At 49.1% G+C, this 121,896-nt stretch overlaps 1 protein-coding gene, 2 long non-coding RNA genes and 1 pseudogene across 11 annotated transcripts; 3 read left to right on the top strand and 1 right to left on the bottom strand.

Annotated features, from left to right (window-relative positions):
* The first annotated feature begins 2,211 nt into the window (after positions 1-2,211).
* Positions 2,212-2,877, top strand: LOC118649748 (annotated as a pseudogene).
* A 1,974-nt stretch (positions 2,878-4,851) lies between these two features.
* Positions 4,852-26,741, top strand: LOC118650024. Its single transcript, XR_004965832.1, has 6 exons — positions 4,852-5,663; positions 18,279-18,373; positions 23,957-24,134; positions 24,323-24,487; positions 24,652-24,836; positions 26,619-26,741. It is a non-coding gene; the product is annotated as an uncharacterized LOC118650024 (long non-coding RNA).
* LOC118650025 lies at positions 25,455-28,561 on the bottom strand. The gene is made up of 3 exons (XR_004965833.1): positions 28,044-28,561; positions 26,464-26,746; positions 25,455-26,194 (listed from the first exon to the last, which is right to left on the bottom strand). It is a non-coding gene; the product is annotated as an uncharacterized LOC118650025 (long non-coding RNA).
* An 11,667-nt stretch (positions 28,562-40,228) lies between these two features.
* On the top strand, positions 40,229-116,513 carry IRF2 (interferon regulatory factor 2). Of its 9 annotated transcripts, none has more exons than XM_036297754.1 (10): positions 41,082-41,296; positions 61,842-61,993; positions 79,037-79,132; positions 85,841-85,940; positions 86,969-87,145; positions 87,526-87,572; positions 95,761-95,878; positions 106,905-107,069; positions 114,039-114,085; positions 115,238-116,513. In XM_036297754.1, the coding sequence occupies exons 3-10, from the start codon at positions 79,046-79,048 to the stop codon at positions 115,538-115,540; spliced, it is 1,044 nt and encodes a 347-aa protein (XP_036153647.1). In that variant the 5' UTR covers positions 41,082-41,296; positions 61,842-61,993; positions 79,037-79,045; the 3' UTR covers positions 115,541-116,513. The 9 variants fall into 9 exon arrangements, with proteins under 9 accessions (XP_036153651.1, XP_036153647.1, XP_036153646.1 ...); XM_036297755.1 differs by lacking the exon at positions 41,082-41,296 and adding an exon at positions 59,608-59,731; XM_036297758.1 differs by lacking the exons at positions 41,082-41,296; positions 61,842-61,993 and adding an exon at positions 40,229-40,253.
* Positions 116,514-121,896: the final 5,383 nt, after the last annotated feature.

The following is a 121,896-nucleotide window of genomic DNA, read 5'->3' as shown; positions in this document are numbered from 1 at the left end:
CATGAGAGAAGTTTGGAACCCAGTTCCTTCCTTCCTTCCTTCCTTCCTTCCTTCCTTCCTTCCTTCCTTCCTTCCTTCCTAAAATATACTTTTATTGATTTCAGAAAGGAAGGGAGAGAGAGAGAGAGAGAGAGAGAGAGAGAGAAACATCAATGATGAGAGAGAATCATTGATTGGCTGCCTTCTGCACACCCCACACTGGGGATCAAGCCTGCAACCCGGGCATGTGCCCTTGACCAGAATTGAACCTGGGGCCCTTCAGTCCGCAGGCCAACTCTCTATCCACTGAGCCAAACCAGTTAGGGCAAAGGAACAGTTTTTCAATTAACAATTTGTTAGCTTGATTTAGAGCTCTTAATTATTTAGACATCAGGCAAATGAAGGATGAATGTCATTTCACACCATGTTCCAGTTTTTGTGACCTTGGACTAAGAAAACAAAATCTTAGAAACTGGCTTTATATGCTTGAGTAATTTTCTAGAATTCCCAAGTTCATTAGCTTCTGTGATGAGTCACAGTTGTTCCTAAAATAAACTTTATGTTATCTTTAAAAATCTAGGGATATTATCTAGGTCAGTAATTAGAAGGTGCTTGACTCAACATTTCTGTGAATGAAAGCGTGTGAGTGACTAAAAACAGGACAATTATTACCAGAGGGTTGCACCTCAGTATATTGCTTGTGAAGTTGTTGCCACTGACGCATGCTGGCTGCAGAGGGGGCAGGGAACACCAGCGGCCATGCCTGTCTGGGATGGTAGGGGATGTGGGGGGGCAAAGCAGAGAGAGATGGGCCCTGTTTTAGGCACAGATGAATCTTACGAGAAGAAAATGTAGAAGAAAAGAAAAGGTGGACTGTGGAGATTAAAGTGGCAACTACAGAACTTGAATGGCAAAGGGGAGGAACCGATTTAGCCATGCGAAAATACTTACCAGAAATTGAATCCATTGACAAAATCAACTCACAGTGGATCAAAGACCTACATGTAAGATCTTAGCAATAGGGAGATTCATAAAGGGGGAAACATTCCTGGTTATTACTTTTTTTAAAATTTTAAATTTCTTTTAGTCTATATTTTTTATTATTTTATTTTTCCATCATCATTTATCCCCCCCCCCCATGCCCTCTTCCACGTCCACCCACCCTTCTCCCTCCTCAATCACCACACTTTTGTCCATGAGTTTTTTCAATCCCTCCACACCTCCCCCCACCCAACATTCTCATCTGTGGAATCTAATGAACAAACTGAACTACCAAGCAAAATAGAGACAGACTCATAGATAGAGAGCAGGGAGACAGCTGGGGGGGGGGGTGGGTAGGGGATGATAGTTTATAGTTTTTATTACGAAGAATTTCAAGTACATATAAATTTAGACAAAACATGCCGGGGTCCAACCCCAGCAGGTCCAGGGGTTCCCAAAGGTGTGGACGGAGTCGGCGAAGAAGGAATGACACGAAGACAGTGTTCAGTTGATCAGCAGCCTAGCCAGGATCTCCAGCCAGGATCTCCAGCCAAGTTCTGGTCTGGATCTCCAGAGAGGTTCTGCTTCAGATCTCCAGCCAGGTTCTGTGTCCATGTTCTCTTGCTAGGTTCTCCAGCCAGGTTCAGTCCAGGTTCTCCAGCCAGGTTCAGTCACCAGGTTCTAGTCAGGTTCTCTTGCCAATTTCTGTAGTCAGGTTCAGTCCAGGATCTTTTGCCATGTTCTCTCGCTAGGTTCTGTCTCTAGGTTCTGAGGCCAGTTTCTGTCCAGGATCTTTTGCCATGTTCTCTCCAGCGAAGTTCTTCTGTCTCTAGAGAACGTTCTGTGTAGGTTCTGTGCCTAGGTTCCGTCTCTCTTGGTTCCGTATACTAAGTTCTGTGTCTTGCTGTCTTATTACATCTGTATTTATACCAGTTGATTCAATCCTATCAATCTCTATTTCAAAGGTTAGGGCATTTCTTATCTCCATTCCAGGGAGTAAAGATTATGTAGCTTAAGCATGATTGTTTGTAGTTAAAGCGATTAATTACCCACCTGGCACTTAGTTAAGAGGTTTTATTCCCTCCCTAACTTCAGGGGAAAATCCCTACCTGGGGAAACAACCTTTCTCAGAGACCTTGGTTAAAACACATAGTGCCAAGAAGGTGAGCAAACATATTAAGAACAGTATGCCATATATGCCAGGTCCCTTGAAACAGCAAGGATGGACCGGCTCCTGGCAAAAACACAATAATGTACCCTCAGGTCCTCCTCACCCACCCCCAAAACCAGCATCATCTGGAAAAGGTCCCCTGGCTCTTCCTTCCCGCCTGGCGCAGCCACCAGGTAAACCCAGGTGGGCGCTTCAAGTGCATCCAGGAGCGATGGAGGAAGCAGCAGTCCGAGGTCACGGCTTCCTCCTCAGGGTGCGCTGCTGGCAGTGGCGCCGGCTCTCTGCGCTCCACAGCCTCCCCCCACCTGGCCCGACAAAGCAGCCAAGCTGGGGTACAAGGCCCAGCAAGGTTATGCCATATATCGGGTTGGTGGTGGCCGCAGACGCCCTGTGCTTAAGGCAAGCCTGTCCGTCATGGTGTTAACCAGCTAAAGTTCGCTCAGAGTCGTCAGTCTGTCGCCGAGGAGCAAGCTGGATGCCACTGTGGGGCTGTGGGAGTTCTGAATTCTTCCTGGGTTGGTGAAGATTCCACCTACCAATTCTCTGAGGTTTTCCTCATTGAGCCATTCCATAAGGCTATCAGAAGAACTCCTGACACCCAGTGGATCACCAAGCCAGTCCACAAGCACAGGGAGATGCAAGCGCCGTGGCCTTGGGAAGGGCCCCCAGTTCCACCACTGTTGGTGGGTCTCGCCAGTGCAGCTTGGAGAAGGCGCCGTACTCTCCAGCTGCACCGTTACCGCTGATATAAATAGTGCTTGTAAAATTCTTACCTAATACAGAGTTTACAACAGCTTCTCTTTGGTACATCTGGATTGCCAGCATCACGACTCTTGCACTTGGGGGCCATTATTAAGTAAAATAAGGGTCACTTGGACACAACCTCTAAGATAACGTGACAGTGGATCTGATCACTGCAGCGGCTACTGACTAACGGGCGGGAAGCACCTCCAGCATGGAGACACTGGGCAAAGCGACGGCCATGTTCAGGGTGGGATGGCACAAGACTTCCTCCTGCTCCTCAGAAGAGCGAGCGAGTCGAAACTTATAAATTGTTTATTGCTGGGATTTTGGTAGAGTTGAAAGAGGTTCGACCACGTTCTAGAGCAATTGGCAGCATCTGGTGAAGCTGAAAATAGGTATACTGCCAAGACCTGGCAATTTCACTCACACGTAAATACCCTAGAGAAACTCTTGCACATTTGCTTAAGAATGTCATAACAATATTCTTTGTAAGAGTAAAATACTTGCAATGGGGTAAATGTCCTTTATCAAGTTAGATAATTACACTGTCATTGGCATACAACGCAAGAGTATATAGAAGTTAAAATGAATGATTTAGAACTACATGTATTGTGTTTTCGGATAAATCTAAAAAACAGGTTGCAGAGCAGTGAGAAAAGCAAATTATAGAATGATATGTACAGTACATATAACATCATTATTTGAAAAACACAATATGTACACATGTATGTAGATATACACAGACATATATATAAATATTCTGCAGAAAGTATATATATAGTTCTCTGCAGAAGAAAAAGGACTACATATTTATAAAGGGATTCCCCCCCCCCGCCCCCATAATTATTTTTCTTTTAATGCAGGAAAGGAAGAAGGAGGGGAGGGAGAAAGGAGGAAGGAAAATGGAAGGAAAGACCTAAACTAAACACGATGAAGCTTTGTGGTAGATTCCAGGGTGTTAAATTGCTCTTTATACTTTTCTTCACAAGTATTCTTTTATCCCCCCCAAAAATACTTAGCCCTTGTAAACATTCCAGAAAACACATAAAAAGGTGAAACAAAGTAATCTCTCATTCAAAGAAAATTAATCTTTTAAAAAATATATATATTTTATTGATTTTTTACAGAGAGGAAGGGAGAGGGATAGAGAGTTAGAAACATCGATCAGCTGCCTCCTTCACACCCTCTACTGGGGATTTGCCTGCAACCAAGGTACATGCCCTTGACCGGAATCAAACCTGGGACCCTTGAGTCCGCAGGCCAATGCTCTACCCACTGAGCAAAACTGGTCAGGGCAAGAAAATTAATCTTAACATTTACTGTATATTCTTCCAGACTGTGCTATACGTTCATTAGCCTGCTCGTCATATACATAATTTTTTGGTATCTTTCCTGGAGAGGTCAAAATTTCTCAAAAACATTCTGATGCATGAGGTGAATGATACTGACATCTGTTCTTTTTCTGAGTCTTTGGAAGGGTTCCTTTCCTTCATTCTACAGTATTTTCTCATGGTTCCATAGTCCTGTTGACAAGTAGACTGTGTGGCTTGTCCTTTGCCCACTCTCCACTTGGGGGCTATCTCAGTCCATCTCAGATCTAGTCGAATGAAGGCTGTGTGTACACACACCGGTCTCAAACCAAGTCTCCCTGTCCGACAGGCATGCATTGAGAGCACCCTTGCTGTCTGAAATGAGAAATCTCCTAAATGCATCACCTGACTTCTGACATCCTTAAAACAGACTATGTAAATTGATGAGAAACTACAATCCCCGTGGGGCTCTGCTCCCAGGTGCCCCCCTCCCCCCCCCGCCCCGCCCCGCCCCGCGCCTTCACCGCTGCGCCTGCGCATTCTGAACGCGGACTACAAGTCCCAGGATGCATCGTACTGCCATCGGCTTAGCTGCACTTCCTGCCGCGAGCGTCTTGGGTAATTGTGGCTCAGCGAATCTTGGAAAAGTTCAAGGTGGGAGGGGTTTGTGGGCCGCTAGGGAAGCTTTTGGGAGTAGCTTGTTTGTTTTCTGTCTCAAAAAGTAGCCGGTCTGCAGCCGGCATGTGGCTGTTGAGTTTCTAGGGTGCACAGTTTTTGCTTTTCTGAACCGGTTTGCTTTTCTGAACCGGGCGAGGGGCCGTGGCGCCGCACCTCGCGCAGGCCCCGCGCCGGTGGCTCGCGCTTGCCTTGAAGTTGTCAGAAATCCCTCCCAGGGCCGAGATAGGCTGGCATCCTGGCCTTGATGGGAGTGGTGGATTTTTTTTTTTTTTCTTTTTTCCCCACAGACACCTGGTGGGAAATGAGAAGACTCTAGCGGAGTCTGCAAGTCAGATATTTCCCCCTGGAAACCCAGGCAGCGTCCTTGAACGACTGCCCTTGCAGTTTCGCACTTGGCTTTAGTTGGGCCTGGGATCCCTATTGTATGATCTTTGGACTCGTAATTTTTGGTGTTTCAACCCTGGAGGAATGCCTGTGTGTCAGGGGACGTGGGGAAGCCCCCAGCTGCAGTGATGGACGGAGACCCTCGTTGCAGGGTGCCCCCCAAAATGTGCACACACTTCAACAGCTGATAGCTCAGTTTTGAAAATGAAACGTGCCTTTATAATTATTCAAAGTGTGTATACATTTTTGGGGGGGGACACTATATATATATAGTATGTCATCCTTAATATACATAATTCATTGGAAACTACCATCCTCACCACAGGCCCCAGAACACACCATTCCAATTCAGGAGTGAGAGGAATGTTGGAGTGAAATGGGTTTGAAGAGTGCGTGGTGGATGGGAGATTGAGCAGGTAAGAGGTGACCCTAACTTACTTTTTCAAAAAAAAGCCCCATTGAGGAGAAAGATGAAATGGTGGCTTGAGGCCTAGCTCTGCTATGCATTAACTCTTGACTCTCATACAGGGTCGTGTACCTCTTTGAGTCCGGTTCCTCGTCTGTAAAATGAGGATGGCTTTCGCTTTCCTCCCCACGTGACAGTTTGGTAAGGCAATTCAAACTAAAGCAGTGAACGTGGTTCTTAAACTCCAGAGCCACCCGCAGATGCGTAGGTAACCATAGTAACTGTACTGCGGCGAGTGATCGGAAAAGCCAGGTCCACCAGGCATGCCGGTTAAGAGGAGAGTCGGACTGATGGCCATGGGGGTCAGGGCTGGGAAGTAAAGCAGGTGCCTCGGGGAAGGTCATGGGGATCTGGCCCCTTTCACTTGCTTCCTGCCTGTGCTGAGCGGAAAGGCACGCTCTGCTGCAGATGTTCTGCTCACCAGGATTCTTTTGTCTTCTCCTGAGGTTGTTGCTTTGGACAACAAGAAAGATGTTAGATTCCAGAGAACTTTATAAATACTCTGACCCAACCCCACCATAATTATTCGCACGCACAGGCATTTTTTTTTAAAGTCTAAAGGAATATACACTCACATGGAACCTTATCTATGTCTTCTTGCTTGTATAGAGGTACAAACAATTTCTAGGTTTTGTCCCCTCTGATAAAACATAATTTTTCTTTTTTAAAATATATTTTTATTGATTTCAGAGAGAAAGGGAGAGAGAAAGAGAGATAGAAACATCAATGATGAGAGAGAATCATTGATCGGATGCCTCCTGCACTCTCCCTACTGGGGATTGAGCCCGCAACCCAGGCATGCGCCCTTGACCAGAATCGAACCCTGGAACCTTCAGTCCACAGGCCGATGCTCTAGCCACTGAGACAAACCGGCTAGGGCCATAATTTTTCTGATATGTGGGTTAGTGCTTATAAGAAAAATACTTAATTTTTATAAAGATAGTACGGACCTGGTCATTATATAACATCATATCTGATTTTAACTTCTTGTGAGGACATATAGGCAGGAAGCAAAGTAGATTTCATGTAGAAGAAAGATGAGGGCCGGATATTTGAGGTTTTTGTTTTAGTCTTTCTGCTTCCTGTAGTATCTGACTAACTCTAGTTGTAATGTTTCATGTTTATTTAAGGTGTGGGCAGATGGTGAAAAAAATAGACACTTGGTTTCTATCTTCTGAGCTCTGTTTTTGCTTCTTGATTTTTACTTCTTTCTATTGTTATGAGAAATAAATGGGAGGGAGAGCCATATTTAAGAATGGTGGATTCTTTTAGCAGTTTTTTGTTTTGTTTTGTTTTTTTCCGACCCAAGGCCATTTCTTCACCTAGAGAGGAATGTGGAGTTTGGAGGAATGTTTGTTTTTCTGTCATCCAATTTAGGATGGCGGGACTTGCGTGGGGAACAGTGGTGACCCTGACCTTCCTTTAAGATTACAAGATAATTTCTTGTCTAAATATTAGGGATGGGATCATAAAAGGTTCATTGTTAAGTGCTCTGTTTCCCAGGTGGAAAAAATTCTGATTTAAGTGGAATTACTCTCTGCTTTCCTGTGTATTTTGTTTTAGACATGTTCATAATAAAAAAAAAAAACCAGTACTTTCAAATTTATTATTTTCAAATTAAGGGTAATTGATGTTGATTTAATTCAATGCCAAATTGAGACTAATTGATAACCTGTCCAAGGCATTAGAGTATCTTGATGAATCCTTGCCTAATGGAATAGCCTAGGATAAATTTGAGTAAGACTCCACATATAATGTTGTTTATTTTAGTGGTGGGATATCCAGATCTGTATCCTTTCTGACAATTAAAGCATCTGGCAGAGATGGAAGTCTCAACCTCTAATATTAACCTTGTTTCATAGCCTCGGACTTTCTGTTACCCGATGGGGACCTGTCGGGAGTGGGTCTGCCTCAGGCTGGCATGTGGTGTGTGGGTTCTTGACGTCTTGCAGGAAAGGTTTCACAAAACGAGTCCAGGTGATTTTGAGGGAACATTTAATAAACCCGGGGACAGTAAAACAAAGGAAAGGTTTAGGGTAGAAGAAGCAACAGGTGAGAGCCTAGGTGGTGCTCTCTCTGCCTCCCTAGAAACTTTGTAGGACAGAAGTGAGCCCGGGTGGGCTGCTGTTAGCTCACTGGAGACAGGGCCAGGGAGTAAGCACAGGATGAGCTGCTGCTGCCCGCTGCTCCCTGGTTGCAAGTCTCATGGGGACCCTCAGAGTTTAGGAGGAAGTAAAAAGTTCATGCCCAAGAAGAGGCATGGGCGTGCTCTAAAGCAAGCCCATGCTGGTGTTTTTTGTCCTGAGGGTCTTATCTCTCTTCTGTGGGCGAGAATCTTAGGGGAGGGTTTCAGCAAAATATTCATCAGCTTTCCAGGTGCATTTTTAATACGCTGGTGCATCTAAATGAGTGTATAGGGGAGTTTGGGATTATTCTTTGGTCTGCTTTACTTTTATTTTGAGTCTGGCTCTAATTGTTTGTATTTATTTATTTATTTATTTATTTATTTATTTATTTCCCTGACTTCATCTGTCCTTGGGTTTGGCTGGCACAAATGGCATTAATTGTATCTTTGCAGATTTTTTTTCCTTCATTCTATAGGTTGTCTTTTCACTGCCTTGATAGTATTTATTGTAGCACAAGTTTTTAATGTTGAGTAAGTCCAAATTTATTTTTTCTTTAATTACTTGTTCTTTTGGTATCCTATCTAAGAAATCATTGCCTAACCTAAGGATGTGAAGATTTATATCTACATTTCCTTCTAAGACTTTTACAGTTTTAGTTCTTTTTTTTTAAATTAAATCTTTATTGTTCAGATTATTACATTAGTTACTCTTTTTTCCCACCATAACTCCCCTCCACCCAGTTCCCACCCCACCCTCCGCCCTCACTCCCCACCCATTGTCCTCATCCATAGGTGCACGATTATTGTCCAATCTCTTCCCTCACCCGACGCCCCCTCCCCCCCTCCCCAAGAATAGTCCATTCCCTTTCTATGTCCCTGATTCTATTACAATCGCCAGTTCATACTGTTCATCAGATTATTTATTCCCTTGATTTTTAGATTCACTTGTTAATAGATGTGTATTTGTTGTTCATAATTTGTATCTTTACCTTTTTCTTCTTCTTCCTCTTCTTAAAGGATACCTTTCAGCATTTCATATAATACTGGTTTGGTGGTGATGAACTCCTTTAGCTTTTTCTTTATCTGTGAAGCTCTTTATCTGGCCTTCACTTCTGAATGATAGTTTTGCTGGATAAAGTAGTCTTGGTTGTAGGTTCTTGGTATTCATCACTTTGAATATTTCTTGCCACTCCCTTCTGGCCTGCAAAGTTTCTGTTGAGAAATCAGCTGACAGTCGTATGGGTACTCCCTTGTAGGTAACTGAGTTTCTTTCTCTTGCTGCTTTTAGGATTCTCTCTTTGTCTTTTGCTCTTGGCATTTTAATTATGATGTGTCTTGGTGTGGTCCTCTTTGGATTCCTTTTGTTTGGGGTTCTCTGCGCTTCCTGGACTTGTAAGTCTATTTCTTTCACCAGGTAGGGGAAGTTTTCTGTCATTATTTCTTCAAAGAGGTTTTCAATATCTTGCTCTCTCTCTTCTTCTGGCACCCCTATAATTCGGATGTTGGTACGCTTGAAGCTGTCCCAGAGGCTCCTTACACTGTCTTCGTATTTTTGGATTCTTTTTTCATTTTGCTTTTCCGGTTGGGTGTTTTTTGTTTCTTCGTATTTCAAATCTTTGACTTGATTCTTGCGATCGTCTGGTCTGTTGTTGGGAGTCTGTATAATGTTCTTTATTTCAGTCAGTGTATGCTTAATTTCTAGTTGGTCCTTTATCACAACATCGAGGGTCTCACTAGATTTCTTGAGGATCTCACTACATTTATCGGCGGTCTCACCAGTCTTTTCGAGGGCCTTATTAAGTTTATCAGCGGCTTCTAGACAGTTCTTTAAAGACCTTAAAAGTGTGGATTTGAACTCTATATCCAGCAGTTTGCTTTCCTCCCATTCTGTCGTTTGTGTCCTGTTTCTTTGTCTCGGCATTTTTTATGCTTCGCTGTGTCGATAGAGTGCCTTTCTGTGCTAAGTGTCCCAATTACCTGAGGTAGACACTCTTGGTGCACCCCCTTGTGGGCTTTGTGCACAGTCTTGTTGTAATTAAGCCTTGATTGTTGTAGGTATCACTGTGAGGAATTGACCTCCAGGCCAATTGGCTGTGAGAATCAGCTGTGTCTGAAGTGGGAGAACTTCTGTGCTGGAGACACCCCTCAGGGGGTAGACTTGCTTCGATGGGGCTTTGGTGCTCACTGAGTCTGCCCCCTGAGTGTGTCTATTATGGTTCCACGGAGCTGCAAACTGGATGGTCCCACTCTGACCTCTGGGCTTCCTGGCTCCTGGATCTCTAGGGAGGTGCTAATCTAGCCTTTGCCTGAGGCTATCCAGCAAAAGTCTCCCTGCAGGGCTTGGGCGGGGCAGGTCCCATGGGATCAACAGGGCGGGGTTAGCAATTATGGCTGCTCTCAGTCTTGCCCTCAGAGGCTCTGCTTCTCAGTGTCCCAGTAATTGCTGCAAGCCCCACGGAGAGAAAGCTGCCCTAGGGTTCTGAGCGATGCCAGATAGTCCTGCTTCTCCCATTTGAGTCTGGGTCCCTAGAGACTCGCCCAGAGCTGGAGCTCAGAGCCTGAGACTCCCTCCCGATTGAAAACAACAACCACGCCCTCAGCCGCCAGCCCGCTCCGCATGCACTCCGCACCTTAGTATTTTACTTCAGCACTGCACCTCCTCTGAGTCTTGGTATGTTTTTCTCTTTCCTCCTAGTTGTAGAACTTCCACTCAGCCAGCCTTCCTGTGGTTCTGGATGATGTCCGTTCTGTCTTTTTGTTGTGTTTTTGAAGTGGTTGTTCGAGGCAGCAAACTCTGGTGTTTACCTATGCCGCCATCTTGGTTTCTCTACAGTTTTAGTTCTTATATTTAGATCTTTGATCCATTTTGAGTTAATTTTTTTATAAATGGTGTGAGGTAGGGTCCAAATGCATTCTTTTACACCTGTGTATCCACTTGTCCCAGCATCATTTATTAAAAAAAGACTATTTCTCCCATTGCATTATCTGACCAGCATTGTTGAAAAGCAATTGACCATTGATGTCTGGATTTTTATTCTATAATATTAAGCTACATCCTCATGCCATTATCACACAGTCTTGAAAAGTGTAGCTTTGTAGTATGTTTTGAAATTGGGAAGTATGTGTCTTCCAACTTTGTTCTTCTTTTTCAAGATTGTTTTGGATATTTAGAATCCCTGAAATTCCACATGAATTTCAGGATCACCTCATAAATTTCTGCAAAAAAAAAAAAAAAAAAAAAAAAAAGAAAATGCCCACCAGGATTACTTACATTTTAAGAGTAACACTATGGCTGTTATGGGGAGAACATATTATGGATAAACCAGTTAGGAGACTGCATTAGTAGTCCAGGTGAAGGATGAGGTTGGCTTGATACAGAATGAGCTATAGAGTTTGTAAGAGTAGTTGGATTTTGAAGGTGTGACTCCCAGTTTTGCAGATGGATTATAAATGGGGTGAGAGCAAAAGAGATAAACTAAGGGTAATGAAAGGTTTTGATATAGGCAACAGAGTGAACACTATTGCCGTTTACTGAGATGGGGCATGAGGAAAGAGAAAAGGTTAGGGGACAAAAATCAAGAACTTGCTTTTGGACATGCTATTTGAGATGCCTATTAGTAATCCTTATGGAAATGTCAAATAAAAATATATATTGTGCAAGTCTGAAAAAGGTCAGAGCTGAAATATAAGTGAGTGTACAGATGATATTCCTTGTCTTGGGACTGAATGAAATGAGTGAAGGAAGGAGTGTGAATAGAGAGGAATCCTGAAAACTGATGGTGGGGTAAGAATGAAGTTGAAGGCCTAATGCTACCTGACTTCAAGATTTATTATGATAAAGGTACAGTAATCATGATGGTATGCTATTGTTCTAAAGATAGACAAATAGGTCAGTGGAATGGAATGGAGAGACCAGACGTATCTCCACATACATACAGACAATTTTCAAAAAGGTGCAGAGGGAATTCTGTAGAGAAAGTATTATCTTTTCAGTCAATACTGCTAGAACATTATATATCCCTATGCCCCAAAACACAAAACCAAACCAAACCCTAACACAATACACAATATACAAACATGGACTCAAATGGATTATAGGCTTAAATATCAAACCTAAAATTATAATAAAAGGTCTAGAAGAAAATGTAGGTGAAAGCACTTATGACATTGAGTTTGGCAAAGATTTCTTAGCTATAACACCAAAAGCACTATGCATTTAAAATATTGATAAATTGGATTTATCAAACTAAAACCTTTTGTTCTATGAAACACTGTTAAGAGAATGAAAAAACTGAGAGAAAATATTAATAATATTTATAAATCATGTTTGATGAAGGACTTGTATCCTTCATCAGACATGAAACTCAATAAAAAAACAACAACTTAAAAACATGAGCAAAACATTTGAACAGATGCTTCACCAAGAAAAGTTCATGGATGGCAAATAAGCACATGAAAACATGTTCAACTTCATTGTCAGCAGGAATATGCAAATTAAAACCACAGTGAGAAACCTCAACTGTTGAAATGGTAACAGTATAAAGTCTGACTACATATCAAATGTTGATGGGGATGTGGAGGATCCGGAACTTTCATATACTGCTGGTGGGACCGTTGAATCATACAAACACCCTGGAAAACAGTTTTGCAGTTTCTTAACATTTTACCAGTAAAGGTACACCTGCCATATGATCCAGCCCTTCCATTCTAGATGTTTATCCAGGATAAATGCAAGCATATGTTTATACAAAGACTTGTACATGAATGTTCAGCAGCTTCATTGTAATAGTCCCAAGTTAGAAATAACCCAGTGTCCATCAGCAGGTGAATGGATAAACACCCTGTGGTATGAATAATACTCAGCAATAAAAAGGAATGAACCATTCATGCATGCTGCAACACGCAGGGATCTTAAAATTATGCTGTGTGAAAGGAGCCAGACCAAAAAGAAAGAGAGTCCAGATTGAATGATTTCATTTATAAAAATTCCAGGAAATGCAAATGAATATATGCAATAGAAAGCAAGTCAGCGGAGCGGTTGGCAGGGTAGGAAGGAGGGATTTCAAAGGGGCATGAGGCAGCTTTCGAGCATGATGAATATGTTAATTATTGAAGGTGGTGGTGGTTGTGATGGTTTCATGGGTATTTGCATATGCCCATTGTACCGTACATATGAAATGTCCTCAACTTACTGTATCAATTATAGCTCAATAAGCTTTTCACATTAAACAAGTAGTAAGAATAATATACATATTCCCACCCCTCAGCTTTCATAATTTTCGACCTTCTGCCATTCTTTTTCCAGGAGATTTGCTATAAAGGGGAGCAAAGAAAGGGGCTATACCTAGAAGGGGATATGGGATCAAGAGAGGATTTTTTTTTTATTGGGGTGGGATATGCTACAGCATGTTTATCCGCGGATGAGGGGAGAGGACAAGTGGATACAGAGGGTAAGAGGAACTGTAGAGACTCCTTGAGTGGGCAGGCAAGGCTGGACTGGTATCCTGTGTGCAAGGGGGGCATGGGCTTTGGAGAAGAGGAGAGCTCGTCCATAAAAGGAGGGAGACAGACGTGGACGGGCTTGCTTAATATGCCACACTGGCTCTTTGTCAGTGATGATGATAATATCAACAATGGCAACAATGAGAATACTGTAGTTAAGAGGCCTTCGTATTAATTAATCAAATGAGTCACACATTCAGCAGGACTTGATTTTCTTGGATGAAGTTTTTGGCTAGGGCACCAGTGAGTGTCTTGTAGGTGCTGTGCAGGTTGCTAGGTAGCTCCAGATAAGGAAGGCTAACGCCTGTACTCCAACTCTCCTTTGAAGCAATGCTCCCTTAGCCTGAATCGGAGTAGTCAGTGGATGGAGTAGAGAGAAAGTCCTCTTGCCTCTGTGATCAATGTAAGATTTATTGCCATTCAAGACTTTTAGTGTTAGTGGCATTTCCATAAGCAAAAATCTCTGTCCCGGCCCTCTTGTCAGTAAGCATATTGAGCAACTGGAACTGTCATTCATTGCTGGTTTGTATGCAAAATTTTTTTTAAAAAAATATTTCTTTATTGATTTCAGAGAGGAAGGAAGAGGGAGAGAGAGAGATAGAAACATCAATGATGAGAGAGAATCATTGATCGGCTGCCTCCTGCACCCCCCTGCTGAGGATCGAGCTCGCAACCCAGGCATGTGCCCTTGGCCGGAATCGAACCTGGGACCCTTCAGTCTTCCGGCCCACGCTCTATCCACTGAGCCAAACTGGCTAGGGCTGTATGCAAAATTGTTTAGCCACTTTGAAAAACAGCTTGAAAAATTCTCATAAACTCAAGCATACACATACATTTTCTATATGACCCATAACCCTATTCCAGTGTATTTATTTAACCAAGATAAAGGAGGACATGTTCATACAAAGACCTACAAGCGAATGTTTCTAGAAGCTTTATTTATAGTAGCCCAAACTAGAAACAACTCAAAGGTCTGGTGAATAGCTAAGCCAACAGGGATATATCCATGCGAAGGAATACTATGCAGCCATAAAAAGGCTGAACTATTGGTACCCACAACAACATGGATGAAATAAAAAGCTCTATGTTAAGTGAAGTAGCCAGATAGCAAAGGTTATAAACTATATTATTCCATTTACATTACAGTCTTTAAAAGGCAAACTATAGAGCAGTGGTTCTCAACCTTGGCTGCACATTAGAATCACCTGGGAATCTTTTGAAAATCCTGATTTCTGGGCCTCATCCTCCGGAAATTCTGTTTCTTTGTTACTAATGTTGTGGCCCCACCCCATAACAAAGAAACAGAATTTCCGGAGGATGAGGCCCAGAAATCAGGATGTTAAAAAGATTCCCAGGTGATTCTAACGTGCAGCCAAGGTTGAGAACCACTGCTTTAAAGCAAAGGAATTTAAAGAAGTCACAACATAGAAAATGGAATCTCTTTTTCATTCAGGCTCATGTTGAATGTGTATCTCTGGGCTCCCACTGATAGTCCAACGGTTCATTTTATTGGGCTGATTTCCAAGGCAACTGTTGTTTTAGCTCTTGTGTCTTAGTGCTGAAACATGGCAGGCCCTCAACAAATATTGTGGAATGACTCTGTTGAATAATTTCCCCTCTGAAAGTATTGGGGCTTCTAGATCCTTGGACTCTGACTGGGTACAGGCGCACTTAGGGCGTAACCGAAGACCTCTTTAAATCCACGGGAGGATGGGAAGGGTTGATGCTACTGCTACTTAGCTACAGTGACTTTGCACCAAACTCTTGGTTTCTCTTCACTCCAGCTGCAACCCCTCACGTGTTCACTGCGTGTTTTATTGCACTGGCGGTTGGAACCGTGCAGAAGGACCTAAACTTCCTCTGAAAATGTTGTTGTTGTTTTTTTTTACTTTCCTTTTGTGGCTTTGGCCACAGGACCTGGGAGTGTCCTAGGGAGAGTGAGTTCGAGCGTCACTACTTTATGATAGAAAACCACTTTGGCTTGTTCTTACCAGCTCAATCCAGTTTAGGCACCAAAGTCTTATGCTCCTAATCAAGCAGGAGCCTGTGAATTCAATTAAAATCTGGAGTGACTTCCTGACAACCACCGGTCGGGATGACTGCATTCCCTTAATGCAATTGGGCAGGACGGCACACGTCCGGAAGCCGCTGCTGCCTCTCATTAGCAGCTCTTTCTCACCGCCCATCGGCCAGGAAACCGGTCCTCAGTCTGTGGCCGTTATTTCTATGTGGACCCTCGACTCTCACTGTGTGTTTTCTCAGCAGACTGTGCCTGGAGCAGGTTGGGTTTGAATGTCATGGTTATTGAGCCAATTTGAAAATGAGTGGGTTTGTGGGAGTCAGAGCGAGAGGAGTAGCTGGTCTGGTGAGAGGAGTGGGAAGGTAACGGACTGCAAGAGGGATGAGTCAGAGCTGCTCTGAGCTTCAGAAACAGCTCAGACTGGCCAGCTGTGGGCACTTGCCTCACCGTGTGAGCCAGTGAGCGAGCTCCGCCCCCACCAGGTGGGACAGGAATGAGCTGGGAAGTCCTGAGTAGGAAATCCCACACTTAAAAACTGTACCTTCGGATCTCGGTTCCCCTCAGGGACAGTCTTTGAGGGCTAGTCATCCCCCCGAGCTCACAGGAGTGACTCGAGGGGGCACTGCCAAGAGGACATGTCAGGGACACACAGAATCTCGCCTTTTTTTTTTTTTTATTTTTTTTATTTTTTTTTAGTGTTAAATGGAAGGTTCTGGTGATATTGCATACTCAAAACTAGGATATCGCTAATGCTTCCTCACTTTTCTCAATTCTGACAGACAGAAAGTTTGCATGTACATTAATGCACACACCCTTACATGTGGTAGGTGGAAAAAGTTTGCAATAAAAAGAAGCTGAAGGAAAGAGGCCTGGCAGTGTGGTTCCATCTGTACCAGTGATGTGTACCTAAGACCAGTGATCTCACTGGGAAGAGGCTCCGAGATGTCAGATGCAGAGAGAGGAAAAGGCCAGTAGCTCCAGGCTGGTGGAGTTTTGTAAAGGAAATCCCCCCTGAAGTTAAAATGTTATTAAAATAATGGGGTGCACTATCTAACTCATTCAGCTAACGTTGCCTGTCCATCATGTATTCCACTTCTTCCAGATACAAACTGTGGGGGCTAAAAAAATCGATACTTTTCCTCCCACCTTCTAAGTTCTATCTGGGCTAATAGTCAAATGAACAGAGACAGATTAACAGGAGAAAATGAAATTTTAATACATGCACATATGCAAGCGAGCTCCAGAGACAGTGAGGCAACATTGGATATTGACATTTTGGATGAGGAGGAAAGGGTGGGGGTGGGGCGGGGGTGAAGGTGGTATTAGATTTCAGAAGCGAGAATGGGTGATTTAGAGCGAACGCCCATGGCAGGCAAATTCTTGCTAGGCAACTCAGAGACAATGGGGCAGAGGGCATCTGGCCAACAGCCCCGCGTAAAGCCCTCCAGTTTACCACACCAACTCAAATCAGGCCGAGGGGACCATCCCTGACGCAGGCCTCTCTGACTTTCTTGGGCAGGAGAGGGGGGAGGTTCAAAGGTTCTTTCTGAGTCTTACTTCTTAACCAACAGCTTAATATCAGTATCCAAAAGGCAGCTTCCCAGTGGCACAGCTTGGGTTCCCTTCCTGACCGTTAGTAACAGTGCGGAACAATCCACACGCTCTCTGCCTTCTGCCGGCGGGAGTGAGGGCTCTGCAGGCCCCCTGCATGCAGGTGTTTCCTTGTTCAGACGCTCAGAAAGGGCTGCAGGCTGCTCGCTGACAGCGCCCTGTCATCTCAGGAACAGCGTTTTCTTTTCCTTTTTACTTTTTTAGCAACACTGCTGTCCTCTTTCTTCTCACGTTCAAAGCTGACTCTGGCCGGGCTGGACTGGCTGGGTTGGCTGGAGCGTGAGCGTCGACCTGTTCACTGAAGGGTCAGGGCACATACCTGGGCTGGGAGTTGGATCCCTGGTAGGGGCGTGTCTCAAAGGCAGCAGGCCGATGTTTCTCTCTCACATTGATGCTTCTCTCTCTCTCCTCCCCTCCCTCCCTCCCTCCCTCTAAAATCAATAAGCATGTACTGGGGTGAGGATTAAAAAAGAAACAAAATCAAACGGCCTCTGTAGGTCTGGAGCTTAATTGGAGAAATATTTTGAATTCCGCTGATCGGTGGCCCTTCACTGATTCCTGGAAGTGGAAAATATTTGCTTTGGTCTGAAGCAGCTCCAGGGTCCGTGCACCACATTCAGCCTCTTGCACCGAGGGGGCCAAGAGCTGCGGGTTCTCACAGGAGCTGGAGAACATTCTTTATTTAAAATGAAATCTGCACACCTTCCAGCAACTGCAGACGCATCCGTGGCTCCCGTGAACAAGGGCCTCTGAAGCGTGACACACCAGGACAAAGCCCTCCCGCCCGGGCAGAGCACAGTGGGCCTGCCTCCCGCAGCGTTCCCTGTGAAACCTCTCATTAAATGTGCCTGGTGGGTCTCCCCTCTCTCTCTCCCCAGCAGGCACAAAGGTTTGCTTGCCATGCACCTACTCTTGCTTGTGAAAAGGCAGGTCACGTGACAAACCGTAACTATTAATGAAGTTACTCATTAAATAAAAGTGATGTATATTTAGATTATTCCAGCTGACCTTTCCTACATTAGCATTAAAATGATCCGCACAAAAAGCCGTAAGAATTCCAGATGGAGCTTTAAACCGAAAGCATGTTTCTCTTGCCCAGCAAAAACATAATCCCGTCCCGAGGAATCTTAGACCTGACATTTCTTTTGATTTAATTAGATGCAAGCAAGGAACAAAAGCCAAATTTCAATACTTGGATGTGTAATTATTTTTTGTCGCAAATTCCCCGCATGCTTTTCTCACATGTGTGTGGCTGGCCAAGTCTTTCAGAGTGTTCTTACCGACGTTATCTTGTTTGACGTTCACAGCCGTCCTGTGAAGAACACAGGTGACAGAAGGGACTGCCGCCATTGGCAGATGAGGACACTGATGCTCCGGGAGGTCTCCTGGCGGAGAACTGGAGGTAAGGCTCGGCCCCAAAAGTACGGATTTAACCTTCACTGCTGTCCACGGGGCCTGGGGGCCGTGTGTCAGTGTAGCTAACACCTGTGTGTGAGCGTCATGGTGTCAGTGTAGGGGGGGAAGGCAGCCAAAAGATTCAAAAAGAAGAAAAAGAAATGGAAAATGGACCAAGAGGTGAGGATAACTGAGAATAACTAGGGAGTTATACTGAAGTGTGCTTCAGTGCAGCAAAATCAGCCCCGTGTGCCATAGGGGAAAAGTATTAAATGAGCAACTATACTAGGTGCCAAATGTCAGGGTTTCTCAAAATATGGTCCGCGAGGATTCTTTGGTTGGCACCCAGAGTAGCCACGAGGCATTGGTATTGGCAGATACTGTAGTCAGCACAGGGGGTAACAGTAAGACACTCACAACTTTGAGATAAAGTTAACCTCTGGTGATACTGCTATCATCACCTGGTTATTATTTGACAGGAAGGGACTGGAGAGGAGACTAGATAATATAGGCACGTCCTTTATATAGCTCTGCCAGGAAGCTGCAGTTAACCCTCTACACGTCTGTGCCCCGCAGATCTCTTGGGGAAGGGACTGGACAATAGACACATGCCCAGTAAGGTCTGGGTGCTCAGCTACCTGTCAGTCACACCTGGGAGCCAGTCAGTGGCCAGAATAGGCGTGGCCACAGCAAGAGCACGATATCTGAGATACTTAATCCCTGAACAAAGGAAGTTTCTCCCTCTCTCCCTCTTGCCCTCTCCCCTTCTCCCTCTCCCCCTTTCTCCTCCTCTCCCCCTCTTCCCCCTCTCCCCTCTCCCCTCTCCCCCTTGCCTCCCTCCCTCTCACCCTCTCTCCCTCTCTCCCTCTCTCCCTCTCTCCCTCTCTCCCTCTCCCCCTCTCCTCCTCTCCCCTCTTCCCCCTCTCCTCTCCCCCTTGCCTCCCTCCCTCCCTCTCCCCCTCCCCCTCCCTCCCTCTCCCCCTCCCCCTCCTTCCCTCTCCCCCTCCCCCTCCCTCCCTCTCCCCCTCTTGCTGCTCGCCCCTGACCTCTGGCTTGCAGGGCTCTAACGCCTTGTTTTGCTCACATGGCCCACAGCCAAGTGGACTCCACACAATGGACTAATGGACTGTGATTAGCCTAATGCTGTTCCGGCCTCAGGTCCACTATGGAAGGAACACCCTGGACACTGGCCCTACTTCTGGCTCTACCAGAGCTCCAGCTGCACCTTTTTCAGGACTGGGTTAAGGGGCAGGGACTTTGCAACCCGAGAAATAGAATTCGGCAATAAACACCACTCATTCCCCTGTGGGCGCCTCCGGAAGTGCTCATTCCAGTGGTACCCCAAGAACCCCACTCCCACTCATGGACCCACTGATTTCTCCAGCAGCACTGGGACTAAAAGAGAATGTAGCAAAAGATAATGCAGAGAGTCAGACTAAAGAAAAGCAGGTAAATTATTGACTAAGGAGGTGGAGATGCCCTGAACCAATCACTGTGTTCTATATACCAGGACATCTGCACTAACTTATCTGAGACTGAGCATAAGAAGTGTTATTAATCTGGAGAAATAGGAATCAACGGTGTTCACTTTATCTAGGGAAGGATGACTGTTAATTGGAAGGGGATGATGGCTGACCGCCACCTTCTCAAGCAGGAACTACTGGCAGAGGGGAGAGGTGGGGGGATGTAAGTGACAGTCACTGAGATCCCCTACTCGAGCCTGGATGCTTTATCAGGTGTCCGGGGGCCTGGGGTCATGCTCTGAGGTCATGCTCCTTATGCTGCCCCTGAGGCACCGGGACCCCTGGAGGGCCTGAGGGAGGAGAAATGGTCTTTGAAAGACCTGTCCCCCTTACCAAGCTATACCCTGGATCCTGGGTTATAGTGCTGGTCTCTGGGCACCAATCCTGGGGTTTCTGGGTCAGCACAGCAGAGCCCTAGTCTTCATTTTTTATTTTTTTAGTCCTCACTGGAGGATATTTTCTCCACTGATTTTTTTTTTTTTTTTTAGAGAGAGGGAAAGACAGAGAGATTCATCGAAATGAGAGAAACACATCAATTGGTTTGCCTCCTGCACACACCCTGACCAGGGCCCAGGCGGGGGAGAAGCCTGCAACCAAGGTACATGCTCTTGACCAGAATCAAACCCGGGACCTTTTGGTCTGCAGGCCGGCGCTCTATCCACTGAGCCAAACGGGCTAGGGCAAGGCCTGGTCTTTAAATGTGATGAGCGTGCCAAGGCCCTTTGCCACTTTTGCTTGCCGGATATGGACAGCCACTGTCCTTGGACCACAGCCTCCTGCTCAGCCTTGGTGACAGTGGACATGGTGCTTGTCTCTCTTATTTAAATGTATACTGCACTTGTAGCAATAGTTTGGTTCTAGGGCAATAGAAGCCCCATTCTGGGATTGGAAAGAATAGGGGTTCTTGTCTTGGTGTTACCACCGGCCACACCTTTGATATTTTGGGCTACTTAACCTGCCTAGGTTTCTTCATCTCATTAGGTGATCTTTGTAATTTGCCCAGGCATTTAGCTAATCAGGGACAAATGACCCTTTGCCCCATTTCCCTTCCCTTCCCTTACTCTGCTTTTCCTTATGTAAATTTGGGAGTAGAGCCAAAGAAAAAGCCACGAAACTGCATGTGGGACAGGAGAGCATGTGATGGCCATCTTGGGGTCATATAGTCAATTACAGTCTACCCTCTGGCCTCAATGACTCCCACCCCTTCCACGTGCAAAATACACTCATTCTCTCCCTGAGACCCCACATCTCAATGCTTATGGCATTTGGATAGGTCGGGAGGGACTGCAAACAGAGGGTATTCCTCATGACTCTCTGTCCTATTCCTCTGAGCAGAGAGGGTTTCCCTCGGATCTTTACCTGTGCAGCTTCAGGAGTTCTGAGTTTCAGGTTGTTCTGAGTCTATGCCAACAGATATGGAAGGAAAACCACCCAAGACACACACCCACCATCTTCTCGACCTTTGTATTGATTTCCCTTCCCAAATGACTTTGCTATTATTTCCTTTCAGAGTCGTTATTAGTTGCATTATGGGTTCTGAACAGTGTTTTCATTTATTTATTTTTAAATATGTTTTATCGATTTTTTTTTTTTTTTAGAGAGGAAGGGAATGGGATAGAGAGATATAGAAACATTGATGAGAGAGAAATATCATAGATCAGCTGCCTCCTGCACGCCCCCTCCTGGGGATCTAACCCGGGCATGTATAGGGAATCAGTGACCCTCCAGGTTCATAGTTCAATGCTGAACCATTGAGCCACATCAGCAGGGCTTAACAGTATTTTTATTTTATTTATTTATTTATTTATTTTTAATCCTCACATGAAGATATTTTTCCATTGATTTTTAGAGAGAGTGGAAGAGAGGGGAAGACAGAGAAATATCAATGTGAGAGAAACATATTGATTGGTTGCCTCCTGCACGGTCCCCAATCAGGGCCCAGGCCGGGGAGGAGCCTGCAACCGAGGTACGCGCCCTTGACCAGAATCGAACCCGGGACCCTTCAGTCCGCAGGCTGATGCTCTGTCCACTGAGCCACACCGGCTAGGGCTGAACAGTGTTTTTAGATGTAACCAGCGGGAGAGAGACCGTGGCATCTGCTCACTCATCTTCACTGGAACCAGATCCAGAAGCCGTTTCTTACTTTGTTTGCCGTCTGCGAATGAGAAACCATGTTATTTTTGAACTCTGCCGGTCCTGTCGCCTTTATCGTTAACTGTTTGCTCTTTAGCTTATCTTCCTACTCTCGTTTTACTGTAGGCAGCTGGGCGAGGCCAGGTGCTCTGCCTGCACTGTGCCTGGCACTGTCCTTAGCGAGGTCACATAGCTCACTGTTCTCTATTTCCCCAGTCACCATGCTGTCAATGTTGCTCACCTTCCCACCACCACCTACAAGCGCCCCCTTCCTTCAGATTCCAGTGATATTTTCCTCCTGTTTGCATAAGCCTTCACAGGCAGACTTCAAGGCCAGTCCCAGAGCCTTTGCACATGTTTCAGGCTTTTATTACAGCAGCACCCGCTCTGGTCCAAAATCTGCATCAGTGAAAGTTCAGTCAGAGAAGCAAAACCATTTCAAGAGAAACAAGGCAATTCTAGTCGGGATTAGAGCGTATTGATTATAGGCGCTGGTTGAGCGGCCTGTGCAACCTGATGTCCCTGTGTCAAGACTTGGGTCTTGGTCAGCAGGATGGGCTGGCTTCATGAGGGGACCATGGGCGTGAAGAGGTGGGAAGAGAGCAAACAGCAGCTGGAGACCCATGTGATGAACTGGAACCCACGTGTCCCACGTCAGTCTCTCCTGCCTCCAGCCCTCCACCTTCGATGGTGAAGGCGACCTGCGGAAGAGCGGGGCACCTCGCCGTGGAGTTTCACACCTGCCAGGACTCAGGAGCTGAAGAAGCCATGGAGCAACTATGGGCCGAGCTGCTGCCCCAGATCAATAAGAGGGGCCGATGCACACACACCAGCCTCTGGCTCCACGTGTGGCTGCCTTCCCGCCTCTGCCCCCCAGATGCTGCTCCCGTTCTCCGGGACACACAGTTCTGGCCTGGCTACATTGACACCGTACAAGGCCACCACAGTGCCAAAGCCCTGGCCAGGCCTTAGGGGTACAGCTGGGGACGCACAGTGGTCTGTCTGTGACGGCAGAGGCTGGCCATTTAAGGATTTGTGTGCGTCAGTGCAAAGGTAGGGAGACTGAGTGCTTGTAAATCTGTGACACTAGATCACTAACAAATAAAAATGAACACACGTCCAGAGTAAATTTTACAAAACAGTATTGAAATGACTGTCGACGCTGCTCCAGGCTGTCCCAAAGCGACGGTTAGGAGATGAACGGGCTTCCTGCCTTAGTCTGCCATGGCGAAGTGCCGCGGTCTGGGTGGCTTAGTACACAGACCTTGATTTCCTCGCAGTTCTGGAGGCTGGAAGTGTTGGCAGGGTTGGGTTCTTCGGTGGCCTCTCTCCTTGGCTTGCGATTGGCCGCTTTCTAGCTGTGTGTTCAAATGGTCGCCTCTCTGTGTGGGCACGTGTTTGGGGTTTCTGTCTGTGGCCCAAGTCCTCTTCTCATAAAGACATTAGTCAGTGGATTGTTGCCCATTCTGAGGACCCCGCTTTAATTTAATTTGCTGTTTAAAGGTTTTCAAACACAATCACATTCTGAGGACCCGGGGTTAGGACTTTAACATATGCATTCAGCCCATAACATTTTCTCTAGTACAATGTTTTCTTCTTGGAAGTTCACGAAGTTCAACTGTATATGATTGATAACCAAAGTCTTAAAAAATATTCAGTATGCATCTCTCACATACCCACCATTTTATACATTATTATTTTTTAAAAATATGTTTTTATTGATCTCAGAGAAGAAGGGAGAGAGAGAGGGAGAGAGAGATAGAAACATCAATGATGAAAGAGAATCACGCCCCGCATTGGGGATCAAGCCCCACAACCCAGGCATGCGCCCTTGACTGGAATTGAACCTGGGACCCTTCAGTCTGCAGGCCAATGCTCTATCCACTGAGCCAAACCAGTAGACATTCTGATAATCCTAAACTGTCATCTTTCAGACACTGGCTGATAATATTGCACTATCCTGTGGAAATCCTCTGCTGGCTGGTGCTGGCAGCCAGGACGGGCAGATGGACGTGCGATGGAGGAGACCAAGCACAACCTGGAATGGGGTGTCTCCCGTCAGAGCCCGTGTCGGTCTCACCACCTCCAGCCCTTGAACTTTGAAGATTCTTGGTGAGTTGCTTTAGATATCTGTGCTGAGACTATTGGGCTAGAAGGTGAGCTAGAGGGGTGGCCAAGGGAACATCCCATATTGCTAGGGGCCTGGAGTCTCCTTGCTCACCTGTAGCTGCTGGCTCTGGTGAGTAGCCTCTCACCTCGCCCAAGCTCTGCTCCCCTTCTCATTCTCTTGTTCTTTGCAGGGGAGGAAAGAGCGGAGCGGTGGATGCCACTGGGGTTTGCTAGGCGGCCGGCAAGGATCCGCCCAGGAAGGTGTGGGCAGGTGGGAGTGGGTCACTGGCCTTGCACAGGCAGCTCGTTCTGCAGTGGCAGCTGAAGAAAGAGCCCCCGCCACACCCTCGCTCCAGGTATCCCCCAGCAGCCACTCATGTACCCCCCTGCTCAGGCCTCCCCTGGCTCAGGGCCTGCTTTCTCGCTTCCTGCTCTTACCTTTCCAACCTGACACTCAGGTCCGCTGTTCTGGCTCAGAGTTTGGCTTTCCTTCTCGACTAAGATTAGGTTCTTTCCTTAGGCTCTGGGCTCGATTCTGAAGAATTCCTGTGGCTCTGGCCTTGCAAGAATTTTCAGAGTCAGACCCTACATTCCCACCCAGTCTTCAGCCGAGAGAAGTCTCACCGCTGCCTCGGCACCTGCGGAAGCAGGTGGTCCTGTCTCTTCTTGTGAAGCTCCCATCACCGATCATGTCCAAGTACCCAGGTAGGGTTTGTCGCTCGAATATCTTTTTTAAAAAAATATATTTTTATTTTATTGATTTTTTTTACAGAGAGAAAGGGAGAGGGATAGAAGTTAGAAACATGGATGAGAGAGAAACATCGATCAGCTGCCTCCTGCACACTCCCTACTGGGGATGTGCCCACAACCAAGGTACCTGCCCTTGACCGGAATTGAACCTGGAACCCTTCAGTCCGCAGGCCAACGCTCTATCCACTGAGCCAAACCGGTTAGGGCTGTCGCTCAAATATCTGAAGTGGCATCTGGTATCAGGACAGCCTAGTGAAGTCTGCCTGATTGTAACGGAGTGCACATCTCTGTAGGAACTGGCCCGGCATGTTAGAACAGTAACAACAGCTCCCCTGAGCAGGGCATAGTGCACGTTGCTTTATTCCATTATCTCCACTCCTCACAACAACCCTGAGATAGCACACATATTCCCAATTTTATGGATGAAAAAACTGGTTTCCAGAGAGCAACTTCACACAGTAGAACGTGTCAGAGCATTGACTTGGGCCCACATATCCCAGCTCCCGGGCCACACAGGCCTAAACAGAGGTACGGGTTTATGTGAAAACCAGCCTTAGCCCAGCCTTGTCCTCGTTCTCTACAGATTTACTGCACTTTCCTCAAGTCCCAATTCGAGTTTGCTCAGTAGCCTCTGTCAGAACGCTCCCCTTGGTACTAGGCACACGCAGTTTCACTAACACAGCTCGTACGGTGACCCTATTCGCTGACCCGCTTTGAGAAATGTACTAAACTAAAACCGGCACATAACTGCGAGAGGAGGGACTGCTGCCGCTCTCTCCTGGGTGGCCTTGATCTGTGACCTTCCCTTTCTCATCTCTGCCTCAGGCAGATCGCCCCCTGCACCTCTCAGAAAGTGTTTGCATTTTAAGCCCACCTCCCTTAAAATCTTAAACATATCTTTTCTTTATTTTAAGAACAAAATAATACATTTGGGAACATGCCAATTTAACTTGGAGTCTTAAAATAAGTGCAAAATTGTGAGGTTGTCACGGTCGTGTTTATTAAGTAGAATTTGGCGTTCTTGTTCCATGGTATTAATAAAGGACGAGCGAAATACTTCGTATTTCCTTAAGATGCAGTTTGAAAAGAGATTTTCTTCTTTGGTCCTTAAGTATCTCTATGACGATGAGGCAAGTTGGTCTTCTACAGAAGAGGACCCAGGCTCCGAGGGGGCAAAGGACTTGGGTGGTGCTGCAGCTGATATGGAGACCGGAGGTCCTTAGAGCTCAGATCTGTGCCCTTTGACTGTATCACATACTAGATTTATTTCCCTTTTATCCAGAGGGGTCCTGTCTTCTCCTGTGGTTCATGTGCTGCAATGAAAGAAAACCTCATTTTCCATGTAGTTCTGTCCCAAGTAGATCCTGGAAAAGGATCTGGGGTGTATCCAAGGCGACCCTTGAGATAAACTTAACCTTGCAAGTGTTGGGACATTTAAGTAGTTGCTAGCCAAGAGACTACTCTACGCAAGCAGGACTGAGGTAGTTTCAAGCGTACGCAAAGTAATATAATTAACTGCCAGAGGAATTACTCTACATAAAAACATATGCAGTTACAAATCACACAGCATTTTATTACTCACAAAGTTCCTGATGCTGCGGGTACAGGCTTAACGGGATCCCGGTGGTGGTGTCCTCTGGGGTTCAACAGTTGGGCTGGTCCAATCTGGATGCAGGGGCTGAGAGCTTGGTCGCGTCTGGATCGAGAGGTACTAGCCGTTCTTCTGTTGTCTGGCAGGGAGCAGAGCATGGAGAGGCACAGTGTGGCGTTGTCTGTCGGACTGGCAGAAGGACGTGCCTTTGTGGCTGTCTCGACAGGCAAGCACTGTCGACTGGTCAGGACCCGTTTTTAAAGCCTGTTCATACCTGCAACAGTTCAGGTGGCTATCAGTGAATTATGTCAATGCACACATGTTAATCTTAACGGGGTGAGGGGCTACATGTGGTTATCAATCAGGGTGTGTACTCACAGGTGCATTTCTGGGGAAAGTATGGGTTTGTGTCACTCACACATATGGCTATCATAGTGATACGGAATTTTTGGACTGAAACCCGGATTCTTTGTCCGCAGGAATCGAAGAATGAATCCACGGACAGAAAGTGGTATAGCAAAGGTGGAGATTTATTGAAGAACAAGTACAGACTCCCATGTGGGGAGAGGGAAGGAGTCCCAAAGAATGGACTACCATGTAGGGAGGGGGGAAAGGGTTCCACTGAGTTCCTTTTCCCTATGGCTTATAAAAGCTGCAGATCCTGGTGCCTTGATACCTCCTCTGATTGGTCACTATTTCCTTAGACTGGTTATTATAGTAACTCCTGGGCTCAAAGGTCGAACCTCACATGCGACATGTGAAGTTCCTCCCCCCCCTTCCTTATTGTTTTTCTATTCCCTTTGGGCTTTCTTCCTCTCTCCTTCTGGATGAATGGCTTCCTTCTCTTTATTTTGTAAATATAGACCTTTTGCTGTTCCCAGCTCCCTCATTCTATGGAAATGTATCTGTTGCAGCTTTCCAGCTCCCCCATTCTATGGACATATACCTTCTGCTGCTCTGCAGCCCTGTGCTTTCATCCATGATCCCCTTAATTTCCAAAATTTCTAAAATTTCCTAAACCTGTCCTATCTCACCCCTAAAATTCCTGTTTCAATAGCAAGTCACTCTGTCAGCAATCGAACTTCAAATCCTTGTCTATGGGATACACACGTTTAGGGTAGTGGAGTATGTGTCCTTAATATCACACTTTAAGTTTCAGGAACGTTAACTCAAACATTTTGAAACCTTTTTAAACCTTTTTATACATTTCTGTATATTACTACAACAAGTTCCCATGTCCTTAGATCACACCAAATAGTTGTGGACAAATGCACACCCCTCTGCTGGCTGTCATGGGACAGAGATGTCCCTGAAATGACCGTGAGGAGAGTCTCTAAGCCTCCTCTGTTCCCTCGAGGCTGGAGATGCAACACACAGTCGCTTCCTCCAGCTTCCTAGTCCCCTGGTGCAACAGGTGAGGGGCATCGTCCATTCGGACTGCAGGTGTCACCAGTCAGGTCAGTGGGGTTCAGAGCAGCCCTGGCCTCGAGAAAGCTCCTCGCTTCCTCACAGCTGCGACAGGAAAGAACAAATCTTAAACCCACTCTCTTGACCCAGGATTGGAGACTGACCTTCTTCTAGGTTCGGGATCCAGTCTGGTAGTATGTGACCTTCTGCTGTTTTTGTCCATGAAGTGAGATCATATGAGAACAAACCAGCCATGCAAAGAGGAAGAGGAAACAGGAAGTGTAAAGCCCCGAGGAGAGCATGAGCAGGGTGAGTTGAGGAACAGAAAGGAGACCGGTGTGACTCACGCAGACATCAGCACACTTCTCTCGCAGAGGGCCACTCAGTCCACAATTGAACTGTTATGGGCCATCGGGTCTTGACTGCAACTACTCAGCTATTGTAGCACAAAAGCCACCCTGGACAGTTCACACACGAATGAGTGTGGCTGTGATCCAGCGAAATTTTATTTAGGACACTGACATTTGAATTGCATATCATTGTCACATGTCACAAAATATTGCTCTTCTTTTGATTCATTTCCCCTGTTTAAAGATAGAAAAACCATTCTTAGCTCAGTACCAACACTGGCAGTTGGCTGGCTTTGGCTTGGGGGCTGACCCCTGGGCTGAAGCACAGGGAGTGAGTGGGGAAGACAGGAGTCCCAGATGCAACCAGAGAGCATTCGGTAGGTGGGGCCAGACCATGTGCAGAGGCGTTGTAGGCCAATGGAGCGAGTGTGGGTTTTATTTCAATCACCAGGGGGGAAGCCTGAAGGGCTCTAGGCAGGAAAGGGACCGATACATCTGAGTAACACTCTGTTGCATCTGAATCCAGGATGGACTGTCAGGAAGCAAAACTAGAAGCAGATGCCAGTGAGGATGCTGCTCCCTTAGACCCGGCGGAGACTATAAATTCTAAAATGAGAATCAGATCCCCACCCTCGCAGGGTAACGCTCGGGGTGATAAGGTGTCCAAGCACCCAGCAGAGTGCCAGGTGCATAGGATATCCTCAGTCAATGTTAGTTCTATATGCTTCCTTCCTTCTCTGGTGGTAAAAAAGCTGGGTAGATGGGTTTAGTCCAGCTATCTCACTGTTCTCCGAAAAAGGGGTCATTCTGCTAAACATTGGTCAGGTAATGTCATTAAAAGCAAGCAGACATACCCTTAAGTTTTGTTAATGACCCTGTAGGATGTATGTGTATATTCATATTTTTGTTGAGCCACATGAAATAACTAATTTTTTTTCTACTGTTTAAGGTTTATCAAGATCACTGGCCTTATTGTTGCTCTGAAAACACATTTAGTTTTCATCTATTTCATTTTCCTCATTACAAGTTTTAATATATAAAAAAGGGTTGAAAAAATTATCCGTAGGTAAAGAGAGAGAAAACAAAATTACATTTGATCATTTTTGTCAGAATTAACAAACAGAACACTAGTCTTTATGTGCCATTCCATTTTCCCCCCAGTCTCTTGATTGCTCCTGGCATTGGATAGGAATAAAAATGCAAGAAACACCAAATCAGGAAGTTTCCTGATATTAGAAAATTATCAACTTGGAAAGGGGATAAATTACATATGGGATCACACAGGACTGTGAGGTTGAGAGGAGGTATGATAAAAATCAAACCAACCCAGAATCCGGGTGTTAAATGAAATATTGTAGTTACAGGGATAAAGATTTTATACCTACTTGACCTTATGCACTTGGGAAGGTAAAGGTGGTTAGTCGGTAGTTATTAACATTATACACACACAGCATCAGAATAACTATGACTGTTGTTCTTGGCCTTTGAAGGCTCTGGGGGAGTCCCCCCTGGTTCTTGTGGTTCTGGTGGCCCCAGCGTCCCGTGGCCTTCAGCACCATCCCTGCAGTCTCTGCTTTTGCTCGCTCTGTCTCTCATAAGGGCACCTGTCTTTGCATTGAGGGCCCAGCAGGACAATCTGGAATGATACCATTTCCAGACCCTTCACTTAATTATGTCAGCCAAGACCAATTTCCAGTAAGGTCACAGTCTCAGGTTCTGGGTGTGAGGATGTAGACCTATCTTTTGGGGGGGACATCATTCAAGCCACTACATCAGTGAGCTCTGTCCTTGTCAAAAGGTTACTTGAGGGAATTGGCAGCATAATTTGCCTCCATGCAACCTGCAAGTTGATACATTGCCCTAAGATGATTTCCTCATTGTTTCCACGCAGGAGTCCTCAAACTGCGGCCCGCGGGCCACATGCAAATACAAATATTGTATTTGTTCCCATTTTGTTTTTTTACTTCAAAATAAAATATGTGCAGTGTGCATAGGAATTTGTTCATAGTTTTTTTTTAAACTATAGTCCGGCCCTCCAACGGTCTGAGGGACAGTGAACTGGCCCCCTGTTTAAAAAGTTTGAGGACCCCTGGTTCCAGTATGCAAATCTCACCTCCTTAACTAGTCCTAGGTTTTGTGTTCAGTACAGGCCTTTTAAAATGGAATTCATTAACCTGATTATTAGCTAGGCTGATGTTTTTCTTATGGTTAGACTGAATGCCTTAGTTTTTTATTGCTGCAGTAGCAAATTATGACAACTTTAGTGGCTGAAATAACACAAATGTATTACTTAAAATTCTGTAGGTAGAAGCCTGACATGAGTCTGACTGGGCCAGAATCAAGGTGTCAGCAGGGCTGTGACCTTCTCTGGGGAGATTCTTTTTCTTTGCCTTTTCTGCTTCCTTGGCTGATGGTCTCTTCCTCCATCTACGCCCCCAGCAACTCTTTCTGACCCTTCCATTTCTCCCATGGCATTCCCCCATCCCTCCCCTTCCCCCCTCCCCTCTCCTCTCCTGAGACAGTAAAGGCTCTTCTCTTTTAAGAACTCATGTGATTAGGTTGGGTCTACCCAGATAATCCAGAATAATCTTTCCCTCTCAAGATCTGTATCCTTAATCTCATCTGCAAAATCCATTTTGCCATAAGGTAATGTACTCACAGGTTCTCAGGTTTAGAAAGTAGACATGTGGGGGACCATTATTCTGCCTGCTGCATCAGAGTGATGGGGTTAGGGGAGGAAGACTACAGAGGTAAAGTGCCATTCTCATCGCATCATATTAGGGGTGCATGCTGTCCACACGGTTTGTCACTGATGGCGGTGACTCTGACCACCTGTCTGAGGCAGTGCTGTCAGGTTTCTCCATTGCAGTTATTTCCCCTCCTGTTTCCACGCAGTACTCTCTGGAAGGGGACGCCGTGCAGGCCACACTTACTGGTGGAGGTGCTAGTTATGTTCCACCTCCTCGAGGGCCTACATAAAATTGTTTAAAATTCTTCTCTATGGGTTATTTGTCTTTCTCTCTATTATCAAAGATTTATATCAGTATGGACTCATAGATATTTATACTTGGAGTTTTCACAGTATTTATTGCTTGTTTATTTTTTTGTTCAAATTGTTTCAGCACATGCCCTAACTGGTTTGGCTCAGTGGATAGAGCGTTGGCCTGTGGACTGAATGGTCCCAGGTTCAATTCCAGTCAAGGGCACATGCCCAGATTGTGGGCTCAATCCCAATAGGGGGTGTGCAGGAGGCAGCTGATCAATGAATCTCTGTGATCATGAATCTCATTATTGATGTTTCTCTCTCTCTCTCCCTTCCTCTCTGCAATCAGTAAAAATATATTAAAAGAAAATTGTTTCAGTACAGGCCGTCCAGTTGGCTCCTGTGTTCCTTTGACAAACCTTCATTTTGTGTTTTGAGGACTTCCTTACTTTCTGGCACCAGGCTCCTTGTGTATTCCCTACCCTAGTCCTAGACTCCATCAGCTATCCAAGGAGCTCTGGTTTCTTTTATTGGAGAGTGGATTTAGAAACCAAGATCTGGGTTTGGGTTCATCCAGTGAAACATTCCTTTCAAATAGTGTACTTTTTATCTTAGAAATTCTATTTGGTTCTTTTCAATATCTTCCATTTATTTCCCCATTAGGTTCATGTTTTTCTTTAAATAGGTGTTCACAATATAATAGCTTTTTAATAACATCTCACTTTGCGATTCCATCATCTGTGGCTTTTATTTGTGTCTTTTCTGATTGATTGCTCTTTTTCTTTTTTTAAATTGAATTTATTGGGGTGACATTGGAATTGATTGATTTTTTTCTTGATTATTGGGTCATATTTTCTTATTTGATATGTTTGGTAATATTTTTTATTGGACTTTAGACACTGTGTATTTTACATTGTTGAATGTCTATTTTTGTGTGTTTGCTTTTTGTTTACTTTGATGAATTTGGGGCCTTTCTTAGGCAAGCAGTTTAACTTGCACATCAGCTTTATCCCTTTAGAGACCTGCCTCTCAGCTTTGCTAAACACATAGGAAGTAGCGTAGCCTTCACTCCAGGGATCGGATCGTTCAGCTCTACAGAGAGTTGGATGATCAGTAAGGCCTCTTCCCTCTGGCTGTTGGGAACTCAACCAGTTCCGAAGTCTGCATGAGCTCTGGGAATATGTTTACCAAGCCCCGGTCCGTCTTTCCCAGCATTTTGGAGTACTGGTTTCCACATGTCTGATCCAGTACGCAGCTGACACCATACAACATTCAGGAAATCCTTTTCTGTACAACTTCATCTTTTTGAGAACTTAGCCTCACAACTTGCAGCTGCTTCAGCCTCCCCAGTCTCTGAGCTTTGTTTCCTCACTCCCTTTCCTCCCCCCACCCCATTACTGCAAAAGCAGAATGAAAATTGCTTCCACCAAGAAGTATAGGGAGTCATAGGCTCATGCCATTTCTCCCTTTTCTCAAGGATCATGATCCATGCTGTCTACTGCTCAGTGCCTGGGAACAGTTCTTTCCTATGTTTTGTCCAGTTTTCTAGGTGTTTACTGCAGGAGGTCAAGGCCAGGCCTCATTACACTTTCATGGCCAAACTGTCCCTTTAGTTCTGAACTGTGGGTGATAGTCTTGATATGGGCCTTCACATCATATCTTTATTCACATGTGCTAGACATTGGGGTGCTTTTTAAACTTGGAAAATCATGTTCCTTAAATTTTTCTGAGGAATTTTCTTATGTCTTTACTAATTTCCTGTCTACTGTTATCTCAGTTCTCATTTCCTAGAATTTCTACTAGATATTGGATCTTTTGGATTGAGGATCCATTTTTCTTATTTTTTTTTTTTTTGCATTTTCCATTAAAAGAAGTACACTTTATGTGAGATTTACTTGTTACCTTCCAATTAGTCTATAAAATTAAAATATCTGTCATTTTTTAACTTCTAGGAACCTTGTTCTCTATTGTTGCTTCTTATAATTGTTTTTCTCTTATAAATGCAGTCAATATTTTTTTTCACATCTTTAATGATATTAATTAAAGTTTTTTTGAAGTTTTCTGCATCACCTTTGTTTCCTCTGAGTTCTTTTTCATTTTTAAATATATTTAAAAATTGATTTTTAGAGAGAGAGGAGGGGAGAGAGATAGAGAAGTAGAAACATCAATGAGAGAGAAACACCCTTAATTAGCTGCCTCCTGCACGCCCCCCACTGAGGATTGAGCTGGCAACCAGGGCATGTGACCTGGCCGGGAATCGTACTGTGACCTCCTGGTTCATAAATCGACACTCAACCACTGAGCCAGGCCAGCCACCCCTGAGTACTTTATTGTTTGTTTTCACCGTGGTTGTTAGAGTACCTCTTAACACCTTGGGTATTCCCTCTTAAGAGTGAGGCATCAAAAAGCCGGCCTGACCGGAAGTCTGTGTACATATGCTGGGCGTATACACAGGCAGTCTTCACTGAGGCAGACCGCGGGACCAGCTGGTGTTCGTACGGAGAGCACCCTCCTATCTCCTCTCTGGCAGATTTGTTCCGGATATTGGTGTTCTGGGTCTGAGCAGTGAAAAGGGGAAGGAGATTTCACTGTTCAGCATGCAGACTCCCTCAGTCCTCTCGCACTGGAAGAACTCTACCTCTGCCCGCTTTTGGAAGGAAGAAGTCAACACACTGCGTGGGTCCCTGACGGAGACAGAGAACTGCAGGGCTCTAGTTGCTTCTTATACAGACTTTTAAGCTAACTCTGCTGACTCCTGGCGAGGTTTTTCTATCTTTGTGCCTTTTCTGGGTTCCATGTGGAGAGTTTGCTTGCTTCTCCCAGGTAGCCCTCCAACTCCCTTTGCAGGTGCTAAAGTGTGGCCTTCCTTCTCTCTGCTCAGTCTTATTCCTCTTTCAAAATCCTGTCTTCATATATGGTGGGCACAGACATCTATTAGTTTCCTATGAGGGATATGTATTTCTGTTGCTTGTTCTCCTTAATGTTTCTTGGTGAATTTTGAGAGAAGGTGGTTGGGTAGGTATGTCTTTACTTCGCCTTTCTGAAAACAGTCTCTCATATTTTTATAGCAGAAAACATGACTCACCATATTATGAATTCTTATAACCCATATTTTTGTTTAATTAAAGCCTAAATTTGGAGATAAACTAAATTTCAATCTAATTTGGGCTTCCTACTGGTTAACTGAAGGAAATAAACTGTATAGCAAAAGGGTTAAAGGCACACACCACCAGACATCTGGATACAATACAAGTTTAGTGCACAGGTGTTCTGCCCACATGACCATAAGTGAAACATCTGGACGTGAGATATTTTCTTCTTTAGTTTCCACCAGATGTTTTACATCGGAATGGACAGAGCCATGCAATTACAGTAACTTGTGAGTGGAATGCTGAGCTAACCAGTAACTTGGGCTTACTCTTCTGTGCATCCTGAATGTGACCGTGAATAGTCCGCCACCATCATGACATCAGCTGTCTGCTGAGGCTGCCCTAAGAGGGTCCAAGGAATCCACACCTGCAGGCACTGCCCTGGCGACTCTAACTCCCCTCTCTCACTCCTCAGGAATCAGTTCAAGTATCACAAGGAAACAGTTTTCAGTCTAGAGTTTGAGAGGCTGGAGAGCTGCCTCAGGATCTTATTAAATGCACATATTTCTTCCACATGTTGGATCTTCGAGTCTCCCCCTTACCCCTATCTCCAATTTTTAATTGGAAAAACTGTTTTCCTAAGACTACCAATGTATTTAATGTATCATTCAGCAAAGCCCCTTGGGCCTAGGCACAGAACTGGCTTGGGCTAAAGCAGCGGTTCTCAACTTGTGGGTCGCGACCCCTTCTGCGGTCGAACGACCCTTTCACAGGGGTCGCCTAAGACCATCCTGCATATCAGATATTTACATGACGATTCATAACAGTAGCAACATTACAGTTATGAAGTAGCAACGAAAATAATTTTATGGTTGGGTCACAACATGAGGAACTGTATTTAAAGGGCCAGAAGGTTGAGAACCACTGGAAAGGATCAGATGAGTTTGTTAGGTGGGTGTTCTCTGTGGGACGAGAGGACATTTTAAAGTGTGAAAGCTTCTACAGGGCTTTTTAAAGCTGGCTGTCACACACACACACACACACACACACACGCACGCACACGCATGTATGTGCACACGCACACGCACGTGCACACTCTATTGTAACGTGTTTTTAGGGTAGAGCTCCAACCCCACCACCTGGGGGAAGTCTGTGAGCTCTCCTATGTTTGTCCTTGCTGGGCTCCATTGTTCTGTCTGGAATTGTTTACTTTTGGGCTTGACTGATAAAAGTGTCATGTTTATGTGGACATCTATTTGCTGCAGAACAATTCTTCAGAAGAGGCACAAAGAAAGCTGGACCAAGATTCCCACCTTTCCTGAGGCCACTGAGCTGGTGTCACGGACTTAGCAGTCGTGTGGAGCAGACATGTACACAGCACTTTGTGGAAGTGTAGTCCGTGGGCCAGACTCCACCAACTTCCTTCCTGTGAGTGCGTCCAGCTGGCCTGCAAGGACGCGTGCTGGTTCTGTGAGGTGATGTAGATTTTATCAGTACAAAGCGGAGAGCTCTTCACGGGGGCAGCTCCTTCCTTCTCACTGTGCTGCACGTTAGGACATTTCCTCCCCATCAGGGAGACAGAGATGCATAGAAAGGGCTAAATGGGCCTTCCCGCAGGGAGAGCAGGCAGATCCCATGAGGAACTGAAACGCCTGCCTGCTTGCAGTGTCTGCAGTGGCTCTATCGGCGGCTTTGGGTTAAAGCACTCCGGCCAGAAGGCCCTGGAAGTGACATAAGCATAGTGCACAGTCAAGAAAAATCTAGTTATAATGAATTATCCAGGGCGATTCTCTCCCTCCCCCTCTCTCTCAACCTAACAAAAGGGAAAGCAGATGTCAAGTGGTTTTATTTTTTCTCTTTAATATGCTCTGTATTTCCAAATATTCATTTTGTTTTAAAATTATCATTTTTCCTCAATACAAATATAAAGAAATTAGTAACCCCCGTCCTCAAGGTAACTGATATTAACAGCTTGGTATACACACCTTTTTCCTTTTTGTTGTTGTTGCTAATCCTCACCTGAGAACATTTTTTCCATTGATTTTTAGAGACAGAGTGGAAGGGAGGGAGGCTGGAAGGGAGGAAGAGAAAGGGAGGGGGGGGGGAAGGGAGGGAGAGAGAGAAAGAGAGAGAGGGAGGGAGAGAGAGAGGGAAGGAGAGAGAGAGAGAGAGAGAGAGAGAGAGAGAGAGAGAGGGAGAGAGAGAACCTTGACCATCTAGGTCTTCTATCAAAGCTCTTGTTTATTTCCTTCAGAACACAAATACAAACCTGTAACTATCCTGTTGGCTTGCCTGTGCGTCTGCCTGGTGACATTACCACCACTAGAATGTAGGCTCCAGGAGAACAGGGGTTTATTGTGTCCCAACTGCCGGCCTTTGAGCAGCCCTGGAGCCATGGCCTTGCAGCCCCTCCGTGAGGGAGGGTGGGCATGTCTGGGAGTTGTGAATGTGCAAGGCTGTAAGTCAGAAAGCTTCCGGAAAGGCAGAGGGTCAGTGATGTGTCCCCAGAGCTGAGGACAGTTCCCGAGTACTAAATAAATGTTTGTTACTTGAGTGATGATTTTGTGAAGCTATTCTAATTTATTAGAAAAATAACCCATTTGAAGGGGGTTAACCTTGAGTGTATTTTTATTTAAAAATATTTTTATTGATTTCAGAGAGGAAGGGAGCGGGAGAGAGAGATAGAAACATCAATGATGAGAGAGAATCATTGATCAGCTGCCTCCTGCATGTCCCCTACTGGGGATCGAACCCATAATCCAGTGCCCCAACCAATGGGAGTCAAACCATGACCTCCCAGTTCATAGGTCGATGCTCAACCTCTGAGCCACACCGGCCGGGCTGGAATGTATCTTTAAATTTCTTCCTTAGTTGAGATGCATTCATGGAGAGAGCAGTTGCTACAGGTCCAAGCAATCACTGTCCTGACTCCATGCCCTTGCAAAGAAATGCGTCCAAATGCATCCAGGTATCTGGTCTTTTAGGATGTTCCATTCCACAGCTGGAGCATAAGCATGTCTTGCTCAAGAGGTCACTCTAGTTCAGCTGTGGGCAAACTACGGCCCGCGGGCCGGATCCGGCCCATTTCAAATGAATAAAACTAAAAAAAAAAAAAGACCATACCCTTTTATGTAATGATGTTTACTTTGAATTTATATTAGTTCACACAAACACTCCATCCATGCTTTTGTTCCGGCCCTCCGGTCCAGTTTAAGAACCCATTGTGGCCCTCGAGTCAAAAAGTTTGCCCACCCCTGCTCTGGTTTCATTAAGTTGCTCAGACAGTTGTTTTTGTGTTAGACCCTGGTGTTTGGTGGATTTCCTTGGTATGGCACAGGTTACTTTTTCCAGAGACTTCCAAAATGGTTACATATTGCTATATTGATCCTCCCCCTCCCCCAGGCGGAGATTTATGACTATACTAGTATGTATCTTATTAAAGGGCTAAGAAATATTTCTTGATTGTGTATATCAACATCATGTGGATTTGGGGGTTGTCGGTACACTTTTGGTCAGCAGTGCTATGTCCTGGAGGGCCTAAGCCTGCAGTGAAACTCATCCTATGCTCTGGGAGCCTCTGGCCTGGAAAATGAGAAACAATGCCCATGCCTCAGGGGGGTCAGGGGGGTCAGGAAAGGCTGAAACTGGCGATGCCTCCCCGGGTCTTGGCTGGTTAAGGAAGTGACCGATACAAGGTTGTAAGGAGAGATGTTATGAGTTCAGCTTTAGACAAGCTTAGTTTGTTGCATCTGAGGAACACCAAAAACCCTAACTTAACTCTGGTGCCGCGTCACATCTAGAAATTTTTTGATATTTGCAACCATAGTAAAACAAAGATATTTTTGATATTTATTTTATATATTTAAATGCCATTTAACAAAGAAAAATCAACCCAAAAAAATGAGTTCGCGTGTCACCTCTGACACATGTCATAGGTTCGCCATCACTGACGTAGGAGGTGATGCATCCAGAGCTGAGAAGTTACAGATTTTGGAGATGCCACTAAATAGTGGCATCTGAAACTTTGGGCGTGGCTCAGAGCACTCAAAGGGAAGGAATGTAGAATGAGAAAATAGGAGGGCTGAGGACAGAACGTTTGGAAACACTGTGATTTAGGGGCTGGCAGAAGAGGAGCCAGCCGAGAAACAGAACAGGACAGAAGAGAATAGAAAGGCCACACGGAGAATGGGCAGCAGAGTGGGCATTATTAAATGTCACATAAAAGACTGAGCAGACAAGGAGTGGAAATGGCCCTGCAGGAAAATCACAGCAGGTCTATTAATTAAAAATACCAACAGGTCTGTCCTGGCTGGGGAGATCTCAGGTAGCGGATTTTCGCCTTTCACCTTTCCTGCTGAACCAAGGGCAAGTCATGATTAATTCACAAGTATCTGGGTGCCCATGTGCTGGGCACCGTGCTAAGGATAAGACAACTTGAGGATGGCTGTTTTTCACAAGAAGGAATGGCAGCTGGTTCGACAAGGGAAGGGTTAGGGCTCCTGGGGCATGGTAGCAGGAGGGGCGCAGGAAAAGCAGTTTGGTGCCAGGTCATAACAGACTTTTTATGTCTTGTCAAGTAACGTGGACTTTATTGAGGGGCGGGACTAGGATTGGAATTGCGCCTTCTCTGAAGTTATTTTCTACTTAACTTGGACAGTTAGTGTGGCTGCTAGCCTGGAGGGGTCCTAGTTAAGAGACAGGGAGCAGGGCCACTGCAATAACTGAAGGAAGCCAGGCGGAGGATGGAGAAAGTTCCAGCTCCCGAGATGTCTGGGAGTAGAATCAACAGGTCAACAGGATACTAAGGATTCCAAGTACAGCAGGTCCTTGAATAACATCATTTGGTTCAGTGTTGTTTCATTGTAACATTGATGAGATGCAGCAGGAACTTAACCCTTGTTTATATCGATTAGCCTCGGATAAAATTGGTTTTATACATTTCTTTTTATTTTTTAAATTTTTATTTATTGATTTGAGAAAGAGAGAGGGAGAGAGAGAGAGAAATTGATTTGTTGTTCTACTTACTTATGCTTTTCATTGGCTGCTTCTTGCATGTGCCCTGACCGGAGAAGGGACTGGCAACTTTGGCATATCGGGAGGGTGCTCCAAGCACCTGGCCAGGGCCTTGTAAGTACTTTCATTTAAACCCTCAGAACCCGGTGACGATGATGCTCGTGAGGACTTATTGTATGTTGGGGAAAGAAGACATCAAGAATGACTACTGGGTTTTGAATATGGGCCCGTGGGTAGGTAGGATAACAACTATCCTGCAGTGTTTGTATACAGTGTCTCTAACTGCCTGGAGCGGTCACTGCTTCATGAAGTAAACAAGGGAATGGCTGTGTCAGGTAGGATTATAGGAAAGGGGATGAGACATATGTACGTGAGATCTATTTCTGAGATGCCCACAAAACAGAATCCTGAACCCTCATCTGTCTCCTCACGGCATCTGCATGTTTGGGCACTTTTCTCTTTCTAGTCCATAATAGGATTCAGTACTTCTGTGACAAAGAGGGGTGTTGGAGTTACGAGTTTATAAAGGGTTTTACATCTAAATAGCTGTGGCCTCTCAGGAAAGGACTCTGCTCTGGGTAAAGAGGTTGGGAGAAGCTTGATAAAACTTCAAGTGGGGAAGAAACAGGCACAATTAGATGAGAAGCCATGTTTTTGAAACAAGGGACCAAGGCCCAGTAGGTCCCAAGTGAATTGTGTGTGTTTGAGCTAACAGATCTTACCGTGACAGGTGCTACTTTTATTCCTCCGTTCTCCCCATTGTACAGCATTGAAAACCGAGCCCTCAGTGTAAACAACGTGGCCAAGGATGCCCAGCTAGTAAGCTAAGGAGGCCTCGCTGGAAACTAGCTCAAGTACCACAGTAGAAAGCCTCTTTCCTGGGCCAGCCTCGACCAAGGCATTTTTGAGCGAAATGGTGCGCATGCCCTCCTGCAGTGGGTAAGTTCTGTCGCACAGGCCATCACTCAGTCTGGGAGTTGCTACTGCTCACCTGCCAGGGGAAGGCCTGCCTTATCACCGGCCCGCGAGGAAAACAGCGCCAGGTGGTGTCACAGATGGCAGCAGCCCCTCAACTGGCGACACCCTCAGCCACTGATAAGGGCTCAAGGACAGCCCAGGACGCCAGTCACTCGGCCCAGTTCTTGCATTAACACCTAAGCAATGCCGTCTTGTCAGTTAAATCGTTCCTTTGAGTGGACTGTGTTACAAAGTGCCTTAATATTCATTCTGAGAAGAGCGGGTCTAAACACCCCTTACACCTGCTCCCCTAACTGGATGGGTGGTGGGAGCCCCTTGGCCTCCCCGGACGCCCTCCTCCCTCCTTCCCAACCTCCAGGTGGCCCTGAGGATGGAGCGTCGGGTCCCCGCTCTCCTCTCCTCCAGCCACTGGCTTCTGCCGGACCCCAGGCGCGCGCAGCGGCCCCCGGGCGGGCCCCACCCCACCGCACTCGGGTGTTCGCGGGGCGAGCGTGAGCGTCCCCGGGGTGTGAACAACAGACTCACGAGCAGCCGCTTGTTGCTCTCGCTGCCGCGACGTGGGGAAGTGAAAATGAAATAGACTTTTCGAGAAATGATGAAAGCAGCGCTGCCTGCCAATGAACGGCGGCGGCGGCGGCGAACTTCCGCACCTCCCGGCCGGGCCGGCCGCCCGCCCCCGCCCCCGCCTCCCGGTTGCACAAGCCGGAGACAAACACTGGGAGGAAGGGCGGCGGGAGGAGGGCGGCGGGAGGAGGGCGGGGCGCGGGCGGGCCGGCGGCGCGGCCGGCGCAGGGCGCAGGGCGGGGGGATTTCCAGCCGCAGCTCCTCGCAGTTTCCTCTCCTTGTTTTGCTTTCGATCTGGACTGTTCTCAGCAAGCCGGGGAGTAACTTTTAGTTTTGCTCCTGCGATTATTCAACTGACGGGCTTTCATTTCCATTTCACACACCCTAGCAACACAAACCTTGCGGAATTGCACTGGTAGCGTGAAAAAGCACACTGAGAGGTAACATTTTTCAGATACTAGTTGTGTCTGTGAGTGTGTGTTTTCCTTGAGGGCATGTTTATGAGGCTCGGAGGGGACGTGTGTGTGTATGTGTGTGCAGATGGTCTGACACTGTGTTTTGCAGACGGAGAATGCTGGGGTTCATAAATATTAATACCGGTTTTTGGAGGATCAGTCGGCGCTGTTATGGGTCATCTGATTTTAGGGGAAGCAGGTTCTGCTGCTGTTGCTGCTGCTGAGGCTGGAAGGAGGAGGAGGAGGTAGAGAGGGAGGAGGAGGAGGAGGAGGTCGGTGGAGGTTTAATTTCACTTTTGGATTTGCAGATGCGGAGAGGTGGCTCCATGGACACAGACCTGCTCTGTGTGATTCTGCGCCCCAGGTGTGGTGTGTGGGGGTGCAGGTCCGCTGGAGTCGGGCCTCCTTTTCCAACAAAATTACCGTGTGCAAGTGTGTGCGTGTGCACAGACGCCGTCGCCTCCGATCCGCAGGCGGGGAGCGGGTGCTCGGTGCCCTGCGGCGGCGCCTCTGCCGGCAGCCTCCAGCGCCCAGAGGCAGGGACCCAGGTCCGCCCGCTGCCTGCGCCCCGCGCCCGGGGGAGCGGCGCCGCCCGCCGGGGCCCAAGGAAACTTGCTGGGGCGCCCGCCCGCCGCGATCGGGGAAGGGTCGCGGGCTCCGAGCGGGGCTGGTCGCGGGGCCTGGCCGGTGAGCCCGGCTTCCGCGGGGCTGGGCCGCCGCCGCTCGGGAGGGACATCGCGTCCTCCTTCCCGTCGGCCAGCGCCCGGCCTGGCCCTGGGGTTTTGTCACTGCACTTGTCCTGGCGCGCGGGGGGCTCTGGCGGCGCGTCCCGGGAGGGCGCCGTGCCGGGGGTCATCGGCCCGGCCGCGGCCTAGCGCCGGGCGCCTCCCGTCCCCGCAGCGCCCGGGGCGGCCTCGCGCGCTGGGCCTGCCCGGCCTCGGCTACGGAGCGGGCGAGGTGGGGGCGGGGAGCCCCGGGGGACCGAGCGGTGCCCGGCTGGCCCGCCCGGGGGCCCGCGTCCCCGGGGGACCTGGGGCCGCGGCAGGGTGGGGACGTGAATGCCCGCCCCGCGCCCTCCGACCCCGCTCTGGGTGCCGAGTGGCACTCGCCCGCCCGCCGAACATGGTTGGTGCACAGCCACGGCCGCCACTTCCTTTCCGCCTGCTCGGTCGGGCTCATCCCCGAGCGCTGCCCGCCGCGGCCAGTCGTGGCGCCCGCCCGCCCGCCCTCCGCCGCTCGCTCTGCCCCGGCCTGGGGGTCGGCTCGGCGCGCCTGTCCAAGTTCGGAGGGTTTCAGGGGTCACGGGTCCTCCTTCCCTGGACGCACCCGCACGCCCGGGTCTCGGCGCATTGGCCGCCCTCACCCCTCGCGCTTTAGGGGGGAGCGGCGAGGGGGCTGGCAGCCCGGAGCCCGGCGCAAAGGCAGTATTCCCGGCACCAGTTAGGCGCCCGGGTGGTCGCTGTAGGCACGACCCTTGCTCGTCGGCACTAAGTGTGACTCCCGGGACAGGCAGGAGAGGTGGCCACACTTGAGCGGCTTGGCTTTCACTGGTTGTTTAACCCCACAGTATGGAGTTTAGAACTTGGGGACATTTTACCCGCTGCCTGCCTCTCCAGTCTCCTCCCTCCAGTGTGGGCAGTGCTCCCCGTCCTGGGTTAGAGAATGAGAAAATGCAGAACCTTTCTATATGCGGTACCTGTGGCCTTCTGCCACCGGCCTCCCTGTTGCCGGAGTCGGTCTGCTTTTGATGAATGGCTGGGGAGGGTGGAGGATAGTTACATTTCCTGTTGTGGATTTTCAGGAATCACCAAGGTTGCTGTCAAGCCTGCAGTCATTTATTAGTTTTCAGACCGGTTGCAAAGAACGTTGGAACTTAGCAGCCTGCAGGTCTCGGTGTTCAAGGGCAGGTGCAGACAGGGGTCTGGATGGTCTTGATGGTAGACAGATGCACGCTCCCTTACCAGGGCTGGAGGGCGATCCCTGTTTAACTTCATCAGGCAACAGTTTCAGGGTTCTCTAGTTTTTTTCAACCCCCAATCTATCCTTCCTTCCTCCCCCACTTCCTTTTTTTTTTTTTGGGGGGGGGGGGAAGGAAACCTAAAAAATCCTGGAAAAATCTATTTTTTTAAAGGAAACTCAGGAGATTGACTCTGTAGAGTGTAAACTGACATTTCTAAGGGGTAACCTTGAAACATCTATTGATTGATGTGGCAAAGTCCGGAATTTCACTGCAATTAGTGAGTGATTATAATTTATAACAGCCTGTTGTGTAAGAAGTTAGATTTTGGCCTCATAGATCAAAGAGTTCTTGTCTGTTATGATTTGTTACTGCTTCCTAATATTAAACATTTATATATTTCATTCTCAATGGGTTGTCTTTTTCCTGTTGACCTTGAAAAGTCAGAGATAATTCCACATATCTCAGACTGAATTACCTGTAAAAATGTCATCGTCATCAAAAGTACGGGTTTGCAGTTAAATTGGAAGCAAGTTATGTTCGACAAATGGTTGCCTAAAAGTCCTGGCGGCGCTGAACTGTGGCCTCCTCGCTTTCTCTTCCTCTGCTTTCTGAAATGCTATATTAGGCAAATGCCCGATATACCAAAGCAAGTTCACGATGTTGAAACTTAGAGGAAAATTTGAAACTTTGGATGTTTAACATTTGATGTGCAATGGTAGTCTCATGTGTCCAAGGCTATTGTATTTTTATTCTTCGTATTATCGAGTGTAAGCTCTGTTGTTTTTAGAGAATTTTCATGCAATTTCCTTTTGATAGAGACCAGACCACTGAACTGTAAATGGGGTATCTGGGGCATGGTTCCATTATATGCTTTATACCCAAAAGGGCTTAAAGCAGACAAAGGCCTGTATTCATTTAATAAATTTCCCTAGAACATTCACTATGCCCCATAATTGCATATTGTTTTTGTGATTAATCACTATGCTTTAATTATGTTCAATTTGTAACTAGAAAATATATCCTGCATATTAGATATTTACATTATGATTCATAACAGTAGCAAAATTACAGTTATGAAGTAGCAACAAAAATAATTTTATGGTTGGGGGTCACCACAACATGAGGAACTGTATTAAAGGGTCGTGGCATTAGGAAGGTTGAGAACCACTGCTCTAGAGAGACTGCGTTCTAGCTAGTGAGCTGTCAGTACACAACTAAAAACCAAACACAGTAATTATCATTTGGGGTCAGTACTGTAGATCTGATGGTGTTGCTTTGGGGAACAGATGAGGTCCTGTGTATGAAAGGAGGTTGCATAAATTGCAGTAATCTACCAGTGTGTAAGCCATTAATTTATAGAATTATATCAGATTATTATTAATTAAAAAAAAAAACAGGAAGCCCTGACTACGGATTAAACACTGACTTTCTCTTACAGAATTTTCAGCAGGAAGGGATTTTGCTTTTTCTGATACTACATAAATAATGGTAAGGGATTAAATACGGAATAACTTATGTACAGTATCAAAGTGTTTGACAATGAAATATGGTATTGTCAGTGATTTATTTTTTTGGTCAGAAGAAAGGTTAGATGGTAGTCATGGAGACCAAATTATATGGAAATAACAATGGTTGGACCAATGTATTTTCCCTCTTATATCAGAGAAAGATCTTCCTAAACTCACTGTGCTTTAGTTTGAATCTTCTTCATCATTGCCTCAGACTCAGTTCACTAGCTGTTATTACAGGTATGCCTTAACCGATTTTAGTATTTTGTTACGACATCTTTAAAAGGGACTCGGTTAACTTGTATTTATTGAATGCTTATTATGTGCCCAACACTGTACATGTGAAAGTAATGTGAAACATGTAAAATGTTCTAGGGACATTTATATGTGAAAATAAAAGGATAGTATATATTTATAATATATAATGTAAAAATACATAAGGTAGCATGTAAAAATAGTATAAATTGTTATGAAATGTCAGTTATTATTAATAATAAAGTCATTTCTTTCATCTCTATGGGACACCATGTTCCTGCCCACACAGGGGTCAGAGGTCAGGGCTTTCTGCCTGCCCCATTGGTGCCCTAGGTTTGGCTCTGAGTGTGTGTGATCAATATTTGCCCCAGGCATGGTGGTCCCCGTGGTGCGAATGGGAGTGAGAAGGTTTGATTAAATCTTGATTTTTCAGAAAACAACAGTAAATTATCTCTAGGGTCCACATTTAAGTCTGAAGCCAATACTTGATCTAAGGCACCCAAGGCAGCGCGCCGGCAGGAAGTGAAGGCCACAGGCTCCTGTTGCTGAATTTTAACCGTCTCCAGGACTTGGCCCAGCCTCATGGACGCATGCAGGAGGCCCAGATTGCTAGCATTTTACCTTCAGTGATCCCTTTAAAATGATTTCCCCCCTCACCTGGTCCATCTTTCGACAAATTGTCTCTGAAACAAATTGTGTTTCATTGGGGAGACTTCATATGCCCATTTTTGTTGCTCAGAAACATATAAGGATTCCAGTCAGAAGTCCTGATTGATTCAAGAGAACTGGAATCATCAAATCTAGTTGATCTACTTCCAGCTGGGAAGCTGTTTTCTACCTAAGCATGTTTCCTTGGGAGGCTTCCTGAGGTGTTGGTTGTTCTGAGATGACATAGATAGCGGTCAGGGATTAAGCAGGGCGGGACTCTGTTAGCCCGGGTTCCTCCAGCTGCCGTCAGTGACTGAGCTCTGCTTGGGACCCAGGGACCCCAGGGCATGAACTATTCTAGTAACCCAATGAATGCAAACGTTGTGCCCTTATTTCATTTATTTATTAAATATTTGTCACAACCAGCCATGTCCAAGGCTCTGTGTAGTTGGGGGTGGGTACATGAAGCCCAAGTTCAGAGGCCTGGAGTTGTTTTTCAGCTCTTCGTAACTCGCCAGTCACTTCCCCTTTCTGGACCTTAGTTTTCACATCTGTAAATTGGGCCTGCATAGTTCTGTCATCTTTGGACGGGACTTAACGTATGTATCAAATCACCTAGGGGGAGCGGGCCTTTAGAAATCATGCAGGAACCTTCAGCTTTGCAACTATCTGCAGCCCCTTCCTCTCCTTCCTCTCTAGCCCTAAGGAGCACCCCCACTTCCCTCTAGTCAGCCTCTGATTTTCACGGGGATGTCCTGAGTCCCTACCCCTCTGGCGTGCGGGCCAGAGCAAAGTGGAGAGGCGCTGAATCAAAGATCTCCTCCCAGAGCCAAGTCTTTTTTATTTTTTCATTGGCTCAGAGGCTGTGTTATGTAGGAAGGTGAGCAGATGGAACCTGTTATCCACATTTTAGACAGTGCTTTGAATAGGGAATCTGTGGCCGCTCCCTGTTGGCTCTGCCCGTGTTGACCTTGCTTGTCATATAGAAATGGTAGTATTGTGACGGTGGTGAAAGTTTGAATTTTCCGCTCCGAAGAGGCCAGAGGACCTGGTCTCTCTGTCTAGAAAGGACATAATGAGCGGGGCTTTCTTTGTTTGTTTCTGTTTTGGCTCACATTCCTCTTCTTCCTTAGTAGTTAGCCTCAGTAAGCAAGAAAGAACCAGAGTTGAGCACAAACATCTCTGTGTCTCGTGCCCTGTGCACATGCCTGGAGTCCCCATTTTTATGGGAAACAGAAGGCTGTGTGGTTCTTTCTGATGATGGAGTCGAAGCATTTTTATCTCAAGGGCAAGACCAATTTAGTTCAATAAAATATCTTTTTTTAGGATTTTGCGTGACAAAAGCCTGCCCAGTTTTCATCAAACAAACATTTTTGAGAGTTCACTACTTGCTGTGTAATTTTCATAAATAATTTCTTTTCAGATGTACCTAGCAGTCTGCTGCTATCTGTGTAGTAGCATTTGATACTCACCAACGTGATCAAGGGAAAGATGAGCTCTAGTTTAATTTGTTCTTGATCATATGAATGTCAGGTGTTTGTAGGATCCAAAGAAGTACTTTATAGACAGAATACACTGTCCTGGCCCCATAAACTTAGAATCCTAATTTCTCCCCCTTGCCCCTTAGTTACATAGATTTCAGAGAGGAAGAGAGAGGGAGAGAGAGAGAGAGAAACATTAATGATGAGAGAGACTCATTGATCGGCTGCCTCCTGTACAACCCCTACTGGGGATGGGGCCTGAAACCCGGGCATGTGCCCTGGCCAGAATCGAACCTTGACCTCCTGGTTCATAGGTCGACGCTCAACCACTGAGCCACACCAGCCGGGCAAGCATCCTCATTTCATGAGGCTGACATTTTGAGTGAGAAGCAACTGCATACAAACTGCTTTATTTCGGGGAGTATCTAACGTGTTCTTTTTAAAGAGAGCTTGGTGGTTGTTGTTCTCCTTACCCTAGAATTATTGGAGACGATGAGAAAATGACAGTGGTGAGAAGGGTGTCCTCACACCCAGGAAGGGCGCTAGTGGGTGTTGGAGTGGTGGACTAAGAGTGGGTGACAGTTGGGGGATGAGGTGATGAAAAGGTAGAGAATAAAATCGTGCCTCCTGAATTCTTGAGCGGGAGAGAGAGAAGGAATCAGGCAGGTAGATTTTTTTTTTTTGTCTTGGCACGAATGTCACTGAAAGCATTTTGTAGGTGGTGGGAGCAAATTGGTAGTTAATTGATAGTAACTCAAGGGCAAGTTGAAATCCTGGAGAACTCCCCACTTCTGACATTGGGGTTAGGCCTCTGTTATCTGTGGGATGATGACATCTGATGGGAAAACTGCCAGGCACCAGGCAACTTGTCACAGGTAAACAGGAGGCTCTGCGTGGTGTCACTGGGGCATGGTTGAAGCCACCATAGAGGTAGTGATAGAGCTGGAGAGGATGGAGGAATTGATCCCCCACCGGAGGCCTCAGTCTCTCCCAAAACTGCCCTTGGAGGCAGCCACGGGCCCTGAGAGGAAGGTACATGTTGATAGAATAGATGAGAAATGCTGCACCAGCTCTCGCATGCCCTCCTCTCTTCGCCCATGCTGGTCTTCCTGCTGCTGTTTCATTTTTGTCAGGTTGTAGGAGGTGACTAGGGAATTGGGAAAATAGAACAAAAGGGCCAGTACTGTGCTTCCCTGAAGGATAGACGGCACACGCTAGCATTGAACTATGAGTGCCGGGACGGTCCTGCAGGTCACTGATTTTGAAACTATAAGCACTCCATCACTCCATGTTGTAGTTGGACTTGTACATTGAAATTAACTTTCTGGGATTCAGTTTAGTGTCACATACTCAAAGTCTTACAAATGTTAAACTTTCTGTTCTAGTAATTCCATTTCTAGGAACTTAACTCACATGAAGTAACCAAAGATGGAACAAAGATTAGGGACAAGGATGTTTATTCAACTAGTTTTTTGTTATAGTGGAAACTTGGAAATAACTTAAATACCCAACAATAGGAACACATTTAAATGAAATATGGCACATCCAGACCATGAGTATAGAGAGCTTATTAACTTTGTGTTTTGGCATTTAATGATGGGAAAATATTTGTGTTATATGTTCAGTGGAGAAAAAGGGGATATGCAATTGTGACCTTAATTTTACTTTAAAAATGTTCGTATATTTGTATACACATCATTAAAAAAAACAAAAAAGCTGGAAGGAAACATTTGGATGGTGGGATTATAGGTGTTGGGCTTTCTCCCCTCCTTGAAACACTTGTCTTTTCCACATTGAATACCTAGACCAGGGGTGGGCAAACTTTTTGACTCGAGGGCCACAATGGGTTCTTAAACTGGACCGGAGGGCCGGAACAAAAGTATGGATGGAGTGTTTGTGTGAACTAATATAAATTCAAAGTAAACATCATTACATAAAAGGGTACGGTCTTTTTTTTCAATAGTTTTATTCATTTCAAACGGGCCAGATCCGGCCCGCGGGCTGTAGTTTGCCCACGGCTGACCTAGACCCTCTGGAAGCTGATGGAACGGGGGCGTGGATTGTACTCTGTAGGTTCTCATCCTGACCTTTTAGAATGTAAGGCTTTTACAAACTAGAGGTGTCCCTAACTGGGCGTCATCTCTTTTGAAATGGACATGCTAAGAGAGGTGCGTCTCCCCGGCACTGTGGGGACTTAACCTGGGGACCTAGTCCAGGCGGAACCCATTTGTCCCTCTTGAGGAGATAAGAGAGGTGCAACTATGTTTTTGGATCAGAGCAATTAGCGTAGACAGATGGCTACAGATCCAGGTCTTGTGTCTTGTGAGGAGTTCCCAGAGGCAGTGAGTGCAGACGTTCCCTATCTTTCTGTCATTTACATTCCTGGGCCATGAGCGAAGGAATCCAGGGACGGCGTATCCCATCCCTCCAACCTTTACCAGTCTCCCACTGGAGGAGGACTTAGTGTGACTCAATCAAAGTGACCTCGGGCTTTTTTATAACTGAAGAACCCTCTGAATTTGTAATGTTTGTCTGAAAATTTTTTTTAGAATAGCTTTGATCCTTTATAGGTACCGGAGACATTTTTGGATGGTTATGAACTAAGGTTAGGTGTAGCTGTGGGGAGGTGAGAAGCAGAATGCCAAAGCACAGCCAGGAAAGAAGAGAAAGCATTGATGAGGACAACACTGTCCAATACAAATACAATTTTTAATTTTTAGTAGCAATGTTAGAAAAGCAAAGAGAAGTAGCTGAAATTAATTTAATAGTATTTTGTGTTACCCAGCATATCCAAAATATTATCATTTCAACATGTAATTAATATAAAAACTTCAATGAGACAATTTATGCCCTTTTTTTTCATTCTGAATCTTCAAAATCCAATGTGTCTTTTATGCCCACACACATCTTAATTCAGCCTGGGCACAGGCTAGTGGCTGCCATAGTAGACAGCGCAGGATTAGCAAATGCAGCAAGGTGTGAAGAGGAGCATGGGGAGAAGTTGTCACACGGACAGACAGGACCCAAACCTAGAAGGACTGAAGGAGAGCCGAGTTTGAGTGGTCGTTTTGGTTGTAACTGTGGCTGCAACTCCCTGTGCCTCCAACGACAAACCTTAGCTGTCTAGTCAGCCTTAAATAATAAAATGCTTCAAATTTCTTCAGAAGCAAAGCACTGTGTGTGCCATTCCTATGGTGATCCGTCATGAGCATCTTGAATCTTTCCTAGCCTCTTGAACTGTTACGAAATCCTTGACTCCTTGGATTTTTCCACGTATAACACCTCCATGGCAAGTTATTTGAGAGCTAGGATGGCGTTGGGTTTCTTTACATTCCCGCCAGTGCTTAATACCAGTAAGAACTAGATAAATATTTGTGGATTTGATTTTGAGCTGTAAGCAAAGGTTAGCTGAGGCGGCTGACTTCCAGCTCGCAATGGTTGGCACAGACCTACTTGTGGTGGAACCTAGTTGTACATGCGTTGAGCACATGGATGTTGGTATGTGTCGTTTTGTGTTAGGGATTTCAATATCCGCAGGGTGAAAAATGTTCTTTTTTTTTTTCTTGTGTACCTAGGCCTTTAAGAAATCTTTATCAGTCTATTCCTTTGACATTTAAGTTCCAAGGATACTAATACCTTCTTGTACATAAATAAGCTATGTTTGCTGATAAACAGGAGATAAACATTTGGGAGCTACTGCTGTCTTGGTGGGTTAGTTAGTTATTAACAGTAACTTCGTTGTTAACAAACTAGAGGCCCAGTGCACGAATTTGTGCACAGGTGGGGTCCGGCCGGCCCTGCTCCAATTGGCGGATAGGGACTAGGCCTGTCGGGAGGAGGAGACGGGAGGAGGTTGGCTGGCCAGCCCCACCCCCCCATTGGGCCAGTTCTCTGGCCTCAGTGGGTGTCATAGCGACCATTCCGGTCCTTACTGTGTTCCGGTCGCTGGGTTTTTATATTTAGATACTCAGCCCTGTAGCATCTAGGCAGTGAAATTCTTTTGAAATCAAATACAGTATTTCACAGTTGCCTTCATTTGTTCTTTTGGACTGTAATTCTTGGGTGGGAGCAACAGACTTATCCACAGAGCCAAGGCAATTTATTTTGACTGAAGCCCACGTAAGAACTGCTTAGGTAGCATTTCTCTCCGAGATTAAATACGACCTTCACTGAATCATGTTAGCAGGGCCAGCAGCTAGAAAAATAAAGACTAAACCAAACCTTCAGCAAAAAAATCCCAGCTGCTCAGTGGCTCAGAGCTTGCATGATTGCTTTCTTCCAATGAAAACATTATAGAGTAGATTTAAGTGAATTCTGCTGGGTTTGGGGATTTGCAATTGATGGAACAGGAAAGTACAATCTCACTTTAAAATAGTAATCTTGAAAGTAAGTCTTTATTGACTCTTCAAAGATTTTGTTTGTGTGGAAAAACTTAACTCAGGCATGGTTTCCCTGACCTTTAAGGCTAATGTCCTCAGGGTAGAATGAGGGTAGAGAATTAGACTTGAGGTGTAGTCCCAAGAGGACGCCCTGAGCATGTGGGGTGTTCTGGGGACTCCCAAGGACCCACACAGATGGCCTGCACCCCTTGTCCCCATTACTAGAATGAAAGTGGGAACTTGGGGGGGGGGCCTGGAAGGGAGGCCCCAGTGGGGAATGTAGATGACCTGTTATTTCCATTTTTGGGTGTGGTCATACTGCTATTGGAGAAGTCAAGGTTAATTTAAAATATTACTGGAGAGGATTTGCCTCTCTCACAGGTGCTTTTAATACATTAATATTTTTTTTTCTTCAAAGATAGGTTGCAATTTGGGAGATGGGGTAGAGAAGGGTCAACTGGACTTTTGGTCATTCATTCATTCAGTCATTTATTTAACAGGTATTTATTCCAAGCTAACTACACGTAGAAGGAGATATTGACAGGTAAAGAAGCAATCACCTTGGCTTTGAGTTAGCTACATAGAGGATCTGCATTGCTTCCAGTCAGGAGCCTGATTTATACTAATACATGTAAAGCAAGATAAAACCGAACCAAGCAGCTGGGAACTGTGACCGCCGTTCCAGAAGTGATTCTAGATATCTGTGTTCTAGGGTTCTTCCCGAGGCCGCAGGGCTTGTCTCAGGTTGTAGGGCAAGCAACAGTGCTAACACGATGCATTGTTGGCCAACTGTATACATTTTCTTTCTAAAAGTCAGATTCTTAGCAAATCACAGCACCGGGCATAAGATAAAGCAACACCTGTTTTGTTGCTGCTGCTGCTGTTTTTCTGCAATTCTTCCACACTCAGTTGGGCAGGTAGACCTCAGCCGTGGTCTGGTGTCTTTCGTCATTCAGGAAAACCCTGTGGGTCAGTCCTGATGGTCGTCTAGGTCCCTCTCCCTGGGGCAGGCACTGTACCCAGCAGGGCCAGTGCGCTGGTGAGGACTGTACTGTGCTCCAACCCTCCCAGGGGCGGTGCCCGCAGAGGCTTTCTCCTCAGATCGTTTGAGATGACATCACCATGAAGGGGAAATTGGCCCTTATTTAATTTTGAAAACTCATCCCTAATTCTTATTCTCTCTCTCTCTGTCTGTTTGGCCAGTGAATGCTTCAAGTTGCCTGGAATGAAAGGATAATTATTATCCGTAACAGGACTGAAGGAAACAGTGGCAGCAAGTAGTGAATTCACAAACACATGTCTAGAGCTTTTGTTGTGGTGGTGAAAGTTACATAACAGACAGCTTAGCATTATAATCATCTTTATACCATCCAGGGGTGTTCAGTGCACTGACAAAGTTGTGCGGCCCTCCTCACCATCCATCTCCAGAGCTTCTCCATCGTCGCAAACAGAAACTCTGTGTGTACATGAGCAATAACCCCCCCGCCCTCAGCCCCCAGCAACCACCGTTCTGCTTTCTTTCTCTCTGAATTCGAGTAGGAACCACATGTAAGTGGAATCATACAATATTTGAGATTTTGTAACTGGCTTATTCCACTTACCAGAATGTTTTCCAGCTTCATCCACGTTGTAGCATGTGTCAAAGCCTCATTATTTTTAAGACAATAATGTTTCACCATTTTCTTTATCCGTTCATCTGTTGATGGGCACTTGGGTTGTTATTATCATTTGGCTATTGTGAATCATGCTGTAGTCAACGTTTGTGTACAAGTATCTCTGTGAGTCCCTGTTGGCAATTCTTTTAATCCAGTGGATCATATGGTAATTCTATGTTTAGCATGTTAAGGAACCCCCAAACTGGTTTCCACAGTGGCTGTATCAGTTACATTCCCATCAGTAATGCCCAGGGGTTCCGATTTCTCCATATCTTCGCCAAAACTTGTTATCTTCTCAAGGTGGTATCTCATTGTGATTTTTATTTCTCTAATAGCTAGTGATATTGACTCTTCAAAGATTTTATTGTCTAGTGATATTGAGCATTTTTCATTTGCGTCTTGGCAGTTTATGTACCTTTGGAGAAATGTCTATTCCAGTTCTTTGTCCATTTTTGAATTTAATATTTGGGTTCTCTGTTGTTGAGTTGTAGGACTGGGTCATTCTTTTTGTGGGTTCCAAAATGACATGCTAGTATGGCCTGGAAAACTGACAGATGCTCCCTCATTACAGTATATGTAGCGTGCAGCTCAAAAACATTGATAAAATTTTGAGATGTTGTAAGGCTGATAGAGCATCTACAGAGGAGTTAAATGATCCTGAATGAAGTAAGTCAGAGTGGGAGGGAAGATGGGGAATCACAGAAGATCAGAATTGGAAGTTTCCTTAGAGATTATCATCAGCCCCTTCATTCCTTCAGCTGGAGAAATCAGGTGTCCGGCCCACGGTCATGTGTCCAGAGTAAGTGCCCGGTATGTGTTGTGAACTAACTGTGCAGTAAAGGATTAATTTTTTCCTAAAACTTTTAGCAGTGCTTGAATATGGGAGTAAATTAATTATTACAGCTGCTCACATGGTTCCTTCAACACCTGGGGTTCATGGAAAACATGCCAGGCTTTATCACTTTTGTGGTGTTAGAATACAGTGAGTAAAAATGTCCTCCATAGCATCTGGGGTCAGGAGAATTTACACATAATACGTTCAGTAATAGTTCAGTACTGTTAACGGGAGTGGATGCAAAAACTTTATTGCTGTAAAAACAGATCTGTTAATTAAAATCAATAGAAGCACTTGTATATTTTTTGTGAATTATCAACAGAATGAGAAACCATTTATTTGCTTTGATAAGAGCTATGGTAGATGAAGAAACTCGGTGAACTATCACAGCTTCCCAGTAGCGAATTTATTATTGGTTTACTGCACAGTCTTCTCAACTTCTTTATTGCACTCAATCCTTTTGAAAAGTTGGTCTTTACTGAATAATACAGCCCGGCCAGATAGCATGGATTATAACTAAGAGTGAGTTATAAATAATTGGGAAGAAGATACATATTGTCTGTGTTTGATAGAACACAGTATGGTAGGAAGAATTACAAAAATGTGTATTCCCTTCAGGCTCGGGGCCAAGGCTTGAAAAAAGATGCTTAAAATTGGCCTCAAGTACTAATATGAGAATGACGAAATTAAGCTGAAGACTTCTTCCTGCGAACAAATATATGTATATTTTCAAATATATTTTTATTGATTTCAGAATGGAAGGGAGAGGAGGGAGAGAGAGATAGAAACATCAATGATGAGAGAGAATCATTGATCAGCTGCCTCCTGCACGCCCCCACAGGGGATCAAGCCCAAAACCTGGGCAGGTGCCCTGACCGGGATCTGACTGTGGCCTCCTGGTTCACAGGTAAATGCTCAACCACTGAGTCATGCCGGCCAGGCTGCAAACAAATATTTTTAAAGAAAACTCTCAGGAGGATTCATTCCTTCTGCAGACATTGCTGAGCTGCTGTGTGTGAAGCCTGGGCTGTGGCGATGGGAAGTTGAAATGTCCTGTTCTATCACTTAGCTGGACGAGTAGGCAGGTAAATACTCATCTGTAGACAGAGAAAGAATGAAATATGTGCTTAATAGAAGCACAGCAAGGAAAAGGCTGCGGGAGGGAAGGGAGAGGAGGGGTGTCTTTGACCAGAGAAATGGGGACGCTCCACCGACCATGAGAAGGAGGGAGTGTCCCTCGGGCAGAAGGGTGAGCCCGGCATCTTCTGTTGAAAGAACAGCGAGAGCAGAGGCGTGAAGGGTTGAAAACCCCTACATCCCTGGAGCATGGAGAGCTCGCTGGTGGGGCGGAAGCAGTGTCAGAGGGGGTTCCTGGGGGCCCCCAACTTCCTTCCGGGCACATGCTCCTGTGTTTACCAGCAAGGAAGGCCTTGGTTCTGAGGGTAGAGGGTAGAGCAGGCTTTTGGAGGAGCTGGTTCCTCAGGGTTTGGAACCTTCTCCCCCTTACATTGTAGAAAGGGCTGCTGATGGCTGTTAGCAGGTGGGGGTGCAGAGCAGTGTTAGGAGGAGATGTCAGGGTGTGCGTTGCCTCAGGGACACGATGCGCTGAGCTTTGATAATAGCCAGGCCTGGCCTGGCGGTGCTTTCACACGTTCCTAAGAGGAAGTGATGCGCAAGCACAGCAGTGTTTTTGTCCTCTTGTTGGTTCGTTTGGACTTGGTTATAGAGGGAAGTGATTATGAACAGGTTTGCAATACTCAAGTGAGGTGGAGACGGGGACAGTTGTCTTTAATTCCGAGGAGAAACCCAAGTCAGGGAGCCAAGAGAATGGCAGGGGCCCCGCAACCACGCCTTCTCACAGCAGGCGTTTCTAGGACAGGGCGTCCGGTGGCTCGGGTCTTGGGGCATCTCAGCAGGGGGCCTGGCCTGTGGGTGCGGAGGCTCCTCCCTGCCCGGCAGGAGGGGCGCTTGGCAGCTTCTCTGAGTGACACCGTGGGAGGGCCGGTGTGTGGAGCCTTCAGGCCAAGCCCAAGCTACAGGGACTCAGGAAGCCAGGGCAGCGGGGGGCATCCCCAGGGCTGAGAACGGCGCCACCATCGGTGCGGAGGCTGTAACCGCGTGGCCGTCTGGCTGTGCTGGTAGCGTTCATTCGGTATTTGCTGGGCTCTGCACTTCATTGTAGGATACGGTTTGAAGGCCTTCTTCAAAGGCCCTGGAGAGTTCTTTGCTCTGTTTCAGTGTATCACGCTCTACATCTATGACCAGTGACTGCCTTTTTGATCCCATTAGACATTTCGGGGTGCCTGTTCCTTACATGAGGGCTCGGCAATCCCCAGGACTCAGAACGTGTTGGTTGAATTAAATTCTAACGATTGACCTAGTTCTCCTTTGTTGTTCCCTGTCCAGACATAGACCCTCCGCAGTGCCTTGGCGCTAACAGGGCCCACGTGTGTGTTTGCCAGTGAGGGACAGGGCCAGAGAGCAGGTGGAGGCTCACGGGCCAGGCTGGGTGTGCCCTGGGCCGCCACCAACTCAGGCGCCTGTGGAGGGGCCAGGAGAGGTGGCTCTCTGTGGTTAGTCGGTCAGTCAGGCTGTGTCTCTGCCACATGCACCCATTTCCGAGGGGCACAGCTCCTGGGGTTACTAACGAATAGTTCACGCGCCGTCCACACCCCCTCCCGCGCCCTGTGGTGCTCTTGCTTCTGTTTGGAAGGTCCTTCCTTCTCATCCACCTGAGGATCCCTTACCTTTCCAGGGCCAGTTCACATGCCCCCTCTTCTTTGGAGTCTTCCAGAATTCTCACTCTCCTCTGGGCTTTTATATAAGAGTATAGTTACCCCTCCCCCCCGCCCCCCGCAAATGCCTTCCGAAAGTCCCCCTGAATAAAACCCAGGTCACATGCATTGTGAGGCTAATGAAATGGTGGGGTGGGTCTGACGCAGAGAATGAACCCAGCACCGGCCGTGTGGAGCGCCTGTGTTCAGTTGGCAGGGGTGCGTTATGCCGTACAGTGCGTTGTTAGGGCTGTAGCATCCTGTGTGTGCCTCCAGTGTCAGCTTCAGGACACGGCCCCTTGTGTTGGAGTGGCTGTGCGTTGCATTGCAGACCTTGAGGAGAGAGGTCACGTCCCCATCTTGGTAGCCCTCCCCCTGATTTTTCCCCAGTGCTTGGCTCAGTACTTAGCTCAACAAGATTTTTTTTTTTTTTTTTAAATCTCACCCAAGGATATTTTCCCATTGATTTTTAGAGAAAGTGGAAGAGAAAGGGAAAGACAGAGAGAAATATCCATGTGAGAGAAATAGGTCAATTGGTTGCCTCCTGCACAAGCCCCAACCAGGGCCCGGGCCAGGGAGGAGCCTGCAACCAAAGTACATGCCCTTGACTGGAATCGAACCCGGGACCCTTTGGTCCACAGGCTGACACTCTGTCCACTGAGCCAAACTGCCTAGGGCTCAACAAGTTTTTTTTTTAAAAAAAAATTTTTTTATTGATTTTTTTTTTTTTTTTTTTTTTTACAGAGAGTAAGGGAGAGGGATAGAGAGATAGAAACATTGATGAGAGAGAAACATTGATCAGCTGCCTCCTGCACACTCCCTACTGGGGACGTGCCCGCAACCAAGGTACATGCCCTTGACCAGAATTGAACCTGGGACCCTTCAGTCTGCAGGCCGACGCTCTATCCACTGAGCCAAACTGGTTAGGGCTCAACAAGATTTTTTGAATGAGATATTGAATAAGTATAATTCAGAAGTTTGTACTTACACTTAGCCTGATTCATCTGGGAAATGTCTTGACAATAGCAAATTTATCCTTTTCTTGGTTGCATGTTTTTGCAATCATTTCCCCTTGCTTGTTTATCATAATAAGTTTTATCCATCACAACATACAGTTCATATCTCTGTCTTTTCTCCACCATACCCTGCCCCCAGTGGGTAGTATGGGAGACATTGATCCCCCTCCTTAATAATTACTACATATGATGGGCAAGGTGCTGTGCGTGATATTTTGGGAAGTTTAAAGATGAATAAGATGGGATTCCTGCTCACAAGGACTTTGTACAGAGATATGTCTGTTTTCAAGTACGTGAAGCTCTGAGCTTTGGTTGTTTTAGAACAGTGGTTCTCAACCTGTGGGTCATGGCCCCTTTGGCGGTCAAACGACCCTTTCACAGGGGTCGCCTAAGACCATCCTGCATATCAGATATTTACATTATGATTCATAACAGTAGCAACGTTACAGTTAGGAAGTAGCAACGAAAATAATTTTATGGTTGGGTCACAACATGACGAACTGTATTTAAAGGGCCAGGAGGTTGAGAACCGCTGTTTTAGAAGGTGGAAGGAATCAGAGGCATAAGAAGTCAGATGGGACGGGGCTGAGTGGTGGCGGCTGGGAAGCCAGCTTGGTTCAGCGGCTGGGTGGGGCCCCTGGAGGGTTTTGAATAGAGTGACTGCGACGTTTGGGAAGATGAATCTGGCTGGCCGAAGGCAGAGTGGAGACGAAGCTAATGTTCCGGGAGGTGGACGTGGACATCCTCCTCCTCCTCCTCAGGACGGAGCCTGCGTGGCCCGCTCCGTGACGCGGTGGAGTACAGCTCTCCTATTTGAAGTTTCCTTGTGGAAGTCTTAGGGGCGACCAAAGCCATCGTCTCGTACTTTCCCTCCTCATGTACACTGTCCTCTAGGTCTTTCTCACAGTAGCGTTGCCAGGTTGCTATGAAGATGTCTTTACAGATGAGGAGACTAAGGCTTGGGGAGATGATAGGTTGTGAGTGGGGAGGTTGGAAACCAGGTGTGCTTGACACCAAGCCTGAGCTCTCGCCAGCACCTTCTGCTTCAGCAAGGACAGGGAAGGGAAGGAAACAGTGTGGTCCAGAAAGGGTTGGCAAGGGAGTTCGGGGGGCGGGTAGTAAGAGTACAGGGGACGCCAAATCCAGTGTCAGGTACTGTTGGAGCTAGTTGAGCAGCGGAAGTACCTTCTAAGAATATTTGAAGACGGTTGTGCCGTGTGCGGAGGAGACGGGCTTTGCTTCAGACGTACTCCTGTGCTCAGGGTGGGTAGCGGTGTTCGCTCTTTTCTAGTTGGACTTCTTTGCAAAAGTGTATAGTTTGTGTGTTGGATTTCGGCCTCATTTGCATATAAAGAGTTGAATTGAATGCTGAGTAATAATAATAACAACAGGGATCTTCTGTAGCCCTTTTTTTTGAGAGGTTCCTGGCAGAGGGGACGACTCAGAGGAAATCCCCAAAGGATAAGTGGCAGCAACAGCAGGAAGGAGGCTGCGGGCACAGCCTGTGGCTCCCTCGTTCTCACCAGGGGAAAAGCCAGGCAGCCCCCTTCAAGGCCAGCCTTTCTCAGAGCGCGTTCTCTCCAGGCGGCGGTCTTTCGGGAAGGCATAAAGCGCCCGTAACGGGTTTGAAAACAGATGGCAGCACACAGTCTGTGTCATTGTATGCAATAGGCTTTCTTGGAAGGTGCCAGGTTGCTGGCCCTTCTAACAATCTCTGTCATTTGACTTTTCAAACGTAAGCACTGAAAGCATTGCCGCCTCCCCTCATCTTCTCTGTGTTCCTGGTGGACAGTCACACCCTTTGCAGGTCTGGGAGCGTGGAAAGGAGGCGGGAGGGATGCAGCGACTTGGGTGACACAAACGACGCCGGTAATTCGGGTCCTGCCCTTGGTCACACGCACCGTCCTGTGTAAGTTTCCCCACACTTTCCCAGTGTCCCTGAGGACTAAGGTGTCTTCTCTGGCATTCAAACGGCTGGCTTTGATGGACGGTCCAGGGATGCCCACCTCTTCGTGGGAAGAGGGGCAGATTGAAGTGAGCCCTCCACTTACTAGTAACTCCGCAGGGAAGCGGTGCCTTTCCGAGTCGGCTGTACTCTGGACCGGCCAAGACGGTGCCCAGAGGACATGCTGATTCAGGGAAAGCCGGCCGCTCCCTTTCCCGTTCTCCACATGGGAGGGTTGGAACACGCAGGAGGAGCCTGGCCCCATATGCTTTGAAATCTGTGCGTGGTTCTTGCTTTGCTGAGTTGCAGAATCCGATGCCATCCAGGTCCTGGACTCCCAGCATGATTTCAAATGTATGAAATCTGTTTAAAAGCCAGTCCACCCTTGTAGGTCCTTATTACCTTCCATGAATTCTTCTAGAAAATACTGTTTAAAAGACGATGGAGTAAAAAAAAATGCTGTTAGATTTTCATAACTGAAGTGTACCTGGAAAGTAATTTATCTGTGCAACTTTGTAAGGCTTTCTCATCTTGTTTTTTTTATAAGACAGAATATTACATTTGTATCTGCAACAGATTGAATGATCATTGAGTACCTTTTTTTAAAGAAAACATGCATCACACATGATTGCTTGGGAAACATTCCTAAAGGTGGTACGGCTGGGTCAGAGGATGCCATCTAAAATCTTTGACACCCGTCTCCCAGCTGCTGCCTAGAAAGGTTGTTCTTGCTTCTACTCCAACCCATAGCACCTGTGAGATAGGAGGCACCGCCCTAGCTATTTGACCCTCATCTAACCTCGCAAAGCCCCATGGGAACAGAGAGGGTCAGTAACCTGCCCGTGGTCACACTGCTAAGTGCCAGAGCTGGGATTTGGCACTTACCCGGCTGCACAGCCCCACTGTCGCCTTTTCTGCTGTAACTGCCATGCCAGTGCCGGTCTGAGGAAATGGACACAGACTGCTGTGAGGAGACTCTTTCTTCCTTCTGAGAGTCCCTGGGTGTGGGCTTGATCTCCTTAACCCTCATTCTTGATTCATCAGGTAGGGGCAGGGGATTTTCCGGCCCCACAGCCTCTGGTCCCTGCATTCCTTAGGCAACTCGGAAAGTGTTCTCCAAGAAGCACGGTCCCCTTTGAGATCTGGCCCTTTGCCTTGTCCCGTCCTGCTGGCTGTGGGCTAAGAAGGGCAGGGGACAGCGTGACATCATTGATCTTTAAGACTCTCCCTGCCTCGTGCCCAGAGGTGTTGCTGGGACCCAGGCCTGGACAGGGTCTTGCGGGGTCATGAGGTCAAATAGAGGTGTGGAGGTTTAACAAAGCTTGTCTTAGGAATTTCAGGTTTTAAACCCATGCTTATCTTCACTGCTGAAATAACACAAAAAGTTTTCATCAGTGCAGCCCTGGGGTCACACAGGGTCAAAAGACTTCCCCTTTTAGGAAAAGCCCCAGACCGCTCACTTATCTCTTAGTTCCATCCTCGCTGGTGGGGGATTTGCATTGTTAGCTTCCCCTCCCCTAGAACAAAGACCCCGCAAACAGAAGGTGTTGGGAAATGCCACTGCATGTCCCCATGTCCCATCAGCAGGCCCGGGGACTTTGACACTCATGTTCCCTGGAATGTTCGGAACACGAGTTCCCAACATGAGGAAGCGCCGGTCGGAACCAGCACGCTGTCCAAATAGAGCTTGGAAACGCGCCAGTTTTCACGCACGTTCCCGTGTGAGCACCCAGAGGGCACACTCTGTCCCCTCGAGGTGCAAGCCTGTTCTCGGACACGTGCTCTCAGATAACGGCGCAGAGAGTCGGCTTTGGCGCAGACCCAGCGCAGCTTCCTGGGCTTAAATCAGGACAAGTCGTACCTCCCTGGCAGGGTGATTGTGAGGGTTAAATAGATCGTGTATATAAAACACAGAGCCTAATACCAGGGGCATCTGTAAACAGCCATTGACATCATCACCCCACACCCCCCTTAGCTCCTGAGGACTCAGGAGGCCGTGTGTGTGTGTGTGTGTGTGTGTGTGTGTGTGTGTGTAAGCAAGTTTTGACATTTTTATGCCTCTGTTTATAAACAGTTCTGTTCAGCGCATGTGAATGTAAACGCTGGTGAGTGCCGTGGTGGGAAGGTGGAGCCCGGGGCTCCCTCACCTTGGCCATCCTCAGCCCCGGAGCCTTTTCCTCCTTCACACGGCCAGGCGTGCGACCAAGTCCCCCAGCACCTGAGCAGGTCAGTGTGCATGACTCTCCTCCCATCTCAGTACCAGGGAACACGTTTGCCCTCTCATGCAAAGCTCTAGTAAGTGCTAAGGAAAGGGAGGAGGTAAGCTTTCCAGAAGGTTCCTTGAGTACATCCGCCTTTGGGCCTCCACGGGTAGTTTTTTTGTTTCATGTCACAGTTTCCAGAGAGCAGTCAGGCTTCTATGAACTGGGAGAGTGGCTCATGGACCCCTCAGAGGATGGCATAGTTCTCACTCATGCTGCATGGACAGCAATAAACCAGCTCAATTTAACCGACACTCATAAAAGTGTTCTTTGTAATAAATTTAATTTTTTAAAATCCTCACCCGAAGATGTGTTTATTCATTTTAGAGAGAGAAGAAGGGAGAGAGAGAGACAGATAGAAACATCTATGGGTTGTCTCCTGTATATGCCCCAACCTGGGTATGTGCCCTGACTGGGAATCGAACCCCCAATCTTTTTTGGTGAGCGGGATGATGCTCCAACCAGCTGAGCACCCACCTGTCTGGCGCTAAATTTAATGTTTGAAATAAAATTTAAAATGTCATAAGAGAAGGAATAGTGTCATTGTAAAGGAAACTTAGGGGAGATATTTAAAAGAAGTTTTGAATCTTATTGAAAGCTTTTCTTATTTTATAAATAAATATTTTATGTATTAGATTGGTAAAGTAAAACATGTACTATATATATATATGCACATTGCTAGGCAGACCTAATTTTAAGTCAGTAATAATTTTTAAATGGCAACTTAGGATTTCAAATTTTGTGGAAATGTTAAGCAAAGGTATTTCCCCACTCTCTAATATGCAAATGCAGTTTGCATTCAAACTGTTCCATTTCAGGACTATAAAGGTGCTGTTACTCGCTAATTTAAACATACTGTGTGCCAGATTAATTTATAATGTAAGTACAATTTAAGGAAGAAGAGGCTGATTTCCTTGTATATAACATGGGAACAGTGATATTTTCCCAGGTTAGAAATAACTTGAAATCCATTACAGATCCAAATCCCTCATTTGCAACCCAAATAGCTCTGAAAACTGAGAATTTCTGCTGTGACTCACTGGGCAGAGTAGCCAGCACAGAATTGGCATAAAGCTATTCATAGAATTTGCTAATTCCAGTCGGTGTGAATGCTCACGTCTTACAGCAGAAATACTACTGCGTTGGCTAAGTGGTTGTGATTGCTGGAAGTGTTATGTTTTGGATGGTATGTGCACCATATTATCGCTCTAAAATCCAAAAAGTTCTGAATTCCGAAACACATCTGGTCCAAGCCTTTTCAATGAGAGATAGCGAACCAGTTCCCAGGGCAACTGTCTCCTGTAACCAGAGGAGCCTCACGTCTGGTTTCCCCAGGGACTGTCCCTCTTTGCATCCACTCAGAGGCAAGTATAACTGTTAACAAGGCCCCGTTCACGCTCAGAGGTTCACGCGCACCTGTTGGGTTCTTGGTATTGGCAGTACCGTGTTGGTGAGCATTAGTACTTTTCTAGTGAATTCTCACAGATAGAGCTTTCAGGTAAACAAGTTCCAGTTGCTGTCTTGAAAACCCAAAATAAGATGAAGCATTGATTATGAGAAGTAATTTTTAAAATGTATATACCCCACTGCTTGCTTAGAATCCCCACGGCGTTGCTACACACCTTTTCTGTTTTATGGGCCAGTGATCATGTTCCTCGTTGTAACTGCTTTTCCTAGGCTGCAGGGCCCCTCTGGGCTCCCCCTTTGACTGTCATGGTGCTGGCATGCACGGTCAGCTCACAGTCTCTTAGGCAAGCATCTCCAGGCCCTGGGAACCGAGGGTGAACAGGCAGAACTGGTCTTGGGCCTCAGGGAGGTGAGCGTCTAGGGAGGCCTGGCCTGGCCTGGGGAGAGGAAGGAGGCTTGTGAGGAGGTGGTTTGGTGCTGGGGTCCAACCCCAGCAGGTCCAGGGGTCCCCAAAGGTGTGGACGGAGTCGGCGAAGAAGGAATGACACGGAGACAGCGTTCAGTTGATCAGCAGCCTAGCCAGGATCTCTAGCCAGGATCTCCAGCCAAGTTCTGGTGTTTATTGTCTTGTTACATCCGTATTTATACCAGTTGATTTTAATCCTGTCAATTTCTATTGCAAAGGTTAGGGCGTTTCTTATCTCCATTCCAGGGAGTAAAGATTATGTAGCTTAAGCGTGATTGTTCGTAGTTGATTAACTATACGCCAGGTCCCTTGAAACATATGCTGTGCAGATGTTTCTTTCCTGCAGCGACTGTGTCAAGCAGCAAGGATGGACCGGCTTCCGGCAGTTTGGAAGCTAAGACCTGGAGAGTGTCATTAGCCAGTGAGAGGGGGCACTCCTGAGCCTAAGGGACAGTAATAGGTGCAGACACTGTGGCCCTGACCGTGGGCTGGAGGTCCGGGAGGAAGGACGGGCCTCGCACCGCAGTGGGCTTCAGGCAGGTCGTATTTGTGCTTTTCCTCCGCGCTCCGGCTGCAGGTTGGGGTTGGGGTTGGGGTGAGGAGGGCCCTCAGAGTAGCTCTTTGGTGCTGCTGTGTTGAAGGAAGGGATTGTTCCTGACCCGCTGGTTTCACTTTCTATCTTACAGTGTTCTAGCGGCTCCGGGAGAATGTAAATATGGGCGCTGTGTTCTCGGAGGCCAAGGCGGCTGAAACCTTCAGCCAAGTCAGAGCGAGGAGAACTGCAGGGCATTCAGGCCCCGGATTCTACCAGTTGAGGAAAAGCTGTAGATGAGAAACAAAAAGCAAAACCCTGACTCATGGGGCCCTTTTTTGAGCCAAGCTCTTGCAAGGCGCTGGCAGTGGGAGTATTGTCATGGGAGAAAATGAAACTGTGCGGGGAGCGCCAGCTTCGGGAGCTCTGGGGACAGCTGGGGGCTGGCCTGGCGTGCCCTGCGGAGGACACAGTGGCGGGGCCTCTCACGGCTGAGTATCGAATCAGTGTGGTCGGTGGCCACCCAGGGATGGTGCTCCTAACTTCTGTTTTTTTATTGTGGTAAAACACACATACGTAAAATTTGCCATCTTAATCCTTTCAGTAGTTCTTTTTTAAAAGTTAAATTTATCTGGGTGACATTGGTTAATAGGATTATGTAGGTTTCAGGTGCATAATTCTATAATACATCATCTGTGTGTTGTGTTGTGTGTTCACCGCCCAGAGTTAAATCTTCTTCCGTCACCATATTTTGACCCCATTAACCTCTTACTGCCCCCTCCCCTCTGGTAACCCCCATACTGTTGTCTGTGTCTGTGAGTTTTGTTTGTTTGTCCTGTTTGTGACAACATGGATGCACCTTGAGAGCATCATGCTAACTTCTTTCCTCTGCTCTAACGTAACCTGTGAGGTAGGCAGTTCACTTGATCGCCAACCTTGTGCCTTACAATTTAAAGAACTTCAATGAAATATTAGTACAGAAGGTTGACTGGAGGTAATCTTTGATGCTTAAATCAATCAGAGGGCCTTCTTCAAAACACACAGGCGAGCCTTTTGGTCGCCTCACTCTCCGTTTTCTACACCACCCACCATGGAAACGAGATGTGGAGCATCCCTCCTCTCTTCCCCGGGGGATGAAGTGTGGGGGCTCCCAGCTCAGTGAATTGTTGCTTGCCTGCGCTGCCCCTCGTGGATGGAGGGACACGGTGATGGATGCGTGTATTGATACAGCCGTGGTGCCTGGATCAAGAAAAAGCCGCTGGCTGTTGAATTTGAGTGCCACAAGGGGGAATTTTCCCGGGTTTATTGTATTCCCAGAAATGCTGTCATTCCCCTCTGGGCTCTGTGTAAATCACCTGTGTACTTTGTTAATATCTTTCTCTCCAAGTCTTTTTCTTTGCCACTACTTTCAGGCTTACACCGAAGTTGCAAAAATAGTACAAATAATTATTTTTTCTGAACCTTCGGAGAGTAACTTGCCAAAATGACGTCCCATCACTCCTGAATACTTGAGTGTATCTTTCCTGCAACCAGGGGCCCTCTCCAGGTGACCACACTGTGACCGTCACAACCGGGCAGTTGACACTGGTGCCACCTAAGCCCCAGGCCCCATGCAGGTTTTTCCGGTTGTCTCATCGATGCCCCTTGTAGCGCAGGAATCCGAGTCAGGCTCAGGTGTCATGCCTCTTGAATCTCTCCTTAATTCCCATGGGTTTGACGTTTTCTTTTTATTACATATTTTTATTGTTTTCAGAGATGAAGGAACACAGTGAGAGAGAGAGAGAGAGAGAGAGAGACAGACAGACAGACATCAATGATGAGAGAGAGAACCATTGATTGGCTGCCTCCTGGACACCCCTCACTGGGGATCTAGCACGAAACCTGGGCATGTGCCCTGACCAGGATTGGAACCACGACCTCCTGGTTCATAGGTTGATGCTCAATCACTGAGCCACGCCGGCCGGTGGGTTTGGCATGTTTGACAATGACAAACCAGGTGTCTTATGGCATGTCCGTCAGTTTGGGTTTGTTGGTGTCTTTCTCATGATTAGATTGAGGCTGTTTATTTTCTGTGAGAACATCACAGAGCAAAGCTCTGTTCTTACTGCATCTTCTCAGGGGGAGCATGACTTTGCCTTGCTCTTTTATTGGTGATGTTCTTTCGATCATTTGGTTAAGGAGGTATCTGTCAGGCTTCTCCACTGTAAAGTTTTCCCCTTTGTAATAGGAATATTTTGTGGGAGGTACTTTGAGACGCTGTAGGTGGCCCATTTCCCATCAACCTTTCACCCGCTGATCTTGGCGTCCATTGATGTTTCCTGGCTGAATAATTACTCTTTGATAGCTGCCAAATGGCATTCTAGTTCAATCATCTTCCCACACTTACTCGTTGGCATTCTGCTTTGTGGAAAAGCTTTCTCTCCTCCCTGTTTACTTTTCCATAGGTCCCTGTTTTATTCAGTGGGCTGTAACATTTTTTTGTCATTATTTGGATGCTCAGATTGTCTCCGATCTGGCCAGGGGGAGTCCTGTACCTTGGCCGCTATATCCTCCTGATGTTTTCCCAGCATGCTTTGAGCACCTCCTTGCTTTCTGCCTCCCCCCGCCCCCCCCACATGGTTTAGGCTCACCTTTTGCTTTCCCTGCCCTAGCCCTGTTTTTCCAAGAAGCCCCTATTCCTTCAGTGGAGAATGGAATTTAGAAACGAAGACTTGGGCCCGGTGTTGCTCATCGCCATGAGAGAATGGCTTCCCCAGGCCCTCCACGTGGACAGGGTCGGGGAGCATGTGCTCTTTAGACATATACTTACACAGACACGTACTTTTTTGTGTCTGTTTTATCCCTCTGTGTACGGAGATGGATGACAAACCATGAATTCAGTCCTATCCTGATCCAGCACCCAGGGTTCCTCTAGGCTTTTGTTTTTCTTTTCTGTATTTGCACTTCCTTCTCCAGTAGTGAGAAACCTATCTGTCATTATCCTTAATATATTAATTAACTTGGTTGCCTGTGTGTCTACTCTCATGTTCCGAAGGTGCTCACCTGAATGAGGATGCCCTCCTCACCTCTGTCCTTGGCTCCTGCACCCTGGACGGGGCTGCCCTCCTGAGCAGAAGCCCATTGACTGGGCTTGGGCCCTGACACCCCCGTTTGGCCTGGTCTCCCTCCCGCCTCTGTCCTCGTGACCCCGCCTGGGCTCCAGTCCTCCACCCGCCAGGTGCTGCTGCCTGCTCCCCACAATGGACACCCTCTTTATGTTATACCCCGCATCGAGGCATTACTGCCCCCCTCCCCTAGTGACTGCTGTGTTACGTTTGTCAGGGCTGCCGTCACAAGGGTCCAGAAGTCTGAAATCACAGGGTCAGCACGATTGGTTCCCCGGGGACTCCAGGGAGCTATGCTAACTTACATATGACTAACATAGAATACATCAAATATATACATAGTACAATTATACTTGTTCATTCCATATTAGCTTATGTATTCTGAGCATTTCCCCTACAAATGAAATAGTCTCCTATAGTCACAATATTTCATTATTTGAATCTGCCACATTTTATTTCATCACCTTCCTCCTGTGTGGTATTTGGATCAGCTTAAATGTTGTGCTTTTATAGATAATGCTCCATCGAACAGTCTTGACCATGACTTTGTGTAAACTTGGCCCCGCCTGGGGGCCCCTTCAGCTCAGGCTCCCAGTGAGGACGCTGTGCAGACTGGGAGGCCTGGAGATCTCGATGCCTTTCTATAGACCCCAATTTGACCTCAGAGTCCAAAGGCTGTTTAAATCTGAGCTCTGTCACTCAGTACCTCTGTGACCTTGGGCCTGTTACTTAACCTTGTGTGCCTCAGTGTTTTCATCTATAAAATAGGGATTTTAGGAGTGCCTGACTGACAGGGCTGTGGTGAGTCAAGTGAACTAATGGTCACAACTTGCCACACACCACTGCGCACTCAGTGCGTTAGCTGCTGCTAGTAACACTGGGGGCGGGGCGGTGTTCCGGACCCGCCGGCTCAGGGTGTCTCCGGGGCTGGTAGGTCTAGAGCAGGAGAAGCGTTACACAGAAGCGCCCACTCTCCAACAGGTTGCCTTCCGAAGGGGATTAAGCTTGAAGAGTGCGAACCAGGCTTTTCAAAACCAGGCTTTTCTCTAGAGGACAGTTTCAATGTCGGGTGGGTGCCTGCCTCTTCAGAAACCCCACAGCGTGCTCTTTGCAGGTGTTTTGTTTTTACCAGACACCTGACCACTCACGGTGATTTGGAAAGACTAGAACAGGGGTGGGCAAACTTTTTGATTCGAGGGCCACAATGGGTTCTTAAACTGGACCGGTGGGCCGGAACAAAAGCATGGATGGAGTGTTTGTGTGAACTGATATAAATTCAAAGTAAACATCATTACATAAAAGGGTACGGTCTTTTTTTTTTTTAGTTTTATTCATTTCAAACAGGCTGGATCCGGCCCGCGGGCCATAGTTTGCCCACGGCTGGACTAGAACCAGCCTTGAACGGTGTCCGTCTTTGGGGACAAGTGGGTCCTCATGCACACGAGCCATGTGTTCAGGTGTCCAGTGGCCCTGTGGCTGGTGGCTGCCTTGTTGGACTGGGGGCAGGGCGGGATGTAGAACATGCCCAGTGTTGCTGGATAGGACTGGTCTGTATTTATTGAGCGCCTGCTGGGTGCAAAATGCAAGACTAATAGTTCACATATGTGGCCATATTAACATAGGTTTGCAGCTGGAACGGACCTGTCGTCTCAGGGGAGGGAGGCACATGGAAATGGAAGGGATTCGCATAAAATCCATGCGAGAGGCAGCGTGCTTTATGAATTCAAGGGAAGGCTTGCGTTGGCCCGACAGGCAGTGGAAGAGATGGCATTTGAACAGTATGCGGAAGGATGCTTGGCTATTTCTGGGCAAAACCTCTTTCCTGAGCCCCACGTATCTAATTGTCCCCCAGCACCTCTCTTTGGGTGTCCCAAAGACATGTCACATTCAGTAGATCTGAGACACAGCCCAGTATTTCTCCTCTTAAACCTTCCGCATGCCCTGCTGCAGGGAGAGGCACCGTCACCCACCTGTTCGGGGGAAGGAAAGCAGGAGGTCACAGAGGCCCCGATAAGTCGGAAGAGGGAAGGGCATCAGACATTTACAGAGAAGAGTCTGGTGGCCGCCACTCTCCTCCCTGAAGTCGGAGGCAAGGCCACTTGCAGGGACTGATGAGTGTGGAGTGAGTGAGGGCGTGTGAGGATGCAGGGATCTGAAATCGCTCCTGCGGGGCCCGGAACCAGAGCTGATGAGGGAGGAGCAGGAGAGGTCTGCCATAAAGCCCTCGGGGCCTGCTTTCGTGTTGTGATGGGGTGTGGTCCAGCCCAGTCATGATTGTTGCACATGAGCGGTGAGGGGGGAGTGGACATCCCAGGGACAGGGGGCAGGGAAGCGGCGCTCGCTGTGCAGGATGGACCGTGAGACTGGGGCCTTTCTCGGGAAAGCACCCGTCCTCACAGATGTCACACCATCCATGATTCTCCAGGGCTGGCTCCCTGGACGGAGCACTGTTTCCTGGAACGCCCGCTGGGCCACCGCCGTGCCGAGAGCCGGGGGCACTGTGGCGTGTGCCGGGCACACACGAGCAGGTCACAGGTCAGTTTCTCTGCCGACCCGGGCTGCGAGGCCGCAGTCACTCTCAGGGGCTAACTCACACTCTTCCCCAGCGTCGTTTGTGGTCAGAGACAGGGTTGTTATGGTAAAGTCTCTGTGGTGATATCTCCTAAAAGGATGGAGAAAGCACACCCAGGAAGAAAATTGTGGGGAGAACGGTGAATATGCAAAACTATCAGTAGGATGGTTCTCAGTACGGGAAGCTTGTTCTGTGGTATTTAAAGGCATTTCAGAACTTTAATTTCATGTGCAGCTATAGCCATTGCTTGTGAAATTTATTCACCATTGGCCTCCCTGTTTCCCATGACTCAATGGGAGATGTTTATTGACCGTGGGATCTGGACGGCTATTGGGCGAATGGGCACTGACATCCCAGTGATACCCAGAGATGTCAGAACACCCCAGATGATAAAGTGCCTAAGCCCTGGAAGTGCTTATTCAGTAGGTCTAGGATGGGGCAGGAATTTTTTTAAAAAATATATTTTATTGGTTTTTTACAGAGAGGAAGGGAGAGGGATAGAGAGTTAGAAACATCGATGAGAGAGAAACATTGATCAGCTGCCTCCTGCACACTCCCTACTGGGGATGTGCCCGCAACCAAGGTATATGCCCTTGACCAGAATCGAACCTGGGACCCTTGAGTCCGCAGGCCGACGCTCTATCCACTGAGCCAAACCGGTCAGGGCAGGTGACAACATTGCACAAACAGTTTTGGATGCTGGGGTAGGTAAATAGAAAGGTATAACCACGACTGTGATATATTTAGGGTAACCATTGGCAGCAATCCTGCCTCATCATTCAAGGCTGGGTTTCTAAAAAATCCACAGGGCAGGAGAAGTTCTGCTTGAATTGCTGAAGATCTTGAGAAAAACTGGGTTAGAGACTCAAATTCTTGAATGAATCGATGACATGCGTTTTTCTAAAAGTTCAGTAAAATGAAACAATAAATGCATGACATAAGGATCACATCAGTGATACAGTGGCTATCACACACTTGATTTCCATTGCTTACCGACTCCGGAAGTTTAATAAAACTTTTAAAATTGGTTTTGCATTTGTGCGGAGAGTATGCACGCTGAGAGGCCTGCTTTATTCTGTGTCTGCCACCCCACCCAAATGTTAAATGTCGTTCACTCATTTCATGACTTCATCCTCCAGGTTCCCACGAGAGGATGTAGTGACTTGAATAATGTAGGCAGAGAAGTAGTAAATAGAGCTGAATGGGCACGTCCCAAAGCCCTCCCCTAATATGCAGTCACATTGTCTTAGCTCCGAACATGCTATTAAACTGCTCCTACATTTCACGTGGCTGCCAGGAGTCAGTCTAGTTCTAAGGGTTTGCTTCTTCTCTTCTGCTTTCCACTTTCCACCTGCCACCCACATGCTTACACACATCTGTTTGCACATCTGGGGAGCAGCTCAGCCCAGTGCGATGCTTTTTATACTTTTTTTGACCACAGTGCCAGTACAATATAAAATTGAAATAAACGTTTAATGAAACAATACTCATTCTTTTTTTGGTTAATTCTCACCTGAGGATATTTTTTCCATTGATTTTTATTTATTTACTTTATTATTATTTTTTTAAATATATTTTATTGATTTTTTACAGAGAGGAAGGGAGAGAGATAGAGAGTTAGAAACATCGATGAGAGAGAAACATCGATCAGCTGCCTCCTGCACATCTCCTACTGGGGATATGCCCGCAACCCAGGTATATGCCCTTGGCTGGAATCGAACCTGGGACCTTTCAGTCCGCAGGCCGACGCTCTGTCCACTGAGCCAAACCGGTTTCGGCTTTTTTATTTATTTACTTTAAAAAAATTTTTTTTTAGAATGGAAGGAAGGGAGGGGGAAAGACAGAGAGAGGAAAAACACCAATGGGAGAGAGACACATTGGCCAGTTGCCTCCCGCACTCATCTAACCAGCACCGGGGGTTGAGCCTGTAACTGGGGTACATGCCCTTGGCCAGAATCAAACCCGCAACCTTTCAGTCTGTTGGCTGACACTCTAACCGCTGAGCAAACCGGCCGGGGTGCAATGGTCACTCTTATTTGGATGATTCTCGTAGTTCTCCATATTCTTGCACAATAACATGAAACTGCTGACCAATCCAGGAAATTGATTTCATCCCCCCCATGCGTTGCAACCTGAGGCTTGGTAAACACTGGTCTACAGGCTTTTGAGTGTATTTCTCTGGAGTCAGGCGGACCTGTGTTTGAATCCTGGCTTTACCTCTTGACAGTTCTGCGGCTTGGTAAAGAGCTTCATGTCCTCACGTGTAAGAGGGAGGTAGGAGCTGTACCTCATGTAGCCAGTGTGAAGATTGAATGAAAGAATGCAGGGAAAGTGCTTGGCCTCCTGTCTGATTCCTAGGGAACACTTGACCGGATGTGATGATGACGATGATTTTTCAGTTTTCAATTCCAGTTTCCTCTCAGTCCACATAATTTTGTGCTGAAATACTTGCTTTTGCTAAAAAGGCACACAAAAGTCAGTGTGAGGAGTGTAGAATGTCAGGTGAGAGGAACTTGTGTTTTGGGAAGGGTTACTGTATATCTTAGAAAAATTACTCCTGAAGTTGCGGTCACATTCCTACAAGTGTGCTGCCACTTGTGTGTTGTTTTTGCGTGTTTTTCTGTGCATTCCCATAGCCACCATCCTGGGCCCAAGCAGTCGATTCGAGCGTATCTCCTTGCCCCCGTTTGCCCCGGATGAAGTGCTGCTTGGTTGACAGTGACACATGGCTGTTCGGAAGGTTTTAGTAGCCTCTGCAAACAAGCTCAGTCTCTAGCTGGCATTTGAGATCTTCCAGACAGACCTGGGTTCAACCTTGCTTCTTCCTCTGGGGGCTAGGACACATTTTTCTTTTCTTACCATTTTCAAGCTATACTTTCCCTCATCTCTAAAATGGGGATGGTAATATTTAACTGATTCGGGCTGCTGGGAGGGTGAGAGATGATTTATGTAAAACATCCAGTATGTGCCTCCCAGGCGCCCGCTCACTCTTACGAAGCTCCACCGCGTTGGTGACTAGGTCCTGTGCTCTGCCCACAGCAGTAAGCACGTAGTCCTCTGTCCTGCTTTGGCCATGGACTCCAGCCTTTGCCTCCCTGGCTTGCTTGCTCCCTTCTCTCTGCCTAGGCAGTTCCTCCCCATGCTAGAAGCTCTTTACCATAAGCTTTCCCTTACAAGCCCATCTAAGAGTGATCAATGTATTCTTTATGATCTAGTTCACTTAGCTGGTAATTAATCCTATGCTTCCTTCTGATCGCTAGTGCAGTCTTTTATTGTTATAATTATAGTATTATTAGCTACCTTTATATGGTTTACCTCTCATATCCCCAGTTAACTTATGAATTCCTTGAGGGTAGTGATCATGTCGTGCACATCTTGGAATCCTCCATTGCATTTAGCACAGGTTTTTTGTTTTGTTTTGTAATAATACGTGTTTAGTAAATATTTGTTGGTACAGTGGATGACTGGCTACTGCAGACAATACACGCCGTAGGAGAAGAGGATCCAGTGGTTGGAGTTGTGAGAGAAGTTGTCACGATGAACACAGATCTGAGCTAGCTTTTGTTGGGAGGGTCACATTTCTCTAGGTCGGTAAGATGGGTGAGCACATGGCTATGTAGGGAGGGCTCTTAGGTCCAGGAATCCTCACAGTTTATGTGAAGGAAATGATACAATTGCAAGAGATGAGCCAAGCCCTGCTATGGGCAGCTTCTGCGGCACAGACTCGAGTGTTAGCCCTGTTCTTAGCTTCCTAGTGCCCATACTTTTGCCTTCACTCTTGCCCAATGCTGACCTGTCTCCTGTGACCGTGGTAGCATGATCTGACTCCTATAAATGATGAGCTGTGGGGCTACTGGTAGAACAGTCTCTAAGTTTTTCTCTGATGCCTTAATTTTCTCTACATTCTTGAAGGAAATATTTGCTGTGTTTAAATTTTGAATAGCAGTTATTTTCGTTCAGTCCTGTAAAGACATCTTTCCATTGTCTCCGGTCTTCCATTGTTCTTGTTGAGTAGTCCCTGTAAGGCTCCCTCTCTCAGCCAAGGATTTTATTATTTTAAATCCAGCAGGGACGTTTAGAAGTCTCTTGAACAGAACATTAACATGATTTAAGTGGCATTTTAGGAAGATTAATATGCCAGCGAAACACAAAACAGAGAGGAGTTGGGAATGGCTCAGTAAGAAGAACAGTTACAAGCCCATCTTAACTGCTTCCTAAAGTAGGAAGAAAGCAGAGGTTAGGGTTGCTGAGCCTGGGCGTTTCAGACAGACCCGAATGAGTCTGGGCGTCCCTACTTACGAGCGGGTTGCCTTTAAACACTTCCCCAGTGATCCTCTCATCTGTAATATGGGGTCATAAAGTCCCTGCCTTGCAGGGTTGTAAGAGTAAATGAGAAACTCATAGAAAATCCTGGCTTTAATGCTGGCATATAGTTAGTGCCCAATAAATAGGGGCCATTGCCAAGCCCTTGTTCTTTGAGATTAAAATTCAAGGTCACTGTTGATGCCACTACTGAGGCATTGTTAACTCTATGGGGGATGTGCTTCGCAGGATGTGTGAATTCACACCCTGCAAATCACAGCGACCAACTGCGTGCCTTTATGTAGCAGCCCTGATGCCAGGAATAGTCTAAATACCTGCCGCGTCCTGAGATGATTTACAGCTCGAGGCCATGGTTTTGAAGATGACCCCAACCCCGAAACTCAGAGGTGTAGTGGGAGCTGATTTTAGAAAGTCCCTGTTGTCAGGCTTGAGGGTGGCTACTTCATATTTTAGATTTGTAGAATCCTAAAATGTCAGCATTCACTTTTAAAACCAACACAGTGCACAAGATTAAAAGCTCACAAAACAGGGAAATCAGATAACGGGCCTTCGTGTTACGCAAGGATTCCTAGAATCTTAGATAACCCCGGATGTTATCTTTTTGAAACCTCTCATTTTTTTTAGACAATCAAAGTGTGGACTAGAACGAGGGAGTGACTGGCCCAAGGACACCCCGTAGTAACAGCAACGTCAGGACTGCACACAGGTGTTCTGTTTTCTGCTGTATTTTGGTTCTCTGTGTCTTTTCTACCAGTTCCATACCTTCTTTAACTTTGTTCAAGATTCATGTGGCTGGGGTATTGGTGCCCATGGGAACCTTGCCTTATAGAAAGAAGGCTGATCTATCAGTTTCAATTTCATTGATGGAAGCGAGAAAATATAGGCCAAGTGAGTCTCTTTACTCGGTACTCTCAGTACTTGGTCTCCTGCCCCTCTGTGACTGTCTTCCCAGTCTCTTAGTCTCCGGAAATAGAATATATTTTTAGTATAAACTACATGACGAGCTTCTGGTGCCAGGCTCATTGTAGAACTCCACCTTCGCTTTCTTTCACAAAATGAAGAGCGCATGCTCAAATTCTGTTAGTCATGAGCAATCTGTGTTGAACTACGCCCTTTCTCATTTGTGTCATGTGCCAAGACTAATTCATTACCTGTCCAGTGTGGGAGGTCGGACCTGCCTATAAAATCAGTAAAAAAGAGGAAGTGCCTCCGTGTAAAATGGTTGGCTTTTCATTGTGTATCAGGAGGGATGCCCCGGCTGTTAAAAACACAAAAACCACCACATGGACATATATGTCACTTTGGTTACTTGGTGTTAATCACGCTCCTGTGGATCACAGCTCGGGATGACAGTCCCTTGAAATTGCTTTATTAATCACTATATGTATGAAGACGTGGAGAAAATCTCAGTGGTAATATTCTGGGAGTCTTTGATATGTTCAAAGTTGTCCTGTAATTATACAGAAGATGGCTGCCTTCAACAGCACTCCAGCTTCTGCCCTTGCGTGGCCCCTTCCCTCTGTGTGCTTTCTTCCCTCTGTCTGTGTGCTCACGTGGCCTTCTCTGTGTGTGTGTCGTCCAAATCCCCTTCCTTCTGCAAGGACATTTGGTTCCTGTGAGGCTCTGATCACAGCATTTGCATCCGCCAATCAGTAACTGCACTCTAGGTGTGTTTCTGTGTGAAGGCTCCGCGTTTAACAATGGTTGATTCATTGACATTGAACTCCCAGCCAACAACACTAACTCAGGCCTGAGAGGCACATCTTTTCTCCACGCTTCAGCCCATTCCTGCCGGCTGTTTTAAACAGTAAAATTGCCAACACAGAGCAGAAAAGTGTTGCATGAAATAGACACTGAAAAGGACACTTGTTCACAGTGTGAGTGAAATGAGGCAGAATGTCATCTTGTCAGACCTCAGCTGTGGGACCATGGGTGTCGGAAGACCCCAGGTTTTCACCTCTCTGCATGTCTGCTCATGACTGGGAAGGCACCCAGAGAATTGACCTGGGCGTTACAAATCAATTTTAGTGAGTAGACGACTTTGCAGATATGCAATCCGCAAATAATGAGGCTGACTGTACCTCCCCATGGAAGCTTTCGTTTTAAAGTCAGAAAGCTTTTTGAAATATTTCAGGTGACGATTTCCCCTCCCCCCCAAATGGGTCATTTGTGGAAAAAAATAATATGGGAGGAAATAGCATATGATTATAACGGTGAGTCGGAAGCAGGCCGGTTTTCACATCCCCGTCACTTTCCGTACTGCCGAGATAGGTACACCAGGACGGTAGTGGCCCGTGGCAGTTCTGCTTGTCACGTTGTCCCCTCTGAAGACTTGTGACTACTGTAGCTACTCCTCAGGGTGCTCCTCCCTCTACTTCCTGTACTGCTCTGGACCCAGCTGCCCCTCTCGGCACCCCGAGATCTTGAGACCGGGTTGGCGGTCATCACCCTGTTGGACAGAGCCCTCTCAGTGGCCAGTCGCCAGGAGGATCTTCTGTGGACATCTCCCCCCAGTGCTCCCCTGTAACTCCTCATCATTCCGCAAGCAGGGCTCTTTGTGTGGTGTGACAATTCTCTTCTTCCCTGTCTTCTGTTAGGCCAGGAGCTCCTGGGTGGCAGGGAATGTCTGGCCTTTTCCCGCTCCTGGAATATCATTCTCAGTAAATGCTCTGTGAATAGGTGGATACGTGAATGAGAGGAAGGACTTGAGAACCACAAAGAGCAGCTGTACTGGGGGCTCCTTGGGGCCGTTCCACACCCTTCTGGACTGTCCTTGAAGTCCTTTTCACTCGTCTCAAAGAATGGCGACCAGATGAGTGGATGGAGCCCACCTGCAATGGCGACCCAGCTAGGCTGATCTTCAGAGCTGGCCTGGTTCTTGTATTGAAGGTCTCCCGGGTGGAGGGCTTTGTAGGATTGTAAAAGGACCTATAAGAGGTGGAGTTCCTACTCTCAGAGAGCTTACAATTTGGTTAGGAAGGAAGAGTGCACACAGTTGAAAGTTCATAGTTAGGGTAAGAGTCAGATAAGAATAATGACAGCTTACAATAGCTTTCTGAAAGCCATGCTTGATTTCCAAATGAGCGTGTAAGACCAATGAGTAGGGTGGGAGTCACAGGAGGAGAGATTCCTTCAGGCTGGCATGGACTAGCAAGTCCTGTGGAGAAAGGAGGCTGGGAGCTAGGTCTTGGAGGATGGGGGAGGGTTGCAAGGTCCGGGAAAGAGGAGAGAGGACATGGTATGAGCAAGAAGTAGGAGGCGTCTGCAGCAATGAGTGCATCCGAACTGGGGGAGACATACCAGGGAGAGACAGGTTCTAGAATTCCGTTCTAGAATTGGATTAGTCTCTGTAGGCAAAGGGTGCGACCCCATGCGGGTCCTGCAAGGATGCTAGCACTCTGGCAGAGCTGGGGGCAGGGCATCCAGGAGGGAGGACGTCCTTTGGGAGCTGGAAGAGGGAGCTAATGAGGCTGTGATCATCTCAGCCCAAGTTTATCTGAATAGAATCCTCAGAGCTTTTTTTTTTTTTTTTTTTTTTTTTTTTTTTTTTTTTTGAGAGGAAATGAGTAAAAGAAAGACAGCTAAGGGTGGAAAGAGGATTATGTCACACTGGCCACGAAGTCCTAGAGAATGGAGGTCTGACTTGGCATCATCTTGGCTTTTGAATCCGCACTAAATTGAAATTTTTGTGTAAATTGGATGAAGATGAGGGGGCGACAGTGAGTTGTTAGTGATTCTACTCTGGATATATTTTGATGGACACGGGAAAGATGCCCAGAATGGATGTGGCAGGAGGGAAGAGCACTATGTGAGCTGGCAGAGAAAAGGTGGTTAGCCATGGGACAGTTTTCAGAGGGAGAGCAAGTTGGAGGAAAGGACGGATGGTATCAGGTCAGAGGGGGTGGGCGCAGTGAAGAAGATCCTCGCGGGAGTGAATGAGTGCACGCATTCACTTAAAGCAAGGCTGGAGCCCCAGCGCAAGGCGCTGTGAGCCCTGAGCGGGGACGGAATATGTCCGGAGGGACCTTGGACCCAGTGAACTTTAGAGCTTTAAAGTGGCAATATTGGGGTTCAAAGCATTTCTGTGGCCCTAATATCCCAAAGGAGTTAATTGGTTGTAATGTCTTTCCCACAATCACGGTTTTGCACTGTCCCCCATGGTCCTGGGAGGATAATGCCCACAGGTGTACAGTACTGATGCTCTGAATGCTGGGACCTTGACGGTGTGTGCTGTTAACACAGCCTGGCTGGGAGGGGGCGAGACCTGGCTTTAGACGGGGTCACTCAGGTGCTGGGCCCTCTGGGTAGCTGAGTTTCTGCCAGTCCAGCCTCCGTCTGTGGGACCCTCTCAGCTGAGAGCCCGCTTGGCCTGTAGCACTGCCCCATGGAGACAGCCCCTCTGGAACTACCTGGCTGCTCGAGCAGGGGCAGGTGGCTCGAGGGTGGAGCCCCCGAATATGCCTCCCTCCCCAGTCCCCCGGACACAGGCTGTGGGATTACGAGGAAGGGGACAATAGAAGAGGGTCAGGCTGGTGCGTAGGACTTTCCGGTGTGGACAAGGCAGTCATTAGCAGAAGTGCCTAATGTGGATTATCTCTCCGCAGACGGGCACCATGCCGGTGGAAAGGATGCGCATGCGCCCATGGCTGGAGGAACAGATCAACTCGAACACGATACCAGGGCTGAAGTGGCTGAACAAGGTGAGTGTGATGGTGTGTGTGTGTGTGTGTGTGTGTGTGTGTGCGCATGTGTGTATGTATGCAAGCATATGTGTATATGTCTGTATGAATATGTGTATCTATGTGTGTGAGTGTGCATATGTGTGTGTATATATGTATATGCGAGTGTGCGTGTTTGATCCTTCCTAAAGCATGTGCATGTGGACCTCTGAAAGTAAAATTGTTCTTTGTGTTCAAAATCTTATGCTTGTTAATTGCAAAAACCAACCGAACAAAATTGATCATAGAATAATCATCAAGTGACATGAAGATCTGTATCATCCCAGACTGTGGCCCGCCCTTGCATTGTGGTCTCAACTGGCCGCTGGTGCTCTGTGACGGCTGGCGGCGGCCTCTCGCTGTGCTTGTCGTGCCCTCCTCCCTCTCGGACTGCCTTGCTGCTCCTCCTGGCTCTCCAGGGCTAGAGGACATGAGGCTCTAGGACATGAGAGTCTAGGGTTTCGTGTTGGGAATGGGGCGCATTGACTGGTTTCCAGTATTTTCTATGTGAAGAGAATTTTTGTTTTTGTCTTTTAAAAAAGTCCTCTTAAAATTTTTTGTTATTATTTCTTTTTTTATTTTTCAATTACAGTTGACATTCTATATTAGTTTCAGGTGTGCAGCATAGTGGTTTAAAACGTCTTCTCTTTGTTGTGAAACTCTGTGTGTCAACCTGTCCTAACAAATAAGCATTCTACCATTTACACTCCTCCCCCATATACATAAACACTCCTTATTTATCCTTCTCGAACTCTCCATTTAATTGATGCTAACTGGTAGGGGTGAATCAGGAAGACAGTATCTGTGAAAAATACAGAACACCTGAAATTATATGGTTAAAATTTAGAAAAGCAACTAAATATAATAGATTACTAGAGGCCCAGTGCACGAATTCGTGAACGGGTGGAGTCTGGCCTGCCTGCCCCGATGGGGGCCGATTGGGGCCAGGCCAGCTCGGGGGGAGGAGCTGTGGGAGGTTGTCCGGCCCCGCCCCTGATCGGGCAGGTTGGCTGGCTGCAGTGGGCGTCATAGCAACTGGTTGTTCTGGTTGTTCTGGCGTACCAGTCGCTGGCTTTTTATATATATAGATAGATGCCTTCTTTGAGAGGGCCTGAGGGAGGTTTCTCTCCCACCACCAGGGATATTGCAATTCTTCTGAGCAAATTTCTTTATCCTCTTCTACCCCGCCCCCCCATCCCCTCTTTAACCTTAAGAACACGACAACTCATTTAGCTGGTCAGTCGTTAGCTCTCTATCACGTGCCAAGAGTGGAGAGCCTGATTGTGGCCACTTGTAACAGGTGTACAGGGTATTGCAGCATCATTGTTTTAGACTAATACCACTCCTGGCCTCATTTGATCGTTTCAGATAACTCTAAGATCTTACATTTTTTGTTCTTTTCCCTCATCCACTTTTATTTACTTATTTTTTGCTTATTTTTAATTGAATGGTATTGTATTTGAATGTGGTTATTGAAGTGAGTCGTGTCTGAAACCAGGTGGGGCATGAAGTAAATAGGAATGACTTAAGGAAACCATATGATCATTTCATGTGACCTGAATGGGGCCTTGGCTTGGGCCAGTTACTTTTTATTATGAGTATTAGCAAATACAGATAGTATGTTTGAATGGCCCAAAGACTGGAAAGAAGAGTGTAGTGAATTTCCATCTAGATTTAGTAATGCACATCTCGATTTAACAATTACCAACATTTTGCTTTATCTTTGTGTGTGAGTGTGAGTGTGTGTGTGTGTGTGTGTGTGTGTGGTATTATAGAGCAACTCCCTGACAGTGTACACCTATAAGACTTAACATTTTTTCATGTCTTCATAATACTGTTGTCCATCAGGAAAATTAACTAAGTTTTTAGTATCATGCCATGAGTATTCCCAAAATATCTTTTTACAATTGATTTTTTCCATCAGAATCCAAAGAATGTCTGCGTGTTGTGTTTGGTTGTGTGACTCGAAGTCCCTCCTGGTTGTGGACAGTATGCCCTCCTTAGTTGCCCTCTTGCCATTGGTTTGTTGAAGGTCCAAGTCGGTTCTGGGTTGGTCCAGGTGCTCGCATGTGGTTCCCTGGGCCACTTCTAGAGGGAAGGAGGGAGGAGAGGAAAAGAGGGAGGAGGCAGCCACGCCCAGGCCCAGTCTTTCTTGGCAGCTCCAGTCATGCCCACTGTTGGTGTTTCATGCTGGAGGTCTGCCTGGACCCAGGCCGGGCCACTCTCCAGGCCCAGGCTAGCAGGGAGTCCAGACCTTTCCCTGCTCTTCCCTGAAAGCAGGCTCTTGCCTGTGTAACTATCAGGGCACCTCGGAACAGGTAAGGAGCTCAAACAAAAATAGCAAGTGAAATTAGAACATCTTATAAATATTGGGGGAGAGGAGAGGCAGAGGGAGATGAGAGAACTGGTTTCCACTTGGTGCCAAGGTCTGATTGTTCTGCGTTGCTCAAGGTCATCTTAAATGTTCTTCTCAACTCAAGCAGTGCTTCTCTCTCCTGCCCTTCGATGTAGACACGGTTGGCTCTGGTACTCAGAGTCCTTCGTACACGGTGTGTGCGCCCACCACCTGTGCGGGCTGGGCACTCAGGGCTCCTGAAGTGCATACCGATGTCACAGACTGTGATGTCACAGTCTGCACAGATGCAGTGCAGTGCCATCACCGTCCCATCGAACACGGGGATCGACGACCAGAATGTTTATTGGTCAGAATCTCTTTCCGTTTTAAAATGAATTTCACCTTTACCTTTCAATATGGTCTTTTTATTTATTTTTTATTTTTTTATTTTATTTTATTTTTTTAAAAATATATTTTATTGATTTTTTACAGAGAGGAAGGGAGAGAGATAGAGAGCTAGAAACATCGATGAGAGAGAAACATCGATCAGCTGCCTCCTGCACACTCCCCACTGGGGATGTGCCCGCAACCAAGGTACATGCCCTTGACTGGAATCGAACCTGGGACCCTTGAGTCTGCAGGCCGACGCTCTATCCGCGGAGCCAAACCGGTCAGGGCTCAACATGGTCTTTTTAAAAAAAGATGTGTGATGCATTTATTAGTGGTTTATTTAAAAGTTACATGTAGGATTTATTTATTTATTTGTTTATTTATTATTGATTTCAGAGAGGAAGGGAGAGGGAGAGAGAGAATAATGGTTCAGCTGCCTCCTGCACACCCCCTACAGGGGATCGAGCCCACAACCCAGGCATGTGCTCTGACTGGGAATCGAACTGTGACCTCCTGGTTCATAGGTCAATGCTCAACCACTGAGCCATGCTGGCTGGGCCCATGTGGTTGTTTTTTAATTTATCATTTTAAAGCGGCATTCAATACAGTCACAATATTATGCAACCATCCCCAGTGTCTAATTCTAAACTTTTTCATCACCTGAAAAGGAAACACTGTACTTCCTCATCATGTGACCACTCCCATTTCCTTCCCTAGTTCATGACAACCACGGATATGCTTTCTGTGTCTGTGGATTCGCCTGGTTCACACAATACGTGGCATTGGAGCCTGGCTTCTTTCACTTAGCACATGTTTGCTAGGTCCATCCATGTTGCGGCATGTGCGTATCAGCACTGCAGTCCTTTGGGGGCTGAGGCATGCTCCAGTTGTGCAGTGTACGCACATGCGATGTTTTCTACCCATCCATCCGTTGCTGGACATTGGGATTGCTTCTGCCCTTTGGCTGTTGTGAACTTTCATGTGTAAACGTTTGCTTGAACACCTATTTGTAATTCTTCGGGGACACATCCAGGAGCGGAATTACTGGGCCACGTGGTGACTCTGTTGAACTTTTTGAGGAACAGCCAATGTGTGTTCCACAGCAGCTGCCCCAGTGTCCATCCCGCCAGCCCTGTGTGGCGTTCCCCTTCCTCCACTTTGTCACCAGCACTGAGGATTTCGTTGTTTTTGTTCTCAGCATCCGAGTGGGTGTGACATGGCATCCCATTGTTCTGGTTTGCCTTTCCCGGAGGAGGGGTGGTGCTGAGTCGCTCTTCATGTGCTTATTGGCCATTTCTTCGGTCTCCTTGGGTCCTTTGCTCGTTTCACGAGGACCTGTGGTGGAGAATTGCTCAGTTCGGTCGCTGCTTTGGTAGCTTCATGCTTTGGGCCTGGTTTCTGGGACAGCGGTCGCCAACCTTTCGGATCTCACAGACCACCGGTGGTCCATGGACCACTGGTTGTCGACCGCTGTTCTGGGAGACAGTTTAGCTGTGTAGCTGTGTGTGTGTGTCTGTGTGTGTGTACATCCGCCTGCATGCATGCAGATGCTTGAAAAGATCCACTTGTGAGAATCAACTCTGTGTCTTATGAGATCGATGTCAGATTGTGTCCCCACAGAACTCCTTTGACCCAGAAAAAAAAGCAACAGCAAATTCTTTAAGGGCCCCTGCCTTGAAGCACAAACCTTTAAACTCTGGTTGCGCACTTGAGGAAACCTGTCCCTGAAGTCAGTTCATTTTCACTGCATTACGTGACTTCCTCTCGGATTTTCATCTACATGAAACGATAAAATCTCACTCAGCCCTGCTCTGGCGACGGCCCTTTTGGAGATGGCTAACCCGAAACGCTGCAGTCATGGTGACGATACAGAACGAACAGAACGGGTTTACAAAAAGTCTCTCGCTTTCGGTTCTTCTTTATTTACTGAATTGTAAACACAGCAGAATTCCCCCTTTAACAGCTTTTGGGGAACTCTCAAATGTCCTGACACTCTCAGTTCAGGATTGTGGAGAGTGGCTACAGTGTTTGGACAGGTTCAAGCTTCAGACTGAGAAGGCACAGTCCTCTCATGGCCACGTGCAAGCCCCCGCTTGGAGGGCAGAGCCCTCCCAGCACAGTTATAGCCAACAGCTATGGTTGTGAGCTTGAACCTATGGTCCCAACACGTGGTCCCACGTGGCTGAGTGATGTGGGCTTGATTGAGTTCAGGTGCCTGTACTTGAGTAGGATCGAAACCCACGAGAATGTTGTAAACATCTTGACCATGCCCTTACTTTGCCTCGTGGAATCTGGCTATAAAATAAAGACACGGCTTGTAGTCTGTGGTGCTGTCTCTCCATCAGAGAGGGCAGCGTCCCACCCAGACCCAGCTTTCTTGTTTTGTCTGTCTTTTCTCCATCCTTCACTGCCCCCTCTCAGGGTCACAGAACCTGGCTGAGCTGGGCGGCACATAAAGCGTCTTATGTGAGGCTGAGTATGCCATGGCCGTGCCGGTTCGCCACACAGACTTTGTAGTCGGTTCTCTGCAGAGGCACCGAGCCCTTTTGGGTCGGCGGACCCTTTCTATTTTCACTGTGAGACCAAAGTGGCAGAAGATCCCTACTGACATGTTCTTTCCTTCCCTGTGTGTCCTGTGGAGATCCCAGACCTGGGAATGATCAGAACTAGCCTAAGAATTTAAAAATGCATTTTCCTGCCTGGCTGGCGTGGCTCCATAGTTGAGCGTCGACCTATGAACCAGGAGGTCATGGTTCGATTCCTGGTCAGGGCACATGCCCAGGTTGCGGGCTCCATCCCCAGTAGGGGGCGTGCAGGAGGCAGCCAATCAATGATTATCTCTAGTCATCGATGTTTCTGTCTCATTCTCCCTCTCTCTTCCTCTCTGAAATCAATAAAAATATATTTTAAAAAAGTACATTTTCCTGTGCTTCAGTGTCCATAGAATTCAAGTCAGCAGGTTCTCCTGTAAAACTGGAAATCTTGTACATTCGAGCACCAGAGGTGAGGTATGCTGTGATGTGACTGAAGATGGGAATTAGACACTTATTGCCGAGTTTCTTGGCTAAATAATTTAATTCCGTTCCTCAGCTCCTTCAACTGTGAATTAGAACTAATAACATATATGTTGCTCATTAGGTTGTTGCAAAAAGCAGAAGTGAGACCATGTGAGCATGTGTCGTCACATGTAAGATGCCAGGGGACCTTGGTGACCCCCGGTGCTGCCGGTTGAACCAGGTTACATGTGTGGTTTTACAATGAGTGTGACTTTGTTTCCAAAGCACTAGGTTCTAATCGTGTTTGCCGGGGTTGATGTAAGTGATTTTGAGTTGCCTCTCGGGCTGTAAGAGAGATGGAAAGGGTCCGATATAAGAATCTTAGGGAGGGACTTTGCTCCAAGAAAGGAGTGTCAGCTGTGGTCATCGAGCATCTGGAAGCTCCGGCCGGGCCATGCAGGGCGTAGACGCAGGCTGAGCAGCAGGCGGGATCCTCTGTGTCTGCTGCTGCTCCGGCCCATCGAGACACTTGGTCCCGTGACAGTGGCTTCGTCCACCCGACTTCCGCAGCACCAGCGGGGTCACTTTGGAGAGTTGTCTAATTTTTAATTTACTGGGGCAGCTGGGGCTCCTCTTCACCAAATGATGGAAATAAGTGATAAGAATAAAATAAGCCCGAGACATTTCGGTCAGAGGCCAGTTGTCTGTGGTTCTTTAAAGAAAACGGCACAGGTAATGCACATGGGCATCTCCCAAGTCATCACCTGTGACCTTGGAACAGGCCGCATTCCTGTTCTGCCAGGCCCTGCCTGGCCCTCAGTCTCACCTGGCAGGTGCCGAGGCTGGACCTGCGACGTGGGACTTTACTGAGGATGCCCAGTGGGGAACCTTTCCAGCTGGAACTTCAGACGCCTCCACCACAGTGGCTGGAGCCCCGGGGCTGCAGTTCTTACTGGCTTCTCCTTTCAGGAAAAGAAGATCTTCCAGATCCCCTGGATGCACGCAGCGAGGCACGGCTGGGATGTGGAGAAGGACGCACCGCTTTTCAGGAACTGGGCCATCCACACAGGTATCGATGCTCCGCATCGTTCGGGGCGGGGCGGGGCGGGGGGCCCTATGTCATTATCATGCTTTCTTTTTCCTTGTAGTTGTGGTATAATTGACCAATAAAATTGTAAGACATTTAAAGTTATGATTTGAGATAGGTGATCCTCATGAGAGGATGCCCCCCGTCGAGTTAACACACACCTTTACTTTCTCCCATACTTACCTGTTAATTATTTGGGTTATTTTACTGGGAACATTTAAGGTCTGCTCTCTTAGCAAATTTCAGTTCTACCACAGTGTTTATTTTTGTTTTTTTTCTACACATATAAAATCTCCTGGATTATGGGCTCGTAAAGAAGGCTCTGGAAAACCTGTGACTTGCCCCCAGGCGCATCCAGGACACGGGGTGGGGGTGGGGGACCGGGGGTGGGGGGGGTGGGGGGGTGGGCCACAAACCTCATCACTCAGAAACGAGGCTCCGCCCATCCCACAGAAACTCGGTGCTTACATTTCCTCTAACGTAGAATTCTGGTTGCGTTCCCCACGTGTGCTGGGGTCATAAAGGACTATTTGTTCTGCAGCTGTAAACTTGGATGGATTTATCTCCCTAAACAGTAGCCAAGAATGTGTTTATTTACAACAAAATTTAAGTAGGGGGCTATTTACAAGAATGGACTTTTAATACCTGACAGCCAGATGAAAAGAGACACTCCGGTTCCCTGCTCATTGGCCTCGCGGCCTCCCAGCCTTCTGTGTCCCTTACACTGGTTCCCCAGTCTTCTACCGTTACTTCTTCTCAAGCTGTTTGGTAAATTCAGGACCAATTGGCCCGAACTGTCCAGATTTTAAAACAAAAATTCCCGCATCCCAAGAACCATCTCAGTCCCAGGCAAACCAGGGCATTGGCCACTGTTGGCATAGCCTGGGCTCAGAGGGTTGGTTCTCTGTGCTACTTGGTGGCTAGCAGTCCTGTGTTTCCAGACATGTTTCCTGTGTGAGTCTTTCTCCCCCTCTTTTCCTCAACCTTAATTCTTCTGGCTATTTTGTTAGGAAAGCATCAACCAGGAGTAGACAAACCCGATCCAAAAACATGGAAGGCGAATTTCCGATGTGCCATGAACTCCTTGCCTGATATTGAAGAAGTCAAGGATAAAAGTATAAAGAAAGGAAATAACGCCTTCAGAGTATACCGGATGTTGCCCTTATCTGAGCGGCCTTCTAAAAAAGGTAGACACACACACTTGCTAATGCCGTGATCTCTTGATAGAGATTTATAGATTATAGCGCCTTTGGGATTTCCTTATTTCCACATCTGTAGTTCGCACCGTGGAAGGTAATCCTGCCCTTACCTGGCTGGGGGAATGACTCTCGGGTCACCAAAGGCAGGAAAGCATTTGGAATTTTGGCCGTGTACAGGTTAACGCGTGTACAGATTAATGCGTGTACAGGTTAATGCATGTACAGATTAACGCATGTACAGGTTAACACGTGTACAGTTTAACACATGCACGGCTTCTAGGCGAGTTTTAGAAAGCGTTTAATTTAGGGGAGCTGTTTCTCTGTATGTTCTTCATGCATTAACCCCAAACCATTTTCTGTTGCCACAGGAAAGAAACCAAAGACAGAAAAGGAAGACAGAGTTAAGCACATCAAGGTAATCATTGGTTGCTCAGGAAGAAGGCTAAAGTTGTGAACGTATAAACGGTTCCTGTTCTGTCTCGTAAAAACCAATAACGTGACCTCTATGAAGTATTTGATCTTTGTTCTTTTGCAATGTGTGTGTTTTATGTGCTTTACACGTCTCCTCTTTGGCACGGACCCACTTGCAGACTCAGGTACACGTATCCCTGCTTCATGCAGTTTCACTGAGAAATCTGTGAATGAAGTCACCAATTCGCACAGAGCTGGCCAGTCTCAAGCCTCCCCCTGGTCCCCACACCATCGCCAGCTGGTTACCCAGTGTCAGCTAAGCTGCAGCAGCCAGCTACTATCTGATAACCTGGAAGTACGTTTCCAGGCTATCAGATATGTTTGAAGGTATATTAAATGTTATATACTTGTATTAACTGTGTCACCTCTATTTTATAGATCTATTACATGGGAGGCCATTGGTGTGTGTGGGGGTGGGGGTGGGGGGCAGGGATGAGATCAAACACTGTATTGGTGTGGATCTCAGTAGCTCTTTCCTGCGCCACTGTGCAGCCAGCTCTCACCATCCCCACAGGTTCCCCGTAGGGCTGTGTCTGTGTGGGTTTTTCAGGAGGCTGTGCATCTGCAGTTCCTGCAGTGGGGATCTCTGTGTGTAGATTGGGGAGCCCTGTAACTAGCCAGGGGGTAGTCAGGTATGCTGTGCAAAGCTGAGCATGAGCTTCAGCCGCTGGGCAGAGAGCAGGCAGCGCAGGGCCCGACCCCTGGGCCAGCAGAGGGGAGACCCTCTGGGTCGCTGCGCCCTGTTCGCAGATGAAGCTGGGGCATGAGAGAGCGGCCTGATGTGGACCCAGAGGCTGTGGGGCACGAGGCCAAGGTCACGGCGTTCGTTAGCCCTGAACTTAAAGGAGATGCCGAGGATCCCGATGTCTAACCTGGAATTGCTGTCGAAGAAAAACAAACTGTCCAGACAGTGCAATGTTTAAAAACAAGCCAGTTAGTCACACTAGGAGGAAAGGATATTGAAAAATCGACTTCAGATAGAAAGTTTGACGTGTGAAGGTAGTTAGACTTGGAGGGAAAACGCAGGTAAATAGTTAACGTTTCAGCCATATGTACCTGTACAACGGAAAATAAATATTTTAGGCAGAGTATTTTAATAGCCATACCTCCAGTTTCATTTTCAGTATTTTTAGCTTTTGCCTTATTTTAAATATAGCACAGTGTTAAGGACCAATTTTGTTTTAACTTCTTATTGCAGACACTTAAAGAAAAATGCACAGGGAATGCACACTGCACACGAGGCAAAATTTTATACACACAGGAAGGAAACAAATGAGTAAAATTGACTCCGCACACCATCACCCCAATTTCAACATGAATCAGCTGATGGCCATTTGATTGCATTAGTTCCTCCACCCACTTCCCTACATCTGATATAAAATTGCAGCTTTTCAGTCATTTTTGACCTCCATAATTTCATATGGGTTAGCTCAATATTTTGAAACAAATTCCAGACACTATCATTTCTTCCATGACTATTTCAGTCTATATCTTTAAAAGATAGGCAGTCTTTGAAGATGGGACGATATCATGACTGAATCTGAAAAAAGTAACAGCAATCCCCAGTACCATCAAATATCTAGTCAGTGCCCGGTTTCCAGCTGTCTCCTACACGTTGTCATTTGTGTACACCTGTTTACCTAAATCAGGACTCACATCAGGCCCACACGTTGTGGTTTTTGCCTATGTCTCTTAAATGTTGTTTTTTTTTAATTTATAAGCTGCCCCTACCTCATTTTTTTAAAACAATTAATTTTTTCCTTGCAATTGAAAAAAACCTAGCTATTAGTTGTTTTCAAGTTTCCTGTAGTTTGGGGTGTTTAAGGGCCTAGATTTTGATGAGTTTTGTTTAGTCAGAAAAGTCTAAGTTCCCCACAAATATGGGGGTGTGAAGAAGTTGCTGTAATCACCAGTGACTAGATGCTATTTCCTGCTCTTTCACAGCACCTAGCTCAGTGCCTGGGACAGGACAGGTGATCAGTGTATATTCGATCACTGAACGTGTACACGCCTGAGTGTTCGCTGACCAAGTAGATGCGTAAATAAATATGACGGGTGTGGGAGTGGGGGTTTTACATTAGAATGCAGATTTCATTTCACAGTTTCAGTTAATGGAGAAATAATAACGGAGTAACAGATGCTCACTTTTCAACAAACTTTGATGAAACGTACCCCCACACTCCACCGACTATCCAAAACCAACATGGGGGTTAGAAGATGCATCCTTGTTTATGTATCTCTAGGCAAGAAAGCAGCCTGCAGTGAAACCCTTGCACATACTTGATTAGGAGGCACACCCTCTGAGGGCTGCAGAAATGTGCACCTCAGAGTTGATGGCACGTGATGCTCCCCTAAGTCCAGGACACCTGCAGTCACGTCGGCAATGGCCGTGTCTCCCCACGGCCCCTCAGAGGAGCCAGTTGTGGAGGGCACAGCCCTGGGTGGGGCGTGGCCACTTCAGCCCAGGAAAGAAGTGACAGGTCCGCTGTCAGATGTAGCCGTGAGGGTCAGGTTCCATCCCAGCCAAGGGTACGTTGTGAAATCTTCCTGTGACGAAGGTCTGGTCCCTCAGAGGGACACTGTTCCTTCCGTAGAAGGCAGGCGATTCACCCTTGAGTTTCAGTCTGCGTGCATCCGCCCTGCAGGCAGCCATGGGAAGGCCTCCCAAGTGCTGTGGCCCGTGACCGTGAAAGCCCTAGCGTTCTCTACGGTTTCTGCAGAGTATGCCGAAGCTCACCCTGCGGGTCTCTGAAGGTGTGTCACCGAAGGACCTCATCCGCACGGAGCTAGTCATGCGTTGCTTTCTGTTGTATGAGAAACACTGAGCTCTGAGTGCACGTGTCCCGGGCACATGCCCCTGGATAGGCCAGGTGGCTTCTGCACCGAGAATGCTGGCTCGTGTGTCGTGACTAGGTATGAAGATCTACGGTTAAGCCAGCCCTGGCCAGTCTTCCTTCAGTTCAGGTGGATGGAGGTTTTAACCAGCCGAGGATGCTCGGAGCATGCGGGCCGGCTGTCAGAACCCTTCTGGGGTCACTCAGGCAGTTTAACTCCGTGTCACGTGTTCTCAGCAAACAGCTTCCCCGGGACTGGGAGGCCCAGGCCCCTGGGCCACGCAGCAGGTGCAGAAACGTGCCTCCGTGTGCCCGACGGTCTCCTAGTGAGAAAACTCTGTGTGCTCAGTGAGTGTTCTCCCTTGAGGGAGACCCACCGGCACGGAGGTAACTGTCTAAGGAAGTCAAACTAAGGAACACTGTAGTGAGTAGTACTAGGGTGTGCGTATGTGTGTTTCAGAAATGTCACAACGTCAAGCTCGATGAGGACAGAGGTGACTAACGCAGAGGCGTGGTAGCTGACGTTTTGGGGCCTCCACCAAGTGCTAGGCTCTAACTGTCACCTCATTTAGTGCTTCCTGTGACGGCAGGTCATCTCCCTTTCGCACATGAGGAAAGGGAGGCACAGAGAGGTTGAGTAATTTTCCCGAGGTTGCACTGCTTCGTGGAGCTGGAGTTTTAATCCAAGTTAGTCCAACCCCAGAACCCTCACTCAGGGCCTCCCCGCCTTTCAGTGGCAGTGGGATTGGAGCCAGGCCTGGGGGGTGGGTCGAATAAAACGGGGGTCCCTGTCCATCACTTTCCAGCACCCGGGAGCATCACACACAAGGGCCGGGAGAGGAGGGCTGCGGTGCGGCCTTCAGTGGATGAGCCAGGAAACTGGCGCAGTTTGTGAGGGAACAATGGGAAACAACGACAGGGAGGGGGAGAGGGGGAGGGATGAATACTTCCTGCCTCAGAGGATCGGTTGCAGATGAACGATGGAAGCTTTGAAAGTCGGAAGTGCTTTGAGATCAAAGAATTGGTGTTAGGGTGGGAAATGGAGTCTAGGAGGACCTCTGGCTCACGGGGTGAGTTCTGAAGGAGAGACCTCTGGGTGGAAGTTACAGAAAGCGGGTGATGGTTTAGCGGAACTTTCCAGTAGAGCTGTTGGCTCTAACAGGTGAGCTGGTAAAAAACAGCATGTTCCGTGTCCGTGTCCCAGGCAAGACAGGCCGCATGACCACCTGTCAGGGCTGAGAGTAGAGCGATCCCTTCATTGCCTGCTAGAGGTCTTGAGTTTTAAGCCTTAATCACTTGGGTGCTGCTCAGAGCACAGTGTGAAAGCTGGGGGCTCTACGGGGGGATCTTGTGAAACGCGGCAGAGCTGAGCTCCTTGGGAGGATGTGGGGCAGGATGGAGTTGACATTGCAGGCAGGGGTTTCTCATGGCGCAGGAAGCGGTGGGAGGAGGGGCTGCGGTAGGAGGTTTAGGTGAAGGAGGTGCAGCCGGACTGGGGAGCAGGAGACAGTTCTCTGGAGAAGGGAGAGTGCGGAGGGGAAGCCAGGAGTGGGGCCCAGGGGAGGCCTGTGTTTCCAGCCCTCGCGGGATTGTGGGAATGGCAGGAGGGAGCGTTTAACTCTGAACGTGTGAGTTTGAAGTGACAGCCTCTAGGCAGCCGTTGGGGGAAGTTGGGTCTGACAGGCGGAGAGCTCAGGTAGAGGTGGAGGGCAGGTGCGGGTCGCGTGCTCCAGGATGTCATCGGAGGCCGTGGAAACCGGTGCCTTCTCTAACGGGAGGCGACCGAGGCCCAAGGAGAAGACGAGGAAAGTGAGCCGCGAAGAAGGGCCCGGGGGACGTGGCGGGAGGAGGAGAATGAAGGTCTCATTCCCAGGATTGAAGGGAAGGACGAAGGGGTTCTAGGCCCGGCAGGAGGCCTCCTCTGTTCACTAGAGCTCCTGTCCTGTGACCTCGGTGCAGTGTGCCGCCGGGGCTGCTTTCATGAGGCCCAGCTGTCAGTTTTAAATGTGTGTTTTGGAGAGACCTAGAGATGCTCGTCCTTTTACCTTGGAGGAGATTGGCTTTGCACAGGTGAACTTGGGGGTGGGGGTTGCATGAGGGTGGGAAATGGTCTTCAGGCCATTGTCTTTGGCCTCAGGGAGGGGACCTCTAGACAAGGGACTGGGGCACAGGGATGAAAGGGGATGGGAAGAGGAGGCTGTCAGGAGTCACCAGGCCAGGCAGGAGAGGGCACCATAGAGGCTGGGAGACACTGGGCACATCGTGGGCAAAGGCCGCTCACCATGACCCGCAGGATCTCTAGACATAGGCTCCATAGACAGCTGCACACCCATGTTTATTTGGGTTCCTTGCTTGAAAGAGAGAGAGAGAGAGAGAGAGAGAGAGAGAGAGAGAGTTAGAGTTGGAGTTGTTAGAGTTGGAGTTGTTAGAGGAGTTAGAGCTAGAGTTAGAGTTAAGGTTTAGATACTCTCATTCCAATCACTGAACTTTCGGCCGAGTGTAGTGAAGCTCCCTGTTGTCCTGCACCCGGGTGGAGTATGGGGTACACTTCACTGTACAGGTCACTGCGCTGTCCTCCCAGAGTGAATGTGCCAAGGGGATGGCCGCCCTGCAGACTGACGTGGACAGGTGCTTCTGAAGTGGGGACAGGAGGAGCCAAGCGGTGCGAGAACAGAGGCCCTCGGTCTCCATCACAGGAGCAGTGCAAGGTGCAAGGCGGGGGCCGGAGAAGAGGCTGGAAATGCTTCTGTCCGGGCTCCACGGGGATTGGTGTGGACTCGGGGCTGATTGAGACAGGGAGCTCCTGGAGTCGGACTGTGTTGCCAGATCAGAGACCGAGTTCAGTTCCTGTGTCTCCACCGGATCTCGGAAAATGAGTGTCTGAGTCATAGTTTTCTCAAGTGCAAAGTGACAAAATATCACTTGCCACGAATCAAACTAGATCATGTGAAACACCCATCTTCGATTGAGAAATTAGGATGGTTTAGGTTTTTAAATATGTGCAAGTCTGACTGGCTCCTTACTTTGATAAGAAACGTAAAAGTTGAAAGAGTGACAAATAACTTGAGACAACAAAAGAAACCCATGAAAATGAGCAGTTCCTCCCAGAATTCCTGCAGATGTTCTGTGGTTGCTTTTGAGAGAAGCGAGGAAGTGGGAGTGACTGGAAGCGGGGCGTGAGGGGCGGGACATGCAGAGAGGAGCCACTGAGGAGCCGAGAAGGAAGGTGCCATCAGAAAGGTGGGCCAGTGCAGCAGGCGCTCACCGCCTCAGAGGCAGCTCAGGCCTCCCGTCGGGGGCCGGAGGGTAGTGTGAGGGAAGGGGACTTGAGGAAAGGCCACTGGATTGGGGTGAGCAGAGTTGTACCGGAGATTGGAGATAATAGCAAATATTTTTTAAATTAAAATATGTTTTATTGATTTTTTTAGAAAGAGAGGAAGGGAGAGGGATAGATAGAAACATCAATGATAGAGAAACACCCATCGGCTGCCTCCTGCACACCCCCCTACAGGGGATCAAGCCCTCAACCCGGGCATGTGCCCTGACGGAATCAAACCTGTGACCTCTTGGTTCATAGGTCAACGCTCAACCACTGGGCCACACCAGCCGGGTGCGAATATTGTTTAAATCCGTGCCAGGTGCGTGTTATCTCGCTTGGCCCTCCCTCGTCTTTATGACACGGGCCCTGTTCTCAGGGTAGCGCTGCTCTCCATCCCTCAGAGAGGCTTCAGGAGGTGAAGTCCAGCGACTAGTGAGAGGCGGAGGCTGGCTTTGACCCCCGTCTGTGTGGCTGCAGAGCCAGGCCTGTCTTTCCCTGCCCCCAAGCCCCGGGAGTCAGAGCGATTCCTTGGGTGGGATGGCAGCAGGCCGCAGGCTACCTGGGGCACAGGCACTAGTCCAGACGCTTGGTGTAAGGAAAAGCTGAGATGGTGACGCAAGTGACCGACAAGTGAGATTTCCCCAGGAAGGACAGACTTGTTACTTGGAACGTGTAGAAGCGGGGTCGCTGCACGAGGCTGCCAGAGAACGGGGTGACGGCTCTGCCCCGCGAGGCCATCTGGACCCTTCCTTATGCCCACCCCCCTTGGTACATCTGGTCAACCACGCAGTGAGAGTTCTCCTTCAGAGCTGAGCTGTACAGTGAAGCGATGTCTTTGCAGGTGTAGGTGCTGTGGTAGGCGTTTCCAGGTGGCTTCATGAAGGAGGAAACCATTTCCCCTCCCTCCCTAAGTGGCTTCCCTAAGTCACTTTGTGTGTGTGTGTGTGTGTGTGTGTGTGTGTGTGTGTGTGTGTGTGTGTCGGGGGTGCAGGGGGAATGTGTGTTCATCATTGATTCCAAATAGTGCATAAATAAGGTGATAAGAACTTAGAGGCGTGGACTTTTCACAGCGCAGTCCTGCCGACGTCCCGGCCTGCTCCCAGCCTGTGTTCCTCCTGCCCCTCCACCCTCCTCTCCATTTGGGTTTCCCAGAGCAGTTGTCCTTGTGGCATTTTTTGGGTCTGGCTCGATTGCCGTCACAGACACACGTGCAGTCTCGCTGTGGGGAGACCTCTCCCATCACAGTGCTGAGTCACCGTGTCCCTCAGGCGGCTCCCCGGTGGCTGGGCTCTGGGGTTGGGGGTGGGGTTCTGGTGGCAGGAAGAAGGCAGGCCTGAAGAGCGACCCTGAGGAGGAGGAAATGGTCTCATTGTTTCACTCGCAGGAACGTGTGGCTCCCGGGCTGCACGGGACACCCAGGCACCTGGACTCATGTCTCTGAAGCTGTGGGTGCAGGCTGCTCGATGGACTTGAGGGGGAGGGAGGCCCTGGCTGGGAGTCTGGCCCCCATCCCAGGGCAGGAAGCTCAGTGGCCAGAGTCCAGGGCAGACCTTATCTGAAAGAATTCACCCACAGGGTTCCTGTCCCTGGGCCGTGATTGAGGTGGTTTCCTCAGAAAGGGAGGGAGAGCTTTTCCTCAGAAATCATAAAAGGGGTGGCATGATTCCTCCCTGTGCCCACGCACGCCCTCGGGGAAGGAAGAGCGGGATCTAGGCTCGAGGTGCTGCACGCGGGCCTGGCGCAGCTGCTTAGCCTGGACTGTGGCTGCAGGTGGACGCGTGGCAGAACGGCGGGCACCCACGTGGGACCACTTCCTCTGAGGAGGAACCTGCGCAGTCGGGTGGCTGAGGCTCCAGGCTGACGGGGGAGTAAGGGAGTGAGTGACCCAGCGTGAAAGAAAGTGACAGAGGGTAGAAGTGAAGTGAGGAGAGGGAGGGAAAGGAAGTGTTCTCAATTCTGTTTTCTTTTCTTCTTCCTAGCAAGAACCAGTTGAGTCATCTTTGGGGCTTAGTAATGGAGTAAGTGATCTTTCTCCTGAGTACGCGGTCCTGGCTTCAGCTATAAAAAATGAAGTGGATAGTACGGTGAACATCATAGGTAAACTGTTTTTGACATCTCCCTTCTTATACACACGAGCAGCCCGCTGGGGTCCGACACTGGTTAACTGTGATTTGAAATAACACAGTCAGTGGGAGGGGGTCTTGGAACCGTCTCACCCTGCGAATTCCGGCCCCCAGATTTCAGGGCTGAAAAATAAAGGTGTTTGAGGAGCAGATAAAGGGACTCCGATGGTCCAGCCTCGAGGAACGAGGCCGAGAGGGACTTCGCAGGAGGGCCCAAGGAGATGCGAGGCTTTCATCGCCTCAGTGGCTAATGATCAGCAAGCCGCGGTCTTTCAGTAATTGCTCAGGTGGACAGTTACTCATTTAACTTGGAACCGGGAGAGGGGGACTGTCCCCTCCGCACCTGCTCCCGGCAGAAATGCCGCACGGTGGCCACGATCATCTTACAGATGGAGAAACGGAGGCACAGAGACGTGTCGCCAAAGGGCGCACGTGGGTTCCACAAGGAGTTTTGAGACGCGGTTCCACGAGCAGGAAGTAGCCTGGGGAACAGGGCAGCCCAGTCCCTAGTTTTGCAGAAGGAGGCAGTAAACAAAGCCACACATAACGAAGGGTGCAAAGAGAAAGGATGGGGCTAGCGAGAGCCAGGGGCTGATGTAGGCTGGAGGCCTCTCCAAGGAGTGGTGTGTCCCCTGCAGCCGTGAGGGGGACAGGAGGAGGGTGGGGGGAGGGCCAGTGTGACTCAGCAGAATGAGCAGCCTGTGGGTCCCTGGGACGGGGGGCGGGGCAGGTCACGGAGCCTTTGCAGGCCATGGGAAGGAGGTTGGCATTTAGTTCCAGAATGCTGAAGGGTGTGTTTAAAAATACATATATTTTTAAATTTAAGTCTAACAGTAAAATGCACACATGTTTGACATACAAACACACTGTAGAGACCACTTGGAGGCTCCTAGGCGGGAGGGTGAATTACATCCCCATGAGCATCCCGCCCGCGAGATGCTGCCAGGAATGGGTGGCGGGGGCTCTGTCCCACGGTGAGGCCCAGCTCCAGCCCAGCACCCGGTCGCCGCCCTTGGGTACCTTTTGGTCCACTCACCTGTGCTCCGGGTGGTAGACAGCGTGATGCTGGTAAGAACCAGAGATCAGGGCACGGAGCAAGCTTCCCGCCGGGCTCCTTCACGTCTGCTTCCCAGTGGCGTACGGATGGGAGGCCGCAGCCACTGCAGCCACTGCAGCCCTTGTGCCCTGCGGTTTGGGGGTTTTGGGAGTGGACCACGTACCCGGGTTGTCCCTTGCGTGTGGAAGTCTTTGGGGGAATGCAGACGGAGGGACCAGACAGCGTTGAGTGCAGGCTGTGTCTCAGGCCTGGCCTTGCCGCCTCCGGGTGCTCACGCTCCACAGGGCACTTCTGCGTGGAGCCAGTTCTTCCTGAGCTGAGAGAGGTCATCAAGATTGAGCCTCTGGTCACTGCCCCTCCCTCCTGGCCCTGAGTCCCGAGGCCCCACGCTGCTGCACCCCTCTCAGGGCGGCAGTGGGCTTTTATTTATTTTGCCCGAGTCTCAGTGTGTAACTTCTCGGTCAGGTGATAGCTCATTGCCCCGCTGCGATGGTGCCACGTGCACTTGGTACCGACGTAATGAGTCAGTACTTCGGGGCCGAGGCGAGTGCGGGTGTGGTTAGCGATCACCTGTTGTCTTACGTGATTCTCTTTCTTGGCTTAATAATAAAATAACGATGGCAGCAAAATGAGTTTGAATATCTCTCTCTGTAGCGGGTGGCCGTGGTGAAGGTACATGATTATAAGTAAAGTGGGGCCATTTGCGTATTGGGAAGGGCGGGTAATGTGTGGTCACTGCTAACAGGACACTGCCTCGATTGTTAACCCTTCCCGGGGCGCCTGTCCACACGCTCCCCTGTGACCACTCATCGGCCACCCTGTCTTCGTGATTTGTGGAGAGAGGGGAACACCGGGACCCTGATCCCAGGCCACTGGGATGGGAGGCTCCTTAAAAACGCTTTCTTTCACATGACACTGTTTCTGGCTTCCAGTTCATTTGTTTCTAAACCCAGGGTTCCTTTCAGTTTTGTAATTAGGCACCAAGATGAGAGCATCAGGGTGCCTTCACCCCGCTTTTATGAGCATATGTCTATAAGGTGGGAAGGGAAGTGAGCAGTTAATGCGGCAGACTCCTTCACGGTGTCCACGGGCTCCGGGCTGGGCGGTGGTTGAACCATTAACTTCATCCGGTGGCTGCCAGCACCCAGCACGTTGTACTCTGGACAGGATGGCTGTTCTGTAAGCGAATCCCTAAGAGTGTAAAAGGCAAAGTGCACTGTTGCCCTGACAAGTGAGCTCTTGCATGATTGCTAGGTTTTATTTAATTCTTGCCACAAATCATAGCAGGAAAACACATGCACACACGTGCATAGGTGCACACACGCACAGATGCACACATGCATAGGTACACACATGCACAGGTGCACACACGCACAGACGCACATGCACACATGCACAGGCACACACATGCATAGGCACGCACATGCACAGGTGCGCACACACATGCACACATGCACAGTCACACGTGCACACATGCATAGATATACATGCACACACATGCACATGTGCACACGCACACAGGCACACACGCACGCACTTGCAGTTGTCAGCAGGCTGAACTCTGGGTTTGCCTTCTAGCCTGTGAAGCCGAATGCTCTTTCCCGTCTGGTTAGCGGTGCACACCAAGAAGGCGTGTGCGTCTCCATGTCTAAGACCTGTCTCCTAGCGTTCCCTCTCCCCTCGTGGTTAAAGGCACAGGTTAGCACCCCCAGCGACCTGCCCCAGCTTTCCCTTCCAGGAGAGGAGAAAGCACGCCGGCTTTTCTTTTCGCTTGTCGTTGGCATGGCATTATCCTGTGTGTGCAGCAGCTTCTGCTTTTAGGGAGCGGAAGAAGTGGCAGCCTGTTGGACTGTTCTGACTGTGCCCGCTGGCGCCGTGCCCGGGCCACGGAGGGTTGGCTGAGCTGCACTGAAGCGGGTCTGGTCTCGGGCAGGTGCAGGAGCGGGCAGGTGCGGGGGTTGTCTGACGCCCCGCCCAGGCAGTGTTTACAGCCCCATTGTGTTTCTTGATAAAAGGCTGCCCCACCCTTTCAATGAGCAAAGGTTGCTGGGGAACTGGGAGGCCATTCCTCGGCCTGAAGTGAACCGACCAGTCCTAAGTGACTAGACCACAGAAATCAGGAAACAGTGTAATTTGGCAGCCCCAAATGCACCTTATAGAATGTCCTTTTTTGTTTTTCTTGTAATGGCTTCCAAATTTGACTAACTTTAAAGTAGACTCTGGGTAGCTTTTTAGGCAAGCTTGGATACTCAGGTGTCCACAGGGAGGACTGAGTTTGCAGAGAGGAGCTTCCACACTTACAGGCGCCTGAGTGCCCCCACGCCCCCACTCCCCCACCCCGAAGGCCCTGGCACCAGGACTCGCAGTGACTGGAGGGCGGCTGAGGGGACGCTCTGCTAAGGCACTATGTCTTCATCTTTCCCGGCTCCATTGTTCCCCGGTTTTGACATTTTTCCTGGGGCTTCAGATACAAACCATTCCACTTACAAGATAAGTAGCAGCTTTAGGTGGATCTTTAGGTGGGCGGCACCACCTCCTACGTGGAGGCGAGAAGGTCTCCCATGCTGCTTGCGGAGGGCTGTGCCCCATGCCTGCTCCTGGGCGGGCCGAGCTCTCACCCCCCAGGAGTGGGGCCAGAGACAAGGCACCCACGTTTACCAGGACCCCCAGAAAACTCAGCTCAGTATGAACCCATGTGTGGTGTGGACCAGGATGTCACTCTGTCCCCAGACGCAGGACCTGGAGCTGCGGGCCGTCCTCAGCCTGGCACAGAGGTGACTGCCCGGGACACGCTCTGTCACCACCTGCAGCTGGGGTTTTGGCTGTCATTTTTTTAACCTTAAAATTATTATTTACCCAAGAAACCTGCCATCTCTATGAGGCTACATAACAGTTCCTCCTTCCCTCTCCCTCGCTGCCCCCTCATGAACTTAACTATGAAATCCTCCCGCCTCCCGCATCTTAGGTCTCAATTCCCCTTCTTTCTACTTCTTTTTTAAAAAAATACTTCTATTGATTACAGAGAGGAAGGGAGAGAGAGAGAAACATCAGTGATGAGAGAATCATTGATTGGCTGCCTCCTGCAGGGGGACCATGCCCGCAACCCGGTGGTGTGCCCTGGACCGGAATTGAACCTGGGACCCTTCAGTCCGCAGGCTGAGGCGCTCTCCACTGAGCCAGACCAGCTAGGGCCCTTCTTTCTACTTCTGCTGCTCCTCCCAGTCTCACCTCCTCTTTCATTCTGTCCCCTCCCCGTTCATTCTCCACACAGCGATTTTTTAAAATGCCCGTCTCCCCAGGTCACCATTGCCTGGAGGACAGTGACCGGTAGTCTCCCTCATGGCCCAGCGTCCTGGTCCCTGCCCGACTCCTCAGAACCCGTTTTGAATCTGAATTATTCTGAACAGTTGGACTCCCACGTGCCGTCGGGAGAGAGTGAGGCTGGCTGTGCGCTTGCTGCTGTGGGCAGCTGCTAAGGCGCCGTGGGCACAGTATGCGCAGGCCCAGTGTGGGCTTGTGCTGCCGGCCCAAGAAGGCTGGCCCGGACTCCTGACCCTGGAGACCTGCTGGTGCCCTGCTCTGAGTTGTGCTGGGACACCGATGTGTGTGATGCTGTTCTCTCGGGAGGGGGGTATCCACGGTGCCGTCACCTCTTGCCTCCCAGGCCCCTGACGGGGCGTGGCTGTCGGGGCAGCCTGCCCTGCAAGGACGCGGCTCCCTTCTCTATGACCCGCCCCACGGACGGTCTCCCTCCATTGCTCTGGGGCTGCTAGACCAAACCATGACCATGTTATAACTGTTTTAAAAGTCCACCAGATTAGAAGTTAAACACGTGGTTTCCAGACCTGGCTCTGCGGTCCTTTATTTACCGTGTGATCTCCAGCAAGCTCCCTAACCTCGCTAGGACTCCGTTTCCTCATCCCTCATCTGTAAAACGGAAATAATGTACTGACCCCGCCCAAGCCAGATCCCGCCCTAGTGGACAGAGCACCAGCCGCAGACTGAGGGGTCCCGCACTCGATTCCAGTCCAGGGCACAAGGCTTGGTTGCAGGCTCTATCCCTGGCCCCAGTTGGGGCACATGTCCGAGGCAACCACTCATGTCTCTCTCACATCGGTATTTCCCTCTGTCTGTCTCTTCCCCTCCCTTCCACTCTCTAAGTCAATGGAAAAATATCCTCGGGTGAAGATGAACAAATAAAAACAATAGTACTGATCCTGCCTATCTCACAGGTACGAGGATCGAATGGGAGCGGGAAAATCATGGGATGGTTGAAAGGTGGTAAAACACCTCAATGATGAGGACTATGAGATCAAAATGCATTCAAACACATCGGAGTCGGAAAGTAGGCCCCCTCCGTGCTGCGGGATCAGGGCTGATGGTAACAGTTAAACGCAGGCCTCAGCTCGGGCCGAGGACTCCCCCCAGCACCCTGCAGACGGCTGGCTACATGCCGCCCAGGGAGCTTCATCCTCGACCCTGCAGCTACCAGGTGACGCTGGCGATGTTCCCAGCCTCTCTGGGTTTCAGCTGCTTTCGGCTGTTAAGCAGTAGGGGCCCACCCACCTTCCAAGACCTCTCAGCTTCCGATAGCCTCTCTCCGAGGCGTGGGGGCCCTGCTTTCTCCGGTGGAGCCCTGCACTGAGTCAACAATTGTTAATAAAGCCAGTCTGACCTTTTAAGGCATGAAACCGGTTCGTCGGGAGCCAGCCATGAATAATATTGTTGTAATTCTCAGCACTGGGTCCAGAGGGAATTGCATTCCTGTGGGCGGCTCTTTCCTCACGTGCTGACCTTCATAAGCCGGGGAAGCCCAGTGGGTTTCGAGCTCCTCCAGCCCTTGGAGACTGTCTTTGCCCCCGACACAGGACAGTGAAAAGGAGTTGCATTATTGACTATGAGCCCGGAGGGAGGCGTCTCATGAGGTGAGAACCGCATGCCTTTGACCTGAGAGGGGCTTAGAAAGCTGTGCAGCACGCGGGTGAGCTCTGGGTCAGGGGACGCTGAGTTTGAATCCTGGTTGTGCCACTTAACTCTGTCTGACGTTGAATTGGTTACTTAGCCCTCCGGGATGTCTGGCCTCCTGTCTAAAAGAGGATGAGAGCTGTACTTCCTGTGGGGGGTGGGGTCCTGTGGGGGGTGGGAGGGGCAGAGCTAAGTGCTCAGGAGATGTTAGGTTTGTGATTACTTACCAGAGGGTGCTGCCTCTGACCGTGTTGGCCGGAGTAGATTGCTGAACGTTTGCTCTTCTCGTGACCTTTCAGTTGTCATGAGTCAAGGGTTACTGTATGTTACCACCTGAGGCAAAGCTTGGTGGTCCGGGAGGTGCGTTCACATGGAGAGAAAGAGAGAGGGAGGGAGGGAGGGAGAGAGAGAGAGAGAGATGGGGGATGGTGCCTGCAGTACATGCAGAGAGCGTCCAGATGCTGGGAGTGCCCTGCTTCTCCCTTGGGTTGCGACTCCGAGTTGGACAGCTTCTAAAGTGTCCACAGCGCCGTTCCGGGGAGAGAAGGGTCGTCCCTGCCCGAGGCGTGCAGCAGCACACTCCTGGGGCCGCTGCCTGAGGGACGATCTTAACTGGGGGTGTGGATTGTAGCCCAAAACAGAGACTGACTTCTGAGTCCCGGTCACCAGCATTCAGAACAGGAGGGTCGGGGGGTCACATACCTGGCGACGGAGGAGACGAGGCTCGGGTGGTGCGCACACAACAGAGCAGGCAGGTGTAGCTGTGTCAGATGTATTGTGCACCTGAAATTGGCTAATGTTTTTAACTGATGTTACCCAATAAATTTAATTTTAAAAGTTGAGTAAAGGTGCTGATCTACTTTTTTGTCGTAAGTCACATAGCTTAGGTGAAGCACAGTAGCATTAACCCCCGTTAGGCGTACAGGCCTGTGAATGTTGACAGGTGGGTGCTGCTGTGTAAGCACCACTATGGTTAAGACAGGACATTTTCATCAGCCTGAGACATTCCTCCTCTACCTGCAGCTTCTGGGACAATGACCATTAACCCAGGTCCAAAAAACCCACTTGCTGCATGTCCTGACATTTTCTGGAAAACACGTGTGTGAAGCCCGCTGTTTGCAAGTGGTCGTGGGCCGTTGTAGGACTCGCTGCCGTTGGGGAGCCCGGCCTGCCCGTTCATGCATCCAGCAGAGACGCGCTGAGCTGCTCCCCTGTGCCGGGCAGGGGCGTCTGCTGGGACTTGGCTCTCGTGCGGGTCCTCAGCTCTCGGAGGCCCTGATGTGATGGGGAGGTGACCACAGCTAGAAGCTTAGATGAAGACATACGGACTTAACTCACGGTGGGAGCAGAACGTCAGGCAGTGTCACAAGGCGTGTCACGCTGTACTTTTGGCTGAACAGCGGGGACAGTGAGTGAGAGGCGCTCAGGAAAGAGAGGTCAGTCTGCTCCGGGGTGGCCGGGAAGAGGCTCCAAAAAAAGCAGGCATTGTGAGTCCTGCCTGTCGCTGGCCCTCCGCCCCTCCTCCCCATCCCTGTCACCGCCTCACTGAAGCCTTTGATTCCTCGAACTGGAAAAAACACTCCACTTCCTGCACTCGCATCACATGGCCTCTCCCCACTTCCCCTTCTTCCCGCTGCTGTGCTAAACCTACTCTTCTTTACCATGTGCCGGCGGTGGCCCTGCTGGCTTCTCCCTCACACACCAGGCCCTGGACCCCATGCCCTCTCTGCCCCCAGTACCTGACAGCAAAGCCTTGTGCGAAGTAGGTGCCCAGTTAGCCTTGTTAGTTGAATCACAGCGTCGGGCGTTGTGGGAAAGCAGTGAGGAGAGGCCTGCCGGGCGGCTCAGAGTGTCGTCCTGCGCACCAAAAGGCTGTGGGTCCGAGCCCCCGTTGGGGTGTGTGCAGGAGACAGTGGTCTCTCTCTGTCTTTCTCTTTATCAAGTCAATAAACCAGTCTCCTCAGATGAGGATTAAAAAGCAACAGTGAGGGAGGGAATTTTGGCCGAACAAAGGGGTAAAAGTAGGGAGAGGCTGAGCTGCCGTGCCTGTGGGGAAGGCAGCGCAGCATCGGAAGTCGAAGCGGCTTTGGTACCAACCACCCGCAGATCTGAGCGGCCTGAGAGTGGGTATTGCGTACACCCCTCTCCTCAGACACATTCTGACACCCGTTAGGTTTCTGTCTCCACCCCTAACTGCTTCTGGGACTTGGGAAGTCTCGCTTCCTGCTGTTGTATTTTATTTGGGAGAAGAGGCAGAAGGAACGTGAGAGGGGTCGGTGTCGCGCTCAGTGTGTGTCCAGTGAACTGTGTGACTGATGTTCTCGTGCTCAGACAGGTAGCCCCAGGGGTCAAGGGAGAGTTCGGGAGCCTGCCCGCCAGGTTTCTCCTGCCTTTCTTCGCTTTAATTTCCTCCCCTCCAGGAAAACCTTCCCTCCCCTCCCCTTCCACGTGCTTCGCCGTGTGCACCCTTGTCACACCCCGCGTCTCCTCTCCCAGCCTGCCTTAGTGATCCGTGGATGCCCCCCAGCCCTTCCCTGCCTTAGGTATGTCTTTTCATCTCCCCCAAAATGCAGTCAGAGCAGGAACCACTTACAAACAAAAATGCGTGAGCAATGAAAAGACTGTGAGCACCCTGACCGGTTTGGCTCAGTGGATAGAGCGTCGGCCTGCGGACCGAAGGGCCCCAGGTTCGATTCCGGTCAAGGAGCATGTACTGTGGTTGCGGGCACAGCCCCAGTGGGGGGTGTGCAGGAAGCAGCTGATCGATGTTTCTCTCTCATCCATGTTTCTGACTCTCTGTCCCTCTCCTTTCCTCTCTGTAAAAAAAAAAAAAAAAAAAAAAATCAATAAAATATATTTAAAGAAAAAAGACAAGACTGAGAGCCGTGAAAACAGGACCTGGCCTGGGAAGGCTGACTTCTCCAGGAGAGGGGAGTGTCGCCTTCCTGCCGGACCTGAACATTTGCAGGTGGCGGGGGGCGGGGGGAGGGGGGGGCACGTCCGGGACAGAGCACTGCGCGTGATCCCAGCTGTGTGGCCTTGGACAAGTCACTCCGCGTCTCTGTGCCTGGTGGCTGTATTTGTAACGGTGGTGACGCTTGCCCTGTCGTTTCTAGGGCAGGAAATGTTAAAATAACTTACACACGATGGCAGCGTGCTGAGGTCCAGTTTTCAGGTGTGTTCCGTCCAGTTAATTGCCCACTGAAGTATGAGGTCAGCTCTGGGTAACAGTAGGCAGGGCATTAGGGGTAGAGCAGGAAATTAAAGCTATGATAGTCACAATGGCTAAAAAATAAAAAAATAGTGACCACACCAAAAGCTGGAGAGACTGTGCGTAAGTTAGGTTATCCAGCCCAGCCCAGTGGCTCAGTAGGTTGGACGTCATCCCATGCACCAAAGGGTTGCGGTTTGATTCCCGGTCAGGGCAGACACCTGGATTGTGGGTTTGATCCCCAGTCCTGGAGGCACGGAAGGCAACCCGATTGATGTTCTCCCCTTCCTTTCTTCTCTCTCAGCATGTCCTCAGGTGAGGGTGTTTTTAAAGAAGGTTACCCATCCATGCTGGTGGGAATGTAAGATGGTGCAGCCACTCTGGGTAACAGTTTGGCAGTTTCTTGTAAAACTAGACATGTGATTGCCACATAACCCAGCAACTGCACTCTTGGGATACATCATCCCAGAGAAATGGGAGCTCACGTGTATACAAAACCTGCGCACAGATGTTCTTAGCAGCCTTGTTTGTAAGAGCCAAGGGACGGACGTGACCCCAAAGTCCTTCAGAGGGTGGCTAGACCGAGGGACATCCAAACCATGGAATGTCACTCGGCAGTGAAAAGGGGCCAGCTCCTGACACACACACCTCTGGACATACACAGCCTGGATGAATAAACCTCCAGGGGATTATGCCGAGTGAAAAAAAAAAAAAGCCAAGCTCAAAGGATTACTGTGTGGGTCTGTTGAGAACACACTCTTGAAATGTCCAAAAGTAGAGAAATAGAAGACAGTTGGTGGGTGTCAGGGATTAGTGAGAAGGGGTGGCTGAAGGAAGGCGGACATGGTTACAGAAGAGTGACATAGGAGATGCTTGTGTTGGTGACTGTGGGCGGGTGTGTGAAGCTGTGTCTGTGATAAGGCCGCATAGAACTAAGTGCACACCCATCAGCACACGCAGAATGCAGCGACGGAGGAGATCAGAGCGGATGCATGGACAGCTGTCAGTAGCATCCTGACCTTGTCCTGTGGTTCTGCGAGGTGTTGTCATCAGTGGAAACTTGGGTGAAGGGCACACAGGGTCTCTGTCTATTACTTCTTACCGCGGTTTGCGAATCCATAATAATCTCACTCTGAAAGGTTTGATTTAAAAACGTGAGGCGGGATTCGGAGCCGGGCGGTCAGAATTCATCTTGTCAGTGTTCTGGGGAGTCGATGCTAATGCTACGCACATGAATGAGTGAGAACCGGGCGAGCATCTGCCCACCACTCTGCTCTTTCGTCCAGCAGGCGCATGGCCTGGGGAGAATGAACAGGACACCCCACAGCTAGATCCACGGTGGGTGGATTGGGGTGGTCCTTTCTTCCTACTAAGATCTGAGCATGTGTCTCTGAACCCTAGGACTCGGAACATAGCACACAGCTTCGTTTGGAGCAGGAGCAGAGAACAGAAATGGGTCCGTTCCAGGCACTGTCCGACTGGGCCTGGGGCGAGGTCCGGGTGCAGCCGCTGGTGGCTGGGCCTGGGCTGGGGTGGGACGTTGCCCCCTGTGAGGACGTCCCGGGACGTCCCGGGACGTCCATGTCCGCCTGCTGGGAACCGTCCCGGGAGCCCGGGGCTTGGTCTTCATCTCACGGCCGTTGGCACGTGGTGACCGAGACTCTGAGCCCAGGCTGGTCGGCTCTTGGGGAAGGGGCTCAGTCCTGAGAGTGTGTGGGAACTGGCATCGGGAGGCGTTGGTGCGTGACAGCTTTCCTCTCTTTGAAGTTGTAGGGCAGTCACATCTGGACAGCAACATCGAGGATCAAGAGATTGTCACCAACCCGCCAGACATTTGCCAGGTGGTGGAGGTGACCACTGAGAGCGATGAGCAGCCGGTCAGCATGAGCGAGCTGTACCCTCTGCAGATTTCCCCCGTGTCTTCCTACGCAGGTGAGGTGGGGAGCTCTGGTGCGGTGCAAGGGGCAGGGGAGGGCTCCTTTAGTCGGGGCGCCCGCCCTGCCCAGCAGACAGCCTCCCCTCTCTCCCGGGATTGTTCTTGCTCTGACTCTCTCGACCGGCATGCCTTGGGCACATTTGTTCTCAGCAGACAGGGTCTCCACGTGTCTCCACTTGATCGTCCACATATTTCCATGCATGACTTAACACGTAATAACATTTCTGTGGACAAGTAAGTTCATTTGAGCCTATTTTGTTTGCACAAATTCTCAGAAATTTGGAAGGATGTTCGTAATGGAAGCTGAGCTTGGCCATGCTGGGTAGGACCGCAGGGATCATGTCCCCCAGTTCCTTCCGTTTGGGAAGTGGAGGGACATGTTCCAGGTCACACAGTCAGTAAGTGTTTGGGTCAGGACTTGACCTCAACCTTCAGACCCCAAGCCTCATTCCATTCCACCAGGTTTATTTGTGACTCCCACATACATTCCCCATTCCCCTTCTCTTTCTTGATATAGATATATATATATATATATATATATATATATATATATATATATATATATATAGATTAAGGTATTACATATGTGTCCTTATCGCCCCATTGCCCCCCCCCCGTTTTAAGGAATATATATATATATATATATATATATATATATATATATAGTATTGATTTTTAGAGAAAGGGGAAGGAGAGGGAGAGAGAGGTAGAAACATCAATGAGAGAGACACATCACCGATCGGCTGCCTCTCACATGCCCCAAACTGGGGATGGAGCCCACAACCTGGGCATGTGCCCTGACCAGATATCAAACTGGTGACCTCTTGGTTCCTGGGTCGACGCTCTACTGCTGAGCCACACCGGCTGGACAGTTCCCCTTCTTTTTCAACTCAGTGCAGCTTCTGATTGGCCAGGAAGCTGAGCCTGTTTCCGATGCCCCAGGAATGGCCTGTCATGGCAGGAACTGGCCAGACGGTCAGGGTTGGAACTCCACCCGTGGGTTCTCCATCCTTTCCGAGGCTCCTTTCCCGCCACCGTTGCATCGTCTCCGCTCCCTTCCCAGCGGTCTCCAGTCAGTGTCGCATCGTCTCCGCTCCCTTCCCAGCAGCCTCCAGTCAGTGTTTGGGGACTCGGTCACAAGTAGGAAATATGGCTGAGTCAGTGCTGCTGCTTGCGAACATTGAAAGTACGAAGCAAGGCCCAGCCGCGAGTGACCGCGGGCAGCTCTGATACGTGGCTCAGGATCCTTCCCAGTGTCCCTTTCCCAGGCTGCAGGGGCCACCCCATGGGACAGGACGTTGGTGAGCTCTCAGTTACTAAATAACCCGAACCCCAACTGTCTTTTTAACTGACTTTTAAAAAATTACGGTAAAATATACATACCATAAAATGGGCCATTTTGCTGTTTCGGCGGCATAAGTGCGTTCACGTTGCTGTGCAGCCCTCACCGTTGTCATCTCCACAGCTTCGTTCATCTTCCCAAACGGAACCTCTCCCCCTCCCCCGCGGCCGTCAGCCCCGTCTACTTTCTGTGGGTTTGGCTACTCCGGGTGCCTCCTCTAACGTGGAATCACCAGGATTGTCCTGTGGGGAATGGGCTTATTTCACGTGGCACAGTGTCCTCAAGGCCCTGCTTTCCATGGTGCCAGGAACACTAAAGTAGTGCGGGCACCGCCTTGGCCGCAAGAAGCGTCTCATCTGTCAGACGGGGTCAGCTGTCAGTTACTTAATCATCAGGCACGTTCTGCACGCCTGTGTGCGAGTCCCGCGCTGGGGTTTGCAGCCCCAGGAATCATCACTGCGCTTTCCTGCCTGTTCGTTGTGCCCTGGGAACCGCGTGGATGCTGGGCGCCCATTGACTTCATGATCATGAGAATAACCCGTCAGCCTGGGCATCATCACGGTGCCCTGTTTGAAATCAGGAATCCAGGGCTGATGCGGGTGAAAGCCGTGGGCCCAGGGGTGAACAACAGGATGGCACAGTGAGCACCCACAGGGAGCTTATGCCAGAGGCCCGCTCTGAGCCCTGCCACCCAGATGCTGCCCCCGACAGTCACGCGGGGCTCTGCCCTCGGGACACGTCCACCTCTGGTGATCACAGAGACCACCGCAGGAGGCAGGGCGGAATGTTCCGGCCTGGGCTTCACAGCAGAGATAACGGGAGCCAGGAACACGCAGCGGCTCTGCTCAGAGCTCCGTGGCTGTGGCTGCAGCCCCTGCTGCACGACTCCCCAGGCGGCGGCGGTTCTCCTCACCCGAAGGTGTTCTCCCATTGACTATTAGGGAGAGTGGGAGAGAGGGAAAGACAGAGAAATAATGATGTGAGAGAAACACATCGATGGGTTGCCTCCTGCACGAGCCCCAACCAGGGCCCGGGCTGGGGAGGAGCCTGCAACCGAGGTACGTGCCCTTGACCGGAATCGAACCTGGGACCCTTCTGTCCACAGGCCGACGCTCTAGCCACTGAGCAAAGCAGGTAGGGCCCATGTGGTTTTTAACAGGTTGGAGCTTTCTGATAGACTTCTCTGTGTGTGTGTCGAATCAGACTTCTCTGAAGTCTTCTCAGCGATGCTGGAAAGGCCTCCCCCTGCTGTTCCGCCAGCCGTGGCTTCTTGCGTTGGCATCAGAACCCCGAGAACTGCATTCCCCGCTCCAGGACATCTGCATGGGTCTCAGAAGAAGGCTCCGTGCCGGGCTGGCAGGCGCAAGCCGGCCCTGTTGGAGCCTGGCCTTCAGTCCTTCCGTTGTTCTCAACATCTGGATTCTCCAGAGCCCTGGGGGGGGGGGGGGGCGCTTGTTGGTTGGAGCCAAAATGTTTCATCACTGCGGCGGTCCCAGAGCTGAGGGCATGTGGGAAACGTACCTGTGACTGGCCATGGCTGGTGTAAGTCTCATGAGTCGGATTTAGAGCTTGCTGCTAGGAAAGGCAGTTTTTTGGTTGTTGTCCCCTTTCCACCTGTATGTTCCCAGTAGGGTTGGCTGTTGGCCTGCTTTCCATGACAGGGTGTGGGTCTGTTTATTTGTTGGTTTGTGTTTTTTCTTTTTGGTTTTGCTTATTCAACTGTATTTCAACCTCTGCTAACCAATCCCATTCCTTTGCTTAGGAAACTGGTATTTGGAGGCTGTTGTTAGCTGTTTCCCCTTCTGACACTGAAATGTAATCCCTGCAGGATCGCACACCACCCTCGGTTCTGCAAGTCTGTCTTTGGTCTAAAAAGGATGGCGAGCGAGAAGAGAGACCAGGGGTTTCTCTGAGTGGAGGTCCTTGCCTCGGGTGTTTGAAGGCAGCAGAGAGTGCTGGTTGGATCCGTCACACCTCCATCCTGGGGAGGGGGTCCCAGGGCCCTGCTGGGGAGCCTAGAGGAGAGACATTTGTCTCTGAAGGTCCGTCCATAGGCCTCTCGCCTGAGGGGTGACACCAGGGTGTTGCTAGGTGGCTGCTGGTGTCGGAAAGGAAAGCCAAGGAAAGCCACCAGAGCGCTTGGAGAAGGCGGGTGAGAGGGTGGGACACCAGCTGGGGAAGGAAGCATGACACGAGGGACTGACCGGTCACAGCCCAGAGAACGGAGGTCGCCTGCTGACCAGCAGCCGGCAGCGAAGATGTGGGGTCCTGACAGAAACCATTGCATTCTGCTGGGGGGGGGGGGGGCGGGCAAGGATAAAGGTTCTTGGAGATGAAGACCACTCTGATTTGAACCTTTTAATCGAGCCCGAATGAAAGCGATTGAGCAAATGATCAAGGGAAAGAAATCCTCCTCAACCTTCCTGACACTTGTCGAACGAGAACCTTCCAGAAAATGTACCAGGATGTCAGCGTGCAGAACGGCTTTCCTGGAAAACATACTGTTCCTCCTGCTCTGTGTTCCCGAGAAGGTTTGGCCGTGAACACTGGGCTGAAGTGCAGCGGGAGCCTAAGGCGAGCGTCCTCCTCGAGCTGTGGCCGGGAGGAGGGTCTTGGCGATCAGCTAGGCACCCCCCCACCCCCACCCAGTGGCCTTCAGGGAAGCGGGGCCCAGGAAGGTGAAATGGATGATCTCTGATCGAGTACCTGTTAGCATTCTCAGAACTTACTCAGACCAGCAGGGGAGCAGCTCCCAATATATATATTTTTAAATTCCATTTTATTTGAAGTAAATAAAAAAGCCAAATCCAAAGCAATCAGCAGTAAAAGTGAACTAACTCCTGCTGGAGTTTCGGCACTAACACTGATCGGGAAAGCAGCAGCCACAGGGGGCTTATTTGTGGGATATGAATGGACCCGGAAAGTGGCGATGATAACGGTGAAGTCAAACCGGAACCGGGCCTGAGCGCCCCCCAGCAAAGCACTTGGAGCCATGGTTGCGGGCAGCCCGAGGACCACTGTCCTCTAGAGAGGGGCCCGCATCCCCGCTGCAGCGTCCAGCTGCTCCTGTTCGTCCAGCTTCCATGTGGAAGGCACCCAGGCCGGACCTTTAAACCTCATGGGAAAGTGTGGCACGCGGAGAGCCTTGTAGCCACTCCAGGGCATCGTCTCAGTTCAGAAACACGCTCTTGGCTCACACAGGGTCAGCGGAAGCGAGAGCTCAGAGCATGTGTGTCTTTTCTTGTCTCCAGCTGCTTCCCTGAAGCCACAAGCTGGGACTTAAAGGGTGGTTGACGTTGTGCTCATGCTCATGGTCTGTGTGAGGTCTTCTGAGGAGCCTCGCCCAGGGCCTGCCTCCCACCCCTCCCGCAGCTGTGGCTTGGGCTGTGGAACCCCATGTCTGCATATTTCCAGCCCCCAGCCATGCCCGTTGGCATCTGTTTGTTTTTCATGGAAAGGGAAAGGCACCTCTGGGGGCAGTTAGGAGTGGAGGGGTCAGGACACGTATGAAAGGAAGAGAAACCTTGGCTTCAGAGCCAGAGAAAGCTCAGCCCAGCAAGGGGAAGCGGGTCTTGAAATTTCATCCGAGGCTGGAGTGGGAGCCACGGCCATTACCAGCGAGGGTCTGTGGCTCCCAGGCGGATGCTTTGGGGACATCTGCCTCGTCTGAGGAGGGGCAGGTCCTCCTCTAGTTGCTCATGGTCCGTCGGTAATCGCTCGTGCCCGGGAGAAGTCGCTGGAGAACAGTGGCCCTGCCACCGCAAAAAGGCTGCGGGGTGGAGCCGTGTGGTCAGCCTGCTCGCTCTCTCTGTCTAGGGTTTGTCCTCGGGTTCTCCAGCCTTCGTTCCAGGGAGCCTGGTCTGTGCCCTGTGCGCTGGGCGGGCAGCAGGGCTGGGCTGGGCCGGCCAGTCCCGGCTGCGCCACCAGCAGGAAGCGAGACGGGAGGCCAGTTCCTCAGTGGGTTCGGGTGAAAGGCTGAGAGGCCTGAGGGCCGGGAGCTCTTCTGCTTAATGGGAGGAGGATGGGCGCTGCTCCCCATGAACACTCCTGGGGAGGCTGAACGAGGCCGCTGTACACGGGCGCGGCCCAGCCCTGGCCGTGGCCTCAGCGAATGTTCGCCGTATGGTTGCCCCTCAGGCCTTGCCTGTAAAATGAATGACCAGCCTCAGGGTCTCTCACGGTCTGTATTTCCAGAGTTCTACACTTCGTATTTGGTTTTCTCAAAACTGTGAACGCTGAGCAACTGCACACAATTTTTTTTTACTTAAAAAAGTTTTAAGATTTTTTACTTAAAAAAATTAAAACTTATATTTGCTTAAAACAGTCTTACATTATATGTGACTTGTGATCACCAGCCGTCGACTTGGACTGCGTGAGTCTAGCATGTGCAGATCCAGTGCGGCCAAGGCCTGGGGCTCTGGGCAGAGGCACAGTCCCCTGACCCAGTGCGCCCCGTCCCAGGCCCTGGCAGGCCTCGCCCCGCCTCGCCCACGCGTCACCGAACCCTCTTGGAAGGAGTGGCCTCCCGTTTTGCAGACGAGGAAACGGCAGCTCCGGGGAGTGGCTCACAGCGGGCAGGCGGGTCGGGACGGGCACAGAGCTCCTTATCTCTGGCTGCCTGCCGTCTAACCACAAACGCAGTGGCTGCAAACAGCGCACATTTACTAACGCCCGTTCCCGAGGGCCGGGGTGCAGGAGCGGCTGAGCTCAGGGCCCCCTGCACACATCTGCAGTCCAGGTGCGGCCCAGGGCTGTCCCATCTGAGGCCCGAAGTGGGGGTCTGTGTCCCAGCTCCTACGGTGTGGGGTACAGTAAACATAGTTCCTTGCTGGCTGTTGGCGGGAAGCAGCCCTTAATTCTTTGTCATACGAACCTTCCCAACATGACTGCTCGTTTCCTCGAGGCCAGCGACACTCTCCTCAACACACAGGTCTCGGTCTGGTTAGGCAATCACACCCCCCCCATCACCTTCGCTGTGTTCTGTGGTTTAAAGCAAGTCGCAGGTCTTCTCCCCACCCCCCACTCCCTCCCAAGGAGGGAACCCCACAAGAAGGCAAACACCAGGGTGAGGATCATGGTGGCCACCCTGGAATCAGCCCCCCACAGTGACCTGGGTGCAACTTACAAATCCCAGATATCAGCACCAAAGGGGTGTGAGGCAAGGAGGGATCTGAGTGAATGGGGTGATGGAGAAAGGCTGCGAGTTGGGACTTAGTGAGCGGATTGACCTGGGCTGGGGGAGCGGACCCGTGTGGGGCCGGGGAGACATCCTTGGTGAGGACCGGCCTGGCGGGAGGCAGGAGCGTGGGCGTAGGGCGCAGCAGCAGGGCACCTCGCAACCAGCACCCAACCCTGGGAAGTGGTGGCCGTGAGCAAACATTGCCTGGCCCACGGGAAGCCAGCCCCCCGCCCCCCTCTGCCCTCGGACCTTTCTCGGAAGGGCCATGGCCACTCTGGCATCTCCCGAGGTCAGAGTTTGACCTTAGGAAGGGGATGGAGATTGGGAGGTCACGTACCCATTTCTCTTCTGGGAAAAGAAGTGCTGACACGTTTTCTAAACACCTGAGCTTCGAGACCGTTTGCGGGCAGGAATGACCGTCCTGTGTTTCTCTCTCATGAACAGAAAGCGAAACCACCGACAGTGTGCCCAGCGACGAGGAGAGCGCCGAGGTGAGCACCTGCCCGCCCCTCCCTCCTTACGTTCCTTTCCTTCTGGTCGTGAGTTTTACTCTTGGATTTGTGTGTGTGTGTGTGTGTGTGTGTGTGTGTGTGTGTGTGGTCAAGTGTACAGAACATGAAACATGTCAGACTTTTAGGTTTTGAATGATAACATGAAGCTTTGGGAGCTGACGTTACCATTGGAAAGAGAAGGAAAAGGAAACTGAAATGCAGGCCAGCAAACGCTGATGTTCCAACCACTATAAACAGCCTAGTTCTCTAGCAGAAATAGTACGTCCCAGTGACCACACGCAGGAGCCAGATGTGAGCGTGTGACAGTGCTAAGCAAATACCCACTGCACCTGGCACCCCGCCCCTGCGGGCAGGTGTGTGGGTCCTGATTCTGGGTCACTGCTTCCCCTGTGTCTCCCTTTGCTAGGCTGCCTCGCACGTGGCAGGAAAGGGCTGTGCTGGTGATGGAGAGCATCCCTGCCAAAGCCTGCTTTGTGTCTGAGGGAGAGGGGGGAGTCTGACCGACGGACGGCTGTTTGAATTAGTGGGTTCCCAGTGCACCGCACGCTCTCCAGTGTAGCCCAGGAATTCTGAAGAAACGAGACAGGTGTAGAGGCTCACAGACACCCCAGCCCACGTCTTCAAGGTCAGCATTCCAGCTCCTCTGAAGGAGGCTACCCTGGGGCTTAGCCATCTGCTTGGCACCCTGGAGCTCCAAGCAGCACCCATTTGCAGGCAGTCAGGGGCGCTCCCTGTGCGGGGCTGTTTCTCACTGCCCTCCCTCCGATCGGGCCATCCAGGAGGAACCAGTCTCCATGACAACCGGCCACCAGTGCCGGGGCTGGGCAGGGAGCAGAGGGGAAGCAGATACCAAGCCGCTGCCCTGCTCTTCTGCCTGCGTAGAACAGTCCTGGCTGCGCCCCGGGAGGCGGCAAATGGGAACCGACGAAAAGGGAAGAGGAACCACCGCGGGCGGGGCCGGCCCAGCTGCGATGGTGTCAGTGGAGGGCCTTGGAGTTGCTAAGCTCCCGTTCCTTCCACGACTCTTAGGAAATCAGTTTCCTAACACGTGGGGATGGTGGTACTTGTTTTTTTTTAAGCGCCAGCCAGTAGCAGGGAAAGAAAACACACCTTCACTCTTTCTCTTTAAAGGGACGACCGCCCTGGCGGAAGCGGAACATCGAAGGCAAGCAGTACCTCAGCAACATGGGCACGCGGAGCACCTACCTGCTGCCCAGCATGGCCACCTTCGTGACCTCCAACAAGCCCGACCTCCAGGTCACCATCAAGGAGGAGAACTACCCGATGCCTTTCAGCAGCTCCTGGCCCCCGTACCCCGACCACCCGCTCGCGGCCTCCGTGGCCCCCGCGCCCAGCGGCAGCCGGCCGGACCGCGAGACCCGGGCCAGCGTCATCAAGAAGACGTCCGACATCGCCCGCGTCAAGAGCTGTTAGGCCCGCGACCTCCCCGGCGGTCGGCCGTCGGCCCGTCTTGGCTTCGTGTTGTTTGTTTGTATTTTATTTTTCTCTCTGACACCTGTTCTAGACACATCGAAGGACAGAGCCTCGGCCACAGGACAGCGACCGCGGTGTCGCCGGGCTTCTCTCTAACTCAGGACGCCAGCCCGGTGGCGGACACGTGTCTCTAGAGCCTGCTGGGTCTCCCGGGGCTGCTCCCCACGTGCAAGGACGGCATAGGACCAACCCCCGCGCGGCTGCCTGCGGCCGCGGCCCCCTCGCGGAGCGGCCGCCTCGGAGCGAGCGGAGGAGAAAATGTGAACGAGCTGGAAGAGGTTACCCTTGTGAATATGTACATAGGGCAGTACTAGCGACTCCGGCTTCTGCACCTTATCGTAAAGCACTTACAGACAGACCTTCTGGAGCCCTGGCCTACTTCTCGGCCCTCCCCTGCCCCCTCCCGGCCCCCTCCTCCTCCCCCGGCGGCTGTGGGCTCCGCACGCACCCGGAGGAGGAGGAGCGGAAAGGGCACTTCTCCCCAGTGTCCCATGTGCAGACTGCTTTAAGAGAGAGCATCTTTCTGAATCTGCTAATGCTTGAAGGCCACGCGGTACAAAGGAAAATGACCTTGAGATCTTATGCAAATTCCCAGATTTGAAGATAAAAAAAGAGAGAGAGTGAGAGAGAGAATCCTCTAATTCTAACCAGAGCAAGCTTTTTTATTTTTTATACAGGGGAATATTTTATTCAAGGTAAAAAAAATTCTAAATAAAATCGTTTTTTATCTTTTCTACAGCAAATTTATAATTTTAAGATTCCTTTTCTTGTTTCTCAGCAGTTGTTCTGACACCCTTGTGGCACACTGTTTTTTAATTTTGTAAAGGTGGAAAAGCTTTTATGAGCTCATGTAGCAATCAAATTATCCTGTGGATTGATAATAAATGAATATGATATATAGTTAAATTTTTAATGGGCGTCACGCCTGGCTTCGTCTGTCTGTACTTTGGAGCACAGTCACGGGGCAGGACCGACAAAGGATCGTTTCTCCGTGGGGACCAACACATTGTCCTGTTTCTGCCGCAAGAAACCCCAGAGGTTCCTCCTGTGAGGACAGGAACGGCCGCCTGCGTTGAGGGTGGTCCCTAGCCAGGCGCTGTGCTGCGTGTTTCACGGGAGTCACCCTCCGCAGTCATCACAGCTGTGCCCAGGAAATGCCTTTCCTCAAGGTCACTTAGGTGGTCAGTCAAGGGCGTGATGAAGCCCAAGTCTGGTGTGACGATGGGGGAGGCTTTTTACCGCCCACTGTCTCTGCTTGAGCACACACCACCGCCCTGGCTTTTCTCTTCTCGCCCAGGGGCATGACCGAAATGTCACATCTGGGTCACATGATGGGCCCCTGGGCAAGGCATCTTCACCTGGAACTGTCTGCTGGGTTCCTACTCTAAGTCTGTCTTCTTTCCAGGACCCGGGGCCATAGACAGAGGTCTCAGACTTAGGGCACGTCTTTCCAGTGAGAAATGTGAATTTAAGGACCCAGACACCACCACCACCACCACCCATCTGGACGTCAAGGTGTCGTCCTGACCTTGGGAAGCCTCGGTGCTGACCTCACGCTCCCACGTGTCTGTGTCTGTGCCTGTCTGTGAACCCGGGAGCTGAGACAGCTGCCTCCCTCCTGCCCCCGGGTGTGGAGGAGATGGCTAACCTGGGGGTGTGGAGGAGATGGCTAACCTGGGGGTGTGGAGGAGATGGCTAACCTGGGGGTGTGGAGGAGATGGCTAACCTGGGGGTGTGGAGGAGATGGCTAACCTGGGGGTGTGGAGGAGATGGCTAACCTGGGGGTGTGGAGGAGATGGCTAACCTGGGGGTGTGGAGGAGATGGCTAACCTGGGGGTGTGGAGGAGATGGCTAACCTGGGGGTGTGGAGGAGATGGCTAACCTGGGGGTGTGGAGGAGATGGCTAACCTGGGGGTGTGGAGGAGATGGCTAACCTGGGGGTGTGGAGGAGATGGCTAACCTGGGGGTGTGGAGGAGATGGCTAACCTGGGGGTGTGGAGGAGATGGCTAACCTGGGGGTGTGGAGGAGATGGCTAACCTGGGGGTGTGGAGGAGATGGCTAACCTGGGGGTGTGGAGGAGATGGCTAACCTGGGGGTGTGGAGGAGATGGCTAAGTTAATATTTGAAAAGGCTCCGCAGTGAAGGACAAAGGGCTGATTTTATGCGCTCAGTGTGAGGCTGCAGAGGTAATTGGTGGTTGTAAACTGCTGCGCCCTGAGCAGAAATTAACTGGAGCGTTTTACTGGCTGATGCGTTGTGGTTGAGGTGCCGGTTGGGGTGGTTGCTGGTTCTGTGAGGAGCACTGCGCTGACAGGGTGACCTCCCCTCCGTGGTGAGAGGAGGAGTCGGGAGGAGGAAAAGGGTGCTCTGGCCTCCTCAGCAGTGAGCTCTCAGCTCAGCCCGACCCTTCTCTCAGCTCTCGGTGGCTGATATCCACATCGTTTTCTTTTGTCACCCTGTGTCAAAAATAAGTTTACAGAAACGGTAACGGAAGGTAGCTCTGAGTCCCGTGGCCTGGCCATCTAAGGGTTAAAGGTGGCCACTCTTCCCAGCCCATATCCTGCTCCTTCCGGCAGCTCTGCTGGCCCCAAACCCATCGCCACCCCTCCCCCTGCCCCGCCCTGCTCCCTCCACTTCTATGGCTATAGCTAGACTCGCCCCAGAACCTGGCCAGGTGAAAGACAATTCAGGATTTGGAAATGCACAATTAACTGTTAAAGATCACTTCACCCGTGGCTAATGAGGCCGTGAAAAACAGAATCGCGTGTGAATTATGTCGGAGAAAGACTGTATGGTCTCGGAGGGTCACTTGCCAGTAGTTGACATGAAGACAAACCCCTGGGGCGTGTCACGGGCCCTGCCTCAGACCCCGGTGTCCGTTAGAGGAAGTACCGGGCACGCGTGCTTCTCAGCGGCATCTGTGTGAGCCGATAGGCTTTTATGATGCGCTGTGTGTGCACGTGTGTGCGCACGCGTGTGCGTGTGTGCGTGCGCGTGCGTGCGTGTGTGTGTGTGTGTGTGTGTGAAGTGCAGTGTGACAGCCGTTGGGACAATCAGTAGTCTCCATTCTCGGCAGCCAGCACTGGTCCCTCTGATCCTGAGAACATTGTACAGCTGTGACCTGGGACTCCAGGGACAGGGCTCCACCTGCAGGGAGGTTGACGGAACCCAGCACATCCTTCCAGGACGCCCCTGGAGGGTCTATAAATCCATGACCACCCAGAGCAGTGTCCACGTTTGGGTGACGTATGGGCCAAAGGCGGTGTTTAGTCTATTTACATATTTTTTAGAGAAGAAGAAACAGACATGGGTAAGAAATACACACAACACAAATCCATTGGAAATTAAAACCCAAAATAGTACCCCCCCCCCCCCCCCCTTAAAAGTGACTGCTACTGAGAGGGAAATGTTAGAGCGGAGAGGGAGCTTCGTGAGCTGGCTCCAGGACTTCGAGTTTTCAAACTTGTGCTTTGGGAAGTATTTTGCAAGTGAATGAAAAAGATGTTAAGCCCCAAAGGGCCTCTGCTCCGGGCCAGAGAGAGGGAACATGAGACATTCCATTTGCCTGAGGCCATTCTTTGGATGTTGCATTCATTCGGTTTTAAAAGCCCCCTGTTATTCTAGCTACGGAGGACAAACAGACCCAGATAAAAGGGGAGCATAAGAAATTTCTGCCAAATTTCTAAGGAAGGAGAGAGGCATGCTGGGAGAGGCTTGCCAGCAGGTAGCCACAATGGGCCCCTGGCATCCCAGGCCAGCTCTCCAGTGTCTCGGCACCAGTTGTGGTTTGGAAAGAGAATGGAAGAGTTCAGCTACCTCATCCTGAAATTCCATCCTGTGGCAGAGCCAGGCCAGGGTGGTCAGGCCAGTGGGACCTGAGCTCAGGGGCCGGGAGCCAGCGGGACCTGTTCCCAGGCTGCAGGAGACCCTGCCCCCGGGCTGTCACAGTCCGCAGGGCTGTCAGCTTCTCAGCCACATTTACCTCCCAACATGTGGACGGAGGTTGGCGACACAGTAGGCAGTCACCCCAGGGTCTCCTCCTCCTCCCTTGGGGTCATTACCCTAGAGGTCAAGACCACAGGGCTGGAGCCCTGGGCTGCACCCTGAGGGAACATGATCAGCCACAGCCCTGGAGAGGAGATCGGGCACACATTCCCGTCAGGAGACACCAGAAGGTGGTGGGTGAGCTGTTGCCTTCTGGGGCTGCCTGGCGTCTGGGCCCCATCCAACCCTCTGGACACAGACCACCCCGGGCCCCAGCCTGGGCATCGCTGGCCCTGCTGTGCAGGCGAAGGAGGGCTTCTTGAGGCTCCCTGCCGGGGCCACGGTGACAGCAGGTGCAGGGCTCCTGTCTCTGCTGCTGAAAATAGTGCTGGAGGAAGGAAGTGGCCAGGCCTAATAGCCGGTTTTAGCAAAAAGGTTCAATCTGTCCAAGAACTTGAGTCATGCTGTGGAAGGATCGAGATGAGGGCCTCTCAGAGTTCACACGGCCTGAGAGGAACATTTGCTGAGCCCTGTGGCCGGGTTTCAGCAGGGAAGCAGCGCCCAGCTCCCGGTCCTCCGCAGGCCGCCTCTGGAGGGCCGCGTTCCCCTGTGTCTGCTTTGTAAACAGGCTGGAGCAGGGGCTGCCGGCTCTGGGGGGTGTATGGTGCTGGGTTGTGCAACCGCCGCGCGGCCAGCCCCTCGCACGCACGGCTGGAGAAACACCACCGTCACGTGCAGCAGCCTGTGCAGCACAAACAGTTGGTTTTAGTAACACGACTGTTTTTGCAGGTGCAAAAAAAAAAAAATTTCCAGGCTGACAGCATCTCTAAGTTTCAGTTTTGGTTGAGAAGAGCGTTCTAAAATCTCAACACCCAAACATCCATCCCCATGAATCATCAGGGAAATAGAATAGCGTGATGTCCCTCCCATCGGCCAGAAGCTGGGGCTGAGGATCTGAGAATGCTCCGGATTCTCCAAGTTCTCTCTAGTGCGCCAGTTCGAAGACGCTGACATTTCAAATCCCCAAAATATACTTGATGATACTGTCTGGAGTTTCAGGATAATGTTAGCAGCTAGAGGGGGCGCGCGTTCCTCGTGGCTAGAGATGGCCAAGGCTTCATTCCTTCCTAGAATTTGCATTGATAAGTATCTGCTCCAGAGTTCGCTCCTCTGTCTCCCAACGGGATGATAAACTTGGACTTCTCCGGCCTTCCCTGCAAAACCTGGGACGTAAATGCTGCAGCGTTTTCTCTGGGAAACTCACGTATTGTGTGTCTAATGTCACTGTGAAACACAGAAGCGATTTCACAGGCTGAGCCCTGACATAGTCAGGGTCTCTAGGCAAATAGAAGTTTTAGTAAAAATGTAAAATGCAGCCCAGAGCTGTTGCTCAAATGTCATCCGATGGCTTCCAGGATTATTTGCGACACGGCTGTGACGTGGGAAGGAAATCACAGGCCAGCTTAATAGGTTCGTGTTGGCAAACCTTTAATTGCAAGATTGATTTAAAGCAGGAGTGGGGGACATCGGCCTGTGGGCCGCGGAAGGCCTGCGAAATCATTTGGTCTGGCCCTGCCAAGGCTTTGGGGGTGAGTTAATTAAATGCTTGCCCAAATATAGCAGGCTAACTTTTAAGTTGATAATTTTGTGTGGCCCTTGAATGATGTTTGTAAGTACCCACATGGCCCTTGGCAGAAAAAAGGTCCCCACTTCTGGCTTAAGGGCCCTTTGGGTCCTTATAATTCCAAATGCCTTTCTTGAGCTCCTCATGGATTTAACCCGGGGACGCAATCATCTTGCTTTGCCAGGGCTGAAGGGGTTCCTGGGACGTGGGACTTTAGCGCTAAAACGGGGAAGGTCTCAGGCGAACTGGGAGGAGCTGGTCACCCTAAATTCAGTGCTGAGATTCAGAGGATTTTCTCAACCAGGTGAAAGCACCACGGGAGGTGTTATTGAGGGCATATTATTATTATTATTAAACATATTTTTATTGATTTCAGAGAGGAAGAGAGAGGGAGAGAGAGAGAAACATCAATGATGAGAGAGAATCATTGACAGGCTGCCTCCTGCACACCCCCTTCTGGGCATAGAGCTGGCAACCCGGGCATGTGCCCTTGACCGGAATCAAACCCGGGACCTTTCAGTCTGCAGGCCGACGCTCTATCCACTGAGCAAAACCAGCTAGGGCTTGAGGGCATATTATTGAAGAGTCCCTTACTCATACGTTGATTTAGTAGTAGGGTTCTGTTAAGAAAAGTAGATTCGTTCATTTAACTCTACTTATTGGGTTCCTTCTATTTGCCGGGACTGT

Source organism: Myotis myotis, unplaced genomic scaffold (genome assembly GCF_014108235.1).
Source record: "Myotis myotis isolate mMyoMyo1 unplaced genomic scaffold, mMyoMyo1.p scaffold_m19_p_3, whole genome shotgun sequence".
NCBI lineage: Eukaryota > Metazoa > Chordata > Mammalia > Chiroptera > Vespertilionidae > Myotis > Myotis myotis.
Note: the sequence above shows the minus strand (reverse complement) of the source record. Positions and strands in the feature narration are given on the sequence as shown.

Bases quoted from the DNA above. Each gene is read 5' to 3' on its own strand.
- IRF2 (XM_036297758.1), top strand. From the start codon at position 79,046: ATGCCGGTGGAAAGGATGCGCATGCGCCCATGGCTGGAGGAACAGATC. The intron at 79,133-85,840 runs GTGAGTGTGATG...TTCTCCTTTCAG, and splicing joins GGCTGAAGTGGCTGAACAAG to GAAAAGAAGATCTTCCAGAT. The intron at 87,146-87,525 runs GTAGACACACAC...CTGTTGCCACAG, and splicing joins TGAGCGGCCTTCTAAAAAAG to GAAAGAAACCAAAGACAGAA.